Genomic DNA, 127,424 nt, shown 5'->3' with positions numbered 1-127,424 from the left:
AAACAATACTCTCTTTTGTAATTTCGTTTGGAAGAAGAAGAGATAGTTTTGAATTTTTTTTTAAACAAACCGTGAATCAAGGAGAAGAAGAAGAGGAGGAGGAGGAGAGACAATTCTGATTTTTTTTTTTAACAAACCATGAATGAATGGATGAAGGAAGGAAGAAGAAATAGTTCTGATTTCTTTTTTTAACAAACCATGAAGAAGAAGAAGAAGAAGAAGAAGAAGAAGAAGAAGAAGAGGAAGAAGAAGAAGAAGAGGAAGAAGAGGAAGAAGAGGAAGAAGAAGAAGAAGAAGAAGAGGAAGAATATAAGAGACAGTACAATTATGTTTTTTTTAAAGAGACAGTGAATGAAGGAAGAAGAAGAGAAAGAAGATGAGGAGAAGAGAAGTTTTGATTTTCTTTTTCTTTTCTTTTTTTTTTTTCCCTGAAAGCAACAGTGAGTGAAGGATCAAGGAAGAAGAAGAAGAGAAAGGGGAAGAAGAAGAGACTTACTGACTTCTTGGAGATGGAACTGTGAAGAAGAAGCAACAAGGCTACTGTCCAATAAGATTGGTTTTCTTGACATGTACCCACCGTTCGTATGTATCATTAATCATTATGATGCCATATTAGATTTAAAAAATTATAAATATATATATCATATTAAAACACATTCTTATATATATATATTAAAACGCAATCTTATTTGCGTTTAACTAAATGAGTATTTAATATGTATTTATTAAAAAAATGATAGGCATGCCTCAACACTTCGTGGAAGGTGCCGGAAGGCGCGTGCCTTCCATTGTGCGCCTCGCCTTTCCCAGGCAAGGTGCCACCATTTCGTTTTGTGCCTAGGCACACCTTTCAAAATACTGGTTGCAACTAATTGTTGTTAAATATTAGTCGGTGAAAGGTTTTTGCGTCGTTTATTTGCAAAACATCACACTAAACGACGATAGAGAAATGTTGCATGTTATTGCTACATAATGCGACTTTCTTCATTGGTCGCATCATGCGACTTACCGTATTCGTCGCATTGTGCGACTTTTTGTTGTAGTCGCATTACGCGACTTTCTGTCATAGTCACATTATGTGACGTTTCTATTTTGTAACATCATGCAATGTTTTTTTTAGTCGCAATATGCGACTTTTTATTTTATCACAGGACGCGACGTTTATTTTGTTGTCGCAATGTGCGACGAAATTATTCATTTGTTGCATATTGTGACGCTTGTTTGTTTATTCATTCGTTTTCGATGCATTAATCTTACGATGTTATAATTTTCATTGCAAAAAACTACACCACAAGCTAGAATCACTATATATAAGTTAATACAAATTTAACTAATGTGAAAATAAGTTGAAACTAATAAAATTACTTTGCTGAGAGATGAACTTCCGCCGGTGAATCTTTCTAGGATTTCATTCATTTCCCTGAATCTTACTCTTTACGTTGACTTCGTAACTCTTCTTCCACAACCTATTTCTTTCATTCTTAGACGTTATTTCCCTATAAGTTCTTGTGTCATTGCAAGGCGTGCCTCCAGTGATTAGACATATTATTGTGAGTATAGTTCTTTCTGAGAAATGTTGTGGTTTTGGTCCATAATCTATGCCGTTAACATATGAAGGTTTGCTCCCTAATACAGTCACCATAATTTCTTCATCGCTCATTGGCGTACTTGTGTTTTCTTACTCTAGCTTTAAAGCCCCATTTTTCCTATATACAACTTAAAATAAACAAAGGAATGTCATAAATCTTTACGTAATGTCATAAATCTTTACGTATGAATGTATAACTAGCTTGCGGTTCCACCATTTTGTTTCCAACACGTTGAAGATGCAACTCTTTACAAATATTCAGCTTCATTAAATCTTTACGTGCTTTATCTATGTCCTTCGTTTTTCCTTCAGTATTCAATAAAGTACCAAATACATTATCACAAATATTTTTCTCAATATACATTACATCAAGTTTGTGTCAAATTTTAAGACTTGACCAGTATGGTAGCTAAAAAAAGTGCTACCTTTCACCCAGTTCAATTCATTATGAGCACGCTTCCCTTTTCATTGTAATATATTTATAGTTTTCCCAAGTGGTGGAAAATCTACAGCCTCTAACTGATGAAGGACATCTAATCCAGAAAAAGATTGTGGAGCAACTCTATATTCTGTTTTCCAATAAATTGCTTGCTTTTACGCCAAGAATGATTCATCAGCAAGATATCCCATGTAATATATTTTATTATGCAACGAATCAGATGTGACTTATTGATTACATATTGAACATGCTTTATATACTCTTTAGTACTTCATCCTGACAAATTAGAAAATCATTTATTGCATTTTCATGGTGGCATGTTATATGGAACTAAAATTACTGGCCAAGTACTGTAAGATGTACTCATGTTGCCAAATGAGTTGAATCCATGTGTAGTAGCTAATGCTAATCTTACATTATTTGGATCTTCTACAAACCAATTGAATTGTCTATCAAAATCTTTTCATGCTTCACCATCAGCCAGATGTCTTAAAACTCCATCTATGTTCAATCTTTTTTTTTTCTTATGCCACCTCATATCACTAGCAGTATGTTTGCAATAAACTTTGTAATCTGGATTTCAAGAGAAAATGTCTTGAAATTTTGTGGAGAACCTTTTTCCCTTTCTTGTTCCTTATTTTGTAGCAAGGTTCATTACATTGAGGACAAATTTATGCTTTCTCATTTTCTTTCCCAAACAACATACAATCATTCTTACAAGCATGTACGCATGTATAACCTAAACCCAAGTCATGCAATGTCTTTTTTGCTTCATAATAAGATTTTGTCATTTTGGTACCGTTAGGTAAAGCTTCTTGGAGTAATTCTAATAACATATCAAATGATTTATTACTCCAGTCATTAAGTGCTTTGATATGCATTAATTTCACTAAAAAAAATAAAGTAGAAATCTTACTACATTTAGGGTATAATTCTTCATTAACCTCATCAAACAGGGTATAATTCTTCATTAATCTCATCAAACATTGAAACTTGTTACTTCTATCTCCTGTATTCTCGCTTCTTTCAAATTCAATGGAGTTTTCATCACCATGATGTTCAACTTCAATATTTCCTCCCCTTGTCAAATCATTCAACAGTTTGAGCATTTCACTTGCATTATCTAAATTTTGATGAAATGTCTCTACATATTCATTATGTATTTTATCGTTCCAATAGGCTTCCAAACGGATAAATCTGGGTTTTTCTCATGGTATATCAAGGTGATAGCCATTCCATGTGTGTATAAATCACATTCTACATTTGGGGTCATTTCATTATGACATTTTGACATTTTTTACATGGACATTGTGTAAACCCTCTGTTATTAACATGCTTATCTGCCAAACTAATAAATGATCTTATTCCATTGGTATATTCTTTGCATAGCCTATTTCATAGTTTTATCCAACTTTTATCCATAATTTATCCTATAGAAAGAAAAAAAACATCATATATATGGAAACTTCTCATGAACTTGTTTTAATTAAACAAAAATAGATGAAATAGTTATATAAATTTCAATACATAATTTATCCTACGAAAAAGATCTATATGTAAAATGTAACATTTCAATGTTCAATAGATTCAATAGGATAAAAATCACAAAATAGGATCTAAATCAAGTTGCATCATAAGACTATAATCAAATTTTAACCATACAAGAAACTCAAAAGTAAACTAATTACACATTTTGGTTTATCACAATTTAGTCACACAAACCATGCTTCAAATAAAATAAGTAAACCCTAAATCAAACTTTAATCGCACAAATAATTTTCAAATGAAACTGTTGAATGCACAAGAGGCTCAAAGTCGCAATTCAATAAAACAATAAGTTTCGAAACAAACTCGTCCAAATAACGAACTTAGATTTTATTTTCTTATAATTCACTTTAAGTTCATCTTTTTGTTTCCTGGATGTTAACCCGCTATTCTATTTAATAAATTTTGTCAATTGTGAATACCTTGTTTGGACCTGTTTTCAATGAAAATTCAGTTGGGCTTCATTTATATATTAGCTAAAACTTGTTATCATTAAATGAAATGGTAATATCACCATGAGCATGCATGAATGGTTTTTTCTTTGCGTGTTTTTGAAAACATTGATTTTTGGTTTATTTAAGACACTTCGTATTTTGCTATCACAATTAACTTCTTGAAGTATCGAGTTGCTAGCTAGGAAAAGAATTGTATGAAAATCACTTGTTGCTCTCTCTTAAAAAGATCTGAAAGTTAGACTTTTATGAAAAGTTAGTAAATCTAGTGCAAACTTATTAAAATGGTGTATTGTTACATATTATTAAGATCCTAATGCTTGTGTTCTCTTTTACATTCTTAATATCTATTGAATGTGTTTCCTTTAATTACATGCTTCATTTCCTTTCGTTTTTAAAGTTAAACTTTTATTTTCTTATATGTTCTATCATTACTTTTGAATGAAAATTTTTAAGGTTTTCTAATGAAAACTCTTAGATCGTCAATATGTCAAAGCAATTAGGTAGGCTTACTACAAAAAGTATAATGGATCACTGCATTTTGTGGTTTCTTGGCACCAATAAGTTTCTAACTGTGTGATGTGAAACTAGAATAAAGTTCACTTCTCAAGCTTGTTAGTCTTTGAAAGAGTTTCTTTGGTTAGATTAGTTCCACTTTCACTTCAAATGGTTGGTTGTTTTGAGTCTCCAACTTAGCTTTCCTCCATAGTCTATAATTCTTACTATAATGTTTTAGTTTCCTAGATACCTACTAAATCTTTTGATTGGTGGAGTGTTGAATATTTTTTATATAGTTGCATCGGTTTCTACAGTGAGGGAATGAAATCTTCTGAAGTTTATCCTTTTACATTGCAATTGTTGTTTCTGTTTTAAAATTGTTTCAATTAAAAAAAAAAAAAAATCTCATTTTTGTATTAATTATCTTGAAGTCAACCCTTCCAAGTTTTTTTGGGATAAAATGTCTTGATGTTATTGAAAAATACAAAAGATGGAACATAGAACACCTTAAACTGTTACAGGACGGATGGTTTCCTGGATATTGAACTCAAAGTTCATGATTATGAGATGGATCAATTCAGTGTTGTGAACAATGCTCTTTATACAAGTTATTGTCAACATGGTAAAATTCAACTTTCATAAAGCTTCTTAGTGATCTTTCTCAAACTTGTTTCTTCATTATTCTTCTAGTGAATTTTTTGTGAAATTGGGATGCATTTATTTTCCTCACCAAGGTTATTGTTTCGTTATGTTGTTTCTTTCATCTTCTTTATTATGAAATCAATCTTGTTTTTGTTTTGTGGATTGGAGTCCCTTCTATAGTTAGCGTTGGGGACTTATTTTATGTGTCCTTTTATTCTTTTAGGTTACTTACAAATGAATAAAAAAAGAAGAAAAAGTTCATATGAAACATTTTCATGAAGGTTTATTTACTATTTTAATAATAACCTGCCATAAGTTCCAAAGACCAAAACTCAGCTTAGACAAAAAGGTACCATCAATATAATCTTAACTCTTGGTTTCGTCTTATCTCTAGTCCGCATGTTGTAACAAGGTTCATCAGTCTCGCACTCTTGACTGTACAAACTCTTTTGCCTTCATAACTCGAGGTAATGATGTATCGATATTTAACCTTCCTTAACACTATATCATTTTTGTGTTGATGGTTTTATTTAGGATTTTATTACATTGAACTGTTATAGTTAACCGAGGAAGGTAGGAATTTAAGTTTTATATAACATCTTCTTTGGGTGGATCCTTATGACCTTTTCTGAGTTTGAAACTGCTAACAAAATTTTAATACTCATACCTTGTGTGGATCCTTATGGCCTTTTCCAGACATGTGGGTAATGTAGAGCTTGCACTTGGTGGTAGCAAGGTTTATGCTGGTTGCAATGAGAAGCTTGTATGGAGGCGCACACCATGGCTCAGTGTACATTTTACTAATTGATTTCAACTTTGTATTGCTCATTGATTGTCACTTTTTTGTTTGGAAAATTTTGAAATTCTTCGTATTGGCCAGTCTGTTAGAATTATAATTCTTATATTCTTTTTGAAAATGTTCATATGGACTTACCTATTTTAATACTCTTCATTTTGATGAATGTTTGTCCTAGATATATATGCGATTGTTGAACCAAAATATAAGAACAATTTATAGGTAAACATATATTAATTTTTTTAAAAAAAAAAATCATAAACAAACTTGACAAGTTAAATGTGTCAAGTAATTTTGCACTTGACACTTTATTCTTGTCAAGAACACCCATATACTTGACATTTTTCACATATCAAGTCAAGTATATTTTAACAGTTTTAACATATCAAGTAAAAAATATATTGACGTTTTTTATTTGTCAAGAATGTTAATATTCATGACATTTTAAAAATGTCAAGTGTTACTGTTCTTGATGATTTTTTTCTAGTCGAAAACATCGACATTCTTGACACTGGATTCCTTGACATTTTTTAAAATGTCAAGAAAAGTAGCACTTGACATTTAAAAAACATTAAGAAACACTGTTTCTATAGTAGTGTCAATGACACTCAATCCTTCCAACAAAGCTCTAGCTTTCAACATTGTTACTGTACCTCTTTGAAATTGACTTGCAACTCCCAAGAATCACACAAACATTGTGATCCCAAACAATCTAACCCAACCCCTTCCTCTTTCATTTGACCAAGCCACATCCACATTCACCTTCTAGTTACCAAATAGTTGGAGTGGACCAAAAAAGAAGAACGAGTGGCGAGAGAAGGAGCTAGGGCAACAAGACCAACTCCTCCCTCGAAGCTTCAAACGAATCATCAAATTCACTCGTATGAGAATCAATTGTCCTTTTGAAAGAAGTAAAATCAGATACTCCATTTTTAAAGCATATTCTATTTCTCAAATTCCAAAGGCTCCTAAAGAAATCAAATAATTGTTATCATATACCTTCTCTTCGTCGTAGAGTCGCCTACCCAAGGGAGTACTGATATAATATGAGATTATTTGATAATCAATAGTTTTTTTTTTTTTTTTTTGAGAACCTAATTTGTTTAGTTATTATATACAGTTAAGTGGTTAGGTAATTAGTTTGAGTAATTAGTCAATGTTTTTTAAATTAATTAGTTATTTCTTGAAAGTATCCTTTGAGATGTAATAATGGTTTTCTTTTTTAATATTATCTTAATTAAAAACAAGAACATATTTTAGCATTTTCTTTTTTTTTTAAAAAGTTATTGAAATGAATTTCTAAGTTGTTATTGACCGTTGATGCTCCTCTATCTTAATTTCAGGTCATCTTAGTTGACACTGGTACCCCTTATTTTCATTCTGCGAGGTAAGAAAAATCTCAAATATATATATATATATATATATAGATATTTTCTAGTTCCACTAGTTTTAAACTCCATGCTTTGTCTCCATCATTGATCAAGAAAAAGACCCAAAAAAAAGGGAAAAAATACATCAATCTCCACTTACAAAAATGTCCTCCAACTTTATTTTTTTTTAAGAAATACTCGTATACTTTCGAAAATTGTAATATCACAGAAATTTTTTTCCAAATGCTTCAAAACTACTTTTGAATAAAAATTTTTAGAATGTTAAATAAAACCTGGGACATGAAACGGAGTTGCAATACTTTTGACAAAAAATTGGATCATCATACACCTGTCCAAGTTTCGGTTCGTGTCTGTAATTTTAATCAGCTTTGAAAGTGGCTATTTTTCCCTTTTTTTTTCCCCTCCTAAATAAACAAGCCCGACCCGATCCGACCCGACCCATCAATACTCGTGGTCCAGCCCTTTGCTTAAACCCTCAAAAAAAACCCCAATTTGGAAACCTTCTTCCGTCGTAAATCATTCAGGCCGCCGAGAGGGGTTTCCCCGAGCAACCATGACAAGAAGAAGCGCAATTTTCACTTCCCTGAGACTGGCAAACTCGTTCTTTTCGACTCGGTCGCTATATCCCCAGGTGACTCGGTTTTCACCTTCTTCTTCTATTTCTCATCAATCCCTCATCCCCTGTTTCAGATGTAATCATCGTGTTCTGTTTTTCTCGTCGAAGCCCCATTCGCTTCTCGAGCTTGTATTGGCCAACGATTGGTCAGAAATGTTAGAATCAGAATTAGAGACTTTAAACCCTACACTCACACACGAAACTGTTGTCTATGTTCTGAAAAGACTCGATAAACAACCCCAAAAGGCCTCGGATTTCTTCAACTGGGTCTGTGGGAAAAATGGGTTTACTCAGAGTTCTTCGATTTATAGCATTTTGCTTAGGATTTTTGCTCAAAATGAGTCGATGAAGCAGTTCTGGATTACATTAAGGGTAATGAAAGAACAAGGGTTTTACCTAGATGAGGAAACTTATTTGACCATTTTTGGGGTTTTGAAAAGCGCAAAGAAGGCCGCAGATGCCACGGCTCTGACTCATTTTTACAATAGATTGCTGCTAGAAAATGGCATGGATAGTGTTGTGCGGAAGATAGTTAATATTGTTTTAGGATCAGATTGGAGTAGTGATATTGCTACAAAACTTGAGGAGCTTGGCATTGCATTGTCAGATAATTTTGTGATTAGAGTGTTGAAGGAACTTCGGAATTCTCCTTCGAAAGCCTTGAGTTTTTTTCATTGGGTTGGTTCTAGGCCGGATTATAATCATAACACAGTTACATACAATGCAATTGCCAGGGTCCTTGGACGGGATGAATCGATTGAGGAGTTTTGGGGTGTGATTGAAGAAATGAAGAATGCTAGTCATGAGATCGACATCGATACTTACATAAAGATTTCCAGGCAGTTTCAAAAGAGCAAGATGATGGGTGATGCTGTCAAGCTTTATGAGCTTATGATGGATGGGCCATACAAACCCTCATTGCAGGAGTGCAGCATTCTTTTGCGGACCATCGCTGCTGGTGACAATCCAGATTTGAGCTTGGTTTTTAGAGTCGCCAAGAAATTCGAGGCTACAGGGTACAGTCTCTCCAAAGCTATTTACGATGGAATTCATAGGTCGTTGACAAGCGCGGGAAAGTTCGATGAAGCGGAGAATATTATAAACTCTATGAGAAATGCAGGATATGAACCTGATAATGTTACATACAGCCAACTGGTGTTTGGACTTTGCAAGGCCAGGAGACTTGAGGAAGCTTGTGAAGTGCTGGATGAGATGGAAGCACAAGGATGTATTCCTGATATCAAGACTTGGACCATTTTAATTCAAGGATATTGTAATGCCAATGAACTTGACAGTGCTTTAGTTTGTTTTGCAAAGATGATAGAGAAGAACTGTAATCCAGATGCTGATCTTTTGGATGTGTTGATTAGCGGTTTCCTTGGCCAGAAAAAATTAGATGGTGCATATCAGTTGCTGACTGAGTTGGTGAATAAGGCTCATGTAAGACCATGGCAAGCAACATACAAGCAGTTAATTGAAAAGCTTTTAGAAGTAAGGAAACTTGAGGAAGCTATTGCCCTTCTTAGTTTAATGAAGAAACAAAATTACCCACCTTTTTCAGAACCATTTGTTCAATATATCTCCAAGTTTGGTACCGTGGAGGATGCTGTTGATTTTCTGAAGGTTCTGAGCTTAAAAGAATATCCTTCCATGTCTGCATATCTTCATATTTTTAATTCATTTTTTAACGAAGGCAGATATTCTGAGGCCAAAGATCTGCTCTTTAAATGCCCACATCACATTCGAAAGCATAGTGAAATTTGTAAGCTCTTTGGATCTGCAGAAAGCAAAATCACTCCTACCACTCAATCTTCTCCCAACCCCATTGGAACTTGAATAATCACATAATACAAAGATCAATAGCACATCAGATACAATTTCTTGTGGCTATGTTCCTACTTGTTTTTAGTCATGAGATTCAGTTATGCCATCGAGGATTAAATCATCAACAGAATGTTGAAGTGTAGATGATTTAATTTGCAAAAAACCAGCAGGCTTGTCAATCTGGTGGAAAAAAGGTGCCTTATGCTGTGGTCTTTACCTTCTTGATTCTTTAAAGCAGTTTGATTCATTGGTTCATACACTCATCATAATTTATCTGCTATGTAACACAGTGACAAAATGCGAGTCTCTGGGTTTAGGATGAGAACAATACAGACTTGCTTTCTTCCATTTTCTTTTAGACCCTGTACTTCTGTTTACATTCTTCATTTGTATTGCAATGCGCCATCGTGTGAACAGGCGCTGATAACTTCTTTCATTTTCATATTTGATGATAAAAACTTCAATCGTCGAAGCAAATGTGATGTTAACGTTTGAAGGGTTTGCCATTTTTTTTCTGTTCTTGTATAATTGCATCTGCTTATAGTTGCACGAATCAAGTTCTACAATAGCTTGAGAGGGTTTAAGAAATATTATAAGCTGAAATTTATGGGTTTATGCTGCCACCACAAAACACAAAAACTTGAGCTCTCCTCCAGATCACGGATCATTCTTCACTTGATGGATATATGAGGGTTTTAGCAGTTATTTGGTATCAGTGTTCTGTGTCCAAAAGTCTATAAAGTTGACTACTTTGTAACACCTTTTTCAATTTTGTTCTTGATTCATGATACCCAAAATGGAAAGAGTATCAATTTACTTAATGAACCTTCAGTTGGAATTTAGCCAAGACAACGAACAGAATTTTTGTGGATTGTAAGGAGAATCTTTTGGCTGACTAATTCTTGAAAACTGAGAAATGGAAATAGAAAACATTATAAAATAGCGTCTAAACTATATTATCAAATTTAATATCTTTTGAGAAAAAGGAACAAAAACAAGAACGGAAAATAGTTATAAACAAGTTTGTTCCTTGAAAAATGAGAAATAGGATCATTTCTTTTGGTGGTTGAATAGAACCATTTGAAGATGAGCTGACTATTTGTTTTTCTGGTTTAAATTGAAACAAACAAGTCAATCATTGTACAACTCTTCTCTTTCATGAAAAAAATTCTCTGTGCATAGAAATGTGGGAAGTTCTGTTCTACTCCTAATCCTCTGAACTGAGCCATCCATATATGATATATTATCAAATTTAGAATCTTTCAAGTGCCACTTTCCTCTGAAATGGCATCGACACTCACTTCCCTTCCCAATATATCCTAACTTCCATAACCCACATTTCCCAGTTCCCTGAAAATCCAAAATCTTTAATTCTTCAGCAATGCAAAACTTGCATAGACCTCCATCAAGTTCATGCTCACCTTCTCAAAACTCGCCGTCTTCTTGACCTTGTCATCACAGAAGTCATTCTCCAGTCTGCAGCTTTACCCCTTCCCAACACCATAGACTATGCCCTTTCCATTTTCAACCATATTGACAAACCTGGAATCTCGACTTACAATGTTATGATCAGGGGTCTTGCTTTCAAGCTATCGCCTCATAATGCCCTTCTCCTATTCAAGAAAATGCATGAAAACTCAGTTGAACATGACGAATTCACTTTCTCTCGTGTCTTAAAGGCTTGCTCTAGAATGAGAGCGCTGAAGGAAGGCGAACAGGTTCACACACTGATTCTGAAATCTGGGTTCAAACCAAATGAGTTTGTCAAGAATACTTTGATTCATATGTACGCGAATTGTGGGCAAGTTGAGGTTGCACGTCAGGTGTTGATGGAATGCCAAAATGAGGCCTAGCTGTGTGGTGTCACAATCGCACCTTCTGAAGGAGCTCGAACAAGTCAGCCAATCCAAGTCCAAATAGTCGGTGGCACAATGGGCGTTTCAAATAACCTCCACCCCTATTCTTCAGAAAAAGGTTTTAGAAAACGGGTTTAGAGAAAAAGGTTTTTGAAAATGTTTGAAAGCATGTGTAAACAATGAACATTAGTCGTACAGCTAGAAAACACTAAGCAATAACACGGCTTTATAGCATACAACTCACTAGTATGAGGATATGATGATTGGTCTTATCCCTATATAGTGCATTTTGAACAAAAGTACATCCATCACCCTTGCATATGGAAATGGGCGAGCGATCACACACTAAGAAAAGTACATAGAAAGCAAACTATCTAGCAAAAGGAAATACATAAAATGAAAGCATAGTAAAATGAGGTGGAGGCAGACATGCAGTCATGGGAAACACGCTCTGGATAAGCATGACCGTGACATTCTTCCCCACTTAATTGGCTGACGTCCCTGTTAACCGACTCTGCTCGAACTCAGGAAATTGTTGAACAGTTGCCTTGAGGTCTTATGCACGCTTCCAACGAACTTCTCTGTCTTGGAGGCTTTTCCACCTCTCTAGGAACTCTTCCCAGCTTGGTCCTGATCTTCCAACTCTGTCGCTTCCCTCAGCAAGTCTCTCATTGACTTCTTCCTCTGTCATTTTCTTCGTCGTGCTAGTCGGACGGGTCCTCACCCTATATCGCTCCTTAACATGGTTGGGATGACAAGGTTTCAATCTACTTACGTGGATGACAGGATGAATCTCCATCCACGATGGTAACTGCACCCGATAAGAGGCTTTCCCAACCCTTTGACAACTTCCACTAGTCCTCTAAAGCTGCTCGCGAGGCAACATTCTCTTTGTCCTCGACTTCAAAACTGTCTTAGGCACAAGTTTACCCGAACCTTGTCCCCTGGTAGGAACTCTCGGTGTCTGGACTTCCTTCTTCTTCTTCTCCTCCTCTTTGGAGACAGGGACTTGTGTAAACTGTCTGGCTCGACAACACAACACTTCTCCAAGACACATAGAATGTCTTGAGGGGTCTTCTCTTCCATGGTTTCGATTGACTCGTGGGCAGGGCCCTTCTCCAATTGGAGGGCCGAGATCATCCTTATCCCATTCGGTTGTCCGATCTCGGCATGCACAAAGGTGGGCGTAGACCTTGTAATCACTAGACATTTGGCAAGACGTATCGAAATTACCTGGTGTTCAAGCAAGAATTCAATCCCTAACACCACATCAAAGTCACCCATTTTGTCGATCACGAAATCGGCAAGTCCACTCCAATCCTCCAACTTTACGACTGCTCTCTTTGTCATTCCTGTAATAGACAAGGTCGTAGAGTTCACTGCTTTCATTTTACCTGCGCCCCCTTCCCAACAGAGATTCAACCATCTGGCTTCTATTTTAGACATAAAGTTATGGGTGGCTCCTGAGTTGACCATGGTACTTTTGGCCAATCTATGGTTGACCCAAGCATCGACATACATCAATCCGCCCTTTAGGGGTTCCTTTGATTCTCCCACATTCTTCTGGAGGGCAATTAAAAATCTTAGGACCCCAACTCGTGGGGTTCCATCTTCCTCGGCTTGCACAGTCTTATCCTCTACCTGAACAACTTTACCTTTCTAGTCCGAGGCTAATGAAGCTTGGAAAGCGTTAAAGGTTGCTCGTTTTGGACATTCGCTCACCTTGTGCTGCCCCTTGTAGGCCGATAGAAATTCTATTGATTTTGCCACCGTCACGTATTTCCAGTCGTCTGCTGAAGTGGTTTTCCATCCCCACTAGTGTCTCCATCTCCCCTACTATTCCTCGATGGGCTCAAACCATTGCCCCTCCTCCCTTTATTAGGGGATCTCAAGTGTTGCCTCCTCTCTTAAGATTTATCAATTAAGTCGAAGAACCATTCGACCGCCGAATATGTGGCCAAAAGATCTTGTATTCTTTGTTCATACAACTTCATCTTTGCCTATGGTGTCAGACCCTCGAAAAAACAGAAAACTGTGTCTTTTTCAGACATATCTCTTATGTCCAACATCAACCCAACAAATTGTTTCACATAGTCCCTGATGGTGCCGGTATGTCTCAATTCCTATAGCTTACGTCTTGCCAAAATCTCAACATTCTTAGGGAAGAACTGAGATCGCAACTCTTGTTTTAGTCTCTCCCACGTGTCGATGGTGCACCGATCCTTTTGGACGTCCATGAAGTGGGACCTCCACCATAACTTAGCATCCTCTGCTAGATGCACCGTTGCTAGGGTGATCTTGTGTTCGTAGCTCTAAAATACTGCTCCATGTCAAAGATAAAATTTTCTAGCGCCTTCGCATTGCGAGCCCCATAGAAGGGCTTGGGCTCAGGTACTTTTACCCCGTTGAATTGGATTGCACCCCCAACTGAGGCTTGGTTTTCCACCGCTCTCATGGTGAGGTTAACTCTTGCACTAATGTCTGCAATCTCTACCCGGATGTCATCAATGGTGGCTCGAAAGTCCTCGGACAATTCAGTCACCATCTAAATTATCACTTTCTGTGAGTTGTCTAGTTTTCTGACATGCTCTTCCATAGGGGCAGCAGAGCCTGATGAACTATCCCCACACTCGAGAGGCCCACTTCTTATAGCTTTTGCCTCTAGGGTGTCAACCCTTGCCATCAATTCCCTGACGGGCATCCAGTCTAAGCAGCCAGCCATCACATCAATTTCATCGGCTTTGTCAGCGGCTTCTTATAATCAAGTTTCTAGGAACCAAACCTGATCAGGGACTTCTATTTGATAGAGCATTTGCTTTTCTATCTTGACCAATTAGTCAACATGGGACTTACCCAACTGCTTTGTAGCAGACATGATCACATATTCTCAACTCCGTAAGCCGACTTGGCTCTGATACCAATTGTCACAATCACACCTTCTTAAGGGTCTCGAGGCAATTGTGCGGCACTTGTTCTCGCCCTCAAACAAGTCAGCCAATCTAAATCCAAATAGCTGGTGGCACAATGGGCGTTTCAAATAACCTCCACCCCCGTTCTTCAGAAAAAGGTTTTAGAAAACGGGTTTAGAGAAAAAGGTTTTCGCAAGCGTTTGAAAGTATGTGTAAACAATGAACATTAGTTGTACAGCTAGAAAGCAATAAGCAACAACACGGCTTTATAGCATACAACTTACTGGTATAAGGATATGATGATTGGTCTTACCCCCATATAGTGCATTTTGAACAAAAGTACATCCGTCACCCTTGCATATGGAAATAGGCGAGCGGTCACACACTAAGAAAAGTACATAGAAAGCAAACTACCTAGCAAAAGGAAATATATAAAATGAAAGCATAGTAAAATGAGGTGGCGGGACCAACAAGAGCGTAGCTTAACTAGCATAATGTTCATATTATCAACCTCGTGGTTTGAGGTTCAATTCCCCTTCTCCACACTTTAATTACAATATCTCTTCAAAAAAAAAATGAGGTGGCAGACATGCGGCCATGGGCAACACGCCTTGGACAAGTGTCACACCCCACCCCAAATCACCCTCTTAGCCTAGAGAAGGGCATGACTGCAGTAGTTATCAACCCTTAGGCTGACACTTACTGCCCAAAAAACTCTTGCGGAATAACTCTGATACCAAATACAAATTATATGGAACAGGACGACTGTAGGCCCACAATTTATTAACTTAGAAACTTAATATGTTTAGAGTATTTACAACATTAGATTTACAAGTCCCAAAACCCACAAACCCTAGTCCCTATATGAACAATAGTAACATGTGTACAATATTAACAGTAACCATCTAGCAAACGGTTACAAGTCTTTTTGTCCTTTAGTGGCAGAGAAGATACTGAACTATCTTCAGCATTGCATTTTACCAAAATTAGTTATAAACAACTTTTCTCTTTAAAGCATGTACAGTATAACACATATACAACATGGCTTTAAAGATGGTAACGCATGCTGGATAAAATCAACATATGTAAATAGTTTTTCAATAATAGGCATGCATTTACAACACAATTCAGATCTTTCTTGGAAACCACTTTGTAAAACTAGTAGGCATGAGAATTATTTTCGCAAATATGCTTTCTGTAAAATGTTTGTAATAAAAAAAGTTTAAAAACGTTTTAGTTCGAAAACATTTTAGCCACTCACCTCGAATTCTTAGGAACTTTTCACTCTAGTAGCTCCTCGGGTCCCTTTTTCACCCCTAGAATCCAGATTCAACTTACAACTTAGAATACTCATAGTTCTGAACCTTATTTGGAAATACTTCCTTCTACAAACTTATTCTAAAATGTCTTAGGAATCTTATCTTAAACTTCCAGCTCAGAATTCTTCGTGGTTTGGCTGGAATCTCAAAATCTTCAAGACTGGCTCAGACTGATCCGACAGTCTGACCCTTCTGCCTTTTTCTCAACCTCCAGCCTAGTTCCTTTGAGTCTTTTCCTCCGGCAACCCTACTCTGAAAACTAGACTTCTATATCTTTCAGATGGATTTGGAATCACTCCAAACGCACGAGTAGATTGGAAGATCTCTTTATCCAAAGTTGACACATTCCTCTAAACCCTCACTGCCCTCTACTTTCTCTAAGAAATTTATGATTTTTCTGTGATTTGAAAATGAAATCCCAACTCTCTATTTGTAGGCGTTCAAATTGCTCGTGGGATTGACAACACCTACTTGGCTGCATGGCCAAATGTTTAATCCTCTCTTTATCAACGTATGCTGACTTCACCTTGGTTCAATGTATTCTTCCCAAACGCATCCAACACAATTTCTTAGGGTTTAAGAATTTCTCTTAATCGAACACCTAGATTTTAATTGACGTTTGCCTTTACGTCTTCAAGCTTTGTTTGTATTCAAATTAGGGTTTTTAAATGCATAATCCACCCCAATGCGTCCAAATACATTGCCCAGAAGCTTGCTCGGCCTTTCAATGCATAGGTGAGGCGTGGGCGTGACGTTCGAATGCAGCACCAGACAAGGCATGGCTGACGCACAGGCTGCTCTCGCTCTCTCCCACTTTCTCGCTCAAAATCTCGCTCTCTCTACTCTCGTTCTCTCCCACTTTCTCGCTGGTCTTGCTCTCTCTCATCTTCTATCCAATCTCACTCTCTCTCATTCTCTCCAATCTCGCTGGTCTCGATCTCAATGATCTCGCTCTCAACGATCTCGCTGATCTCACTCTCAACGATCTCGCTGATCTCACTCTCAACGATCTCGCTGATCTCACTCTCAACAATCTCGCTCTTAGCTACTGCGAACATTATTCGTCTCCATGCAATTTCTACACGATTGTGCCACTAGTCACTTGCCTTCCAATGCTTTGTGCACAACACGCATTTCACATAAATTTTCCATACTTAGCCAATTTTTCCCAAATTTTCCAAACTCAATGTCCATATTTTTCTTTTCAAATCCTCATTCCTTCTTCACCATTTCACACTAGCTTTCTCATCAACCTACTTAACTTATTTATGCAAATTTAAATAGAGACACACAATTAAGTGGAAAATTAAGACAATTTAAATAAGAAACACACTTAAGTGTAAAATTGGGATTCGGGGTTCACATTTACCTCCTCTTTATAAAAATTTCGTCCTCGAAATTTCGCCACAAGTCCGTCAGTTAAACAACTGCGGATACTTATTTCTGATTTGCTCCTCAACTTCCCATGTTGCTTCTTCTATAGCATGGTTCTGCCATAGCACCTTTATTAATGGGATTGTCTTATTCCTCAAGACTTGTTCCTTTCTGTCCAGAATCTCCACTGGTTCCTCCTTATACGATAAATTCTCTTTCAACTGTAACGGTTGCTCAAATAATATATGAGTAGGGTCTGACACATACTTTCTAAGCATCGCCACATGAAACACATCATGAACACGAGATAATTCCGGAGGTAAATCCAATCGATATGCCATTGTACCAATTCTTTTTATTATCTCATAGGGTCCAATATATCTCGGGCTTAACTTCCCTTTTCTACCAAACCTGAGTATTCCTTTCTACGGAGATAATTTCATAAATACTTTATCACCCATTTCAAACTCTAATTCTCTTCTCCGCTTATCAGCATGTCTTTTTGCCTATCTCGAGCCGTCTTAAGATTATCTCTTATAATCTTAATGTTATCTAACATCTATTGTACAAGTTCTGGACCTAGTAATTTCCTTTCACCGACTTCATTCCAGTATATCAGAGTCCTACATGGTCTTCCGTATAGGGCTTCATATGGTGCCATTCCGATACTCGAATGGTAGTAGGCATGAGAATTCAGATCTTGCTTGGAAGCCACTTTATAAAACTAGTAGGCATGAGAATTATTTTCGTAAACATGCTTTCTGTAAAATGTTTGTAATCAAAATAGTTTAAAAACGTTTTAGTTCGAAAACATTTTAGCCACTCACCTCGAATTCTTAGGAACCTTTCACTCTAGTAGCTCCTCGGGTCCCTTTTTCACCCCTAGAATCCAGATTCAACTTACAATTTAGATTACTCATAGTTCCGAACCTTATTTGGAAATACTTCCTTCTACAAACTTATTCTAAAATGTCTTAGGAATCTTATCCTAAACTTCCAGCTTAGAATTCCTCGTGGTTTGGCTGGAATCTCAAAATCTTCAAGACTGGCCCAGACTGATCCGACAGTCTGGCCCTTCTGCCTTCTTCTCAACCTTCAGCCTAGTTCCTTTGAGTCTTTTCCTCCGGCAACCCTACTCTGAAAACTAGACTTCTAGATCTTTCAGATGGATTTGGAATCACTCCAAACGCACAAGTAGATTGGAAGATCTCCTCGTCCAAAGTTGACACATTCCTCTGAACCCTCACTGCCCTCTACTTTCTCTAAGAAATTTATGATTTTTATGTGATTTGAAAATGAAATCCCAACTCCCTATTTGTAGGCGTTCAAATTGCTTGTGGGATTGACAGCACCTACTTGGCTGCATGGCCAAATGTTTAATATTCCCTTTATCAACGTAAGCTGACTTCACCTTGGTTCAATGTGTTCTTCCCAAACGCATCCAACACAATTTCTTAGGGTTTAAGAAGTTCTCTTAATCGAACACCTAGATTTTAATTGACGTTTGCCTTTACGTCTTCAAGCTTTGTTTGTATTCAAATTAGGGTTTTTAAATGCATAATCCACCCCAATGCGTCCAAATACATTGCCCAGAAGCTTGCTCGGCCGTTCAATGCATAGGCGAGGCGTGGGCGTGACGTTCGAATGCAGCACAGGACAAGGCGTGGCTGACGCACAGGCTGCTCTCGCTCTTTCCCACTTTCTTGCTCAAAATCTCGCTCTCTCCAACTTTCTAGCTCAAAATCTCGCTCTCTCTACTCTCGTTCTCTCCCACTTTTTCGCTGGTCTTGCTCTCTCCCATCTTTTATCCAATCTTGCTCTCTCATTCTCTCCAATCTCGCTGGTCTCGCTCTTAATGATCTTGCTGATCTCGCTGATCTCACTCTCAACAATCTCGCTCTTAGCTACTACGAACATTGTTCGTCTCCGTGCAATTTCTACACGATTATGCCACTAGTCACTTGCCTTCCAGTGCTTTGTGCACAACACGCATTTCACATAAATTTTCCATACTGAGCCAATTTTTCCCAAATTTCTCAAACTCAATGTCCATATTTTTCTTTTCAAATCCCCATTCCTTCTTCACCATTTCACACTAACTTTCTCATCAACCTACTTAACTTATTTATGCAAATTTAAATAGGGACACACAATTAAGTGGAAAATTAAGACAATTTAAATAAGAAACACACTTTTAAGTGTAAAATTGGGATTCGGGGTTCACAACAAGCATGACCGTGACACATGGAATTCAATGTTAGCGGGTTATACGAAGAATGGGCTTTGGGATGAGGTCGTGAAAATTTTTCGAAAAATGTTAGGAACTGCATATTGAATTTGACGGTGTTACAATGATTAGCGTATTGATGGCTTGTGGAAGATTAGCGGATCTGGAAATGGGTGAGTTGCTTGGTGAGTACATTAAGTCAAAAGGGCGAAGACAACTGTAATGACTTCACTGATTGATATGTATGCCAAATGCCATCGAGTTGATACTGCTCGAAAGTTGTTTGACAAAATGGATAAAAGAGATGTTGCATGGAGTGCGATGATCTCGGGGTATGCTCAAGCTGATCGATGTAAAAAAGCTCTTAATCTGTTCCATGAGATGCAAAAGGGAAAAGCGGATCCAAACAAGGTAACAATGGTCAGTGTTCTCTATTCATGCGCTATGCTCGGAGCTTACGAAACCAGTAAATGGTTCATTTCTACATTCAAAAGAAGAAGATGAAGCTCACTGTTACTCTTGGAACTCAACTGATAGATTTCTATGCTAAATGTGGGTATATAGATAGATCAGTTGAAGTTTTCAAGGAAATGCCTTTCAAGAATGCCTTCACATGGACGGCGTTAATTCAGGGTCTTGCCAATAATGGAGACGAAAATGGTTCTGGATTTCTTTTCTTTGATGCTAGAGGATGAAGTAAAGCCAAATGATGTAACTTTCATTGGTGTTCTTTCTGCTTGTAGCCATGCTTGTCTGGTTAATCAAGGTCGAAATCTTTTCAATAGCATGAGAAGAGATTTTGATATTGAGCCAAGGATTGAGCATTGTGGTTGCATGGTTGTTGATATTGATGGACGAGCTGGGCTTCTTGGAGAAGCTTATCAGTTCATAAGATAACATGCCTATGCCACCCAATGCTGTTGTTTGGAGGACACTTTTGGCTTCATGCAGAGCTCATAAAGACGTTGAAAGGGCAGAAAAATCAATGGAACACATAACTCGATTGGAGCCTGCTCATAATGGAGATTACATTCTTCTGTCAAATACCTATGCACTGGTTGGTAGGGTTGAGATGCAATCAGGGAGAGATCTTTGATTAAGGAGGAGATTAAGAAGATGCCGGGATGGTGTAGTACGTGAGTTTTTTTCAGAAGATGGAGAGCATACACACTCTAAGGAAATACATGATACATTAGATAGAATGATGAACCGGATCAAGTTGCTCAGATATGTGCCCAACATAGAGGATGCTAGACTAGAGGCTTAGGAAGAGAGTAAAGAAACTTCGGTGTTGCATCATAGCCAGAAGCTCGCTACTGCTTATGGTCTTATCCGGACATCTCCTCGAACCACCCTTAGAATTTCGAAAAATCTGAGGATGTGCAGAGATTGTCATAATGCAACGAAGTTTATATCATGAGTCTTCGAAAGAACGATCATTGTTAGGGATCGGATTTGTTTTCATCATTTTAAGGATGGCCTTTGCTCCTGTAATGACTATTGGTAAGTCTGTTTTATAGTTGGATGGCTTACACTACAGATTTCCTTTCCTTGGGAGGAAACAAATCAATTTATTTGAGAGAAGTCAAAGGCAGGTATTATCTAATCAGCATTGTTATTGTTATTTCGATGAGTAATCCACACAAGAATGATAATGATTGTTTAATAAGCCTAAATGTAGGCAACTAACTCAGTTACATATCTTCAACTACAGTATCATTTCTGTACATAATCTGATCGACTGGAGGCGTAAAGCACTAAATCAAAGCAGAACGTGAAATGCCTGTTCTGTTCCCAACACTAAATTTAAAGATCCAGATGGGAAATATGAAACTATTATGCTTATTCAAGTACTCAAGTATACAATCTAATAGATCAGCAAAAGAATTCTTATACAAATTTTATTGGATCATGATATTGAAAGTATAAGTAAAAAGAAAAAGGGGAAATCTTACATATAAATATAAGTAGATACTGGAGTTGCATAATTTGCCAAGAGGGAATTATTGATCCTTTACTTGTAGCAATGATTTGAAGTTGAATCTTCAAGTTCTTACAACCAAGCATCAGGATGATCTTCCATTCTACCATGGTGATGTAAGGCTTAGGCTGTGTTACTACATAACTAAAACCACCTACACATTGATACATGGTGGGGAAGAAAGGAAAGCATTAGTTACATACAAAACATGTTATTCCGCTGCCTACTTCTGCACTTTAAACAGGGAAATAGCTCATTAAGCTTTTTCCTTCAGCTGCTATTGCTTTTTCTTCCACCATTCTAGAGCTTAGTAACAGTCATTGGAGCAGAAGAAACAACCTCTGGGATTATTTTCCATTTTAGCTTTTGGAGTGTCCCCTGAATCGTCACGGACTGCCATCAGTGAGCTTGTTCCGGGAGACTCAGGAGGAAACACCGTGTTCTCAGAAGAGAAAATTCGGGAAGGAATCACCGGCTCAGGGGGTGAAATGGTATAAAGGTAATTAAGTAACATTTGGATGATTTGGGTGAAATTTGGACGTGCATTTGCATCCTCCTGCCAGCATGATGTTAGAACGATAGCCAGTTCCTCTGGAATATTCTCTGCGCTAGGCCTAACATTCTGAAACAACAGAGGCATCAATCATAAACCAAAATTCCATCAATCAGAGAGATAACATGGTAAAAAGAGTACATATGAAGAATCTGATTACCTTAAAAGCAGCTGCATATGCTGCTTGAAGATTTGACATGCCTTCAAATGGCAACTTGTTGTGTAGCAGTTCCCATAACACAATAGCAAAGCTATAGGCATCCACTTTATGGTTGTAATGTTTCTTCTCCCCTTGCCTTAGTGTCACAGTGCTGTACAACTGACATCATATGACAATGCAATTAAGCTACTTTGAAATATTTTTCTCAAGTAGCAACCAGAATGCATGCAACCAAACTATGTTTCCTAAAACAAGCACCTCTGGAGCCATCCAACGGTAAGTCCCCGTCTCTGCAGTCATCATCTCTGTCAACGACTCTTCTCTTGCCAAACCAAAATCAGCTAATTTAACTGTTTTGTGATCTGCAGTCAACAGAAGGTTCTCTGCCAACACATTAAATTACAAATTTTAGGCAAAACACATTAGTTGTCATGAGTATGCAACACTTCATGAGAATCAATGGATGATCAAAGAAACAATACAAACCTCAGTATGCCTTTCATGCCTAAATCCCTTCGCAACACTTATCAAAGCAGTTTGGCAACTAAGCATCTTGTCTAACAAATTCTTTATACTTCTAACCGATGAATCTTTCAGTTTCTTAAATATTTCATCATTAACGCTATCGAATCCCAGCAGCTTTTTGTTAAAGAAAAAACTAGCCAGCATTGATGCCTAAAAGTACTTTAAGTCATAGGTTTCATTAGATCTTAGGGACATAGAGGTACAACCTCTAGAACAAATACTGCTCAAGTAAGGAATCCATTTAATACAAGCAAGCAAGTTCAAAGTTTCAGCCTATGAACTCTTGAATGTTCTTAACGGGACAGTATGCAATTGAGAACATGGTGTCAACTAAGGACCAACAACCAGTAAAGGAGAAAAATGTAGAAGCCTTCTGGATCCAGTACCAATTGAAGGTCCAAATGCTTAACTAAGCTCAAATTTCTGCCTAAAAGTAACTCGATCTCTAACTTGAAATTGAGAAAATAACTCATGGCAATCATCCTATAGTGACTTGAAGTTCTACCCAAATTATTACAATGCACTAATTCATTAAAAAAGTTGGGTAACAGATAAGTTGGAATGGAATGAAGAATTATAGGATTATGAGGTGGATCAAAAAGACTACCAGGTTTCAGATCACGGTGTATGATGCCATGTGAGTGAAGGCATTCCATAGCACGAGCAATATCAAGTGCAAAACCGACTGCCACACGTGTGTCCAAGCACCGTGGGCGCATATTGAGCAGGTACTTTCGTAAGGTCCCTCCTAATAAAAGCTCGGTTACTATCACCATTACAGGCTCCTTGCAGGCACCAATAAACTGTTTTACACAAGGATTCAGCATAATTAAGGGTCACTCATGGCATACTTTGAAAACTTCTTAAATGATCACGGTTTGTTTGTAAAATAATACAGGTGTGATGTAGGTTTCAAAGAAAATTTCAGTGGATCAGATGGAGTTTGGAGTCAAATCAAACCTTGACAAGATTTTTATGTTGTACTTTAGACAACATTGCAACTTCTCGAGCAAACCGAGCCTCTTTCTTTGCCACCTCATCAGCTGTTTCCCCTTTATGAACAATTTTGATAGCAACAGTCTGGTTTTTATATCTGAACAATCAGTGAAACATAGAATGGATATCATCACTAAACAAAGCACGAAGCAAAACAATTATCCTATAAACTTGAAGCAAATTGACCAAAAATCATGGAAACATAGCAAACTGTCATGCTAATCATTGATCCCTACAGAACACCAAGATTTCAAATACAAATGACTGAATTAACAGCAAGAAGAACACATAAAGGTAAGGAAAATGAATCTGAGTAGAAATTCTTGCAACAAATCCTAGAACAACGGAGACACATTTTGTTCAAATACTGCAGAGTTTCTCGTGAAATACGAAAATAATTTCTAGATCTCGAGATAGAAGAGAGCACCCAAACCAACATATTCCTTTCCTTTAAAGGGGCTCAATAAAAAGATCAAAGCAAAATTAATAGTGCTAGAACAGAGAATCTTCAGAGAGTTCATACTTGCCCTCATAAACTTTGGCATGAGCTCCCTCTCCAATTCTAGGTCCAACGAAGAGATGCTTGGGATCAACCAACCACTTGGTTTCCAATCTGAATTCATCCGTAGCAGAGTAAAATCTACTCCCAGCTTCCATATTTCTAGAAAAATCAAGAACAAAGAATCTAAATCAATCAAAGAAGTCTAGCAATTGCAATTCCCATATAAAATGTTAAGTAATCAACAAGTGAATAAGCTCAATACAATACATGATTGAGAGCTGCGATTGAACGTCGTGCTGCCTACAAAAACACCTCAAAAACCAACCCAGAAATCAATCGAAAAGTTGGATGGCCAATATGTCGATGAGCAGGGAAAGGGGAAAAATCCCTCATATTCTTCAAAACCCACAAAGCAGAAAAGGGATTGCTTAAAAAATTGATGTGGAAAGAAGAAAAGTCCCCAAAAGGGGAAACAAAAGGGGAAGAAGATGAACCAATCGCAAAGCCCTCGAGAGTTGAGAATCAAAGAGCATTAAAATAAAGCCCCAAAATGGAGGAAACTGAAATGGGGTTGATGGGTTTTTGAGTAAAATCAATGGTGGTGAAGATAAAGGTGTGGATCTGCAGAGAGAATCATGGAAGACACTGAAAGGAGTGTGTTGAGTTAAGTAAAGAAAAGGTTATGCAAAAGAGAGAAAAGAAGAAGGGTTTATGAATGAATCATAAAGTAATAAAGACTGTGGGAGCCGTAAACTAATGAACGGCACATGGAAACCGATCTTTTTCAACGTGGAGACAAAGCCAGTGTATATGGAATTGCCTGGACTACTTTCCCCACTTTCTAAAACACTTCCCCGTTCGTGTGTTTCACTTCAATCAAAGCTTTCCTTTAAACTAAAGGCTAAGCTTTTAATGGGGGAATGCAAATTTAATCATTTGCCAATTCCCATTTCAAAACCCATCATTTTCTTTTTCATCCTTAGCCTTCAGATAATGCTGACTCCTTTTCATTTTGATCCCTCGAATTCAGAGTCCAACTTTTTCTTATTTCCATTTTTATGTCTGGTCCTTCAGTCCAAATTGGTCCAAATATCGTAAAAAGATCGACTTTTTTCTCTCTCTTATGGGGTTTAATTATTGCCAATTCATTAGAAGAAACTTGATTAGGAACATGGGTTTTGGCCAATTAAGTGGGTTTTTATTGGTTAATCCAATTATTTATTGATCTTTTTGCTATTTTCGATACTCATTCATACTTGGCTATTTTTAGACCCTGTTTTGGGTAGTACAACTCGAGCTTTTGTTTTGGATGATTATGTAAAATAACTAAAAGTTCAATCTCTGTGGTATTTGAAAATTTTCAAATTTTAAATGCTTTTAATACAAGTATATATGTTGACTGGAAGATCAACGGCTCAAGTTTACAGCAATAGTATTGTTTTTCATTAATGGGAAAATGGATAAAAATTTGCCTATTTGGAGTTTGATTTTGTATTTTTTATCTATTTTTTAAAAACAAGTTTTTTTTTACCCCATTGATGATGAGAATGATGTAAGTATGGAAAATGCTGGTTGTACAATTACTTTTATGCCCCTTATTAAATTCTTACTTTCAATTTCAAAAACCAATCTACCAAATTAATTAACAAAAAATTCTCCACCTCAAAATTTTATTTACAAAAAATTATTTTATCCTAAATTAATTGACAAAAAAATTTTCACATTCCAATACAAAAAATTCTCTACCAAATTTAATTTGCTTACAACCCCACAAAAAGTTCTCTTCGCCAAATTATTTCCAAAATGAAAAGTCTTTCGTCAAGTCTAAAACTTGTATTTCACTAAGTTGTAATTTTATACACTCCGTAAGAAAGTATGTATTTCATTTTGTATGTATTCAATAGTTCGATAATTTTTCAAAAATTTTGACAAAAATAAATGACTTTTTTGGAGTTTGATTTATGCTTGCTTTGTTGATTTTTTTTTTTTTTTTTTTTTTTTTTTTGTAATGCTCTACATTTGATATTTATATAAAAAAAACATGAAAAAATAGTATTTTTTTTAAGATACCCGGCCGTTCACCGAATATTCATCGAAACTTCCCATTTTGAGGTTTAATTGCTAAGCGATCGTTTAGTTCCAAACTTTACACGATGTGAAGAAAAGTTAGACGATCGTATAGCAATGGGCGTTGGTCGTTGTGATGTTGAACGGTAAACGATCGTGTACCGACGGAAGCTAAGCGATGCGTTTAAATGCTATACGATACCACTACGCGATCGTTTAGCTTTGGCGTAGGAATTAAACGATAAATTGGATTTGCTAAACGATGGCACCACACGATCGTTTAGCTACTACACGCACTAAGCGATGCAATGAAGTGCTATGCGATAGCGCTGAGCGATCGTTTAGATGTAGAGCTAAACGATCGTGGCATGGGAACTAAGCGACCGTTTAGCTGCGGCGGATACTAAGCAATGACATGAAAGCGCTAGGCGATGGTATTAAGCGATCGTGTAGTTCTATGCAATAGAGCTAAGCGATAGCTAGGCGATGGTACTAAGCGATCATAGCTAAGCGATCGTTTAGTTTCAGCAAACACTAGACGATAGCCTTCAGCGCTACACGATCGACCTTAGCAAGACTTTGAGGTTGGACCGAGAGAGCCAGTTCGACCGATTTTCTCAAGGTTCAATCCAGTTTAGCATCAAAGGGTTTTTGGAGCGGTTTATGCCCTTTATTAAATTCCCACTTTCAATTTCAACCACCAACCTACCAAATTAATTCATATTCTCCAGCTAAAATTAATTTATCCAAAAACCATTAACCAAAAACTTTTCTCACCAAAAATTCAAAAATCCTCCACCAAATTTTTCTTTACAACCCCACAAAAAGTTCACTTCATCAAATTGTTTCTAGAACGAAATTCACCAAGTCCAAAACTTGTATTTCACGAAGCTATAATTTTTTACACTCCGTCATAAGAAGGTATGTATTTTATTTTTGTATGTATTCTCAATAGTTCACTAATTACTGGGAAATTTGATAATGCCCTGCATTTGATATTTATTTATAAATTTATATAAAAAAAATTTAAAAAAATATGTTATTTTTTTATACCCGGCCGGGCTTTACCAAGTAAGAAGCAAAAGAGTTCGAATTACATGGCTGGGCCAGGAGCAAAATAAATGTTTGAATAAGTTAGATTCCTAGTCGCGCTTCACCAGGTTACCCAATCGGGATTCACCGAGCCGACTGGGCGCACACAAAAGAACATGATTCTGTTTTTTTGGCTTGATGGTGGACCTGGCCGGGTGGACCACGGGCCAAAAAATATAATCATGTTTTTTTTAGTTTTTGTTTTTATTTTTATTTAATTGCATTATATTAATACATTTTTTTATATAAAATGTAGGAAAATGTCTCGTGTTTGGATTTGTTTCTGTGGCGTTTGGAATGAAAGAGAAAAGGATTACGATGAAGGAGAGTTGCGGGGGTTTGACATTGAGTTGGGCACGATCTATAATGAATTCCTGACCAAAGATTATAGGATAAGTGGTATAATGTCGGATGAGTATAATATTATTATAAGATGTATACTTCAATTGAGATCCAAAGCCCCTGCATTTGTAATTCGGAATGATGAAGATCTACACACGTTCCTTACATGGGAAGAGGTCTCAGTAATACATCTTTACGTATCCACGCTTCCAAAGTGTTCAACAAACCAAGGATTTCATCCAAAAATTCATATATCCAACGAACTGAAGAAATCCCTAGGCCAGTACAGTGGAAGATGGAGTCAGATAGTCAATTTTCCCCATATATAACCCATCATTTACTTTATCGCCTAGTAATTTGGCGACTCATAACTAACTTAGGGGATGATGCAGATCAAGGTCAAAATTCATATGATTGGATAGTCCATTATAACCTATATTTTTCATGAAATAGATAAATTAGAAGACAACACATCATGATCATCAATGCGTACTTAAAAAAAAAACAAAAAATTATATATAAATATAAATTAAAAAAATGGCCCAGCCCATACCCCGTCGGGTACGGCATCGGGCGAAAAAATAGAATACGCCTACTCGGTCCAATACCCAGCCGGACCAAATTTCCGAAACATCCCCTACACGGTCCGCCCCCTCTACCCAGTTCCCCTCCCCCTACACGACTATCGTCTAGTGTTTGCTGAAGCTAAGCAATCGCTTAGTACCATCGCCTAGTTATCGTTTAGCTCTATCGCATAGAACTACACGATCGCTTAACACCATCGTCTAGCGCTTTCATGTCATCGCTTAGTATCCGTCGCAGCTAAACGATCGCTTAGCTCCATCGTATAGAACATTATTGCGTCGCTTAGCAATTCATCTATACGATTGCTTAGCTCTGCATCTAAATGATTGCTCAGCGTTATCGCATAGCACTTCATCGCATCGCTTAGCGCGCGTCGTAGCTAAACAATCGTGTTGTGCCATTGTTTAGCAAATTCAACGTATCGTTTAGTTCCCATGCCACGATCGCTTAGCTCTGCATCTAAACGATCGCTCAGCGCTATCGCGTAGCGCTTCATCACAGTGCTTAGCGCGCGTCGTAGCTAAACGATCGTGTAATGCTATCGTTTGGCAAATCCGATGTATCGTTTAGTTTCTACGCCAATTCCCAATACTTCCATGTGTGCCCTCTCTCTACTCAGTGCCCTCCCCCTACCCGGTCGGGCCGGGACTGGGCCAAATTCCAGAATATCCACTTACACGGCCCAGTCATGTACCTGGTTCAAGTGCTTTGAAGCTCGGCCAGGCACCACCTACTCCTACCTGGTTTTGCCCCCTTTCCCCTCGTCATTTCCTCTCTTTCCCGCACCCGGTCGAAATAGACATATGACCCGGGTGGTCTACCACCGGGCACAATTTTCCCCAAATCTATCCCAAAGCAACCTCAAACTTGCCTGCCCGGTCACATATCCGGTCATAATGGTATGAAGCCCGACCGAGCAAGACCGATTTTTGGAAACGTATTTTAGGCTCAAACCTGTTCAGAAAATACCGAACATGATGTTTTTAGGGAAAAAAATAACATTCAACATAGATCTAACATAGATTTCAAATATTCACACAAGAACACCTAACATAAACTAACACATTGAGTGAAAAAAATGAAAATTCATACCTTAGTTGAAAAATCCCAAATGATCTTTAATGAAAAGGAGAATGACAAGGAAATGTAGAATGGGAAGAGTGAAATGGAGTGAGATTGAGGACTTTTGAAACAGAGTGAAAATGGAAAAGAAAAGTGAGAGTTTAGAGGGTTTGAGTGAGTTTTGAAATGTGAAGGGTATTAGGGTAATTTTCATTAATCTTCAAAATTGTAGGGGTAAAAAAAACAAACTTTTAAAAAGGGTCCAAAAGTCAAAATCAAAACTCGAAAAAGATTATTTTTTTCAATCACCCTTCATTAATTGTATTATCCTATTAATATGATGTTTTTTTCGTGTGATATGTACATGACAAAAAGTTGGTCCCTAAACATTAAGGGTATATTTCGAAGTTATTTTAAAATGTCAAAACTTCTTCTGTGTGTGGTTAGCAATGAGGGACAGGTTGGGTACGCAGGATTGGTTGAGGAGTTGAGGTGTGTTGTCAGAGAAAGGGTGTCTTCTGTGTGGGGAGGTGTGGAGTCGCAAGATCATTTATTTTTTGAGTGTGGATTTAGGAGAGAGGTGTGGTCTAGTATATTGCGTTAGTTGGGTTCGACGCATCGGGTGGCTGATTAGGATGTAGAGTTGAGTTGGTTGTGCCGAGTGGGGTTGGGTAAGGGGGTGCGTAGTAAGTTGTTCCGTGTTTTCTAGTGTACTTCCATATACTACATCTGGCAGGAGCATAATCGGCGGCTGCATGGAGGTCGACCGAGGTCGGTGTCTACTCTAGTTCACCTTATGATCTCTACAGTTCGTGCTCGTGCTACTTCCTGGCGGATTGATCTTCTTGGTCTTATCTAGTGTGTGTACGGATGTTTTTTCTTTTTGAACTTCACATTGTTCTCTGGTTTGTTGTAGCTCCTAGTTTGTGGGGTTTTGGGTTCTTTTCTTTATCTTTCACCATGGTGGTTTTCGAGTTTGCATTTATGTGTTGGTTCTGTTCTTATCCTGTTGGTTTTGTTTTGCGTTTTTTGCCCTGTGTTTGCTTGTGCTTTGTTGCTTTGATGCCTTGATCCCGGGCTGTGGGATCCCTTTTGTTGTTGTATAATAATATCACCTATTCTAAAAAAAATGTCAAAATCTTCTTTAACATTTTCAAAATCATCGCGTAGCATGTTTTTAACCATTCAAAATCAATTTTGATGATATAAAAATTGCATTTTAAAATGTGAAATGAAATAAGACAAATATCAATTTAAACCATGAATTTGAGGACTTGTATCAATTTAAACCTTAAACTAATTAATTATATCAATTTAAACCATGAACTTTCATAAGTGTATCAATTTAAACTCTCCCTTATGTTTTCTTTGGATAAACATCGTGTGAGACTTGTAATTTTATCAATTAAATCGCTAAATTTACATAAGCAAATCAATTTAGACTCTCAATTAAGATTTATTGATTATTGCTCATTCAAATTATAATCGTCAATTTTGTTAAATCAACATTATTGAATTCTACACACATATAAGAATTTATACACCGATGATTTTCAAATACAATCCTAACAAAAGTTTTTAATCGATTCACTTATAACAATTTATAAGTTTAATTGAAAAAAATAAATGTTTTGCATGATATTTTTCAACTAAATCTAAAGGAATGTGTAAATTGATACACTTATGAAATTTTAGAATTTAAATTGCTAAATTTTTTAAAGTTCGGAGTTTAAATGTATACAATTATTAGTATGAGATTTAAATTGATATAATTATTAGTTTAAGATTCAAATTGATACAACCCTCAAAGTTGATAGGTATAAATTGATATTTGCCTAAATATTTAATTATATTACCCTAAATTTTTATTATATTAAATTTGAGTGATTAAAGACGTATTTCAGAGTAATTTTGAAAATGATAAAAATAATTTTAACAATTTCAAAATCACTCTCAAACAAATACTAAAGATTGTATTTATGTAATACATGAACTTTGTGCTTATGCTCGATATACATACATATATACGTATGTACATATAAATATACATACATATATATACACGACCATGGGTGCACGAATTTCTCGGGTACACAATTTTTCTTAAAAAAAAATCTTAAAAAAATTGGTTCATTTTAATAAAATTTGCACATTTTCTTCTTTGCCTGTTACCCATTATGAAACTAACTTGTTTATATTTTTTTTTAACAACATGCTTGGAATGAGGTTGTTTAATCTTTTGGAGTTGTAGAGTCATAAGATGTTATGGTTTATTCTAAATAATAATCCCCAACTAAATATTGAGAAAAACAATAAGCTTTTAGAAAATTGCCAACATGACCTTTTTATGAATTCTTAAAAAAAAATGTGTTCATATTAATCAACATTCAAATTTCTTTAATTGACAGTAAACAATCATGAAACTAACTCAGGTTTTTAATGACGTGCTTGAAATGAGTTTGTTTCCTCAAACCATTTATTGAAAGTGAAAAATTGGGTGTTTGGATCACCCAATATGAGTTAGATTGAGGTAAAAATTAACATCTCAATATTTAATCAATCAGCTTTAAATGTTGATAGAGCTGAATTATGTATCTAATCAATTCAACCCAACTCAACTCAAGAACCAATTATTCCTCTCTCAAATATTTCCAATGACTCCATCTCCTAAGGACTACTACTACCTCTCCTCTAACAGAATATTCCGACAACGACAATCACCTTCAGTTGGCGAACTCCAACAACCACCTCTAACGACAATTCCAACGAAGACCACCTCTAGCAGCTAACCTCAATGATAACTTCAGATGACCAACTCTATTGATCATATTTATCTATTAACTCTAATTTCAATAAAGACCACCTCCAATGATCAATTCTGGTGAGGACCATCTCTATTAGAAAACTCCAACGATCACCTTAGCTGATCAACTCTGACCATTAATTCAGACGAAGACTACCACCAACAACTCCATTGAAAAGCACCTCCGACGATTTAACTCCGGATAAGACCATTCTCCAACGACCAACTCTGATGGTCACTTTAGGTGACCAACTCCCACAACAAATTTCGACCAAAAAAAAAAAAAAAAAAGAATTCCACTTCTTGTGCTCAACTTTGACGCCCAATTTCAACAATCATTTTAGGCATCCAACTCCGTCAATCATCTCTATATGTATTAGTTTCTTTTTTCTTTAAAAAAAATTATACGTATTAGTTGCTTTTCATGTTTGAGCATAAGTTAACGTTGAAATACTCAATATTAATGTCGATGTCAATAGATATCACTACAAGGAATCACACTTCTCCCGACGTTGAAATCACCGAAAAATGGTGGAAGAAGCATCTAGACATCCTCTCCCGACGACACAATGATTGTCGGGAGTTTGGTCGGAAGAAATCTGTCGGGAGAAGAACTCCCGATGCTGGAAAAGGGCCCGTTGGGAGTTATGCACGAACTCCCGACGGATAATGTACATCGTCGGGAGTTCCATTAACTCCCAACGGATAGCAGAGCCCGTCGGGAATCTATTACATGCGAAGTTCCATAACTCCCGATGATCTGTTCCACTTGTCGGGAGTTAATGAAACTCCCTACTGCCAACTAATTCGTGGGGAGTTCTTTGCGTCAGGCGTTCCTTCAATGGTTGAATATTGATTTTTAAAATTATTTAATTTGTAATTTGTAGTTTTTTTTTAATTTGATTTGAATAACCTGTATAACATCATTAACCAACTCAAACAGATTCACATAATAAATAAACCAAACAAAACGAAATCAAACTAAGAGAATCTTTTGCATTTAATGACATTAATTTCTTGTTTCATTTAATTACACCCATCTTCATGTCTCCAAATTTATTAACTCCCATTACAAGTTAAAATTCATCTTACTAACAAATTCATTCCATTATTGTGAGCTGGTGGACTTATGTTTGAACACTATGTGATGTATCGTTTTACTTATACATGTGTTGAATATCTCACAAACTAAATAACATACGTGAGTTACTCCTCTCGTTATCAATTTGAATATCCACCTCTTCATGTTTATCTTTTGAGAAAAAACCCTTTAAACTCTCTTAACAAATGAACACACTATTGTCATATCTGATAAGAGAGAACAGACAAGTCTTTCACAAGTACTGCCTTGAATAGTTGATTTAGATTAGCCAAACTGCACTGCTTTATATAATTATTAGAACTCAAGAAAATTTTAGGCTTCAGAAAGAAAACTCATTCAATCATCAACTTCTAAAACTAGTTTCCTATCCATGCTCATCATTAGAGACCATGAGATAACTTTTAAGAAGAGTGATGATTAAATATTCATAGAATTTTCAAAAGAAGTTGTAGTCATATACTCAAACATCATGGTAAATTTGAAAAATATTTGTAATTAGTTTTAGTCAAGCAAGTTACTAAAAGTAAATTGAACCTTTTCTCTCAGAGGAAAAAATTAATTGCGTTGAGAAAAGAATGCTCTGTCCCTGAGGTCGATAGCTTAAATCTCTAACCTTAAGAATTAAAAGAAAAAAAAAACTAAATCCACCAAATTGCAGAAATTGTAACATCCACGACCTGTAATTCACAATAATATTTACAACCCACGAAATTGCATAAATTGTAATGTAATGAAATGGGTCAATCTCAATTAGGGCACAAGGAAGGAAAAAAAATCCTGTGCTAGAAACATTAGATTAATTTAAAGAACAACAAGAGAGATAGATGTTAAATGACAAAAATCAAAGTAAGAGTAATTGGATTTCACAGTGAGAGCATTGGTTCTTTGGGAATTCGAACTACAAACGGCAATATAAAAGTGATGGGAAATGAAACAATGGCTTGAATTCACAAAATAAGAGAAATGAAATGAAAGGGATGTGAGGGTTATTTGAATACCTGAATTCGCAAAACAATGGCTTGAGTTTCGACCAACGAAAAAGATAAGGCTATGAAGAAGAGCAAAGGCGAACCTGTTGAAAGCTTGCGAAGGACCGGAGTGGCGAACAAGTTGGCTTGTGAACGACACAGGAGCAGCGAAGAGGTTGGCTAAGGTTTTTCAGATTGAGGAAGAAGAAAGGTTTTTGCCCGATCTGGGTTTTATACCAGATCTCTCGACGGCTATCAAGGACCGTCGGGAGATCCGTAAGGAACTCCTGACGAATAAATTACCGCGTCGAGAGTTACTATAACTCCCGGGTAATGTCCCACCATCGGGAGATTGGACCTATCTCTCGATGGGTCTCTTATGCCGTGAGAGTTATTTCTTACTCCTGACGAGTCCCTTACATCGTCAAGAGAGACCCTATCTTCCGACGACCGATCTCTCGACAACGGATTTAGGCATTGGAGGACTTTCTTTTTCTTGTAGTGTATCTCTAATCTATAGTATATTGTAACTCATGGATATTTATTGAAATTTAGTAATTTCTTTAAAAAAAATTATAACAAAAGATTTTTGAAGTCATAAACTAACATTTTATAATATTGTTGAAGGTCAATTAACTTGATTTTTTTTTTTTTTTTTTGAAAGTCAATTATCCTCACTAGTTAAGGCATGTATATCCTTAAGCCACAAAGAAACATAGGTTTAAAAATATATATTAGACTTGGTAAACTAAACACTTTGAGGTTTATTAAAGTTAAGAAGACTTATTGTCTAATGCTACTGACTTGTAAAATATATTTAAAATACATTTGTCAGTAGGAACTTATAAAATATATTTAAAATTCTTGAGTTTGTAAAAAATTAGAGAAATTGTATATGTAATTGAATAGTTGAACACAAAGTTAAGAAAAAAAATCCATACATTTATACATTTTAGTTAAAAGAAATGCATCAAGCACTCTAAACATATTTAACACTAGAAATACAAACAATTATTATGAATTCAAACAATTATTATCAACTCAATCCTACGCACCAATCACGCCTATATAGCTAATATGACCATTTTTTAAAATTTTATAAATACCTTGCTAGATAATTAATATTGTTTTTTTGAAAAATAAATCTAAAAAATGGATTCGTATGAATCACTCAAAAATGAGTTCATATGAATCAAATAAACATTTTTCAGTACAATAATCTGAAATAAACCAAAATTTGATGGGGGAGAGCTGAAAGTAATATTTAAATCTAAACTAATAGCCATTTTTTTCCATTTACAAAACCGGTAATTTTCGGCCAAATTCAATCTCTTCCGGAGAAGGAAAGGAAAAGTAATAAAAATAAAATAAAATCGAAAGTGAAATTTATAAAATTAAACAGAGAAAGAAAGTAGATCCATCTCAGTCGATCGAACGACGGCGACGAAGCTGAAGACGGCGGCGAAAGCAACAGCGATGAGTCCTCTTTCTTTAACCATCACGGCGGCCAAGTACATGGCTACATCGGCGGTGATCTTTCTCCCCTGTTTGACCAGAACCCGCCGTCGGTTTCCGGTGAATGCCAATAGCACCAACACCGTGATCCACGCCACCATGGTGGCTCTCGCCGCCACCACCGCCACTACGGCGACCGCCAACAACCCCACAATTGGTAGCCATCGACCCATCAAATAATCAGAATTGAAAATGACAAAACAAAAACCTGAAAGCAGCACAAAAATGGCGGACGTTGCCGTCGCCGTCGCCGGTGTCGACATTCTTCTGTCCTTCATTACAGAACAATCTGATCAGAGTATGTGCTCTTTTTGCAACTTTCCAATTATATATATTCTTTTTTTTTTAAATTACTAAATGCGATATTAAATCTTTAATTTTGATTCATTTTCATATTTATTTCAAAGTTGGTGTTTGGAAAGGAATGGGCAGCCATGTGACTGCACATGGGAAGCTCCTCATTATGTGGGGCCAAATATATATATATATATTGTTGGATTAAGGAAGCAAGAAGTGGAAGTAAAACATGATTACTAACCATTCTAATTCATTAATTTTGGCTTCAAACTCAACATGCTCATAAACTAAAAATAGATTATCAACACTAACCTTTGAATTATCTTTGAATAACGAATTCCAGATGCAATCCTCTCTTCCTTTAGATGTGAACCACCACAAGGTCTTCGATTGAGTTGTGAGACACAAAACAAGCTTGAATCAGGAAAAATGGAGGAAAATGACTGGTTTATCAGCCTTTTGAAGAATTGTTCTTCAAACGCTTTTTTAGCAAATTTTGCAACTGTTACATCCTCGATTTTCATTTCAAAACTGAAGTTTATATTGCATGACATTCAAGCAATAAATTTTTTGCATGAATTCCAGCTCAAGCATGAGAATTTGAACTATAAATATAGTGGAACCATGATTGAGCTACTAGCTCGAAGAAATGAGAAAACCTCACTTTTCCAATTTCTAATTTTCCAATTCTTTTCTAATTTTTAAACTTTTCCAAAGTTAAAAAATAACTTTTCAATTTTAATTCTTTAATTAAAATTGAGTTTTTATTAATTTTACAAAAATTAATTCAATAATTAATTTTTCTAATAAAATTAATAATTAATAATTAATTAAATAATTTAATTAATTCTAATTAATTTAATATCAAATATCAAATGAATTAATCACCAATTCTATTATCATAAATCCCTATTCATGAACTTAATATTTAAATATGTCAATTCTCCAATCTTTTGTTTAATTCCAAAATTAAATGTGTAATTATATCATATGTAATTACTAATTCCCTTAGTTCGTATTTGAATGATTCAAATCAACTTATCACGCTACTCTAAGGTTAATCTGTTTGTGAGCTAGTAGGGAGATCTAGTGAACCTACATACCATGGGTTCCAACGATCCGAGATTAATTGGCTAAACTCTTTACACAAAATTAACCCCCATTTGTTAACTTCTGGGTCACTCCATTAAAGCCCGTAGTTGCACTCCCCTCACTGCAGATATTTTTGTCCACTCGATATAACCATGATTAGTAAGTTAACCCTTCATAGGTTGTTTGTAATAACGGTTGGGTCAAAAGGTTGTTTTACCCTCGATATTATCTCTTATTCCTTAAGTCTCACTGATCCTCTAATGAACAATTGGTTTGTGGTCCGATTATTAAACCGAGTCCCTCTCGGACCAATGAGAGAGTGGGGCCCCTTGTTCAAGACCCAGAGTAAGCATTTAAGGGAATAACCTCTCTACTATCCTTGAAAATGGGTAGGAGTGAATTCCATCTTACACCCTATGTCTCCAACTATCTACCCGATCTTACCCTTGAAATGGGAGGCTTATTGAGTCGACACTGTTGAGCCAACCTCACCTATGCAAATCTAAGGATATCTCGAATAAATAGGAGTTCATAGTTAGCTCAGGATTAAGGTCAAGTTACCTAGGTCATTGTTTTGAAATAGTCAGTCTTAAACAATAAACAACGTTATAAAGTAAGAGTGACTTATTTCTTGGTTCGATCTTGCGCAAACTCATTATATAGAATGCCCCCACTTCTTATGTCACTACATGTACGATTTAGGATCACTTCATCTGTAACACTTTACAACTCCTTGTAACTATAAAGTGGGTCGCATCCAATAGTGTTACCAGAATAAGGCACTCAATCTTATTCATATACTATAGATCATTTAGACTATTTACTCGAACATGATCCACTCTTATGTCTCCACATAAAGTTCAAGTACTCATGTAATAGTCATGGATCTTTTAGTTTATTGGATTTATTTCTAAAACGAAATAAGTAATTCATATATTCAATAAAACTTTGAATCAAACTTCAATAACAACTTTATTGAATTACAGAATGGGTTTGTTGTTTACAAACTACGAGTTTTAGGACATAACCCAAAAAATTTCCACTTGGACTAAAACTCTAGTGGTAACATACATATGAATATATAATGTTGAGTTTTAGAGTTTTACGGAGAAATACAATAAACTAGGGCATCACATACCTATGATTTTTCTTTTAGGTATCACATATCCATCCTTAGGTCTCACATACCTATGGGTTGTTCTCCCACTTGCCCTAGGTTATTCAACTCGCAATCCTTGTCGCACTAGATGATCCTCAAACACTTTAACCGAGAGGATTGTTGTAAACACTTTAGTATACTATGGATTTCTTATTAAACTATATAGGGAATGTATCTTATTTTCACAACTCTTAATTTCTGGATATCGTCACCGAGACTTGATGACTTGAGTTTTCACTAAACCCAAATAATGGCTAGGTTTTCATACATTCCTTCCACTGCATCGAGGTAGCCTCAACTCTTTGAGTAAGACACATCTGACCTGTCTAAACAACTTTTGTTACAATGTTAGCTTTGATAAATAACTCTTATTGATATACACTTTCTTTTATGGAATACAAATAATACATGGTGATCTAGTATATTTTTCCAGAAACTTTGGTATTTTGTCAATACAAACACTTGATTTTCATCTTCTTGAAAAATACACTACTTTTGGGTTGCCTACAAATAGACATGTTATTTGAACGACATTCCAATACTTAAGGTTTTGACACTAACACATGTGTCGATCTATTATCTAGATTTCTGAATTATGTAAACATATTTTACATATATCTTTTATGAGATCTCCACATCTTATATGGAGTTTCAGAAAATACCTTAAAATTGGAATGATGTTCAAAACAATTAAGGCAACTAGGTGTAGAGAGTTTTCACTGGATTTCATGTTCTATCAAAATAGCGCTAGAAATCTCAAACTCTCTATATTCTCTGCTTCGATCCAATCAAAGTATTTTGAGTTTATTTTACCTAATAAGTTTTATACATCTTGAACTCTTCAATTGTTCTAAACTTATTACTCAAGTTAAATAACTTTTTGCTTTTATTGATTTCCAACCGTTTGTAAATATCTAAATATTTGCAAATAGCTCTTAACTTAGTTGTTTTTAATAGAAGTTGCTTTAGGGTAGACAAATACAACTTTCGCTAATGAACATTTCATTTATAAAAAAAGGTTTATACAATATGTTCTTTACAAAAGATAAAATAAATTTTATTATAATAACAAAAGTAAACAAGTTTATCTTCTGTTAGCAATTCCAACATCTTCCACTGGTCATTTTGAGAAATTCTCCCCTGTTCAAAACTTAGAGTTTTTCAAGGAACTAGTTTCCTTGTCTTGCTTTCTCTACTCTTTTCTCCGCAAGGTATTATGGGAGTTTCTCTTTTAGTGCCCTTCTTCACCGTAGTGGAAACATTTTCCTTGCCATTTCTGCCAGCAGGTTTCTTTTTCCCTTTCCCTTTGTTCTTCTTTACTGGAATACTCTTATTCCTTGAAGAATAAGCTGAAGGAAATCGGATTCGAGATTTCCATGAGTAGTAAAAAAAGATTATTCCAAATCATAACCATGAATGAACATTACATTTACAGTCGACTTCCAAACAAGCGGTTATACAATTCAAAGATAAATTACAGCATGAATAACAACAAATGCACAAAGGAAAAAACTGTACGAATAATTGAAGATTCATCTCCACACTCCTTTATGCACGACCAATCGAACAACAAAAACTTTGAACGCTCGATCTACACGACCGCAACATAGCAATGAACACAGCACGAATACTTCGCGCTCATCCTCAACGATCGCCTCGACCACAAACTCCTTAGCAACAGTACGAACGACCTCCAGAAAACCTCGACGGTGTCAAGTTGAGTATGACACCACCAACAAGGCTACCTTGGTATTCTCGGTGTGAGAATCCAGAGGGTGGGCTCTTTCGGACTTGGATTGAGGCAGACGAAGGAGGAAACATCGATCGTGTACACGACTGGGCAAGTGGGAGATGGCAGAGACCTATCGTATAGGCCGATGCTCAATCGTTTAGCTAAAGCTATGCGATCATTTAACTCATCGTTTAGCTCGGTCTGTTACCTACAGACATTACACGATCGTTTACTGTGAGATCGTTTACTGTGGGTAAACGATCGTCTAGCAAAACTATGTGATCGTTTGGTAATTACTGTGCAATCATTTAGCTCACCCTAGCCGTCGTTTAGTAAATCCGTATTTACTTGACGAATACGTGAGTTTCTTTTGCGTGAGAGAGAAAACTCAAAAAAACTTTTTACGAAAACTTTTCTGCGTTTGTAAATCATACTAAAATTAGGAAAACCATTTTCCTTTTAACTTGCGGTTACCATGAATCCAATAACCACCTATTCACTTGGTTATTAAAGAAAAAGAATTAGTTATCCAATAATTAATATTATTATAAATATAAATGATAACCAACTTATCATACTATATTTATAATCTATAGTTTTAATATTTCATCTCATGAAACATATAAACCATAGTTCTTTTTATATTCCATGGTATTTAATGTAAATCTCATTTACATCAATCCTCCACTAAATGTATCTCATACATCATACCGATTATATCATATATAATCAAAATACCTCTTGTCAATTTGAACATTTCAAATCAACACCAAGAACTGATATTCAATGAATCCATTGAGCTACCAAGGAAACCTTATGGATCTGCAGCTCGAAGCTCCAACTGCACGTGAATAACTGACTAAACTCTTTAGTCACGAGAACCACCATCCGTTAATTGCCAGAGACTCCACTAATGACCGACAGCTGAACTCTTCTTACCACAGATATATTATATGTCCATCTTAACCAATCAGCAGTGCGACAACCTTTCACAGATCGCTCGTAAGTAAAGCTGAGCCAGTAACCGTTATGCCCCTGTAGTTACATCTGTCTCCTTAAGTACCACTGATCCCTCTAATGAACATAAGTCATAGTCCTACTATGACTAAGTCTTCTTTTCCAAAGAGAAGTTGTGGTCACTATGTTCAAGCCCCGGAATCAGCCCTTAAGGGAGCAATCTCTCTACTTATCCCTGCTTCGGGAAATGAGTGAATTCCATCTTGTGGATTGAGTTCCCAGCTCCCAGATCAGATAAGTCCCCAAAAATGTAGGCATGTTGAGTTGGCAATCTGGCCACTCTCACCCATACTAATCAAAGGACCGTCCTCAAAGGCAGGAGTTTCCAAAACACTCAGGATTGAGGTCGTATCACCTATGGTCCTATGGTCGTTTAGGTGAGATGTAAGTCTCTAGTATCAACGGTGTTATATACAGAGTCTAGTCATCTCATAGTATAGATGTTATACAAACTTTTCATATAGGACACCCCCGTTCGCACGTCTTCACATGAATGGTTAGGATCTACCATCTGTAGTAGTTTACAACACTTGCAAACTTTTACAAAGTGGGTCGTATCCGTAGTGTCATCAGGATTAGGTATCCCACCTTAATCTTTATACTACATACCTATTTAGGTTATCACTTAAGACATGATCCACTTGTATATCATATATACATGCTTAAGTTCACATAAGATAACCAAGAAGCTTTGTTTAATGGATATGAGTAAATGCCAGAATTAAATAACACTTATTTTATTCATTAAACAATGTGTATCTTTACAAAACAATGAGACTCTAGGAGAAGTAGGACACCAATCCCAATATAATCAATATCAGGCCTTTTAGAGGACGATCCTCTTTTTTCTATCGTAGTAACATTTACCTCTGCTTCAAGTCCTTTTGCTTTCATCATGGTCTGGTAAGCCTGAAGCTCATTGAGAAGCGTAGTCAAGTTATACACTATTTTATTTATCAGTGCGTTCATACAGAATTACAAAAATTTCTTTGGAAGAGATTCAAGAATAAAACCAACTTGACTCTTCTCATCAACGATAACACCATTTACTTCTACCAAGTTGAAATGGACCATCATGTCTAGGACATGTTCACTAACAGAGGCCTTTTCTTTCATACGGCAGTTGTAAACGTATTTAAAAGCATCATGCCTCAGGGAGAAGGACGGTTGTCCAAACATGTCATGCAGAGATTCCATAATCTCCTTGGCAGTACTCATGCTCTCATGTTTCTTAGTCAATACATCAAATATGCTGGCAAGAATATAGGCACGACCTTTCTCATTAGCCTTGATCCATCTGTCGTATGCATCCTGAACATTTCGGTTTGCATTTGAGCTAGGAATGGGAGGACATTCCTCTGTTAAAACGAACCTCAGGTCATCTGTCACCAATATTGTATTTAAGTTTGATTTTCACGTAGCATAGTTATCCCCAGTAAGTTTATCAAAAGCCAATAGTTATACTAAAGAACTCGTCATTCTGAAAATATAAACAAATTTTATCAGTTTATCAGTGAATTGCTTTTAAACTCAATCATGTTCTAGCAAAGTAATAATGTACCCAAAAATCATTTTTTTGCAACAATATTATAGTGATTCAAAATAAGTGCTACCGAGGGGCAGTCAAATACTCTTTCACTAAAGCAAGATATTCTTGACTAAATACTTATCTCCAAAATAGCGCTAGGTTTATCCAATTATTAGGTTTATATTTGGATTTAACCTATGATGTCTAGGTGATAAACCCATTTTAAAACCTCACATAGCTCACGTATTGCTCATAAAACTGGTTAACAATGCTCAATTCTTCAGCCATTGATAACGGGCAGAAATGCATGTTATTACAGTGCTAAGTTATAAAATAATGCAGGTTTGCATTGATAAAAATATACATTCTTGCGTCCAAAAGCATTAAGTTTACAATATTACGGTCGCATGCGTCCATCGCATGAAAACAGTTAACTTATGTATTTTTGTGCAGAATATGCGTTGACGCAAGGTGGAAAATGCGATCCAAAGAAATCAACGGTCGAGCGCATTAAAAGATTGTGTTACCACAAGGCTATACGGTGATTTGCGCTCGCAAATATCTACTCAAGAAGGTCGTGTAGAGCCGGCGCAACTTTGGTGGGAGCATCTGGATGAAAAGCATAATAAATCACGATGGGATAAAAAGTTGATGACGGTCGATTCTGAATTAAGTTGACAAGCCGTTAATGAACTACTGTAGCAAGTACACTCAACTTTTCGGTGACAAATATTTGGTGCATCAGACAGAGAATTAATGTCATCCCATCAGTACAATCATACGAGAGAAGAAGCCTTTCACCCCAAAGCTCTATAAATACCAGAGGCCACCTTCAGAAAAGGAGTTGGTCTAGTTCGACAATTAGATAATTTTTCCCTTTAGATAGAAGTAGCCTTGTTTTTAGTTTTTCTTTTATTTAGAAGATGGAAGCGAGGGAAGTGAGATTGTACCGAGGGATCGTTTCAGTGAACTTGGAAGAGTATGGAAGTGTCGAGATCAGAGAGAGGGCCAACTTCTGCGGAAGCAGGAACATCTTTTGAACAGAATAGAGTTAACAATGTAAAAGCCTTGGGAAGCAAGGGATTGCTACCAGGCTCTCTATCCTTATCTTCCATTGTCATTTTGTACTTTGAACTTATCTATAGAAATGGAATTTACTTCTTTATATTTGTTCACTCTCTATTTATTACGCATGAGTAGCTAAATCTATCGAATGGGTTGAGAAGCACTTAGCTAGCATAACTGGGGATCTTCATTCTATGCGATTATCTTGTATTATGTATATGTCATTCGTTCATTAGAGATACTCGGGAGGGTAGTCTAAGGATAGAATCTAGGCTTGAAAAAGTCAGGTTAGAATCTAGGCTCGGGAGAGTCAGATTAGAAACGCATAATCAAGAGATAGGAGCTTAGGAATAAGCACTGTTTGTTATTAACGCATCGCATGCATCCTTGAGATAGGTTATGATTGTATGCGGCCACCTTGTCTTTGTGTGCATCTTGCATCATCGCATAGGTAAAAAGTAGAGACTTAGGAATAAGCTCTATGGACATTATCGTATTCATCACATGCGTCCTAGAATTAGGAGTTACCACATTTGCATTGGAAAATGATTTGTTGTCGCATGAGTGTAGCATGATTGCATAGTTTGAACACATTCTCGGGAAACGCTAGCTAAAGACCTTCTCAACCCATTCCTCCGCATACTCAGTGTATCTGCCACATAATCAATCTTTTCTCAAATTCGCCGCATACTTTTTACACCGCAAACAACAACCCAACAACTCTTTGATTTATTGGTTACCACAAAGTCATCCTAAAAATTATTACCGCATATTGTTTTCCTTAGTCCCTGAGTTTGACCCTAGACTTACCAGAAAACTCAGCAGGATTTATACTTGGGTTCTACTGAGAAAACTTGTTGCACAACGCATTTTCCATCACCACAATTTCCTTTCATTCCACCACCGCAACCCCTTTCATTATTTCACCACATAAAATAACGCATCAAGTTTTTGGTATTGTTGTCGGGGACTTCGGAAATTCAGTGTGCTAATAGTAATTTTTCTGATTTCTTTGTAGCTTTCAATCTCTGGCGCATTACGACCCAGAGATTGAAAGAACGTTTCGATGAATACTGAGAGATAACCGCCAACAACAACCATAAGAGAAAGATAATATGGTGGAGCAACCTGGAAACAGGGCACCAAATGAAAACAATGTCATGGAAAATCCAATCCTACTGGCAAATGATCACAATAGGCCCATTCGAGACTATGCATCGCCCAACCTCTACGATTTCTCCCCAGGAATCATGAGGCTTGCTCTTGATGGATCTCGATTCGAAATGAAATCGGTGATGCTGCAGATGATCCAGACTGTTGGACAGTTTGGAAGAAGGCGTGGCAAGGACCCGTACACCCACCTCCGGAGCTTCATAGAAATCTGCAACACTTTTATGTTCCCAAATATCTCCACCGAAGAAGTTCGACTAACTTTGTTTCCATTTTCTTTGTGTGATCAGGCGTGAAAATGGGTGTACTCTCTCGAACCGAGGGAGATTACTTCTTGGGAATAAGTGGTAGAGAAGTTTATGAAGAAATATTTCCTACTAACTGAGAATGCCAGGAGAAGGAAATTAATAATCAATTTTGAATAGGACATGGATGAATCGCTCAGCGATGCTTGGGCGAGGTTTAAGAGGCTGATAAGAGGCTGCTCGCACAATGGATTACCAGACTACTTGCAAATGGAGATCTTTTATCACGGATTAAACCTTGCTTTATAAACCGCTGCCAATGCAGCAGCCGCTGGAGGTCTGCTAGACAAAACGTATGACGAGGCCAAGAACATCCTTAATCGCATCTCTAAAAATCACAAGGACTGGAGAGAGAGCAATCAAAGATTGAGAATAAAAGATAGTGACGCAAACAATGGTGCTATCGTATCACTTCAAAGTCAGATGACTGCGATGATGAACTTGATACAGGGAATCGCAACCAATAGCCCAACAACGCATAGTGGGCAAGTGAATGCCTTAAACGATGCTTTGATATCAATTGTTGGATTAAGAAAGCAAGCAACGGAAGCAAAAACAGGATCTTTAAGTATTCTAATTCATTAATTTTGGCTTCAAACTCAACATGCTCATAATCTGGAAACAAAATTTCAACACTAACCTTTGAAGTACCTTTGAATCACGAATTCCAGTTGCAATCCTCCCTTTCTTTGGATGGGAACTACCATAAGGTCTTCCCTACTATTCTCTTGGTGCCTTAGATTGAGTTGTAGGAATCAAAACAAGCTTGAATTAGGAAAAATGGAGGAGAAGGATTGGTTTATCATCCTTTTAAAGAACTGTTCTTCGACGCAATCTTTCAGCAAATTTTGCAACTGTTGCATCCTCGATTTCCATCTCAAAACTGAAGTTTATATTGCATGACATTCAAGCAATAAACCTTCTTCATGAATTCTAGCTCAAGCTTGAGAATTTGAGCTGTAAATATAGTCGAACTATGTATAAGCTACTAGCTTGAAGATATGGGAAAATCTCACTTTTACATTTTCTAATTTTCCAATTTTTTCCCAATTTTTTCCCAATTTTAAAACTTTTCCAAAATTAAAAAATAGAATTAAAATTGAGTTTTTATTATCTTCACAAAAATTAATTCAATAATTAATTTTTCTAATAAAATTAATAATTAATAATTAATTAAATTATTTAACTAATTCTAGTTAATTTAATATCAAATATCAAATTAATTAATCATCAATTCCACTATCATGAATCCTTATTCATGAACTTAATATTTAAATCACATTTAAATATTAATCTATTCTCCAATCTTTTGTTTAATTCCAAAATTAAACATGTAATTCTATCACATATAATTACTAATTCCCTTAATTCGTATTTGAACGATTCAAATCAACTTATCACACTACTCTAAGATAATCCATTTGTGAGCTAGTAAGGGGACCTAGTGAACCTACAGATCATAGGTTCCAACAATCCGAGATTAATTGGCTAAACTCTTTACACTGAATTAACCCTCATTCTTTAACTACCGGGTCACTCCACTAAGGCCTATAGTTGCACTCCCCTCACTGTAGATATATTGTGTCCACTCGATATTACCTCTTGTTCCTTAAGTTCCTTCACAGGTTGTTTGTAATAACGACTGGGTCAAAAGGTTGTTTTACCCTTGAGATTACCTCTTGTTCCTTAAGTTCCACTGATCCTATAATAAACAATTGGTTTGTGACCCGATCATCAAATTGAATCCCTCTCGGGCCAATAAGAGGGTGGGTTTCCTTGTTCAAGACCCAGAGTTAGCACTTAAGGGAACAACCTCTCTACTAACCCTAAAAGCGGGTTGGAGGGAATTCCATCTTGCACTCTATGTCCCTAGCTATCTATTCGATCTTACCCCTAAAATGGGAGGCTTATTGAGTCGGCGCTATTGAGCCATGCTCACCTATGCAAATCTAAGGATAATCCGAATAAACAGGAGTTCATAGTTAGCTCAGGATTAAGGTCAAGTTACGTAGGTCATTGTTTTGAAATAGTCAATCTTAAACAGTAAACAACGTTATAAAGTAAGAGTGACTTATTTCTTGGTCCAATCTTGTGCAAACTCATTGCATAGGACACCCCCACTCCTCATGTCACTACATGTACGAATCAGGATCTCTTCGTCTGTAGCACTTTACAACTCCTTGTAACAACTACAGAGTGGGTCGCATCCGATAGTGCTACCAGAATAAGACACCCAGCCTTATTCATATACTATAGATCACTTAGACTATTTACTCGAACCTGATCCACTATTATATCTCCACATAAATTCCAAATACTCATGTAATAGTCATGGATCTTTTAGTTTATTGAATTTATTTCTAAAACAAAATAAACAATTCATATACTCAACATAACTTTATTGAATCAAACTTCAATAACAACTTTATTGAATTACAGAATGAGTTTATTATTTATAAACCATGAGTTTTAGAATATAAAACCCAAAATATATATAAATACAAACTTATAAAGTTGGTGAGCCAAGTTTCACGGTCGTATTCTCCAACCGTGCAGAACAATGATTCACCTGTGATCATGGACAGCCTTAAGGGATGCTTAAATTCCAATTCACGTTTTGCTCGACTATTTGAACCTCCGTCGGACCTTAGGCAAGGTTAACCTATCCTTAACCAAACTGAACTTAATTCGTCCATACACAACGCCTGTGTGCTTCTAGCCGACTAATGAACTTAATTTTCCCTCATGTGTGCTTCTAGCTGACTTTCCACTACACGAGGCTAAGGTCATCACAATGCAACATCGCATCTCTCTTCTGAAGGAAATCAGACATGAGGATTTCCATGAGCAGCAGAATGATCGTTCCAAATTCCATTCAATATTGAACAAATACAATTACAGTCAAGAAATGGAAACTAACAGGTCATGCACAATACGAAATTACAACATGCTTTAATATAATCAAGGGCTAAAGTATCATAACTTTGAAGACTCGTTCTTTAAACTCCCTCAATCACGAATGCTCGAACACAACGACCGCAACAGAGTACAATCAACAGCAACCACCAAACGAACAACACGAACACACAATGAACGGCCTCAAAAACCTCGAACTCAGTCAAGTTGAGTGAGAACACTACCACAATGGTTACCTTGGTATTCTCGGTGTGAGAATCCAGAAGTGTGGGCTCTGTATGGACTTGGTTAGATGAAGGGACTGGAGGAACAACAATCATGTAGATGATTGAGCAAGTGAGAGATGAGAAGTGTCTATCGTATAAATGAATACTCAATCGTGTAGAAGAAGGCAGCCTATCGTATAGACAATGCCCTGTGATCGTTTAGCTACGACTAGTTGAGTGAACTATCATATAGTAACACTCCACGATCGTTTAATCTCTCTATCAGCTATCATTTAGTGAAACAATTTCACATAATAGTCTTTCCGTGAGTTTCTTTCCGAAAGAAGCAACGCTCCTAAATTTAGGGGAAAAAATTCCTTTTATCTCACAGTTACCATAAAACCACCAATAACCTCCCACTCAATTGGTTATTAGAGAAAAAGAGATAATTATCCAATAATTAATATTATTATAAATATATATGATAACCAACTTACCATATTATATTTATAACCTATAGTTTTAATATTTCATCTCATGAAACATATAAACTATAGTTCCTTTTTCTATTTTATGGTACTTAATGTAAATCATATTTACATTAATCCTTCACTTGATGTATCTCATACATCACACCGATTATATCATATATAATCAAATTTCCTCTTGTTAATTTGAACATTTCAAATCAACACCAAGAATTGATTCTTAACTTGAATTCATTGAGCTACCTAGGGGACCTTATAGACCTGTAACTTGAAGCTCCAACGATACGTGAATAACTGACTAAACTCTTTAGTCACAGGATCCACCATCCGTTAACTGTCCAACACTCCACTAAAGACCGACAGCTACACTTTCCTTACTACAGATATATTTGTGTCCATATCAACCAATCAACAGTACGATAACCCTTCACAGATCACTCGTAAGTACAACTGAGCCAATTTACCGTTTTTCTTTTTTAGTTACATCTAACTCATTAAGTACCACTGATCCCTCTAATGAACATAAGTCATAGTCCCTCTCTGCCAAAGAGAAGTTGTGGCCACTATGTTCAAGACCCAAAATCAGCCTTTAAGGGAGCAATCTATCTACTTACCCCTGCTTTCGGGAAGGAGTGAATTCCATCTTGTGTAACTTGAAGGAAATCGAACTCGAGATTTTCATAAGTAGTGGAAATAAGATCATTCCAAATTACAATCATGAATGAACATTACAAATTACAGTTGTATACAAAACATGTGATTTTGCAATCAATACAGAAATTACAGCATGAACAGCTATAAATGAACAAGGAAAAAAACTCTACGAACATTTCTATTCCATGTTATTTAACGTAAATCTCATTGACATGAATCCTCCACTAGATGTATCTCATACATCATACCGATCATATCATATATGATTGAATTACCTCTTGTCAATTTGAACATTTCAAATCAACACCAAGAACTGATCCTCAATTGAATCCATTGAGCTACCAAGGGAACCTTATGGACTTGTAGCTCGAAGCTCCAACTGTATGTGAATAATTTATTAAACTCTTTAGTCACGGGATCCACCATCCGTTAACCGCCAGGCACTCCACTAAAGACCGACAGTTGAACTCTCCTTACCACAGATATATTATGTGTCCATCTTAACCAATCAGTAGTGCGACAACCCTTCACAAATCGCTCGTAAGTACAGCTCGGTCAATAACCGTTATACCCCTATAGTTACATCTGTCTCCTTAAGTACCATTGATCCCTCTAATTAACATAAGTCATAGTCCTACTATGACTGAGTCTTCTCTCCCAAAGAGAAGTTGTGGCCACTATGTTCAAGCTCCGGAATCAGCACTTAAGGGAGCAATCTCTCTTTTTATCCTTGCTTCGGGAAATGAGTGAATTCTATCTTGTGGATTGAGTTCCCAGCTCCCAAATCAGACAAGTCCCCAAGAAGGTAGGCATGTTGAGTTGGCAATCTGGCCACTCTCGCCCATACTAATCAAAGGACCATCTTCAAAGGCAGGAGTTCCCAAAACACTAAGGATTGAGGTCGTGTCACTTATGATTTTTTAGGTTAGATGCAAGCCTCTAGTATCAACGGCGTTATATACAGAGTCTAATCATCTCGTAGTCTAGGTCTTATACAAATTCTTTGTATAGGACAACCCCGCTCGCACGTCTCCAGATGAATGGTTAGGATCTACCATCTGTCGCAGTTTACAACACTTGCAAACCTCTATAAAGCGGGCCATATCCGTAGTGTCACCAGGATCAGATATCCCACCTTAATCATTATACTACTGACCTATTTAGGTTATCACTTAAGGCATGATCCACTTGTATATCACATATACATGCTTAAGTTCATATAAGATAACCAAGAAGCTTTGTTTATTAGATATGAGTAAATGCCAGAATTAAATAACACTTGTTTTATTCATCAAACAATGTGTATCTTTACGAAACAAAGAGACTCCGGGAGAATTAGGACACCAATCTCAACAATCTCCCACTTGTCCTAATGAATCGGATTAATGGATATTTTGAGTTCCCAGCTCCCAAAGCAGATAAATCCCTAAAAAGGTAGGTATGTTGAGTTGACAATCTGGCCACTCTCACCCATACTAATCAAAGGACTACCCTCAAAGACAGAAGTTCCCAAAACACTCAGGATTAAGGTCATGTCACCTATGGTCATTTAGGTGAGATGTAAGTCTCCAGTATCAACGGTGTTATATAAAGAGACTATTCATCTCATGGTCCGGTCTTATACAAAGTCTTGGTATAGGACACCTCTACTCGCATGTCTCCACATGAATGATCAGAATCTATCATCTGTAGTAGTTCACAATATTTGCAAACCTCTATAAAGCGGGTTGTGTCTGTAGTGTCACAAGGATCAGGTATCCCTCCTTAATCCTTATACTACAGACCTTTTTAGGTTATTAATTAAGGCATGATCCACTTGTATATCTTAAATATATGTTTAAGTTTTCATACAATAATCATGGAGCTTTGTTTATTGGATATGAGTAATTGCAAAATAAAATAACTCTTATTTTATTCATAATAATGTGTACAATTTATAAACTACGAGACTCTAGGAGAATTAGGACACCAATCCCAACATCTTCGTCATCTTCGTTCCCAACAACATATCCTTTATACTTCTACATCACTTTGGAACTTCACTAGGATGAGTTCTAACCCTTCGTTGGGCTAAAACAGGCTTATAACCCTTTATTGGGGCTTACCGGGTGACTTAGACACTTAACGAGATTTTCAAGACATAACGATGCTTACTGAGTTCTACCGACCTACTTCAGTGCCTACCAGACTTCTATTGGCCTAATGGTCACCTACCGAGCCTTACCGAGCCATTACAATGCATATCGGGACAACTCGGGCAAGTATCAGGCCAATCGAGAACTATCGAGTCCCACTTATGCTTTAGGATTCCATCTCGAGTGTCGGGATGTCATCAACTCTCTCTCTTCTTTTCGGGCATGGTTATCGAGAACCATCATCAACCTACCCATGGGCAATAATCCAACTCGGAACTTCTCGGACATCCATCCATCCGGACATAATCGAGACTTAGACCCATCCAAGTCTATGTCGAATTAAAACGACATACCGGTGCTATATCAAACCTCTGGCCCATGGGAAAGGGCGTAATTCCAGAACACCCATGTCGTCCAACACTGTCCATAAAATCCCATTCTCGATGGAAGACGTCCATGCTCGCCCATGTCATGACACACGCATGTGCCATAGGGTAGCTCACTTAAGCCACAAGGCCCAGGGGTGGTGGAAAGCTGACACCATGCCTCCTCGTAAAGTGCATTCTGAATATTTTTCTCTTTTCCACCCATGCATATGAAATGTGGCAAATGGTCACTCACCAACGTAGAGCGCCCATCTATGAAGGGAAACCGTTGAAGGTCCCTGTGTGGAAGCGGGGGTCGTTCCCAATTTTAATTTTTTACAGAACTTTAAATTACAGAAACAAAACAGTTATACATTATCAAACATTAATTACAACATGCTTTTTGGGAATAAATTAGGGAAGAAAATGACGTACCCTTGTAGTCATTTCTTCATGTATTCCCTCTTGATCACGATCTCTTTAGTTCCCAATTCGAAATTACCAATTGGGCACCACCATTTGAGAATCCTCTAGTATTCTCTTTAGGAATTAAGAATTCAAGCAAGAGTTGTGGGCTTGGTTGACTTGCTTGAATTCTTGGAAGAGGGAAAAGAGGAAGGAGAGGCATTTTCCCAGAAAACATTTCTCTGTTATCCACAACAAGAAGATGGAGAGTGTTCCAAAAAAACTTTTACTCACGCCTGCACGTGATGTTTAGAGAAAATTAAAGAAAATGGAGTTGTAGCTACCTCTCTTTAATTAAAATTTAATTTAATTTAAATAATATATATATATAATAACTAGCTTATTATATATATATACTATATGTTATATCAAATATAACACATAACCTATAGTTTTATTTTGTATCAAATATAATATAACCTATAATTTCATTTTCTCTCAACAATGCATGAATTAATTAATTAGGGAATATAACCTTAATTTGAATTGCTAAAATTAATTGAGAGAATTAATTATATATGATATAATTAATTTAAATTATTTATATGTGATATAATTAATATAATATATTTGTTACATTATAATATAAAGTTTATTTTGAGAGGAATTAAATATTTGAATAAGATTCAACTACTAATTATATGTATTGGATTCATATAATTAAATTTAGTATAAATGTTATTTATATTAAATACCACAATTGATTGAGAGAATTCAAACTATAGGTTATATTGTATTTGATACAATATAAAAACTATAGGTTATGTGTTATATTTGATATAACATATAGTTTAATATATATTATATGATAAGGTAGTTATTGTATATGTATATATTAAATAATTTGTTAAATTTAAATTTTAATTAAGGAGGAAGTTGTAACTTCCTCCCCCCCCCCCCCCCCCCCCCTATTTCTCTTAATCACTCAGAATCGTGGAAAATTTTGGGAGTTTTTTTTTTTTTTTACGTATTTATCATCTTCTTCACAAGATAACACAGACTCTGCGTGATTTTTTTTTTTATCTCCCAACGTAATTGTTCCAAAGAAATTTTTCTCTCTTAAAATTCTCTCCATTTCCCAAAAATTGACAGAACCCACACCTCCTGTTTGATTCTTTACCCAAAGGAGAATATAGAGTTACCTTATGGTGGTGGCCATCTTGAATTGTTGTTTTTGCTTCAAGGAGAATTGGAGAGTTTATGATCATTTGGAAGGGATTTTGTGAACATTTTGGCTTCAAGGGTATTTAATTTCTAACCTTTCTTCCTCCTCTAAAAAGCATATTGTAAAATTATGTTTATAATGCATAATTTATATTCTCTGTATTTTAATTCTCTAATTTTGAAAATTGGGAACGATCCCTACTTCCGCAGTTGACCTCAAGGGTCTTTCAATTATATCATGATTTTCCCAACGCATGCTTTAAAATGAATGTTGATGTCATGATCCATGTTTTATTGCATGATGAAATTGATTAAGTATATTCTATGTTTTACAGGGCACCATGCGTTGACATGAAACTATGAGGTATGATTATTTCAAATATACATATTCTGTATATGTTCTTAAATGTTCAAATGTTTGTGCCTTGTACAAACCCTACATCAATGTTGGTACCAAAGGTATGGTAAGGTACCCAGATTACAATGATGATAGGGATCCTCGACACTAAAGGTATGGTAAGGTGGTCAGGACTCAATCTAGTTTTACATGCACTTATGACTATATTATCAACGTTGATAAGATCGAGCAAAAGAGCTCTCTCTCAACTAAGTTAGTAGGGATTGAGCAAAAGGGCTCTTCCACATGTTCAGATAGTGGAATAGGAGAGTTTTAGAAAGATGTTTATAAATTATTCCAGGGTTTCTCTTCTTTTACATGATGTACTCTTATGATTTTAGTTCTCTTTAAAAAACCTTGAATATGTTTTAATAAATGCTTCTTGGTAAGCATGTTTATGTTAACTATGATTTAAAGTATATTTTATTTAGGACAGTCACTCACTGGACTTTCCAACTCACTTTTTAAAAATGTTCTCCTCCCCAGATAGTGGTCGACATCCCGAGACTTAACAGTTCTGCCAGTCAGTCACTTCTCAGACCCTCAGGAAGATTGCAGTTTAGGTGACTCATAATGTTTTGTTATTGGTTCTTATGTCCATGTCAGGGGTGGGAAGACAAAGTGGAATTTGTGTCGTATTTAAGTTTAATTCCCGAATCTGTTGTGTATATTGATGTTGATATTTCTTGTTAGCAGTAAATTATATATTTAAAGTTGTTGTTGAAATTATGTGTTAAGTTCTAGAGAATTATAAACTGCTAATCAGGTTCATCAAGTGCTAAAATTATTAGTTTCCAAGAGATTGTTGGCTGGCTATCAGAAGAGGGTTGGCAATTGCAGTCTTTGTTGGGGTTGATGCCCTAAATCTTGTCGGTCCTGTAGTTTGTAGTTGTAATGTACAAACAATTTATTTATTTAATAAAATATGAGATGTTTTATTCGACATTTAGTAGCATTAACTCACAAAACCAATAAACTAACGTCCAAGGTTTATGTAGAAATATATAGGTGGATCATGTTTAAGTGATAACTTAAATAGTCTGTAGCAGATGGATAAGACTAGATACCTTATCCTGGTGACACTACGAATACGGTCCACTTTGTAGATATTACAATTGTTTTAAAGTGCTATAAATTACCTGATCCTGACCATTCGTGTGGAGACATGTGAGCGGGGGTATTCTATACAAAGGGGTTTATATAAGACCGGACCGCGAAATGATTAGTCTCATTATATGATACCATTAATAATATAGACTTACATTTCACTAGGATGACCATAGATATGAAGGAAATCGAACACGAGGATTTTCATGAGCAGCAGAAAGATCATTCCAAATTACAATCGTATATGAACTTTACAATTACAATAGAAAAACAGAAACATACGGTTATATATTCATTACAGAAATTACAGCATGAAATACATAAGATTAAGGACAAAAGCTACACACTTTTGTAGACTCATTACCAAGCTCCTTGATCACGAACACTCAAACACAGCAACACCCGAACGCTCGTCCAACATGACCACTACACTGCACGAACACCGCACACTCAAACTTGGCGATCACCTAGGTCACGAACACCCCGAACAACACAAACGGCCTCCACAGAACGTCGATGGTATCGAGTTGAGTATGACACCACCAAGAAGGCTACTTGGTATTCTCGGTGTGAGAATCCAGAGGGTGGGATCTGTGTAAACTTGGTTTGAGGCAGAAGAATGAGGAAATAACAATCGTGTAAATGATTGAGCAAGTGGGAGATGGCAGAATCTATCGTATAGGTCGATGCCCAATCGTTTAAGAAAAACTAAGAGATCGTCTAGCAAAAGTTATGCGATCATTTAGTTCATCGCTTAGTTAAGTGTATGTCGCCTACAAACACTCCACGATCGTTTACCTTGTCCAAGTTGTCGCTTAGTAAATCCTATTTACTTGACAACTTTCGTGAGAATTTTTCTGAAAGAGGAAATCTCAAAAAACTTTTTTTTACAAAAACTTACTAAAATTAGGAAAGCATTTTCCTTTTATCTTACAGTTACCATGAAACTACCAATAACCTACTACTCAATTGGTTATTAGAAAAAAAGAGATAATTATCCAATAATTAATATTATTACAAATATAAATGATAACCAACTTATTATACTATATTTATAACCTATAGTTTTAATATTCCATTTCATGAAACATATAAACCATAGCCCTTTTTCTATTCCATGGTATTTAATGTAAATCTCATTTATATTAATCCTCTACTAGATGTATCTCATGCATCATATCGATCATATCATATATAATTAAATTACCTCTTGTTAATTTGAACATTTCAAATCAACACCAAGAACTTATCCTCAACTAAATCTATTGAACTACCAAGGGGACCTTATGGACCTATAGCTCAAAGCTTCAACTGTACGTGAATTACTGACTAAACTCTTTAGTCACAGGATCGACCATCTGTTAACTATCAGACACTTCACTAAAGACCGACAGCTGAACTCTCCTTACCACAGATCTATTATGTGTCCATATTAACTAATCAACAGTGCGACAACCCTTTACAAATCGCTCGTAAGTATAGTTCGATCAATAACCGTTATGCCCCTGTAGTTACATCTAACTCCTTAAGTACCACTGATCCCTCTAATGAACATAAGTCATAGTCCTATTATGATTGAGTCCTCTCTTTCAAAGAGAAGTTGTGGCCACTATGTTCAAGCTCCGGAATCAGCCTTTAAGGGAGTAATCTATCTACTTACCCCTACTTTAAGGAAGGAGTGAATTCCATTTTGCATATTGAGTTCCCAGCTCCCAAATCAGACAAGTCCCAAAAAAGGTAGGCATGTTGAGTTGGCAATCAGGCCACTCTCACCTATACTAATCAAAAGACCGTCCTCAAAGGCAGGAGTTCCCAGAACACTCAGGATTGAGGTCGTGTCACCTATGGTCGTTTAGGTGAGATGCAAGTCTCTAGTATCAACGGTGTTATATACATGTCTAGTCATCTTGTGGTATAGATGTTATACAAACTTTTCGTATAGGACACTGTCGTTCGTACGTCTTCACATGAATGGTTAGGATCTACCATCTGTAGTAGTTTACAACACTTGCAAATTTTTACAAAGTGGGTCGTATCCGTAGTGTCACCAGGATCAGGTATCCCACCTTAATCCTTATACTACAGACCTATTTAGGTGATCACTTAAGGCATGATCTACTTGTATATCACATATACATGCTTAAGTTTACATAAGATAACCATAGAGCTTTGTTTATTAGATATGAGTAAATGCCAGAATGAAATAATAGTTATTTTATTCATAAAACAATGTGTATCATTACAAACAATGAGACTCCGAGAGAATTAGGACACTAATCCCAACAAGGTGATATGACCTGAATCCTAAGTGAGTTGTGAACTCTTGCCTATGAAGGTGGTCCTTTGATTTGTATGGGTGAGAGTGGCCTGATGGCCGACTTAATAAGCATACCATTTTGGAGATTCGTCTGATTGGAGAGCTGGGAACACAGCTACATGAGACAGAATTCACTCCTTCCCTAATGTCTGAGTAAATAGATAAATTGCTTCCTTAAAGGCTGATTCTATGGCTTGAACAATGTCGCACCCTTTCTTGGCCCAAGAGGGGTTTGGTCATAGTTGGACTATGACTTATTGTTCCTTAGAGGGATCAGTGGTACTTAAGGAGTCGGATGTAACTACTTGGGCAAAACAGTAATTTTAGCTCAGCTATACTTACGAGCAATTTGTAAAAGGTGATTGCGCTGTTGACTGGTTATATTCAATGGACACAAAAATATATCTGTAGTGCGAATAGTGCAGTTGTTGGTCTTCAGTGGAATGATCGGCAGTTAATGGATGTTGGATAATTTTATTAAAAGAGTTTAATTAATTATCCAAGTACCATCGAAGCTTTAATCTACAGGTTCATAAGGTCCCCTCTATAGCTCATCAGAGATTATTGAGAATCAATTTTGGATTAATTTTAATTATTTAAATTAATTGAGGGAATTAACTATATGTGATATAATTAATTTAACTTAATTGTATATGATATAATTAATATAATGTATTCGATATATTATAATATAAAATTTATTTGAGAGGAAATAAATATTTGGATATGATTGAAATATTAGTCATATGGATGAGATTCATATAATTAAGTTTAGTATAAATGTGACTTATATTAAATATTATGCACGTTTGAGAGAAATAAAAATTATATGTTATAGTGTATTTGATACAATATAAAAACTACAGGTTATATGTTATATACGATATAACATATGGTTGAATATATATATATATATATATATATATATATATATGATGAGTTAGTTATCATATGAATATATATTAATTTTATTATATTTGTTAAAAAATAAATTTTGAATTTAATTTTAGGGGAGTTATAATTTCTTTTCCTCTTTTCTCTCGTTTGACACGTGTGTTGGTGGGGTTGTTCAAGAGATCTTCTTCTATTTTACACAAAGGATTAAGATCTCACTGAAAATTTTTCTTTTCCTCTCCAAAAATACTCTCTCTCTTCCTAAAATATACAGAGCCCACACCTCATGTGATTCTCTTCCCCTATAGATAATACAGAGGAAACTCTTGTGGTGGTGGCCATTTTGGTTTGTTGCAATTTTTGGAGATCGTGTTTCCAAGCGTGTTTGTGACCAATTCGGAGAAGAGGAATCACACGAAGAAATTTTTCTTCAAGGGTAAGTCTTCTCTAAACCCTAATTCCTATTTCCTCTTCAATTGCATGTTGTAAATTTTTTATGATAATGCATTATATTTTCTGTAAATTAATGTTTATGTGCAAAATTAAAAATTGGGAACGAACATGCTGCCGCTGTGGAACTTCACCGTTCCTTCAGTCTTCATATTTGTTCTTGGATTAAAAGGGTAATCTAGGGAAGGGTATGACATCATATATCTCCTTTTTTATCATTTGATCACAACGATAAGCTTATTAAATCCAACGATGATTAAGCAAGGACAACAATTGATTTATTTGGCTAGCAGCCTAATTGGATCTAAAATTTATAAATTAGATCTTGTTGAATAATTAAAGTCGCTTGAATCTAAAGTTTAACTCAATTCAAACCCATAGTGCAAATTTGAGCCAAAGAAGATATTGAGCCTAAGCCTAAGCCCAAGCTCAATTTTTTGGCCCAAAAGCAACTGTGCCAAAACCCATATAAGACCAACGAAAACTCTATAGACCCCTTCATTTGAGAACCCATAAGAACTAAAGATTGAATTCTAAAGAAGAATATAACTCCCTGAAGCTCTAAAGATCTAGAGATTGGGAGAACTCAAATTCGAAAGCTCTAAAGACCGAAACTCTAAAACTTTTAAGTTTTGAAGACCAAACCTCTGAAGCTCTTAAAGTTCTGAAGATCGAAGCTCTCAAGTTCTCAAGTTCTCAAGACTGAAGCTCTCAAGCTCTAAAGACCGAACTCTAAAATTCTCAAGCTCAAATGATCATCTTTTGCTCTCTTGAAGGTTTAAAAATTAAATATCAGAAAACTCTTTGAAGCTCTTGAAGTCATAAACTCCAAAGAAGCTTCGAAGTAGAAGTCAGAGGCTTTAAAAGAAATTCTAGAGAGAATTCAGAAAACATAAATTTCCTAAACTCTTGAGAACAAGCTAATAAGTCCCAAAGACAAATCAACTTTGAGAACAAGCTACGAAACCCTCAAGATAAGTCTACTTTTCGAGATAAAGTATCAAATGATCAAATACTAGAGACTGTACATACTATAATTAAATCAATTAAAATTTAAAATTCATTCAACGAATCAAATTTCTCTAAAAATCTCGTCAAACAATGTCTAAAAAATTATAAAATATATTTTTAGTATGAAATTGATAGGATTTAGATGGAAATAGCGTAGAGTTGATTTCTTTTCATGTCGAAATTTATCTTTTCAGGCGAGTAATTTAATTCTCGATTTTGTATTCAATCAAATTTTAATTGGGTGCAAATATTGATTTTATTGAAATAATCTAATTACATTTTTTAGTTTTTAATCTAACTTTTTTTGGTTGGTGAATAAACAAAAATTGAATAGAGAGTGAAATTCACTATTTTAGAATCTAATTTGATTAAATTGAAAAGTTAGGTTTATAATTGACAATTTTTTTGGGAATTGGTTCCCATTTTGTAGGTTAAAATATAATTTTTGTCTTTGTATTTTCAAGAAATTTTAAATTTAGTACTTAAAGTTAATTTTATTAAAAATGACCAAATAATAATAATAATAATTTTCATGCAAAGAAATACAACATTTAAATATGTTTTCATGATATACAGAGAAAATACTAATAAATAACAAAAATATTTTTCAAAAAAAGTCAACAATAAACTAGTAATATAAACTAAATATAAGATTTATTGAGAGAACCTGAACTAAATTTTAATATTTCAAAGTATAAGAATTAAAATTAAACCGACTTTAAAATACATTACCAGAATGGTACTTCAACTCATAGTGTATTTCTTTCTATAAAAATTATTATATTATTAAATAAGTTACAATAAAAATAAATACTAAAATTGAATGAACTACAAAATACATATACCAAAAAATAGTATTTAGTATTTTAACCAAAAGTAAGGTTAATAATGACTTTTCATTAAAAGAAAGTAACTGCCAATTTCATAATTTCAGGATTGCCTCCATTAATTCTGAAACTCCCCACATGTGCACGTATATTCCTAATATAATATTCATTCTTTTTTGTTTTTATTTTATTCTGATACATTACTTTAAAAAGTTCAGTTTTAAACCTTAAAACTAGCTTTTAATTCACTGTTGATTTTTTTATTTAAAAATATATTTACATGGTCTTTTGGAAAAATATTAATAATATTATTTAATCAATTTCAATAAAAATAATTTTAAAGTACTAAATTTAAGATTTATTGAAAGTATAGATATTAGACTTACCATTTATTAAAAGTAAATGAAAGGAATTCCAAAGTATAAGAAGAACATTTTTTATGTCCTAAAGTTTTATGTTAAAGAAATTACATTCTTAGTTCACAAATTATTAGAACTTATATATATGGGTAGGATAAATTAATGATAGGAATGAAATATAGTGAATTTGCATGAAATTGTATAGAACAATATAATATAAAGTAAATTTCTTAAATCTAAAATATAAAACTCTTTATTAAAAAAAAACTAAAATATAATTAAATGGGGGGATTTTCTCCATGGTTGCAAGAATTATTTATTTATTTATTTATTAGTTTATTGTAAAAGGGTTGTTGTACTTGTAGGAAGACTTGAACCATACATCATTCTTTGCTTTGCTTTGCTTGCCTGATAGAAGTAGATAGGGAAAAATTTTAAAATATGAATAATACAGAAAAAATTCAAAACATAATAAATAATAATAATAATAATAATGGAAGATAGGAAATAGGTTAAAACTCCATTTTGGTCTTGTACTTTTAGATGTATTCAATTTTAATTAACCTTTATATTTTCAAATGTCAAATGTCAAATTTCAGTTCATATAATTTTAATAAATTTTAAATTAAGTTCTTCAAAGTTAATTTTTATCGAAATTGGCTAAATAATAATAATATATTTTCATGCAACAAAATATAATATGAGAATATGTTTTTAAAATTTAAAGTAAAAATGTAAAAAAATAACAAAAACGTTTTTGAAAAAAAAATCAACAATAAACGAGCTACAGAGACTAAATTTAAGTTTCTTGAAAGTATAGAGACTAAAATTAGACATTTGGAAATACGAAGATTAAAATTGAAGAAAGGGACCAAAATGATATTTTAACATAGAAAATATTAATTACCTGGTCCTCCCAGTTTGTATTAAAAGTAATGAGCAAAAGCAGTATGGATTGTAGACAACTTCCACATGTGATTCCCATCCACAGTCCCTGCAAAAATATTTAATTATTAATTTACAATAATGATCACTATATGCCATTTCCCTTATTCATAAAATTTTACACAACTTAGAGACTCAATTTTGATATACAAGTTTTATTTTCATGACTAAAGTTTGAATTAAATTAAATTACAAGTTTACTTTCTTAAAAAAATTCAATTATTGCAAATTTTTGTACATAGTTTCAAAAGTACATTTAGTATTATCAAATTAATAAAAATGATATTTCATATTTGAGACCTTATTTTTAAAAAGGGGCAAAAAAAAAAACTATAATTAAGTATATGAGCAAATTCACCAAGAACCACCTCTCGATTAATTCCTGAAAAAATAATTTTAAATGATTTTACTAGAAAATATCTAGTATTGTTGTAGTACATATTCATGTCATTCATTATTTGACATATCATTAAATAATTTATTAATTAATTAAAATTATTTCGTAGACCTTATATAATTCTTAAATGCTACGTGACAAATGAATGAAAGTAATATGAAAAATTGTAGTTGGTAGGGAGGAGAAATAATGATTAGTAATGAAATAAAAAGAAATAATAATTACCTTGCCACCAAAATGAAGCAAAAAAGTGAAGGTAATGGCACAAGGCAACCCAAGTAAGTAATAAGCTCCAAGATTGACCAATGCTCCAATCTTCTGCCATCCACATCCTCTGGCTGTCCCTGAATCGGCCCATACGACACATGTATTACAGTAACACGAGAAACAAAACCATATTTTTCTACATAAAACATTTATAATGACGTACCTGAGAGGACGCCTTGGATGGCGTCCATGAAGTTGGAGATGGCGAGTATTGGCATGATTGCACTCAAGTAATTAACAACTTGTACCTCATTTGTGAACACCAAACCCCATATGTTTCTTACTGAAATTAGTACAACTCCTATTGCAATTCCTTCTGCTAACCCCAAAACCACCACTACCTTTACTGCTAACTCAGCTGCCAATGCCCTTCCTGCCCCTAACTCATTTGATACTCTTGTGCTTCATTTTCACAATACCAAAATTTTAACATTCAACTATTTTTTTTCCCTCTAGTTTCTATTTGGTTCTTAAATTTTAAGATCTTATTCTTTTACTCAAGTTTTTAGTTTGATTTAAACTTAATTTAAGGTTTGGAAATGTTACAAATTCACCTTTGATATTTGAATTTCATCTCTATGTTTCAAGATTTACACTTTTGACCTCCATTTTTCACTAAATGCTCTTCCACCCTTTAGCATTAATGTCTATTAATTAATTTTAGAGTAATTATAAAGTAAAATTTTAAATTAATAATGATGAAAACCTAGTGAAACTTAATTAATTATATATTTTTTTAAATTAATTAACAAACATTCACACTAAAGATTGAAAATGAGTATTTAGTGAAAAAAAACAATGTTAAAAGTATAAATCTTACCATTTAGAGACCAAATTTAGGATGGAATTGAAGTCAAACTCATAAAAATATATGAGCCAAGTAGAAACTAGAGGTAAAATGTAGAGACTAAAAAAATATTTTCCTCGTAAAAAAAAAAAAAAATCATTTATTACCTCACAGCACTGCCGAGACCATAAGCGATTCTAAAAACCAGCGAACTTGTGCTAAGGCTGCACCCAAAAATTAACTTTTTCTAGTAACATCCAATTACAAATTTGCCCTTTAACTTTAAATTTAGGGTAGTGTCTAATTCATCATTGTACTTTTGAATTAACTTATAAATTTTAATGGATTAGCACATTACTCTTTATAAAACAAAGAATTGGTTGATTTCAACCTTAAAAACAGTCCCTACTATTTGATAAAATCCTCATATAAGAACTATTTATAAAAATTTGATCAAATCATAGAGACTAAATTCTAATTATAAATTATAAAGATTAAATTCTAACTTTCTACGAACCATAGAAATTATATTTACAATTTAATCAATTTTAAACTAGTAAAAGAGTAAGACTAAGCTTCAAAGTTAGAAAAGGGAAGAAAGCCAAACCTGATTGATAGCATCGATGTTTCTAGCTCAGGATTGGGAAGAAGCCCCGACATGAGAACTAAAAACTCATACGACCAGAACTCCAAGCTATCAACCATGTATTAGATTATATTAGAAAAATACTTAGGCATATATCCTAGACTATATCAATCTTTATAATTCTCATCCAATTGTCAAATCATAATTTGTGATGTGATAGATTCTTCTTAATTCTCTTGAATATTTTTATCTCTCTCACAAAGTTGGGTGATCTCATATATTACTCATAATATTGTATCACGCATCTAGAACGGTAAATTAGTATTGTTCGGCTAAAATTTTAGAAGTAATTCGAAAGTCATTCCAAGCTCACTCTGAAGGAGAGACAGAATCCAAATCGAGTTACTAACCAAACCATGAGAGAAGAAGGGACAGCCAAAGCCAAGAAGGCAATCAAATTCTTGAATCCATGAATGGAAAATCCAGTCCAAGTCTTTTGGCAATGAGGAGATAAGTTGATATAGAAAGCCAAAATGAAGACATTGATCCAATAAGTAATGGCAGTTGAGAAAGCAGCTCCTTTAATGCCAAATTCAAAACCAAAAACCAAACCCCAACAAATCAAAAGATGAATGAAACTTGAAACTGCAGTGGAAAGCAACAATGGAGAAGTGAGATGTTGAGTCTGTAAGAATCTAAATTGACACTGAAGAAGACCATAGGGAATAATGCTGGGGATTAGCCATTTGCCATAAATCCCAGCTTGCTCTGAGATCAGAGGATCCTGTTTAAGAATGGTCAAGATTTGTTCAATGGAAGCCCACAAAAGGGCTATGGGAATACAGATAAGTGAAAGAACAACCATGGCTCTTTGCATATGAATCCCAAGCATTTCATATTGTTTTCCTCCATATGCTTGTCCACATAATGTCTCTAATGCACTGCCCATTCCCAACTACAAAAACAAACAAACACTCTATTCAAATCATGTTTGTGATGATGTTCATTGCCTAATCATTGCTCATATTCTTTGGCCCTTCAAGATATTGTACACATAGTTAAAAGAAAATTAAAGATAAGCATCAGAATGATCAAAATGAAATAATTCCAAAAGTAATCATCTTGCATTTATTGAAACATTCTTTAAAGATCAATGAAGTTTAAAAATCGATAAAACAAATTAAGAGAGATTTTGAAATTTTTAGGGGGCAAGAAGTAGAGAAATTGAAACCAAAAATGAAAAGGAGTTCCAAAAGAAAACTTTTAAGAAATCGACCATCAAAGATAAACAGAAAACGTAAAACAATAGGTGATTAACGTCTATATTTATATGATTTATTAACAGTTATTAGCTATGACAGGAGGGGAGAGCAATTTATTATGTGGGAGAAAATATCATATCACAGAGTTAGAGGCGTCAGTAAGGTTAGAGAATTTATATAAGAGTATTATAATTACATAGCACACTCCTCTAAACTCTAGGACCAAAATCGTAAATAACGTGAATAGGATAAAAACGCACCTCTAGCGTCATTGATGGAAAAAAATAAGAGACATTTTTGAAAAGGTTAGAATGCCTTGAATCTGATATCTAAGGTCAGTGTATTGTATAAACTCTCTAACCCAGAGGTGTTTCTGAATGTGTAATATGATTATGTTTATGTTTGATTGTTGATTTCGGACGAAAAAAGTAAGATTGAAATCAGAAATGAAAAGGAGTTTCAAAAGAAAACAACGGGGAATAAAGGCAGCAGAAGATCAAAGCAAAGCAAGTGGGGAAAGATAGGGAAGAGGCAAGTATATACATATATACCAAGAGACTAAAGCCAGTAACTCCAGCAAAAGAGAGAGCCATTGAAGCACCAGAGAGTTGAAGCTCTCCAAGATGACCAATGAACATTATTGATATCAGCTGCAAACTATATTGCAGAAAACTGACCAAAACCATAGGACCTGCCAACCCCATCTGCTTCTTTACCTCTGTAATCACTTCCTCCCATTTCTCTCCATTGATCAATTTAATCTTCAAATCCCTCAGTAGGGACTTTGAAAGCAAATGGGTTTCAAGATCAAGAAATTCTGTGCTCCCATTTTCATCCATCTTTCTGAGCAACAGTGTAGCACTAAACTCTGATGAATTCAAGTATCTCTCCAATCCCAAGGCACTTCCCTTTTAATGGAAACCCATCAAGGGAGTTGCTATTTTTAAATTAATACAGAAATGGGGGCACGTGAAACACTGAGGAGGATTAGTTTAATTTAGAGAAGTAAACGCAATAATCGCATTATATGCATTATTAGTTGAGAAAGAAGAAGATGGAGGACAGAACTTTCATATATTTGAGAATGAAACATTATTGTTAAAGTTAAATGAGAAGAGGCTTAGTTGGGAAATGAACAGGAATAATAAGTAGAAGAAATTGCATGTAGTTGGGTTGGCAGTGTGAAGGGCTTTGGCAGCGCAGAGACAACGCACCATTGTTTCTTTCGGTGGCAGTTCAATTTTGAAACACTTTTCTATAAAAACCCACAATATCATTATTAACATTTTACCCATTTTCACGTCATCAATCATCTTTCTTCCCTCCTTCCACTTTCACACACTTCATTTCAGCTATTGATTTTCAATATACATGCACGAAAATAAGAACAAATTCAAAGCAGGATCTCCTACGATCAATATCTCAAACACCCACTCCGCCGTTTGTGGTTGATTTCTTTGCTTCCTGATATTTGAGTTTTCATTGACATTATTATTATTATTATTATTATTATTATTATTTGTTGATTTGGATGTTAATACTGCTACTTTTTGTCATGAGCTTCAAAAAGAAAACAAATCTGCTCATGTTATTGCAGTTTTGACTTCCTCTTGTTTTAGTTAATCTAGAAAGAGATTTTTCCTGATAACATTCACCCACCTAATCAACTTAGATGAAGAGTGGCTTTTTCTTGAGAAAAAAAATATGGGGCACAAATATATATATTGGCATGTGGGATAAAATCCACGCACGCCCTATAATTTATTCAGAAAAAGGATTTCTTGAGATATCGCTCAAAAGTCTATTTTTGTTAATACGTGACTAACTCAACAACAATATATACTAAATAAATAAATTCATCAGAATTTAAACTAAATAAATAAATGTTCACTTATTTCTCTGTCCTTCACATGTATATTTATATACATGATGTGATAGTGAGATTGGTAATGAATAACCAATGATTGAATTACTTAGAAGAGAACCTGCAGAAGAAAGTTCAGTTTATAATCCATTCAGTCATCAAAAGGGTAAAAGACATTAATTTGGAGTGAAAATTATTACCATCATTTATCTGCTAAACGAGAGTTATCCAGGTCAAACTGGATGGGGAAATATGGTTATTCGAGTGAACAGTAAGGATAAATGTACAGTATGGGGAGAAATTCATGGTAAGTAATAGAAACACTGCAAAAATGCATTGTACCAAACTCATCCAGGCTTTAAACTCCAACAAAATTTGCTTGTAATTGTGGTCTATTTATGAAGTTCTCACGACACTATATATAAAGAATCTAGTGAACCTGATTGAGGCATATCGTCAAGGAGACCCAAAATCAGTGGGGGAAGAGTGCAAAAATTGGGGAAAGACCTCCATCAAATTATAGCTGTTGATCAAGATACGAGTCTCTTGGAGATCTGGGAGATCCAACGATACCAGACACGGTCTCTGAAACGCCAGAAACGTAAGTCTTCAACCAAGAGGTGCTTCGCGTCAGCCATCCAGTCTGCGTCTGTTCGTCCATTTCAAGATTTCTTTTTCTATCTTCCTCCTCCAGAATTTCAAGCCATCTCTTGGACATGAATGTCCTCACAGCATCCGGTCCTTTGTTTACCACTTCCACTGGTGGAATTGTAAGAGGATTTTGCTCCAAGTTTAGTTTCTTTAAATTCTCAAGATGGCCAAATGTATCAGGTAGAGCGTGAATCTGGTTATTGCTGAGATCAAGTTCCCTAAGGCTGGATAAATCACCAAATGTATGTGGAAGTTCAGTAAGGTCAGTAAAATTACTGCCTAGGTTGAGATACTCAAGTTGTGTCAGTTTCCCAATTGCTTGAGGAAGGCCATGAAGCTCGTTGAAATGAGCATCCAGATAACGCAAAGAGCTCATACCACAAACAGAAGAGGGAAGTGAACGTAGCTTGTTTAACTGGATAGCAAGCTTCTCCAAATTCACCAGCTCATGGCCAATATTTGTTGGCAAGTACGTTAGACTGTTGAAGCTCACATCTAACTCCACCAAAGACCTGCTCATTTAAAATACAAAATATAAAAGTCTTGAAATTTGCGGCAGAAAATTCTCCATCAAGGCATGCAGATGCACAATAAAACGTCGCTGAATACATTTTTAAAAAATCATATGAAATGCGGGTGCGGACAGTCCTGGAGAAATGCTAGGAAGATGTTATTTCTTGAATTAGTAAAATCTTGTACCTGCAATGGCATATTGTGTCAGGAAGGGCATGCAACTTGTTCCCAGAGATATTCAGGAGTTTCAGCTTTTGTAATAAGCCAATTGAGTCGGGCAGTGACTCCAGGAGATTGGATGAGGCATTCAGCTCCTCAAGATTTTCTAAGCCAGATATTGAATCGGGGATAATCTGAAGTTATTGTAAATGTGAGTGAAAGAAACAAAAGATAATTAAAGGAATAAATCATACAAATAAATATTCGTTTATCCTGAATTTTCAACTAAGCCAACTCACATCCAAGTCCAACATTGACAGAAATGTGAAAAGGCACATGCTATTCATGACAAAGGCAGTTGAGAAGAGTAATAATATACGTATACTAAAGCAAAAATAGCCCAACCACAAATTTTAGATGCAAAGTTCTTTTGAGGAGGAAGCACAGGAAATTTCATGAATGAAGTGAGAAAGGAAATATAAAACACTCCTGAACCCCAAGAGGGGATTTACAAGAAATCTAACCAACTCGTAATTACAGAAGAAAAACCGAAGGCTTTGAAAGGACGGCTGCATTTACACCCACCCCCCCACAAAAAAAAAAAAAGAAAAGAGAGAGAGAGAGAGCATCAAAAGTGAGCAAATTCATAAAACTTAGTGATAGCACTCAAAAAGTGCTATTTTCCTTGAGCTTAATTTGGGATAATTTTGCTATTTAATGTGTTAAATATGTTATTTTGTAGATATTGAGTACCCAAGAGGTAGAACTGAGCATTAGCGAGCTCAAGGAGCTGAAACGGACCAAATCAAAACCCTAACAAAGCAACCAGGTCAAACGGAAGAAAAGATGCGGAAATTACGAGATTGCCCCTCAGGGCAGCGCTGCAGAACCTCCCATGTGCTGCGGCACAGCGCTTGTAGACAAAACATGTACATTTTGCGTAGTGCCATGGTGCTCCGAAGTCTTTACGGAAGATAGCAATGCGCGCAATGTTGCTCCTCAGTGTCGCGATGCCCCCTGCTGTTATATAGCCCTTTCCCCAATTTCAGGTCATTCTATCTCGGGCTTTCAGCCTCCAATCCGATTTTCTCCTCCCCTCTTCTCCTTCCCTCTGTAGTTCTTGCTTTTTGGGAGTATTTTATGATTGTAAAGCTTATCTTGGACCGGATTTAAGACTAAGGTAAGGCTAGCTTAGGGCTAGGTGAAACTCATTGTTTGATTTTGAGGATTAATGCTTAATTTCTAATATTTTCATGGAATTTCTTTGGTTCTTAGAGTTGTTTTATGTTCAATGCTTAGAATATATGCTTGATGTGGCCAATCTCCATGTATTCTTTGCTAGGCTAGAGTTTGATGCATGTTGTGCTTCATATCATTGTGTTGATTACCAAGTAGCAAATCCAAGGGATTGGGTTAGTTTCAACTTCTATGTATAGCTAAGGGGTTAATGCATAATTTGTTTGTATGAATGTCTTGATTACAAGTAGCAATTCCTAAGCATGCTTGTGAGTAAATTTGAGGTGGTCTAGGATAGCCCTTTTGCCACATTGCATTGCTAGGATAGTCGATTAGTAACTTAGGGGCTTCTCAAGTTATTAATTATCCTAGTGAAATCACCTAGGCTTAATGCGGATGTTATGGTATCGAGCATCTAGTTTAATCAAGAAATTAATTAATGCATTAGGGCGTTTGACTCAGTTTTCGGGCAAGTAGGCTACGCACATTAATTCATGAGAATTCTTTGATGGAAATCTGATGATCGAATCAAACAATTGGGTGAATCCTATCCTCTAAGCTAGGCCTATTTTACTTTATTGTACTTTAATTTTCCACAATTTACATTCACCCACTTTATTTTCCTCGCTTTAAATTCTCAATCCTTCCAAAAACCCCTGGTAGAAATCCTAATCAGCTTGAAACTACATTTGTGGTTCCCTGCAAATTGACCCATTCTTGCCACTTGTACTATGTAGTAGTATAGGTAGTAGTGATTGGTAACTAAAAATTTTATTTGATCGTCGGAGAATAACCATTTGGTTTTTGAAAATTGGGCTAGTTTTCTTACTTTTTTTTTTTTTTTTGGCTTTCAAAGCAGTTTTCTCACCATTCTTAACAATTATTTTCATATTTCCTAAATAAACATTTGAATTCATAGTCAAATTCTAAAAACAAAAACAAGTTTGAAAACACTCCTTAAAAAGCATATAACAAGACAAAGGAGCTGAGGGAGAAGTAGCGTTTACCGGCTTAATTTAAAAGCCAAAAATAAAAAATGAAATGGTTATCAAACGGGACTTAAATAAGTCAAATATGAATTAACCTAAATCTTCATCTTAGCCGCCAACCCACAGTGATGGAATTTCTTCCCCGTTTCCAGAATTATATCAGCAACTCCCATCAAAGAAAATTATTAAACATCTCCGGTAGACTTCTCGTCTTGAGCAACATCTTTCTACCAAAGACCACCGTTCTTACGTACCATTGTCCATTGGATTCTATGCTCTCGCCTTAAAACACCTACATTCTTGTGCAGCTTCGTGCACTATCCACTCACTCTAAATGCGCTGTAATTAAAGGACTTATGACAAAGGGGAAAAAAACTCTTGATCCTTGACATCCCAACGTAAATTTTCACAATAAGGCCCTTCTAACAACACCATTGCACTAGAACAAAATGGTCACCATCTTTACGATGACAGTAAAAGAAATTTAAAGAATAGTCCCCATCCATGAATTCCATCTCCAAACATGAAAGAGCACGATATCCTCAATGAGGATCCCCAGTTTGGCCACTATCTATTTGTCTAGAAACTAGATGTTGAAATGCTTAACAAGTGTCGGAAAATTGTTCCAAACATCAATCTTAGGCGAATTGCTATTATAGATGCAAACAAACGGAGGGGGTTAAAAACCAGCTTTGAAACATAACGCACGAAAGTTATGAAACATAGGTCTGATTTAAGACTTCTCCGAGAGTAATGATGATAAGCCATAAGTTAACTGATCGTGCGTTTCTAACAAAGATTCTAATCGCCACATTAGCTACAAAAATCCCCTGTATTCGTATGAAACTAATGAACCCTTCCACCGTACTTGATTTCATAAAGAACCAGTTTAATTCAAGAGCACAGGAATTCCTAATCGGTGGTTAGTATAATGTGAGTAATGTTGATTCCACTACCTATGGCAAGAAGGGATTGAATGTAAGCGAACCTGTAGTTGATTGCTGGAGATATCAAGCACAACCAGTCCACGAATGCGTCCAAAGCCTTCAGGCAAGAACCGCAAGCGTCGGCCGGAGAGACTAATTCGATCGATTTCGTTCTCATTCGCGTCCTGAAGAATACTCGCAACCTCCTCATAGACCTCTTCGCTTACTGGATCCAACTGTTCTTCGTCCTGCAGCCCTCTCTCGGCCGACTCGTAAATCTTCACCAACCTCTCCTCTGCTTCCTTCAACATCTTCTCATACGCCTCGTGCATCTCATCCAGTTGCACAATAGCCTTATAGACCTGCTTCTCTTTATCCGCCGCCTGACGGCACTCGTTCTCTTTCTCAGCAAGATGCGCCCTCCACTCAAGCAACTCGACATCCGCCGGCCTAGTCGAAAGCACGATTTCCTGAAGCTTGGCAGACAAATTAACTTCAACCTCAGTGAGCTTAGCCTTGGCAGTATCGACAGCCTCATGGTCTGGTCTTTCCCCAAGGGTTTTGAGGACGGATCGGGTCTGAGCAACATCAGATATAGCGGTGGTCATGGAAGCCAAAACCTTAGGGTCGGAGAGATGGGGCATATCATGGACGATTCGGGAGGAGGATGAGGAAGGATCGGAAGGAGTGTGGCGGGAGGCGGGAGATGCAGGTTGTTCGATGTCGAAATCGGTGGCCGGCTGTCGGGGGCTGAGAGAGGGAATTCTGGCCATGACGTAGGAGAGGATGGGGAAACTTTTGGGGTTGGGATCCACGGCCATGGTGAGTGATTGCAGAATAACAAAGGGAAGAAGAAGAAGAAGAAGAAGAAGAAGAAGAAAATAGTGAAGATTTGGGAGTTTTGAAGGTGAAAGATTGAGATATTACAGTCTGCTTAGAGGAAGGAAACCATGGGATTTGGGAAGGGTTCTGTCGTAATTTCATACCCACCGTCTTGTCTTCATCCACGTCATCCAAGTTCGTTACAACTTACAACTTACAACCGTAACAGCGGGTAATGATAAATTTCCCGGTTCTTTATTTTTAGTTTGACCATTTCCTTCATCCTTAACGCCGTCTGTTGCCATTTTTGTTTTTCTTTTTCTCTTCTTTTTTTTTCCCCCTTTTTCTTTCAAATGATAAGCAACACATACAATAATAGCTCAAATAAACTACAAGACTACATCTCCAACTAAAAGAAGTGTAAATATTGAAACGAGTATTCTAGACTCTCGAACTTCCAAGGTTTAACGTGTCACACATTGAGTCTAACTCATTTTAACTACGATAAACATGAGAGAAAGAAACAACTCTTAGATCACTACCTTATTCCTTAGCCACAACAATAAAGGAAAAAAAAACTTGAGAAATGTTGTCAACGTCGTTATTTAACAGATTGACTACCTCCAAATTGTTAGGTTTTATGTTCTAAAACTCACAGTTTGTAAAATGAAAACATTTTCTATAATCAATATACGTATAATAGATTTCATAAATTGTATGAAAGTCTAAATCTAATAAACTAAGATTCGTGACTATTGTATGAGTACTTGAACTTTATGTGGAGACATAAGAGTGAATCAGATTCGAGTAAATAGTCAAAATGATCTATGGTACATAAATAAAGTTGGGTACTTTATTCTGGTAACACCATTGAATACGGCCTACTCTGTAATTGTTACAAATAGTTGTAAAGTGCTAAATACGATGTGATCCTAATTCGTCCATGTTATGACATAAGGAGTGAAGGCATCCTATGCAATGAGTTTGCATAAGATCAGGACTAAAAAATAAGTTACTCTTACTTTATAACGTTGTTTACTATATAAGACTGACTATTTCACCTAGATAACCTAAGTAACTCGATCTTAATCTTGAGTTAACTATGAACTCCTGTTTATTCGGGATTGCCCTTAGATTTGCATAGGTGAGGGTTGGCTCAACAGCGGGGACTCAATAAGACTCCCATTTCAGAGGTAAGATCAGATAGATAGCTGGGACATAGGGTGCAAGACGGAGTTCACGCCTACCCGATTTAGAAATAGAAGAAAGGTTGTTCTCTCAAGTTCTTGAACAAGGGGCCCCACCCTCTCACTGGGCTAAGAGAGTTTGGTTTAGTGATTTTCGTTATTACAAACAACCTGTGAAGGGTCGACTTGCTGATTATGGTTAAATCATGTGGACATAATATATCTACCGTGAAAGGAATGCAACTATGGGCTTTAGTGGAGTGATCCATTAGTTAACGAATGGGGATTAATCTGGTCTAATGAGTTTAACCAATTAATCTCTGATCGTTCGAGCCCATGATCGGTAGGTTTGCGAGGTCTCCCTACTAGCTCGTAACAAACTAGCTCTAGAATTGTGTGATAAGTTAATTTGAAATGTTCAAATTAGAATTAAGAAAATTAATAATTATGTGAGATATAATTACATGTTCAATTTGATAATTAAACGGGATAGGAGAATCTATATTTAAATATGATTTAAATATATAAAAATGGATTTGTGTAAAAATTAATTTAATATTTGGTATTAAATTAATTAAGTTTTATTTAAAATCAATTTATGAAATTAATTTTATTTTTCAACTTTAAAATCAAAATGAATTTTAAAATCAAATTTTGATTTTGGAGATAAAATTGAAAAAGAGAAAAACAAAAACACAAAATGGAAAAAACTTATTTTCCATTATCCATCTTTCAAGTAGCTCACACAAATAGCATTCTTTTTACCTTGTGTTCTCCAAGCATGAGTTGCAACTCATGCAACTCTCTCATTTGCATGTTGATATGTAATATAATGAAGAGATTGAAGTGAAAATCGGGCATGCAATCTATAGAAAATTTCAGAGAAAGTTCGAGTTGAAGAAATGGTTCTTCACCAAGATTGCTGCTGTGAGCTTTTTTTCTTCATCCATTGATTTAAACTTGTTTTGAGTCCCACAACTCAATCTAGAGCACCAAGAGAATAGTGGGAAAGATCTTGAGGTGGTCTGCATTCAGATTCGGAGAAGATAGCCCAGCTTTGAAGAGGTCCAAGATGTATGTCTTGAAACTCACTTGTTTTTTGCAAGAGTATGTTTTATATTTTGCCAAAATTAGTAAATTAGAGTGCTTAGATGATCTTTGTGCTTCCGCTATTGCTGATACAATCCTACACAAACAATCAGAATCAACCAAAATATTCTAAATCAAAAGTGAAAAAATACTCTCAAAACATATTTTTGTTGAACTTCAATCCATAAAGAAGAGTAGGATCTATGTTCAACTTCCAACAAGAAACAACAGGAGGTTGACAACCAATCATCAGAGCGATTCTTCTAGAAACGTCTTCTTGCCGTTGCCATTTGATTCAACACCAATATGACGAGTCTCAACAATAAATTTGCCAATCTCATCATTAATAATCTGTTGCCAATTCTTTTGTCTGTTGTCACTGAAATACGCATTATGAAAATATTTAGGTTAAATATAAAATTTACAGTCTAAATTGTGAAATTTATGTTTATTTAGTCTCTAATTAAGACATTGAGCTAGCAAATTTTTTGAGGTTGATGAATCTATTCTAACACAAAAATTTAGATCTCGTTTAATAACCACTTTGTTTTTAGTTTTTTTTTTTTTAAAAAAAAAATTAAATCTATTTTCTCTCAATATATTACAATGGTTTGCATTTTTCATCCGCACAAGCATTGATTGCTTAACCAAATTTCAAAAACAAGAACTACCATTTTTAATTTTCAGAATTTTGCTTGGCTTTTAAAACATTTGTAAATAGTAGATAAAATAGCAAGAAAATTAGAGGTTAAAATTTGTTCATAGGCTTAATTTTAAAAAATTAAAACAAAAAAACTAAGGTCTAGATTGGTAATCATTTAGTTTTTGATTTTTTCTTTTTTTTAAAAATTAAGTCTATTAGACACTACTTCCATCTCCAAAATTTTTCTTCCGTTATCTACTTTTTTTTTCACTAATCATTTACAAAACCAAGCCAAAATTTAAAAACTAAAAAAAAGTAACTTTTAAAAAAATCTATTTTTGAAATTTAGCTAATAATTCAATCATTGTATTTAAGAAAGATATAAATTATTGAAAAAAATAGAGAAAAAATAGATTTAATTTTTTTTTTTAGAAAAAAATAGATTTAATTATCGTACGAAATCTAAATAATTATCTTATGAAACTTTAGTATTTTATTAGACATAAAACTTAAATTTATATTTGATAGAAAATTTAATTTGTAAACACCATATTTACAGTAAAGGACTAAAAAGTGCAATAAAAAAGTGCATGAAGGAGCATTGTTGGAAAAAGAGAAGAAATGGGTTGAAAAATGTGAAAGGCTTTTAGGTACTTGGATTTCAAGTGGCCAAGAATGGACAAAAGAATGGCAAAGGCAAAAGACAAATGCAAAATGCATAAATGCAATGAACAATTAATTTGATATGCATTTGTATATTTGTAACTGAAACACTCCCATAATTTTAGTGGTGCTTTGTTTTCTTTTCACATGGCCCTTGCCTCCCCTCCACAAATCAAATGATTCTCCCAACAAACACCAAACATCACAACACTCTTCCATAGAATCTAATTTTCCCTTTCTCTCTCCAAAATAATGCAACAAAAAAAAGGGTAAAATCGTATTTGATATATACTTCATCGGTTCACGTCAGAGATTCAAATCTTTATATACCTCTAAAGTCGAGCTACAAATTTTGTTTTTAAGATAATTTAAGAGAACAAAGGAGCGTAAAGAAGAGCAATTATCCGATCTTCCTTCCTTCGTCGTTCTTCTCTTGAGAAAAATTACGATTTGTTCGTATCGTCACGATTAACTGTCTCTTTCTAATTGTATTCTTGATTCTTTCTTAAAATATGAGAAAGAGAAGTAACAATACAAATGAGTTTATTCGAACTTTAATTTAGGTTTATTGTAATGTCCGCATTGTCAAAATAAATAATTAAATAGGAAGAGAAAGAGACAGATAGAAAAAGAAATATAATGTCTCTATTAATATAATTAATGTTGAAGTCAAATATGGAGGAATCTAGCTAGCTCCACTCTCTTTACTCTTGAATTTGGCTTTGTCTCACTATTCAAATATTATTGCAAGTTGTTCTCTCCATTTTAGTTTAAATTGCATTACCCTTTACTCCTCCAATATTCTCAAAATGTTTCATTAATTTATACTTATTTTTCAAAATACCTTTTTTTCTGATTTCGAAAAATCTTATGATTATATGTATCTCTCACTATTTTCTTCGTTATTAATGTGTTAAATTATGCAAATTCATAACGAGCTATTCTCTTTTTTATTTATAGAAGAATAATTTCACTTTTCTTTTAAGTTATGTATCTCCATTTAAATACATTTTTGCATTAATATGATATTATTTTGACATGTAAAAATTTTAAAGGTTCATTTTCGTTTTTTAAACTTTTAAGTTGTCCAAATTTAGTCTTTAAATTTTCAAATAATCCATTGATTTTTTATTTTTTTTTAATAAAAAACAACCATTTTGATCCTCTCTCATATGCATATTTTCTACCTCACAAATGTCCACTTTTTTTAAATGTTCATCTCAAGTTTATTTGGCTTAAAATCACATTCATATATTACAATGCTAATATACATATATCCATAATTATATCAATAATTCAAATTAAAATAAAAATAATAACCAAAATCATAACATCAGTAAGCTAAAATAAATATTTTAAAAATTATAGAAACAAAAATGAAACTAACTTAGAATTAAGAATTAACACAAACATTTCAAGAATTTAAGAATCAAAATTACCAAAATATAATAAATATTTTGGTTCATGAACTAAAATAGAATTGAAGTATATTTTCAAACGTCTTGTTTTCAATAGAAAAAGAATATTTAATTAATTTCTTCTTCTTTTTTTTTTCAAATAAACACGCAATGCTTTGCTTTGTATCACTTCCTAACTATCTACGAATAACATTCTCTAGACACCGTATATAAATTCAATAGTCCATTAATCTCAACAAAATTTGCTTAATTACAATAAATTTAACGTAGAAAGCACGCAAATTTTTTAATCAAATAAATCGTAATTCAAGTTCCCTTCCAACAATCCTTCTATTTGAATCTTTGCCGTAGAGGATTTACCCCAAATTTAATCATACAAATTTACCCCAAATCAATTTCTTTCCAAGTATTTGCATGTGTCTTTTGTTTCATCTCATATTTTTTCTTCAACCATTTTTCATTAGTTTCATTTTTTTTTGTAAGTCATCTTTCTTCCATGCATGTTTAATTTGATTGGATTTTTTTATCAACTAAGTTTCTAATTGCTTTACAACCTTAGTCTAACAAAGGTCTTCATGGTTTCTTTTTTTTTTTTTTTCTTTCTTTTTCCTTTTGTAGCTATTTTTTTTTTTATCAACTAAGTTTTTTTTTCTATCAATTGAGTTTTTTATTTGTAGCCCATTTTTTTATAAATTGAGTTCTTCCTTAACTCACAATCTTGGGTTTCGTTTGGAATTGTTATAGTTTTTAAAATAATATCTGGCAGCTATATTTTTAGAAAAATCAACTGTGAAAATAAGTAAAATAATGTCTTAAAAAAGTAGGTTAGTGTGTTGGTAAATAAATACAAAAGCATCTTGTTTTAGATATAATAACCAAAATAGACTTATAATCAACTTTATAAAAAAAATTGTAATTTTGAAGTTTTAAATAATTGTTTAGTATGATAAATTTTGTATATTATAGATTATTTTTAAATATTAAAGAAAATAGGTTTATTTTTAAAAAATGAATATGGTATACCTTTTAAAAAAAATGATGCATTTAACTCCTGAAAAATAGAAAATAAATTTGATTAGGTGAGAAATACATAAATATGTAAAATAGATCTTCTTTTTAAAGTATGAAATTGAAAACTAAATATTAATTAAAAACTTTACTCGATTTTAGGAGTATCTAAAAGCTAAAAGGATACTGCTTTTAAAGTCAACATGAAATTATATATTTTTAAAAATGATTTTAACATATTTAAATTTTTACCAAACAAAAAAAACGATTTAAGATTTTTTTCAAATTTCTTTTTGGCACAAACGTAGCCTTAGTCTAATTGTAGGCTTCATAGCTTTTTTTTTTTTTTTTTTGTAGTTAGTGTCTATAGATTGAGTTTTTTTTTTTAATGTTTATGCTTTTATTGTCTCTGATAGACTTCAATAAGTAATACGAGTTTGCCATTAATATACTTGGATCGTGAATAAAGTTTGAGAGCAATTGACAAACTCCTATCATGAATTGAAGTCCATTTAGATATCTATTGTCGCCTGAAGTTTATCAAATATTTTGTTTCAATATTTTATGAGTCTATCACTATATACTGTTGATAGAATTTTATCATTAATAAGATTAACTAATAGTTTTTAGTGATAGAAGGTTATGATCAATAATAAACTTGATTGACTATTTATGTTTACTTACTAACTACATTTGGTGATCTATCACTACTACATGTATTCTAATTGAAGTCTATCAATTATGGTCATCTATCACTAATAGAATTTGATGAGGATGTGTGTAGTTTATCGGTGATAGAAGCCTATTATTTATATACTACATTCACATTTCTCTATGATTTAATGGTAGAACGGATAAAAGCCAACGTACAACGATTTTTTCATAGCAATTATCATAATTCTATTGTCCACCATGAAAACAACTACAAGAAATTATTGTTGAAAAATAAACAAAGAGAGAGGAAAAAAATATCATTTGAGTTAATTATATTAATAACAAACTATAATTGATAAAATTAGCTGCCACTATATCAATAATAGACTGATGCTAATTTATGATATATAGAATTTATTCATATATTGCATTCTATCACTACTAGAAGAAAATTTGTTAGAAATAGTCCGTCTAAATTTTCACTTTATAAAGCTAACACATTTTTTGAAAACTCTTTCAACTAGTTTTTCTAGATTCATCTCAGATAAAATAAGCCACCGAGATTTAATTAAAAAATTCAATTTTTTTCTAACTTATCGACTGATTTGAACTTTCTGAGTACATGTCGGACATTATAAATCTTATATATTTTTAAATTTTCCTATAATTTACTTACTTTTACCAAATTTTATAACATATATATTTTTTTTCAAATATTTAGCTTGATTCATGTTTCCACAATTATATGAATTTCCAAGCTTTCAAATGAAATTACCAATTATACTAATGGATATCAAGTGAATGTATTTTAATTTTTAAATTTTGGGAAAGATAAAATCTTGTCGAAAATGGTAAGATATGGAAATATATAAAAGCTAGATATTAATCTCGAGCAGAGCTTTCTCGATGAATTCTTGGACAGCTGAATTCTAAGCAAATTAACACAAATTCTATATATTTATAAGATTTATAAGATTTTTTTAATTTGTTAAGTACCTACAGACATAAAACGAACCCATTACACCAAATTAGTATTAAACACACCAAAGAATATTTTTGACAAAATGATAAAAAAAGACAACAAAATTTTATAATTTTCCTTAAAATTTAAGAATTGAAACTAAGGAAACATTTAGGTTACTAGAATAATATTATAATAGAAATATTATGATTATTGGTAGATTATTAAACTATTATAATTAAAATCCAAAAATGATGATAATTAATAAGAAATGATTTTCCTTAGAAATCCATAATTTCGCTTTCAGAGGCTTCTTCTACCCTAACAGTTTCAATAAATTTAGTGATTTGATTATTTAAAAGAAAAAAAATGTAAACATTTCTATTTGACAAAACCTACTGCACCCAATTAAAAGCAGACACATCATACTTTATATTTTCAAAAAATTTTTTTATATGTGTGCAAGAAAATGAGATGTAACTCAATGTAGAAATATCGTCCTTATTCAGGAGCTCTTGTGTTTAAACTATTATGATTTATGATTCATTAATTTAAATTTTATTTTAATCCATAAACTTTAAAACTTAATCTATTTTGATCTCTAAAATTTTAAAAATATCCATTGAACTTTTAAAAAAATATTTACTTTAGACTCTAATATTAAAATAAACTCAAAAATCATTTTCCCTTAATATTATTTTACTCAAAACATACTAGACATCAATTTCATAATAAAGATCAAATTAAATGCTTTCTAAAAGCTCAAGTACTACCACCCTCATTTTTTCAAAGTTTAAAGATTAAAACAAAATAAGATTCAAATCTCAAGAATCCTCAAATCCAACTTTTCAAGCTTATTTGAAGCCAAGATTTGGCCTAGTATTTGTGACCCTCCCCAATACGCGTCCAAGTTTTCATTAGTCCAGTCAAGTCGGCGAAACATAATTAATTATAACTTACACCTTAATATAATATGTTCTAATGTCATCTCCAACAGCCAGAAAGGGCATTCCCGTAAATCCCGCCAAGGCAAACCCCTTTCCTTCGTCCTTGTCTTGTTAATTAATAAAATGGCCAACCACAACGCAACTGGCCCTTTCTATTTCTCTCCGAATTAAACACCCCACTTGACCCTTGGTGGCTTCTTTTCCTTTAACATATTTTTTATTTAAATATTATTTTAATTATATTTCAACCCATTCCGAAATCGCAACCAGAATCGGAATCCCAATTCTTCCTCCTCTGTCACGCCGCACGAGAAACTCTGCAAATTCAAACACAATGAATCGGTTGTTAGAGAAAAATTAAAAAAAAAAAAAAAAAAAAGGCCCTAACAAAGATCGGAAAAAAAATTTAAAAAACAAAGGAAAAGATCTCACACGTGTCCGATGGGAAGCACACGTATGGACGAAGCCGACGAAATTTGTATACGCGTCGGACAAGAATGGGGTTGGCTGCGGCGGGTCAGATGATTCGTCCTCTAACGCCAGAGGGTATCGCAAACGCAAATCAAGGCACAAAAATTGAACAGAAAAAGTAATTAAATATGTACATTAAGACTTGTGAATGAGGACCACGTGGCCAGCCGATTGCAGAGAGTCCTCAGGCGGACTCACGGCCACCGTGTACGGCGGAACCGCCACAGAGATTAAGAATTAAGATTGAGAATGTGAACTCCTCTTCCAAAACTCCGGCCGGATTAATCAATTTCTTTTCAAGTACCACACACGAATGAATTAAATTCGAAAGTATTTAAAGCTATATTCAAACAATCAATTAATCACAAGCCAAAATTCAAAATTATTTTGTTCTGTTTTCGCTTCTAATTTTTTCTTTTCGTCAACATCTATCTACCTAGGGTTTTTACTTTATATGCGGAGTCCTCGCCTCGAGTTTAGGGATTTTTTTAATCTCAGTTCCAGTGAGTGCAGTGGGGGCCGGTGTACAAAAACCTAGGGCTCCCATGGCAACAAGTTCTTCCGTGGCAATTCCGCGGTCCGACGAAGTATTTACTAGGAGGCGAGGGAATCTGACGGATGAATCTGTACGAAGGAGAAGAGATCCGCTCGTTGATTCCGTATTGCGGTGAGCTCGGAAGCGAATCCACGCCGTAGCACGGAGAATTAGGTAGAGTGGAATCCACACTCGACGGAGGAGAGATTTTCTTCAGAGATTTCGGAGGCGAAAGAATGGCTCTGATTTTAAGAGGATGCAACAACGACGAAGAAGCACGATCGTATTCCTCGACGATATTTGCCAAATCTTCATCGGATGTAACGGAAATCAATGTTTCCAAGTCTCCTCCTGGCAATTGACACTTCAATGTAACGGAAGAACCACAGAATTCTCCAAGCTTCACCATTAATTCTACAAAACGGAACAAAAACGCATACATAAACATTTAAAAACATACAAATTCCGTCAATAGAAACAAAAACGATGAAGAACAAAATACGAACCAGAAAACGAAATAGAGCGCTCGACGGCTAGAACTCTGGTAAGACCACCAACGTAACGGAGTTTACCATCGGTTTGACGAGGAAGAATCTTACCGCCATAGCTACAGAGAAACTTTAGGGTCCCGGACCTTCCGTTACGCGAATCGGACCTCATATCTTCCCTTAGACTGTGAGAGTGAGTTCAAGTAATGAAGTTCTGTTGGTGCAAATCGAATCGTACCCGAAGAGAAGTCTCTAGAAAAGAAAAGAGAGGAAAAGGAAGAAGAAGAAGGAAGATTGTGAGGGAAGAGATCTCTTCTTTTGCAAACCTAAGGCAGTGATTTCGTCAGGTATTTAAAGGGGAGAAGGTGGGACCCACACGCTCAAAACGAAACTAGTAAGACCCATATACGACGTCGGATTGATGAAAATTGGAATATTTCAAGGAATGCAGGAGGGTGGCCGAACCCTTCCAAAGTCGTCTACATATACGAATATTCTTTATGAAAATTCTGTATCCACGTGGCTATCATCCATTGGTCCACCTCGGTAAGTAAACCCTCCTTTTCAGGCTTGAAATTTGGCTGAAGGTTCTCTTCTCATTAGGCGCTTCTTTCCTTTTTCCTTTTCCCTCCCCTCTTTTCTACTTTTTCCTATTTTCGTTTTGTTTTAAACAATTTTAGTAGAATTATATTACCCATTCAGATACCTTTTTTCAAAATTAAAAATTAAAAGGACGTTCAGAGTTGAGCAGCGGAAAATAGAGAATATCAAATTATGCTAATAATATTATTTAGTTGGGATTTGGTTATAATTGAAAGTCGTGACAAATATTTAATTTATTTTAATATAATTCGATACTTTAAACAAAATGTCAATTTTACCCTCCGATCGCATCAGAAAAGTAATCCCAATATGAAACAAATGATGTAATTTTACGACTTAATTTAAAGGGACCTATTCAAACTGGGAACATGGCAACATGCTGAGGGGCCTACTTGGGATACAAATACCCGAAATAATTGAATTTATTTCTCTTTTTTGCTGGGAAATAATTGCAACTTTTAATCGTAAATATAATTAAATTAATTGCTCACTCTTTTACCAGAAAAATTATAGAAATTGTGGAGTTGTTGGTCGATGATTGATTAAGGAACATCATAAGACTGTTTTTTTTTCCCCCCCCCCCCCCCCCCCCCCAATTATTGATGGATAAATAAATAATGATAATTTTCAATTGCAGCAATAAAAGCATACTTGCTTAAACCTAGTTTTGAAATAAAAATAAAATTGAAATAAAAGAGAAAATTGTTATAAATTTATAAGCAGACTGTTTTCTTTAAGTACTGTAAAATTAAGAATAACCGCGGCTAAAACTTAAAAGGAAAAACACTAACCGTCAATATAGGTAATTTGACAACTCCAAATGAGGATGTATACTGATTAATAACTACCAAATTGAAAATCTAAAATGCTAATAAATTAAACACAATGAGATCCTAACAATTCTTTCTGTTACTAGCATGTTTCTTTGATCAACAAATCACACTAGATTATGATTTCTTCTATAATGACTCGATTTTTTTAGAGATAGATCACGAACAGTTACTCATACATGCAAAATTTAAAGATTTGTGAACCAATAAAATAAAAACTTAGAATTTGTGAGAAAAACAATCAAAGCATTTTATTTAGTTAACAAATAAAATAGCTCAACATCATATCCTTTAAACATGAAAAAGGAAACAACATAAGATTTTAATGCAAACATTTGACTCGTGTCAAAGCTTGTATCTTGAAAGTTTAGATAGTTCGACAACAAAACTGACAAAGTAAAAATGTAAAAGCTTATGCTCATTCCTCATGGCATAACTAGTAATGTTCCATCAACCGTCTCATGTGCTTATGCCTTACTTGAAAAAGAAAAACATGTGTAGAAAGAATGAATACTGAAAATAAATTGCTTTGGTTGTTTTTTCCCAAACTTAAAAGCTTTTATTTTATTGTTTAATTAACTAACATTTGAAAACTGCACGTGTGAGTAACATTCATGATTTGTGTATGAAAAATCGAGTCGTTACATCGTTACCATAACAAACATGCTCTAATACTACTAAATAGTAAATAACCGATTTTAAGATTTAAGATTTAAGATTTTTATTAAAAAGTAAACGGCTCATTTTCAACCCTTGAGAAAAGTGATTTGTGGGGGAATTTGTTCAAAATTCGAAGATATGAAAAGTTCGGGACAAGGGAGAATAAAATCAAAATTAGTGTAACAAAGTTTGTTTAAAAGTAGACAGTAATATAATTAAAGCTTCTTTTTTGTTGAGTTGATTTGATAATATTAAATTAAAGAGGAACACAAAAAAAAAAAAAAAACAAAGTGAAAAGGAGTATAGCTAATCAATTTTTTCAGTTAATTCGGACACGTGGCATCCATGTAGCGGTGCTGCGTTGTCAAAGAGTGATTTTCACTCTCCCCAAATTTTCATTATTATTTTATTTTATTTTTTTCCAAAATAAAAAAAGTAGAAAAGCTATTTTATTGTATTTGTAGTTTAGTGTACTAATTGAAGAGAAATAATAATAATAATAATAATAATAATAATAAAGTATAGAAATTTGAGTAATTGACGAATTAAATAAATCATGGGAACATATGAGAATATTGGAGTATAAAGAATCTGATGCCACATACCTTGATAATGGACCAAATGCAGCCGAGGATGTTCATGTTTCTTCATTTTTTTTTATATTGTTTTTATAAATTCAAAGGTAGAGGATGAAACTTATATTAAAGAAGTTAATAGATGTATGATAGAGCATGTTGGGGAATGACGTTGAGATGGTTAAAATCACTCCAATACACCTTTTAATTTTTTTAAAATCAATTCAATGCTTAAATTCACACTTTTAAAATCAAACATGATATTTTAAATTACCACCAAAATTAATTTTGAAGGATTAAAAATCCATCGAAGAGAATTGAATTTGAATAAATCAAAATTATTTCAACTATTTTTAAATTACTCTCAAACAACCTCAAAATCCATTAATAAGAAAACTAAGATTTCAATTTTGGTTTTCGTTTTATATTTGAAAGGTAGCATTTTTCATACCAACACAAGTTTCCTTTTTCATGTTGTATAAAGATATATTCTTTAACATATTTATTCATTTTTATACTAAGAAAAACCTTTCCCATCTTCTTAAAGCCAATAATCAACACCAACATGAGTATTTGTATTAACATTTTTTAATCAGTAATTATCTTCCTTTCAATTCTTTAGAATGCAATTCATTATATATATATATATATAGAAGTGTGTTGTAGATAGTTGAAAATTATTTTACCTACTTTATAAGGAAGATTCTTCATATTTTAACTATATTAATTGGCACATGTATAAAAGTCTAAAATAAGATATAATTAATTCTCAATTTAGAATCGAGTCTTTAATTTTAACATAATTGACAATATAAATTTTGTGTTAGTTGAACTAAACTCATTTTTATGTAGTACAACCTACATTACACATCTAAGTAACTTACTTTAGTCCATGTAATATTATTGTTTAATAGGAAGATTATTGTATAAAATAATTATATGTATAAAAGAAAAAAAGAAAAAGAAACAATTCAGGTAAGGAGGGTCCCATCTGCCAACCTAAACAGGATTAGGTGTCGTTTAAGCAAAGCCATAAGCAACGACCAATCTCATCATTCCTTCTTTTTTGTTGTTTCCCATTTTTTCTTCTAATTTCAAATCTTTATAATAATAAATCATCCTAATTAAAAATTTATTGGAATTAATTAATTAAATTATAAGATACCCAAATTACGTTAATGTAATAGGGAGATATTGTGGATTATCTAAAAAAAAGAATAAAACTTAACACAAAGAATTTCCCTTTGCCTTTAGTTCAGAATAATGACAAAATCATTTATCTCGTTTTCATTAAGAAGATATTAAAACATAGAGATGAAGCGTATGAAAATATCAAATTATCAAATACCATTCGGTTGATAATCTACGTGGATTGAACTATTACAAAAAAAAACATTATCTACAGTTTTATAGAAGACGATGGAAACACATATTTTTTTATATAAAAAAATAAAATGGAAATCCTTAGCAGTTAGCATAGAGCAACCGCCAGAACTCGAGTCGAGATCTGATTCGACGTGGACATGAACTATGACACGTGGAGGAGAAAGGAATTAAAGAAGGGACACGTGTAAGTACTTTATGGACTGAGGTGGCTAGTAATTAAAAAATAAATAAAATAAAACGTAACAAAGTAAGTTATCCAACAGAGAAGGAAAACGAAAATTGGGAAACTGCATGTGCTGATGTGCAATGCATGTATCCATCACATCAAAATAGCGGTGTTTGTATTTTACCATTCTGTCCTTTTCGATTACTCACTTGTTCTTAGACCAAATGGATTAACTTTAACTTTATATTATAAAATCGTCAAACTAAAAATGTTTCGGTAAATACTATCCTCCTTTAGATTTCATTAAAAAAATATCGTGCAAAATCCTCTAATATTTATTAATACATTAATTCTTAAAGAGACTCCTTCAAATATCACATTAATAAAATTTAAAGTGAAAATTAAATTAAGAAAAAAAAAGAAAATAATAAAATAATAATAATAAAAGGAGGGAAGGGGAGAAATTCGTTTGTATTTGGACAGACTTTGGGTTGAAAGTTTAGGACGGTTGCTATTAGGCCCACATTAAACGTCAAATCAAACACAATTCCAATATTATCCTTGAACAAATCACTCTTTGGCGTGATATTAGGACCATCCACAAAAGAAGCATTGCCGTGGTAGTAACTTAAGACGATGGTTGTTCTTGTTTTTTGTTTCTCATCTATTCTTACATGTTTTTTTTTCCTTTTTGGTCTATGTTTTTTGTTTTAAAAAATAAAAACAAAATGAACCTTGGTTATTGATTTTTGTCTTAAAAAAGTTTGGATAAATCATATATGTTGGTAAGAGGAGGAGTTATTTCCATCTAATAATGAAAGGCTTACTTAATTGGTAGAAAAAAATTGCAACATTGTTTAGAAGTTATTTCGTACAAAAGTAGAAAAAGAGAGTTAATATAGTGATAATTTGATTTATTGTTACTATGAGAGAGAAAATCAATTCTTTATTATTTTAATTATGGATAAACGTATTGTTCCACGTGTAAGACTAACCAATCGAAATGTGATATAGTCAAATCACAAATAAATTATATACCTATCAAATTTTGGATGACACGGAGGTGACAACAAAATACTGATGACATCAGCATACAATAGAACATCATGTGTAGATGTGATATTCACTTTATTTCCAAAGTTGATTTGATTTTTTTACCAAAGTAAAAAATGTGAATAAAATGTGGGGCTCACTCAAATTTGGAAATCTCAAATCCCAAAAAGGGGTGTTTTAGTCTCATAATCAATGGACTCACACTTTTCTTTTTTTCTTTTTTCTTTTTTTTTTTTTGTTACAACATTTGTTCTCTCTCTCTCCTTTAACATTCTTTAAAATTTTTTGTTCCTTTTTTTTTCTTTTAATGTATTTCTCAAGTTTCTCCAAACCCTCTTCTAGAGCCTCAAAATCTTTTTTTTAGATGATAACAATGAAAAATGGAAACAAATTCCACTGATAAGAGCCTCAAATTCCTCATTTTGCTCAAACTAATGCAAAACAAACACTCCACACTAGAAACCATACCTTAAAAGATATAAAACTCAATCAGTGGTGTTAAGATAGCTGATGGGGACGTCAAATAGTGAGTCAGCCAAATTGGCCCTGACGTGGCCAATGACATGGAATTCGCCCTTGTCTCTTTCTCTTCCCAAAATTTTGTTATTCCTTCATCATTCTTTAGTTGACATGTGCTGTTTTGTAACAAATTTATTTTCCTGTAAATGTGTATTTAATACGTCCCTGTGCTGTGTAAAAATCAAGATATTGGAAATACAAAATCACATAAAAGAAGACCTTTGTCTCTTTGTCTTCTTCCTATGTTCTCTCTGCCTTTTTTTTACAAATCTCAACCTAGTATCAGAGCCTGTGGCCTTTAAACCTTCAATCTTTGCAAACTCCAGCTAAGGGAGTCACTCTAGGCCTCCCCTGAATCAGTTACTCAACCAAGTTACATCCATTAAAATGGATCGAACCAACTTTTTGTTATGGAAAAACCTAGCCTGGCCAATCCTAAGGAGCTATCGCCTTGAAGGCTATCTAACTGGGGGAAAAGTGTGTCCCAATCGATTCATCAATAGATCAACAGAAGCAAGTAGATATATCGCCACTGAAAGGGAAGGAGCCAACTCGAATTCGACAACCACCAGGGAGCACCAGACCCTAAATCCTGAGTATGAGACGTGGGTAGCTGTTGATCAGCTACTTCTTGGATGGCTCTACAACTCAATGTCGCCGGAAATCGCCATCCAAGTTATGGGTCATCAGTCCTTGAAGAGCCTCTGGGATGCTACCAAGAAGCTATTTGGTATCCAATCCAAGGCAAAAATAGACTACTTAAAACGAGTCTTTCAACAAACAAGAAAAGCTCTCTTTGGAAGAGTATTTGACAATCATGAAGAAATATGCTGACAATCTTGCACTAGCTGGTAACCCAATTTCTAATAATGATCTAATCTCTCAAGTTCTTTTAGGTCTCGATGAAGAATACAACCCAGTAGTTGTTATGGTTCAAGGAAAGCAAGGAATAACCTGGACTGATCTACAATCAGACCTTATCTTCTATGAAAAACGCCTAGAGTATCAGATGACCCTAAAATCGGGAGTAAGCTGTAACACCCCGCACATTTTTTTTAGTAATAATGTAATTTCAGTAACTTTATTATTTGAAATTTCAGTAATTGTTATTAGTTGGAGGGCATTTTTGGGTTTTTGGACTTCAAGTGTAAGTGCGGGAATTTAATTGTTGGCATGAAATTATTCAATTTGGAAATTAATGGGAGGAATTAATTTTCTTTTGAAAATGAAAGGAATTTAATAGTATAAAGTGGAATAAGGAAAGGAATAAAATATAATTATACTTATTACCTTTTTTTTGTTGTTATTATTATTATTATTATTTTATAAAAATCAAACCCCCCTGTCTTCCTCACGCATCTGGCGCCCCCCTCCCATTGCCGACCTTGACCAGCAGCCGGTCTCTTCAACCCGTCGTCCAGACACCGCTCGTCGCCGAGGTCTTGTCCAGTCGACGCCATCGTTTGGCGAGGCCCGATCGCGTTCAAAGCCTCGCCCTCTGGATTCGCGCGTCTGCCGCCCGATCAATTCGCCCATTGAAGCCGCGCCAGATAAGTGACTTTCAGCCTTCAGTCGCACCGTTTGTCCAGCCCAACCGTGCGTCAGATTTGTCGTTCGTGGGTTCTGTGTTGTTGCCCAGATTTGTCCAGTCGCTACGTCCCGTCATCCGGCCCGATCTGTCCAGCCTAGGTTCACTTCACCTCACCATCAGATCCGCGTCGTCACGTCGGATCCGCTGCCTAGCCGTCAGATTTCTTCTGTCACCGCCACCGTTGCTTGTGCCATAATCTCAGAGTCTTTGAGTAAGATAGAAGTTTTTAGAATTTTCTTTGGGGATTTTAGAATACTCGGTAGATTTTGGCTAAAATTTTGAATGACCATCATGTTTGGGCCATAGATTTGAGTGTTGGAAGAGTTTCAAGGTCGAAAGCGGATCGTGCGGTATTGCAAAAGTTGTTTGGGGTTGGTCAATCAAACTTTTGGTTGTGGATTTGATCTTGAACCAAGCCATACCTTTGGTAAGTTAAATTGGGGTTCATTGGATTAAATGTGGTATGTTTTGGTTTTGGCTCCAAAGATTGAATTCTAGTGTTTGTGTTTTGTGCTGGGGAATTAATTCGAGAGTTACTTTGTTGGAGATTAATTGCTTGGGTTAATTTTGGATTTAACTTTGAGGTAAGTAATCTTACTACTAGAACTGCCCAGGGCCAGACATTAGATGTATGCTAGCATGATAAATGTAAGTTATGGCAGAATGTAACATGATAGACTAATAGTATAATACAATCAAAGCATGTTCTGGTACGAGATCTGAATTATTTATTTATGCACATAGACACTTGAATGCTAGTATGAGATGGTATGTGCTTCCATATGGTTGTATTTGATCTGATGATGTTGAGATAGACATGTATGTTGTAGAACTGTGATGTTGAGGTATATGTGTATGTTGTAGAGCCATGATGTTGAGGTTTATATGTATGTCATAGATTCGTACAGTGTTGATTATGATGTTGAGACTATGCAAATGTCCTTACTGATTAGTTAGATGCCCATTAGATTTTTTGTTTCCTTCGAAATTCACCAGTTTATGTTACCTTCGAAATTCACTAGTTTGTGTCTCCTTCGGGATTCACTAGAGGTAGTGGGCATACTTAACTATAGTAGGATAGGACTTAGTCTCCTTCTTGTTTAATGTGTATATGTGTCCCATGAGGACTAGAGCAGTTTATATGTTTTACCAGAGGTGGATATCTAGAGGACATAGATGCCCAGCCTGACCCTAGTAGTGGGGTTACTTACTGAGTATTTTATACTCATTCTTTCTCATGTTGTTGTTTCAGGTAAGGGTAGAGATGCACCGGCGATGGACAAGTGGAATTCGTGATTGAGCCACTAGGACTAATTTTTACGCTTCCGCATCATAAGATTTAGAGTTCTTTTCATGTTTCTCTTAACTTTTAGTTTTGATGTTTAAAACTTACTTTTAAGAATCGTTTTTCAGACTTGTTTATTATCCTTTATGATTTATGGGTACCCTGCTATTATTTTAGTATTTGAATTTAATGAAAGTCCTTTGAACTTACCTTATTTAATTAGCAATTATTTTGCCATAACCGAGTGTTGTTTTGAGTTCCATGCATGCATGTATTTAGTAACGGTCTAACTTAAATGCTAGTGGGTCGGGTCGTTACATAAGCACTCTGACTTTGTCATCCTCTGGTACTAGTCAATCTCCCTCTGTCAATGCAACTCAAACAAAAGGTTCAGCCAATCAAAACCCTCCCTCCAGTACCAATCGTAATCAACAGAGAAATTTCTCTCCCAACTATTGTGGACGTGGTGGATACTCAAATCGCCCTATCTAGCAAGTCTTTACCAAAGTAGGACATACAACAGTTGTATGTTATTACGCTTCCTCAAAGACTTCAACAATCCTAATCAAACTCATCTGCGTGAGCACTCTGGTTCTTCACCTATGCCAAGCAATAGTCACATGTTTCGTCCACCCCAGAATCCCTTCATGACCAACTCTATGATGGCCACTCTTGAATGTGTCATTGATCCTTCATGGTATGCCAACAATGGAGCCTTAAATCATGTAACGTTCAACCCATCTTACCTCAACCAGAAGGCAGGTTGTACAGGTACTGATCAAGTCATTGTTGCAAATGGTTCTACATTAAAAATATCTCATGTTGGACATAATGTCTTATCTTCTCCATCAGGATCTCTTAAGCTGAATAATGTGTTGTGTGTTCCTTCCATTGCTAAAAACCTTATCAACATCTCTCATATAACCAAAGATAATCACATTATTGTTGAGTTTCACTCTGATTCTTGTGTGATTAAGGACAAAAATTCAGGGGAGGTGTTAGTGACGGGCATGCTTAGAGATGGGTTATATCAGCTGACTACCTCTGACCAGCACATAAATAAATATCAGATTCTTCCTGCAGGAAGATCTAAAGGTTTAAGGGCTGTCTCCTCACATTTTCCTTACTGTTTGTTCCTCGATGAGTTGCATACTCCTTCCATTAGTAAAACTGTAATAGTGACCAAATCAATTTTACAAAAAGGCTTGGTCATCCTTCTTCTCAAATGTTAGACAAGGTTATCAAAAGTTGTAATATGAAAGTTTTATCTAATGATGGCGTTTCATTTTGTGAAGCGTTCCAATTTGGAAAAATTCACGCCCTTCCCTTCCCTCACTTTGTCTCTTATGCTTCTAAACCGTTTGACTTGGTCTATATGGACGTTTGGGGACCAGCCCCTGTACTGTCTGCTGATGGTTTTTTATTGTATGTACTTTTTATTAATGACTTCACTCGATTCACCTGGCTATACCCTATCGAACAGAAGAGTGACACTGTTCAATCTTTTAAGGATTTTTGCACCATGGTTTCAAATCAATTCAGTACAAATGTTAAAACATTACAACTTGATGGGGGAAGTGAATATAAACCAATATTGTCCATTTGCAATCAGCTAGGCATTCAAACTTGCATCTCTTGTTCATATACATCTGCCCAAAATGGACGTGCAGGACGCAAACACCATCATGTGGTTGAAAATGGACTTACCTTGCTTGCTCAGGCCTCAATGCCCCTAAAATTTTGGTGGTATGCCTTTCAAGCTGCTACTTTTCTAATTAATGGTTCACTTTCCTCTACTTTACAGGGTTCAACACCAATCCAGCTCCTCCATCATCGACCCATGGACATATCATCTTTTCGGGTCTTTGGATCTGTGTGTTATCCATACTTACGACCATATCAAAAGAACAAATTTGACTCCTATACGTAAAAGTGTGTGTACCTTGGGCCCTCACCACTGCACAAAGAGAATCGGTGTATGAACAAAGATGGGCGAATATTCATCACGAGACATGTTGTTTTCAATGAAGAAGAATTTCCTTTTTACACTGGGTTTGGTACTTCTTCACCTACTCCAACAACCCCTCCAGCTTATAACTCCATTCTATCTTGGTTTGGCCGATTTGTTCACTCAGGCCTTGTCTCGATACCTTCCCTCATTGGTCCAACTCATGCTTATCATCTTCCCTCAGCCCAATGTCACTCCCCTGCTTATGTTAATCTAATTCCTCCCTCCCCAGCTCAGACCACCTCCTCCTCTACTACCAATACACCTAATACCAACCATCTGAATCCCAACTCTTTAACCTTAATTGATCCACACTCCCCCACTCCCTTGTTACTCAAATTATCCAGCCCTACTACCACCTCCCCATCCACCTTTCCTACCTCTAAACCTAGTGTTCCACGACCATTAGTTGTAAATCAACACCCAATGATTACAAGAGGTAAGGCTGATGTCTTTCGATCGAAGGTTTGGACTGCTACCTCTACACCATTGGGTCATCTCTCAGTCCTCTACTGAACGTACCAAATTATCAGATGCTCTATCTTGTCCTTCTTGGAAGGTTGCCATGGTTGAAGAGTTGTCTGCTCTCCAATGATTGAATACTTAGTCTCTTGTTCCACATTCTCCTCATCATAATGTAGTTGGCTGCATATGGGTCTTCTGACTAAAAACTAATGCTGATGGCTCAGTTTTACGTCACAAAGCTCGTCTTGTGGCCAAGGGGTTCCACCATATGCTAGGAATTTATTTCTTCAAAACCTTCAGTCCAGTGGTGAAGGCGTCTACAATTCGTATTGTCTTATCTCTTATTGTCTCATATGGATGACATCTCCGTCAACTTGATTTTAATAATGTGTTTTTGAATGGCACATTGAAGGAGGATGTATATATGTCATAACCACCGGGTTTTGAGGATCATACTCGGCCACATCACGTCTGCAAACTTAACAAAGCTATCTATGGTTTACGTTAGGCTCTACGTGTTTGGAACGATGAATTAAAATAGTTTTTGGTTTCATGTGGTTTCTCCGTAAGTAAATTTGATAACTTTCTCTACTTCCTAAGGCAGTCTTCACTTATTGTTCTACTACTTAATTATCATATCATTAATAAATTATAAATAAATATGATAACTAACTTATCATATTTATTTATTTCATATAGTTTTAATATTGCATCATATACAATATATAAACCATAGTTCTTTTTCTCTATTTTATGGCATTTAATATAAATCATATTTATATTAAGTTTAATGACTATGAATCTTATTCATAGAAAATATATTTGAATCATATTCAAATATTAGTTCCTCCAAGCAAACAATAATGTATCAAACATATTATATCAATTATATCATATATAATTGAATTAATTTAATTATATCATATATAATCAAATTCCCTCTTATTAATTTGAACATTTCAAATTAACCCAAAAATTGTTTCTCAACTTGAATCCACTAAGCAACCAAGGGGACCTTATGGATATGTAGCTTGAAGCTCCAACAGTACGTGAATAACTGACTAAACTCTTTAGTCGCATTATCCACCATCCGTTAACTGTTGGGCACTCCACTAAAGACCGACAGTTGCACTCTTCGCACTACAGATATATCTCTGTGTCCATTGGATATAACCAATCAGAAGTATGATGACCCTTCACAAATCGCTCGTAAGTACAAATGGACTAAATTACCATTTTGCCCCTGTAGTTACATCTAATTCCTTAAGTACCACTGATCCCTCTAATGAACAATAGATCATAGTCCCACTATAACTAAACCCCTCTCAAGCCAAGAGAGGGTGTGGCGCCACATTGTTCAAGACCCGGAATCAACCCTTAAGGGAGAAATTTATCTACTTACCTTGCTTCGGGGAAGGAGTGAATTTCATCTTTTGTAGCTGAGTTCCCAACTCTCCAATCAGACGAATCCTCAAAATGATAGGCTTGTTGAGTCGGTGATCTGGCCACTCTCACCCATACAAATCAAAGAACCGCCCTCATAGGCAGGAGTTCACAACTCACTCAGGATTAAGGTCATGTTACCTATGGTCATCCTAGTGAAATGAAAATCTTAATTATGAACGGTGTTATATAACGAGACTAAACATTTCGTGGTCCGGTATTATAAAAACTCCTTAGTATATAATATCCCCACTCACGTGTCTAATACATGAATGATCAGGATCAGATCATTTGTAGCACTTTACAACATTTGTAACACCTATAAAGTGGGCCATACTCGTAATGTCATCAGGATAGGGTATCCAACCTTATCCATATACTATAGACCATTTAGGTTATCACTTAAAACACGATCGACTTGTATGTCTCCACATACATGTTTAAGTTACAACGATAACTATGGATCTTCGTTTATCGGTTTGTGATTAATACAACTAAAATATCAAATATTTCATAGACAATGTGAATAAAATATCATATATTATAAATCACAGAATGTTTGTTCATACAAGTGTTTACAAACTACAGAACCCTACGAGATTTAGGGTATCAACCCCAATAAATTCAACATGTCATTGAAGGATCTCATAACGATGAGTTCTATGAGTGCGTTTGGATCGTTCCGATCTCACTGTGACCGAAATATAACATTATACATTCAACACATACAGTTATGCAAATAAACTCTAATTAACGACATGCTACGAACAACAAAAACAACAAGGGAAAGAGTTCCATACCAGTTGAAGACTATCTTCAAACTTCAGAACTCCAACGCAGCGAAACCCCTCCAAGTGATCTACCAAAGCCTGGCGGGAATATCAACTGCAGCAGCACGATCAACGCGAACTCACGACCACAACGGTGACGACACCACCACTAATGAGGCCCGGGTATTCTCGGAGTGAAAATCAAAGGGTGGCATTTGGTGAATTTGGTAGAGGACGGAGGAAATATGAATCGTGTAGGCGATAAGCAAGTGGGAGGGTGAAGGCCGCTATCGCATAGCAGAAATGCTTATCATCTAGAGAAGCTACACGATCGTGTAGAATTTGCTGAACGATCGTTTAGGAAAAGGTATACGATCGTTTAGTTAAATCGGCACACTCTACGATTGTTTAGAGAAGCTATCCGATCGTGTAGGCGAGAGTGTGCGATCGTTTAGCGCGAGATTGATGATCGTTTAGGCGGAGAAGCGACTATCGATAGGCTCTCGAGCGATCGTTTTCTTTCACCAACGTGCGCTTCATGAAATCTTTTGAACGAATGACGGACGATCGATTGAATGATTAAAAAATGAAAACATTTTTCATTTTAACTCATCGGTTACCATAACCGACGTTGCCCACTAACCCACGTCCGAACGTGAATTTTGGCATAATTATCTTATAATTAACCATCTAATTAATTAATTAATATAATCATATTATATTTATATCCTATAATTTGATATCACATATCGACCATAGTATTTTCTCCTCTACTTGATATAAATCATATTTATATCTAATTTCCTCCAAAATAATGTATCTCATACATTTGCCAAGTATATCATATATAATTAACCAATCCAATTATATCATATATAATCGAACTTTCTCTTGTCAATTTGAACATTTCAAATTAACCCAAATAATGGTTCTTAACTTTATCCAAGCTACCTAGGGGACCTAATTGACCTGTGGCTCGAAACTCCAATGGTACATGAATAGCTGACTAAACTCTTTAGCCATGAGATCCACCATCCGTTAACTGCCAGACATTCCACTAAAGACCAACAACTGAACTCTTCTTACCACAAATATATTTCTGTGTCCATCAGATATAACCAATCATGAGTACGATGACCATTCACAGATGCTCGTAAGTACAGTTGGGCCAAATTACCGTTATGTCCCTGTAGTTACATCTCACTCTTTAAGTACCACCGATTCCTCTAATGAACAATGCAACATAGTCCAACTATGTGTGAACACCTCTTGGGCCAAGAGAAGGTGTGTGGCGCCACATCGTTCAAGCCCCGGAATCAGCCCTTAAGGGAGCTATCTATTTACTTACCCCTGCATTGGGGAAGGAGTGAATTCCATCTTGTGTAGCTGAGTTCCCAGCTCTTAAATCAGATGACCCCAAAATGGTAGGTTTGAATCAACGAACTGACCACTCGCACCCTGATGACGGGAAATTAGATGTCAATTACTCAACAACTAAAATTTTGTGGATGCAATATGCGATGCATGTACTTAATGTATGCGTTGATTATCATGCGTCGTGGTCATACGTTGGAATGACTTTGCGTTAACAAATGTATACTATGACCATGCATTCCTGTCACAAGTTTTCTTACACTCACGCCAGGTATAACGTGAACGCAAGTTTCTCGAGTGATCCAAGGTCGAACTCAAGGACTTGTAGCTAGATGAATACGGTAATGTGCATGTGGCAGTTGAATAAAAGAATGATGGAGGGGTTTCTAAGTTAACACCACTCCTACTCTTAACTAACAGACAACGCAATGGGAATGTGAATGAGAGGTAGAAACACGACAACTATTGACAGAAAGTAAATGGATGGAAAAAATAGATAAACTACGGAGATGTCTTCATTGCAACCCTTGAGAGTGACCGCAAGGGCAACCTTAGTCAACACAAGCCATGCGATCATGATACACACAGTTGAGCCTAACTTTAGGATGTATGCGATAGTGCCGGGAAGCCTATGCCTACTTAAACCTCCATAACCCACTCACGTGCTCTCGCCGCATGAGCGTGATGGCCGCATACCACCTTATCCTACTTCCTGAACGCATGCAATATCCTATTGTAGGGTGCATACGCTGTGTAAAAGCAGACATAGCTTATCTCTAAGTTCCCCATTCTTGCTTATGCGTTCCAATATGCTCTTTCGAGTCTTAGATTTGGGTTTTAGACTACTCTCTCAAGTATGCCTAAATGATGATTGATGCGCTCATAAGTCAAGATAACCACATAACTTGGCTGACCTAAGATTATTCTTATCTCTAGTGAACAATAGCTTATATTGCTTAATGCGACCAACCACTTACCCTCTCAGACAGTTAGTTGTTGCTAACTTTACTCATAGACAAGCGTAGTGTTAGCTTCACACTAAGCAAATAAGGTTTACTCACACACTTACGCAACGCACACCTCTCGGTGGGTTACTACATGCTTCATATCCCTAATCCATATGACTAAGTGTGCGATACTCAAGCAATCTCACTAAGTGATGCAATGAAGTTATGGATGCTAAGTAAAGAAAGATGGAGTTGAAATCGAAGGAAACATAGAAATGCATTAAACACATCATGTATTCATTCCTTAATCACAAAATGTAATACAATACAATATAAGAAAAGAAGAGAAAATAAAATGACCAGCTAGAAGCAATGTCTTGCTTCCAACAGATGTGCGTCAAGGCTGCCGGTGGTGCCATGGATGGGCGGTGGAGCTGACTCTCTCGAGATCTAGCTCCGGTCGAAGGCTCTGGTCATCACTCGGAATGGATGAAGGAGATGAAGAACTCTCAAGCTTTTTTCTCACGCATTTGTCTGGATCACAAGGATCCGCCCTAAGGTGAACCTCAGGTGAAAACATTGGATGAGTTGAAATTCTGCTCGTCGGCTTCTTTATATAGAGCTTGGATCGCCGACAACATTAATAGACTGCTCTGATTCTGACATTCGTGGCGCGTTAATCCTTTCTGAATCTCTGCGGATAACGGCGTGGTAGGTGAAATGTTAACATCAGCTTTTAATTTTCCGGAGATGTACGTTGATACGTTCATTCCACCAACCTTGCGTTGATCCCTCTATTATGCGTTATCGCGTATCTGCAATCGTTCGTGACCGCATTCGCTTAATACCGCAAGTTCGACACTGCAATCGCTTGACGAGCGCAACTCCCATGCGATGGACACATGCAGATGATTACCGCAACACCCATGTGTTGATCAAACACTTGTGATGGAGAGTTTCTCCACATGTGGTCGTCTATGCGGTAGTCCCTAATATAATTTCCGCATATTCTGCTTAACAACCCTCATAATTCTAAATAAAAGGCCTAAGATGACATTCATTTCTGCATGTCATCACACCCATACAAATCAAAGGACCACCCTCAATCAGGATTGAGGTCATGTTACCTATGGTCATCCTAGTGAAGTGAAGTCTTTGTCATGAACGGTGTTATATAACGAGACGTTAACACTTCGTAGTCAGGTCTTATACAAATTCTTTGTATAGGACGCCCCCACTCATATGTCCCCAACACGAATGATCAGGATCAGACTATCTGTGACAAGTCACAACACTTGTGACCATTCCACAAAGTGGGCCGTATCCGTAGCGTTACCAGGATAAGGTTTCCTTCCTATATCCATATACTTTCCTTCCTATATCCATATACTACAGACCATTTTGGTTATCACTCAAGACATGATTCACTTGTATGTCACCACATACATGCTTGAGTCACATAAAGATAACCAGGGATTTTATGTTTATTGGTTTGTGGTAAAGAAAATAAAACAAGTAACTAAGCAACATACTAAAATGTGAAGTAAATATCATATATTAACAACACAAGTGTTCGTACATACTGTTTACAAATTATAGGACACGAGACTTTAGGGCATCAACCTCAACAATCTTCCATTTGTCCTAAAGCGAAGTGGGGTGTACACAAAACTTAGTACAAAACAATAAACTAAGGCATAAAAGCCCAGTACAATAAAATCTCCCATTTGCCCTAGTCCAGTCGCGGGATATCCTATAGACTCATGCTCTGTAGGTGACCCTCAAACATTGTAACCGTGAGAGCCTTCGTAAACGGGTTAGCAACATCAAAATGGCCTGGGTTATACTGATCTGTCTCATCTCCTCAACCTCTTGAGGCGTCTTAGGACACATTTCTTTAGACAAAGTGACTCCATGCCTGAACAGTAATAGGCCCCTCCTAGAGTCCTGCATCGAGTACTCGTGCAACAATTTATAAATGTATGATGCATGAGACAGTGCTAGCACTTTGTTCTTACGATCCTGAAAGATCTGTATACATAGAACAAACTGAGCCACTCCCAAATCTTTCATTTAGAATTGGGTCGCTAGCCAGTTCTTAACTACAACCTACATCATTCCCAATGAGTAGGATATCGTCTACATACAACACTAAGAAGACTACTGAAGCGTTGATGATCTTCTTATAAACACAAGATGCATTAACATCGCCATCCCGGTCAACATCCTCCATTGCATTCTTATAAGATAACGGATCCGCAACGTTGCCATCTGCTACCATAGCAAGGATTTTCGTGAAACCTAGATCACAAACGGGTGGGTTCGCAACCCTCCCACTACGTCGAGGTTCCCTCAACTCTTGAGGTGGAACCGACCTACTGGATGAACTCCCATTAACAACTCTTGTTGATGTAGCAGGCTCTTCAACAACTCTTGTTGAAGTTTCAGTAGTTTCATTGGAAAGCTCATGTAACACGACTTTGCTTCGTGGACTATGCTACCTTATATGATCCTCCTCCAGGAAAGTAGTGTTTGTTGAAACAAACACCCTATTTTCCGTCGAATCATAAAAATAACCCCCTTATGTACCTTTAGGGTAGCCTACAAAGAGGCATAACCTCGACCGTGATTCCAACTTCTTGGGATTAGCCTCAAGTATATGTGCAGGGCAACCCCAAATGCGGAAATGACGTAAACTAGCTTTTTGCCCGTTCCACAACTCCAGAGGTGTTATTGCAACACTCTTGGAGGAAACATAGTTGAGTATATATACTGCAGTCTCCACTACAAAACCCCAAAACGAGTCCGGTAAGGAAGCGTAACTCATCATCGAGCAAACCATGTCTAACAAGGTCCTAATTCTCTTCTCAGCTACACTATTCTGCTGAGGTGTACCCGGCGCTGAGAGTTGGGAAACAATTCCATGTTCTATCAAATTTTCCTGGAATGCCGATTCCAAAAACTCTCCACCTCGATCCAATCGAAGTGTTTTAATCCATCTATCTAATGCGTTTTCAACTTCAGCCTTGAACTTTTTGAAGTTTTCAAAGGATTCAGACTTCTAAGATAAACATACCTGTACCTGGAGTAATCATCAGTGAAACTGATAAAATACTCAGAGCCACCTCAGGCTCGCACATTCATAGGACCACAAAGGTCAAAATGTACTAACTCAAGAGGCTCCTTAGCTCTATAACCTTTTGCAGTAAAAGGTCGTTTAGTCATCTTACCCTCAAGGCAAGATTTGCACATAGGTAAAGAATTTTCTTATAACTCACTAGAAATCCATTCTTCACCAATCTCTCAATCCTATTAAGATTGATGTGCCCTAAACATAGATGCCAAAGTTGGACATTTTCTTTTGGAGAAATTCGTCAACGTTTTGATTGAGTTACGAAAGTTCTGAACAATTCAGTATTATGGAGGAAATTAATGGCTAACGGCTTTAGCACATATAAATTCGATTCCAGATTTTATGTACAAATAAAAACACCATCTTTAGGAATAAACGCTTTATTCACATTAAAAGAGACAGTATATTTACATTGCAATAAACACTTTATAGAAATAAGGTTTCTTTTTAGTTCAGGAATAATATATACATCATTTAAAATAAGAAACCTATTCTGTAAAGTTAACTGGAGTCCTCCCACTGCCACATCTGAGACGACGTGCCCAGTGCCTACTCGCATCGTCATCTCACCAGCCTCCAGCTGTCGCCAAGATCTAATCCCCTGAAAAGAAGAACAAACATGGTTATTGACGCTTGAATCAATTATCCTAACAAAATCATCATTCTCCACTAAACAAATTTCAAGCACAAGTAAATCACATTTACCTTTATCAGCCTTGGCCTTAGCCTTGGCTTCTTTCTTCTCTTTCAGATACCGAGGATAGTTCCTCTTCCAGTGTCCATTTTGGTTGCAGTGGAAACACTTTCCCTTAGCAACCTGTGGACGCCTTCTTAGGGCGATAGGCGGTGGGTTAGCAGGTGCCTTCCCTTTTCCCTTACTATTCTTTTTTTTCTTACCCTTTGTAGAGTTAGAAGTAGAAGGTGCAGACTTCGTTCCTGAGGTCGAACCTCTATGGAACGTCCTGGAAAATGGAGCAACATTTGCCTCACCTTATGCCTCTCCTTACTTTTCAGTAAAGATTAGTATGTTTGCAACTCATTGAGGAGAGTTGTAAGGTTATATTTCACTTTGTTAAGAATCACATTGCTAACAAAGTGCAGGAAGTTCTCTGGCAAAGAATGCAAGATTATGCTAACCTGGCTGCCTTCATCGATGGTAGATCCATTCAACTCCGCCACATTAAAGTGGACCATCATGTTTAGCACATGTTCACGAAAAAAGGTGCCTTCTTTCATTTTGGAGTTGAATATGTATTTAAGAGTCTCATGCATAAGCTGTTCAGACAGTTGTCCAAACATCCCCCGTAGGGACTCCATGATCTCACGTACTGAGACCATAGGCTCATATTTCTTGGCCAAGACTTCAGAAAGACTTGTCAAGATGTAGGCTTGGGCCTTCTCATTCGCCCTTGTCCATCGCTCGTATGCCTCCCAAACATTTCAAGCGGCATTCGGAGCTGGAATAGAAGGACAAACCTCCATGAGAGTGAACATGAGATCCTCGATGATCAGGATCGTCGTGATCATATGTTTCCATGTTGCGAAATTATCGCCAGTAAATTTTTCGGCGCTTAGCAATACTAACGTGGCTGTTGCCATTTTGAAAATATTGCTGAAAATATGAACAAAACTTTATTAGACTTTGCCAAACCACTTTTAAACCAATCAATTTTGCAAAACAGTTTCAAGTACCCGAAGTTATAGACTTCTATTTTGCAACGATGCCCCAGTGAGGCAGGACAAACGCCACCAGTGGGGTGATCAGTTACCCTTTCGCTAGATGAGACATTTTCAACCATTTGGCAGGACCAACTCTTGGAACTGAACCTAAGAACCACCATTTTTCGGTCCAAAATCGTTAACCTTTAACTATTCTGCGTAAGTGTAACCCCTTGCTTTCGGTGCCAAAGTCCTGCCCTAATGCGCTTATCGTAGGGAAAAGACAGATTAGGACAAGAGACTAAGTCACCTTATCCTCTTACAGGAGATCAAATAAAGAAACGCGCAAAACTGTCGTTCTTTAGGGGGACACTCCCAGGGTGCCTCGAGACGATGTGAAGTAACTTTATTCAACCTAACAAGAGAGACTGAGGGATATGCTGTCGCACTTTCCGCTCCCACTTACTATGAACACTCTCTTCATCCACCTTAATATTGACCTACTCAAATACCATCCGTTGGGGGACATGCCAAAGGTGCTGTGAGGCCGAGGATAGATCTCACGGTGTGGACTATTTAGGAGAAACGTGAAAGGTTTAAGTGAAGCATCTTATGCCCCAAGTATCTCCCACTGAATGTTCTACCTAGGGGTTCATTAACCTAGACAATCCGGCTACTGATTTTAGTCTAAGTCGTCTTTTTAAACTCTACTTATAAACAACGTTTGTCTATGAAATATGAACAAGTTCAAGTAGTCACATTTAAACACTTTAATGGATTGTCCTTAACTTGCATGCATGCATCAAATCTTTCTAATTCACCTTTCCAGGTAAGTTCCCAAGTAGGGGTGTTACGTTTTCGTCAACTTAAATACCTAGCCTAGACAGAACCCGCCTTAGACAAAAGGTCCCTTATAGATAGATTTGCTACACTTTAACCTTTTATTAGCCAATTTAATCCTATTAAACTGATTAAAAGATTAAAACCTTAGGGTTGCTAATTGTATTAGAATCGTGATCTTAGGTCTATGTGATCCAAGTTTTAAACACTTTAAAACCATGAATTAAACCTAAGTGGGCATGCATGTCTTTCTTATTTCTTTTAGTTCTAATTTCTCTTTAACTTTTAAAAAGAAACAACTAAAATCATTGTGCACAACGAGACGTTTATAACATTTATAAATAACCTATGTGTCATGCTTCATGCAATGTCTGGTCATTACTATATATAACTTTTATATATAACACGTAACAACCTAGCAAACATATTATCATTCACCCTTATACTATAACAATTATAATATAAAGATGATGCATGTCATTGCTTTTTGTGCATGTATAAATGTAACTCTTATATTATATGATGCATGAGCATGCTCTTACATAATTAAAATCATGCTTCTCTAAATTATAATAATTACAATAAAGAGATGATGCATGACCATTGCATAACCTAAGGTGAGATTTACGATATGTGCATGATATATAAAAACATACATCGCATGTAATAAACAAAGGATTAATGGACCGAGATGAGCCTTTACAAAAAAATCGGAATGAAAAAATCCTATCTATTACATTTTTCATCGAGCAAATCGGTTCATAGGCGAACTGAGTCTTGAACCGCCAGGAGGTCTTCATCGTGTAGTAAACTTCAGTAGATAGACGATCGTTCAACGTGTACTAGATGATAGAAGCATAAATAAACGATCGTGTAGACGACGACAAGACTACGAAGCCTGATCGTCTATGCGATCGTGTAGTGTGACGACAGGTAAACGATTTACTGTGCGTTACACAGTAATTGTTTAGTCAGTTACTAAACGATGAAGCTTGCTGACCTAAACGACCATCTAACGCGCGCGCATTAAGCGATCTGTGAGCATCTCATCATCTTCACGATGTGTGCAACCAGGTAAACGATTTATCTTGCGATGCTAAGCGATCGTTTAGTCAGTTACTAAGCGATGAAGCTTGCTGACCTAAACGATCGTCTAGCGCGCCTGCGTGTTAAACCGATCCGCGAGCATCTCATCATCTACACGATGAGATACTTAGCAATTGCGTACTCGATTGTCAACCCGATGCAACCAACTCTTGATCGCATTCCTCATCGTTTAATCAATGCGTTCATCTGCGATCGCGTACTCCTTCATCTTTACGATGCAATCAACCCTAGACCGCCTCCTTCCTTGAATAACTGCAACACTTGTCCAGATCGCGTACCACACTTATGCAACGCTTGCATAGATCTACTTCTTCAACGAACGACTCAAAACTTCAAACAAGCTTTGAATCTGGACTCAATAACGATTATTAATGCCCAAAAGCGCAGGGGCCTTTCAAATAACCGCAAATGTAAAAGGATTTAAATCAAACCGAGGCTAATCATCCCGAAAACATCCATTAATCCCACACATCCACAACAGATTTAACAATTAAACAATGTAGAAATGCACCCACCATGAATGTAAAAGTCATTTTGTTGCAATAGATGAAATTGGAATATCAGAACCTAGCTCTGATACCAATTGAAGGATCTCATAATGATGAGTTCCATAAGTGCGTTCGGATCGCTCCGATCTCATCGTGACAAAAATATAACATTATACAATCAATACATACAATTATGCAAATAAACTCTAATTAACGGCATTCTACGAACAAAAAAAAAAAAAAAAAAAACAACAAGGAAAGAGTTCCATACCAGTTGAAGGTTATCTTCAAACTTCAGAACTCCAACGCAGCAGAAACCCTCCAAGTGATCTACCAACGCCCGACGGGAACGTCGACTGCAGCAGAACGATCATCGCGAACTCACAACCATAATAGGGACGACACCACCACTAATGAGCCCCGAGTATTCTCACAGTGAAAACCCAAAGAGTGGGCTTTGGTGAATTTGGTAGAGGATGGAGGAAATTCGAATCGTGTAGGGATAAGCAAGTGGGAGGGTGAAGGCTGCTATCACATAGTAGAAATGCTTATCGTCTAGAGAAGCTATACGATCGTGTAGGATTTGCTGAATGATCGTTTAGAAAAAGGTATACGATCGTTTAGTTAAATCGGCATACTATACGATCGTTTAGAGAAGCTATCTGTTCGTGTAGGTGAGAGTGTGCGATCGTTTAATGCGAGATGGACGATCTTTTAGGTGGAGAAGCGACTATCGTATAGGCTCTCGAACGATCATTTTCTTTCACCAACGCATGCTTCACGAAATCTTTTGGGCGAATGACGGACGATCGATTGAAAGATTCAAAAATGAAAATATTTTTCATTTTAACTCATCGGTTACCATAACCAACGTTGCCCACTGACCCACGTCCGAACGTGAATTTTGGCATAATTATCTTATAATTAACCAACTAATTAATTAATAAATATAATCATATTATATTTATATCCTATAGTTTGATATCACATATCTACCATAGTATTTTCTCCTCTACTTTATATAAATCATATTTATATCTAATTTCCTCCAAAATAATGTATCTCATACATTTGCCAATTATATCATATATAATTAACCAGTCCAATTATATCATATATAATCGAACTTCCTCTTGTCAATTTGAACATTTCAAATTAACCCAAATACTAGTTCTCGACTTTATCCAAGCTACCCAGGGGATCTAATGGACCTGTGGCTCGAAGCACCAACGGTACGTGAATATCTGACTAAACTCTTAGCCACGAGATCCACCATCCGTTAACTGTCAGGCATTCCACTAAAGACCAACATCTGAACTCTTCTTACCACAGATATATTTCTGTGTTCATCGGATATAACCAATCATAAGTACGATGACCCTTCACAGATGCTCGTAAGTACAGCTGGACCAAATTATTGTTATGCTCCTGTAGTTACATCTCATTTCTTAAGTACCACTGATTCCTCTAATGAACAATACAACATAGTCCAACTATGTGTGAACACCTCTCGGGCCAAGAGAAGGTGTATGGCACCACATTCTTCAAGCCCCGGAATCAGCCCTTAAGGGAGTTATCTATCTACTTACCCCTGCCTCGGGGAAGGAGTGAATTCCATCTTGTGTAGCTGAGTTTCCAGCTCCCAAATCAGATGAATCCCCAAAATGGTAGGTTTGAATGGCGAACTGACCACTCGCACCCATACAAATCAAAGAACCACCCTCAATGACAAGAGTTCCTAACTCACTCAGGATTGAGGCTATGTTACCTATGGTCATCCTAGTGAAGTGAAGTCTCTATCATGAACGGTGTTATAGAACGAGACGTTAACACTTCATAGTCAGGTCTTATACAAACTCTTTCTATAAGATAAGACGCCCCCGCTCGCATGTCCCCAACACGAATGATCAGGATCAGACCATATGTGACAAGTCACAACACTTTTGACCATTCCACGAAGCGGGTCGCGTCCGTAGCGTTACCAGGATAAGGTTTTCCTTTTATATCCATATACTACAGACCATTTTGGTTATCACTCAAGATATGATCCACTTGTATGTCACCACATACATGCTTGAGTCACATACAGATAACTAGAGATTTTATGTTTATTGGTTTGTGGTAAAGCAAATAAAACAAGTAACCGAGCAAAATACTAAAATATGAAGTAAATATCATATATTAACAACACAAGCATTCATACATACTGTTTACAACTACAGGACACGAGACTTTAGGGCATCAACCCCAACAGTCATCAGTCAAACCGTGCCCAACACTAGTTGACCCTAACGTGACATTTAATATAAATCATATTTATATTAAATTTGATGAGGACGTCAAATAGTGAGTCAGCCAAATTGACCATGACGTGGCCAATGACATGGAATTCCCCCTTGTCTCTTTCTCTTCCCAAAATTCTGTTATTCCTTCACCATTCTTTAACTGAGACGTGTTGTTTTGTAACAAATTTATTCCCCTGTAAATGTGTATTTAATACGTCCCTTTGTTGTGTAAAAATCAAGATATTGGAAATACAAATCACATAAAAGAAGACATTTATCTCTTCGTCTTCTTCCTCTGTTCTCTCTGCCTTTTTTACAAATCTCAACTAGTGGCCATCATGATCTTTGGCGTGTTGCTGATCTTTAAGATGATATCATTTCTTAGATAGACCAGCAAAACCAAACCCTAGCCCTTAAATACAAGATTGGGATCGAAACTTGAGAATAAGCATTTTGTATGTAAACTTGGCTTTTTTCTTTTTCTTTTTTTAAATCTCGATCAACCTTACCTTTATTCTCTTTGCTTTGGTCTATTTCGCATATTAAAATTTAAAATTTAGATTGGAGAAATGAAATTATCAAAACAAGCATAACTCAACTGACATATATACAGATTATGTTATCAATAAGAAGTTTGTAGTTTGAATCTTCTAGCGCTCTATTGTACTTAAAAAATAAATGAGTGAAATTTGAAATAAGTACTATTTTATTTTTTAAAATATATTTTTAATTTAATTTAGGTATTAAAATGTATCTAAGTATAAAAAATAGAATAAAAGTAAAAAAAAAAAAAAACTGAATCTAAACAAGCAAATAAAACTTTAAAAAAAATTAACAATTTAATTCTGTTCATTAATTATAAATATAAAAGGACATTTCTAACAATCATCTATTTTAGTTTCATTCCAATTCTAAAGGTAAGCAAATTCACCTCATACATCCTTTGAATGTGTTTTGGTAGGGTGTGATGCTAGTGTAGGTACTTACTATTTAGATCTCAGTCAAAATATATTTTGGTCAATTACATTTAATTTATTCTAGTGTGACAACATCCACTTTATTATACGTTCACTACAAAGAAATATTTCTTTTTATAACTTTTTTGAAAATGAGCTACAAAATTTTTAGTGAAAAAAGCAAATCGTGAAAGATAAAGGTTCTGAAATTTGTTGCATATTTTTCGTGTCCAAGCTTTATTTTCAACTTTATGATTGGATATATCTTTTGAGGTCTCTCGATGCTTCCCTCTTCAAGAAAGATACAAGTATAAATTCAACTCTTAATAAATGTAACAGTGAATGTTTTGATTTTACTATCAACCGTAACTTTTAAGTTGTTGGTGTTTAACTATGATCTCTCAATAATCCTATATACTATATGTAAAAATCCTAAAGATCATTCGAATTGTTGTCTCTTATTAAATCGTACATTTTTTTTTGTGATATCGACATCTCCTTTAAAATTATGATCACATATCACTTTTACACGTAAGTCATTTTTACGAAACAATAATTTGTTTTTATTAGTCAAACCGAGTCTAGCTCAATTGGTATTAAAGTGTGCTAATAATCACGAAGGTCGTGGTTCATCTCCTATCTCTGCTAATTGTACTAATAAAAAACTTGTTTTTATTAAAAATAACATGTTCTAGTAACTATTTCTCTAATCGTCTTTTTAATATCTCTTAAAAAATTAGACAATACTTTTGTTTATAAATTTGAAAAATCAGGAGGAGAACACAGCTCACCAATAAATTAAATTGAGTTCTCTAGACTTTTTGGTAATATTTATGTTTTCGATTTTTTTCTTATCAATAACTATTATTGCTTCTTGAGGAAAAGAAAAAGAATCTTATGAGGTCGGCTAACAATCTCTCTCTATTTTGGCCATGTCACCAACTTTTCTTTCAAAAAAAAGGAAGAAGAAAATAAAGAGAAATTCTTTTAGTTTCTCAAATTTTGTTTTTGTTTTATTTATTATTATTTTTTTACAATTTTCTCCTAATTTAGAAGTGAGAAACAAGATCGTTCACTAAATCTATTTATTTATATAAAAATGAGAAATAAAAAATAGAAAACAATAACATTGATTTTGAAAATTCAAAAGAATCTCACAATGTTTACAGGATACATGAGTGTCACTCTTTTTATTACCATTGATTTTTAAATAAAACTCATCTTACTAATAGTCAGACCAAAATATTTATCTTTTGAAAAAAAAAATGGAAAACAAAGGGTATGAAATTAGAAACAAAAACTAGTACGCTCGGTACCTTGATGTTAGAGGTTCGATTCTTTATAAACTTGCCAATGTTGTAAAATTAAGGAGCAAAATGAGGCACAATAGAAACATGAATATAAAAAAAAAATATAATATTAAAATAATAAATAGAGTAAAATAACCAAAATTATAAATTAGGATCAAAATAGTAATAATGGAAATAGGAAAAACATATGAACTTCTCTTCTTTAATTCTCACCAATATATATATGTGTACATTTTTAAGATCTACCCAATACCACTATTTATAGGCAATTTGACAAATAGAAGATAGAATTACACGATACTAAGGAGTGTAATTAAAAGACATATGGATAACACGTAGAATAACACATGAGACATCTATTTTATAATATATATAATAGTCATACAATTCCTACCTTCTAATTTTTTTAAAGAGATTTATTTTTCTTTATTAATGTTATTTTAATTTTTAATTTTTATTAATTAGAAACAGAAACTTATCAAACAATCCCTAGCTATATTCCAATTTTGTGTTTTTCTTCATTAATGTTCTTTTTTTTGTGTGTAAAACGAACCAATTAAGCGAATAATTGTCAAATCTCGTGTATGTTAGGGTTGAACGTTGAAAGGAAACACAGCTTTTGAATTTGAGGAAGAAACAAATCCCCAATAGAAGGAAAAAAAAAAAAAAAATTGAAAAAATAGTACGACTTTTCAATATGTTTTTATTTAAATTAAATTTAGTTATGGAAATAAATACAGAGAACCAACGTTTGACAATTGACCCAATATTTTGAAACTTTTAAATTTGACTGTGACTAAAATGGTCTGCCTTGGTTAGTAGTCTTATTGTTTAATGTTTCTTCCATTATTCAACGTCACTATTCTTAAAACCATATTATTCAAATTGTAATCTACACTCTTTGTTATTATTGTCCATATCAATAATCGACACGCACTCTCTTCTTTATAGTCAAGATTTGATTTTTTATTTCGTCTATGAAATTTCTTCGTTTTTAGTCTAATACTTTCTAATATAATTTCAATAAATCTTAAGTTTAATCCTTCGAAGTTAACTTTATACTGAAATTAGTTTAATAAATAATATAATTTTCATACTAGAAAATTTAATATGTGAATATGTCTAATAAGATAATTTTTGTTTTTGAAAAATCAACAATAAACTAGTAGTAGAGACTAAATTATATATTTATTAAAAGTATATGGATTACAATTGGACATTTGAAAGTATATATACTAAATTTGAACCAATTTCAAACTACATAGACAATATGATATTTTAACTTATATATATTGACGATATCAAATTTTGGACAAGGGAAAAGGCACCTGACCTTCACATGACATCAATGGTAAATTTTTAATTTAGGAAAAAGAGAACTTGCAAAATACGAAAAAAAAACTCCAATGCCTAAGTCAGTAATAGAATTAAATAATAGAAAAGAAGTTAAAAGTTCTTAGATACCTCATATAAAGCCATAATGGTGTATTTATTGAAAAAGTTGACTTAAGTTGTTCTCTAAAGTTTCAGAGTTGCCTTAGGATAATTAGTAACCTAACGGGCCAAAGGTTGAGCTCGACCTTGACCGAGGCCAAGCATCTTCTCTAAACCACATTTTGGGCCCAAAATGATTTCATGAGCGAGGGCATGCGAGTTGGGGCATTTGGCAAGGTTGGACCAAGCATGCTGGCTTGGTCCATGCCCATGCCAACCCCTTTTCTTAGTCCCATTTTGATCTTTAGTTGCCACTTTCGGCCCATATCACAGTTCTTATTGATTTTTGACTTTTATTCGATATGATTAAATATCACCATATATATATATATATATATATATATATATATATATTGGTCAACTTTTACTATTATTATTTTAATGCAATAAGGGCAGGTGAAGATTTGAAGTTCTAACTTTAGAGAATGAGTAAATGTCAATTAAGTCAAATATCGACTAAGTGTGTTTATTTTAACTTATACATTATTTAAATATAAACAAATATACAATATAATAGTGATTTATTTTACATAATTCCCATGTCATTTTTTTTTTCATTCTGGAGTATTTAATATTCAAAATATTAAATGTAACAAATAAAATAAAGCATATAAAGAAAAACTCATAATGGCAAAATAAGAGGATTATGAAGAAGAAAATTTAGAGGGAGAGACAAATAATTTACATAAAGAAGTTTTGGAGAATATGTAGCAATATAACTTGCAGAAAATAACTATATATTAAAACAGTCAATGATTACTTATATTATACACGTTTTTTTTTTCCAGAATTATAACACACATGTAAAAATTAAATTAGGAAAAAATACAAATTAAACTAAAATGAAATATACCTAAAGACTTTAAAATATTACTAAAATGATCTATGGCCTGTGCAAGAAATGAGTGTGAAATAAAATTAAAAACAACCGGGGTCTTTTTAAATATAAAAAAAATATTCTAAAATATTAAAGAAAATATAAAGGGTAAATATTTTTGAAATTTTTTTATTTATAAGAATTTCTATAAAAAAAAAAAACATAGGTCCATATTACATTAATGTCTTAAATATTTCATTTTTTTTACAAAAAGAATTTATTGACCTTCATCTTTTCAAGTTGTTTACAATTTAGCCTTCACCTATATAAATATATATTAAAGGAAATTAATAAATAAACTTAGGTATTTGTATATCTCTCCTCAGGTATAGCCTAGGGTATCGTACCCATGTGCCCATCCTCATGCATTGCCTAGGGTTTTCATATCCATGTGCCAATCAATATTACTTTTTATTTTTAAAAAAAGGAAGTTTTGTTGGACCCCCATTTCTTTCTCTTTTTTTCTCCTTTTTCCGTCATCGTCATTGTCATCTCTCCTTCTTTTCTCCTTTCTTCCTCCTCTCTCTTTTTCTTCTTCTCGACAGTGTGAGTTGCAAGTGGCTGTTACGTTCGAAATCTTCGAAAAATGTGAGTTGCAAGTGGCTGTCTTCGAAAAATGGTAAAAAAAAATGCATCAGGAGATCTACTCTGTTGGGACCAAAGTTTAATAGGTACAACGGAACCCTTATGGCTTTGCTTTTGGTTTCACCCCAAAAGGCCTCATACCAATGGAGATAGTCATTCTCACTTATATACCCATGATCCTCCTCTTATCTAACCAATGTGGGACTTTGGTCGCATTCCCAACAATCCTCCCCTCGAACAAAGAACCACCAAGCCTCCAGCCATCCATCCGTCTAACTTATATCTAGGCATAGAGTTCAACCACGGATCACACCATGACTACTTTCAAGGCTCCACTTTGGTGGCATTCCCAACAATCCTGCCTCCTCTCAAACAGTCATGGTGTGATCCATGGTTGAACTCTATCGGATAGGTGGTATGCTCGGGTGAAAAGGAGTTAGCCTAGATATGAGTTAGATGGATTGATGACTGGAGGCTTGGTGGTCCTTTGTTCGAGGGGAGGATTGTTGGGAATGCGACCAAAGTCCCACATTGGTTAGATTAGAGGAGGATCATGAGTATATAAGTAGGGATGACTATCTCCATTGGTATGAGGCATTTTGGAGTGAAACCAAACTAGTCATCCCGAGTTTGGTCGGGATGACAGCATCTCCCGACGCGGAGTTTTTAGCCGTTGCGAGTTCAATTCAGAAATTGAGTTTCTAAAATGAACTCTCGATGAAATTAATTTAATATTTTTTAGTTTAATCTGAATAACCTAAAATGTATAATAACATTATTAAGAAAATAAAAAAATATTGTTGAGTTCATTTTGTAATATGAAATTGAAGACAAACTTTGTCTCATGAAGTAACTTTACGAAACAAACTTATAACTTTATGAGTCAAACGACTTACTTACGAACTCAACTTTATGAGACAAACGACTACTTTTCAACATAAAAAAATATAAGACTACTTTTCAACATACAATATTGGCAATTTCCCATAAAGATACTAATCTCAACCCAACATTCAAACTTCAATATTAAATTCCACAAACAAACACAAAAACTCCACAAAACACATATTAAGTACCTATTGGTGCAAATGATATTGAATATAATAGTGGAAGCAGATGACTTCATAATGCAAGCTGTTCTTTGAGATAAGCTTCTCAAGCTGTGAAAGAACAATAGGTAATGTACTTAGAATATATGATAAGATAAATTTAATTCTTTGGGAGGCTGTATCTATTAAAAAACAAAAATTAATCTTAAGAAATTCAAACTCCAATTTCAAACAAAAGGAAATGATAGAGATCATCACCCTATCTTTTGAAATTGAGAGAAACGACCCCATTGGCTATGATCTGGTGTTTCGAAGAAGTCTTGCAAAAAATAGAACGTGGCATAAGGTTTTAACCATCCCTTTAAGCAATTCACATAGGAATGAGGACAATATCATAAACTGTTGGCAGAATATACTAATAAACTATGACACTCATTGGAAGTCAGATATCCACCTAATATTTATCAGTATCAATATATTAATTATTATAGGAGGAAGTATCAAAGATATGCAAAGCTTCAATTTCACCATTACTAAGTAAAATTTTAAAGAGAGAAGCAAACTTCAAACCTCATTTTCATAAAGATATTTCGGAAAGGAATTGGAATTTAGTATTGAATCGTCATCTCGAGCAAAAAAAATTTGTGCAAGTGTAAGGTTAACAGCCATAGTAGCCTCATGAAAAATAAACAGTTTTAAACAAAGTAATAAAACCATGAAAAAAATTAAAAAAAAAAAAAAAAAAAAAAAGGAGAAGAAACCTACAAAACGGACAACGGATGATAGACGGTGGACGAAGAGAGGCGAACGACGGACACATGGAGGCGGACGATGGCCGAACGTGAAGGAACTCATTTTAAAGAGATCCTTGCGCAGAAGCGGATCGTCCAAATTCCATTTTGATTGAAAAACAAATTTACAGCAAACATACAAGATATGCATGCTTAGATAGATTACAACATGCTTTTTATTAAGGAAAAAGAGTACAAGAGATTATACCTTTGAAGAATGTTTCTTCGTGTAAAACCCTCAAATTGTCATGAACATAAAAACAACAACAAAACTTGAAGACTTTCTTCAAGAAATCTTGAACCAATAAGAGACACAACCGTTGGAAACCTTCGGTATACTCAGGGTGAGAGTCTAGGAGTTGTGGGCTCTGACTATTTTGGTAAGGAGGGAGTTTTGAGTTTGGAGGAGGAAGGAGATTGAAGAAGACAGAACTATTCTATCGTTTAGCAAACTTCAATCGTATATTGTTTCAACGTGAGACCCTTTATAAGAAAAGAAAAATTAATTCTCTTATTTCATTTGTCAAAAAACTACTTAACCACCCACTAAGGTGGTTGGAGAGAAAAGAGGAATAATTATCCAAATGATAAAATTAATATAAATAAATATGATAACCAACTTATCATATCTTATTTATATTAAACTATATGTTCTATCAAATATAACACATAATCTATAGTTTTAATATTGTATAATATATAATATAAATTATAGTTCAGTTTCTCCATTTTATGGCATTTAATATAAATCATATTTATATTAAATTTTAATAACTATTTGAATCTTATTCAAATATTTATTTCCTCCCATCAAATAATAATGTATCAAATACATTATGACAATTATATCATATATAATTGAATCAATTTAATTATATCATATATAATTAAATTCCCTCTTATTAATTTGAACAATTCAAATTAACCCAAAAATTGGTTCTCAACTAAATTCTTTTGAGGTACCAAGGGGACTTTATGGACTTGTAGCTTGAAGCTCCAAGGTACATGAATAATTAATTAAACTCTTTAATTACATTTTCCACCATCCGTTAACTGTCAGGTACTCCACTAAAGACCGACAGCTCCACTCTTCGCATTATAGATATATTTATGTGTCCATTGGATATAACCAATCAACATAATGATAACCCTTCACAAATTGCTCGTATGTACAGCTGGACCAAATTATCATTTTGCCCTTATAGTTACATCTAACTCCTTAAGTTCCACTGATCCCTCTAATCAACAATAAATCATAGTCCTACTATGACTAAACCCTTATTGAGCTAGGAGAGGGTGTGGCGCCACATTGTTCAAGACTTGGAATCAGCCCTTAAGGGAGCAATTTATCTATTTATCCTTGCTTCGGGAAAGGAGTGAATTTCATCTTGTGTAGCTTGTTCCCAGCTCCCTAATTAGATGAATCCCCAAAATGGTAGGCTTGTTGAGTTGGCAATCTAGCCGCTCCCACCCATACATATCAAAGAACCGCCTTCATAGGCAAAATTTTACAACTCACTCAGGATTAAGGTCATGTTACCTATAGTCATCCTAGTGAAATGAAAGTCTCTATTATGAACAGTATTATATAATGAGATTAAATATTTTATGGTCTGGTCTCATATAAACTTCTTTGTATAGAATATCCCCGCTTGCATCTCTAATACATGAATGATTAGGATAAGATCATTTGTAGCACATTACAACAATTTGTAATACCTACAAAGCAGACCATACTCGTAGTATCACTAGGATAAGGTACCTAGCCTTATCCATATACTACAGACCATTTAGGTTATCACTTAAACATGATTTACCTGTATGTCTCCACATACATGTTTAAGTTACAACGATAACCTTGGATGTTAGTTTATTGGTTTATGGCTAATGCAACTAAAATATCACATATTTTATAGATAAAGTGAATAAAAATATCATATATTATTAATCGCATAAAAATTTGTTCATACAAGGTTTATAAATTATAGGACCCTACAAGATTTAGAGCATCAACCATAATAGAACGGACGTCCAACAGCCTCGATTTGGGGTTTTCACGCGTTTGATATGCTAGGATTTGAAGAAGAAAAAGAAGAAAGGCAGATATGAAATCTGCTCAATTTGAGGGTTTTATAACTGAACTCCCGATGGGCAATGGTGCCCATTGGGAGTTCCCACACAACTCCGGATGATTTATTGAACTCGTAGGAAGTTTGGCCAAACTTGGCAAATCCTCACACCCAACTCCTGACGAATTGTTTTATTCGTTGGGAGTTCTTTTATATCTCTCGCCGGTTATAAGAGGCGTTGGGAGATCCTTCGTGGAGAATGGTCTTCTATTCCCATTTCTCGACACCTACTTTTTACCCGCCGGGAGTTCTTACCAACTCCCCAAGTCATACTTATAGCGTCTGGAGTTATCGAGCACTTCTGATGCCGCCCTTACATAGTCGGGAGAGTTCCTCTCTCCCGGTGATTTATCTCCCCACGGTCGTTTAGGGGCGTCGGGAGAGTCCCTTTTTCTTATAGTGGTTGGTGAGAGAGGAATCGATAGTGACACAATGGATGGTAAGAGACGAACAACACAATGTGGTGGTCGACGTTGATGGAGGCTGCCGTCAATGAACGATGGTGTTGTGGTGGGCGAATCTGGGCAGTGAAGCGTGCAGTTGCTAGGTCAACGACGTAGCTGGGCACGAATCTAAGGCTGGGTAGTTCAGGTTTATTTGAAATAATCTATATATATATGGGTTTGTTTCAAACAATCAATATATATATGGTCGATCTAGTCTGAGGTTGAAAATGGATGGAGGACGGACCTAAGTGTATTTGTATATTTTGTTTTCAATTTCAATGACAAATATATATAGATACAACTTCAATACCGTTTACCATTATTATTTTAATATATATTGTTGTTTAAATATAGTTAATATGCAATATTCTACTGTATATTGTAAATTCATATAGTTTTCCTCTACCATATGTATCAAATATACACAATATTGAACTCTACAAATTTTGTTTGTTTTTAAAATAATTTGATCTAACTTGTAGCATATAATATAAGATATATATTTGCAAAATAACTAAATATACATGGATATATATGAAAAAGTATGCAAAATATGTAGCTCAATAGCAATGAGACTAATTAATGTGATGTATTCCATTGTTCCAACTATATTTAAAAATAACCCTGAATCTAATCTATCTCTCTATATATACATATATGAGATAATGACGCAAAATATAAACAAACTCAAGATAAACAACGGACTATAATGGACAAACTCAAATAAGTCGAACCATCATATAAAAATTGCATTAGAAAAATGACATACATATCAATCACCGAGGGAATATATTAGAAGTGCATACTCATAAGAATATCTAGAATATATATACCAAACAAACAATGAAAACAAACAATACTTAAAATAAACAATGAAATATATCATATGATGCCAAAAATTAAACATGAAAAACAAAGAATACACCAGAATATGTGAAATGGAAAATAAAATCATATTGAATGCATTTTCTCTCTCCGTAATTAAGTGAGTTTCGTAAATAGGAAAATATATATAACAAATTGGTATAAATTAATGAAAAAATGGTAAAATTGTCCAAATTTAACACTAAAAACCTTCTTTAAAGAAATTCAAATTTAAAAAAATTTATGAAATATATGGCGAAAAGATGATTTTTTTTTCTTTTTTGAATGTAAAAGAGATTTCTATATAAAAGGCCTAAAAAATAGGCACATATTATGTTAATGTTTTGAACATTTCATTTGTTTTTACAAAAAAGACCTATTGGTCCCCTTATTTTCACTAATATAAGTAGCTATTTACAATTTAGCCCTCACCTACGTCATATGTATATTTCTCCCTCATGCATATTCTCTCGCCTCCATGCATACATTCTCTCACCAAAATAATATATTTCACATATTCTCTCCCTCATAATTCACACAAATTCCTCCTCTTCTCTTTCTTTTCTCCTACCGGTGATGCGAGTTGCAGGCGGTAGACGACAGCTGGGATGAATTGATGGCTCGACACAAGATGACACAAACAACTTGGAACGAATTGATGGCGCAGACTATGTGGGGCAAATGGACAGTGATGGGTTGAGCAGATTCGGTCGATGGCACGACGAGGTGAGCAAATCCGATCGATGATGATGAGGAGAGAGATCCGTGGCAGCCATGGTCGAAGAAGAAAGAGAAATGAAGATGGAGGGTTATGTATTATAAACCCCATATGAAGATGAACTTTATTTTTTTTCTATTTTTTTATATATACTGTGATATATATGTAATTTTTTTTTAGCTTTTGTAGGAAATTTGATATATACTGTGGTATATGTATTCGTTTATTTGATATAAATGAGTGTTTTTTTTATTAGACTTATTATATTATGATATTTATATTGTGGTGTAAATGAAATTTAAGAAGATTTATATTATGTGGTATATTTCATATATTGGCTTATACTGTGATTTATGTCAAGTATTTAGTCAATCTCTAATTTATAAACTATAGTATATTTCATATATTGGTTAGAATATTTTCAAATAACTAACAAAATGTTTTAAGGTATATTTAAAATAATCATGAATCCGTCAAAATGTTTTAAGGTATATTTAAAATAACCATTAATCCGTAAAAAAAACCAATAAATTGATATGTAAAAACTAACGTAAATAAAGAATAAAATTTTATTAAATACATTCTTTTCCAAATTGGAAAATAGAAAAAAATTAAAATAAATGCATTTTCTCTCTCCAATTTGAGTAAAACTATATTAAATACATTTTATCTCTTTATAATAAATATATTTTCTCTCTCCATCGTTAAAGTAGCTTAGAAAATAGGAAAAAATATATATATAACGAATATAAATAAATATAAAAAAGGGTAAAACTGTCAAAAATAACATTAAAGGCCTTTTTGAAAAAAAAAATCAAATTTAAAGATAGTTTAGATAGGCTTCTTATGTAAAAAACCTTCCGGTGAATAAAAGGCCCAATTAGGCGAGTAGAGCCCAAATCCACAAGGCTTCATTCAACAAATTAAGCCCAATATTGGTGATACTCTTTTTAAAGGCAATTATAAAAGAAAATGAAGACATTCTCGATAAACTCAAAATAAAAATGCTTTATTATTATTTGGTCCGACACTTTTTTTCCATGTATTTATTATGATTATGATTATGATTTCTTTTTATTTTTTTCTTTTAAATATGGTTGTTTATTTATTTACTTTTATTTACTTCAATGTTACTATGATTTATTTGTCAATGTTATTCTTATTTTAGTATTAATTTATTTCATTTCATTTTTAATTAATTACTCTATTATTATTATTATCGTGGTCATGGTTTTAATATTTTTTTCTTTCTCCTAGCCTTCCAACGTCGTCTTCTTCCCCCATTTCTCTCCAATTCTTCAACCTCCTTCCTCCATTCTCTCTCTTCCTTTGAATCTCTTTATATAGTTTAATGTATGATTAAAATTTGCATACTATATCGTTTTATATATCTATATATGTGTGTCTATCTATCTATCTATCTATATATATATATATATATATATCACATGATGTATGTTAGATAGTATACATGTTATAATATAATTGTTATATTATATAGTTTAATGTATGATTAAAATTTGCATACTATATCATTTTATTTTTCATTAATCTTATATACACTACAAGAAATCACACTTCTCCCGACGCCACAAATTGTCGGAAGAGGGTAGAAAATGCGTCGGGAGATCCTCTCCCGACGACAGATGGGTCGTCGGGAGTTTGGTCAGAAAAAATCTATCGGGAGAGGAACTTTCGATGCATAAAAACAGGGCGTCGGTAGTTGTTCGAGAACTCCCGACGCATGAATAGGGCGTGGGAGTTCCTAGAACTGTTAACGCATCACATACGACATTGGCAATTCTAGGAACTCCTATTGCCCTATTCTATACGTCGAGAGTTCTCGAACAATTTCCGACGCTTGTTTTATTCGTCGGAAATTACGGGAATTCCCGACGCCCTAACATATACGTGGAGAGTTCCTTCATTAGTTGAATATTGACTTTTTAATTTTTTTTAATTTATAATTTGTAATTTTTTTAAATTTGATATGAATAACCTGTAAAGCATCATTAATCAACTCAAATAGATACACATAATAAATAAAACAAAGAAAATGAAGTCCATACTATAACAAATAAATGAAAAGTTACAATATCCTACAATAAAACAAAGTCGATACTAAATAAAAGAAATTTGTTTTTAGAAATACATGGAAGAAATAAAATGAAAACAACGTCAATAAATACAGAAAAGAAAACAACGTCTGGAACATAGCATCTTGAACAATCGTCCAACCTCATCTCCGAACAACATCATACAATAAAACAAAAACATTCAAATGTCATAATTGTTAAATATCAACAACACATTCAAACTTTATAAACAAAAACATCCACAAATGTCATAATTATCCAACCAAACTTCATAAATAAACAATCTAAATCAAACTCATAATCAAGAACATAAAACTCAAACTTTCTCCCCCAAAACAATCTAAACCAATCTCGACCCACCCCTCACAACACATTCGAACTTCATAAACATTCATAAACACACAAAAACTCCAAGTTCAACGACAAAACGAGCAAAACGAGTATACTACCCACCCCCCACAACAAACATGAAACCTCTCAAACATAAAAAAAACATACAAAAAACCTACAAATTCAACTCCAAAACGATTACAACCGATACGCAACCCCACAACATATTCAAACTTCATAAACAAGAACTGACACATATAAAACTCAAACTTTCTCCCCAAATAATCTAAACCAATCTCGACCCACCCCCCACAACACATTCGAACTTCATAACTATTCATAAACATAAAAAAACTTCAAGTTCAACGACAAAACGAGCAAAACAAGTATAATCAAACTCTACCCACCCCCCATGACAAACATGAAACTTCTCATAAACATTAAAAAAAAAAAACACACAAAAACCTACAAATTCAACTCCAAAACGATTATAACCGAACTCTACCCATCCCCACAACATATTCAAACTTTATAAACATTCATAAACACACAAAAACGTCAAAAAGCACATCAAAATCCAGTTGTTTTACTAACATAACTACAGGATAGCAAACAATTCTTTATCATAAAGCTACTGAGACAATAACTACTTTGCTATCATAACTGCAGGATAGTAACATATTAGACAACTAAATAATGAAGTAATCATACCTAATTCGATGAGCCTCCTCTCTGTGATTGTATCATGTTTTCAATCATTTTTTTTTTCATTTCTTCCATTTTTCTTGCATGATCCTCTTTCATTTCTTTCTGAACGTCTTCAAGTTCCATAATCCTCGATTGAGATTGTTCGAAATTGGCTCTCAATTCCCCTACCTCTCTCTCCGTTTTGAGTAGATGACGAACTCGATGAGCTGCTAACCCTTCTTGACTTAGGTTTAGGGCCTCAACCTAGGCCTTTTGAATATCTGGGTTATCTACCCAAAATTGTCTCACAGATTTCATCTCCTATTAGTGGTTGAGAACCTTCTGGAGTGGGGCTGGATTGTAATTCTAACATTTGATTCTAGACATATTAATTAAATGTGTAAGTACGAGTGACTAAAGTTAGAAATGAAAAACAACACGAAAGTAAAACAAAAAATGTTACATGTGCATTTTCAGCTATCTCGTTCACGAACTTGCCACCTTTAGAGTGCGTTTCCCTAAATAGGTCAATACATCCTATTTCTCGACCTTTCTTTACCTACAATTCTACTTGAATTTGCAGGAACGACTTCGATCTGCCTATATGGTTAAACGGTAATTTCTCTCTATTCTTCCTGTTCGTCTCCAACATTTCCTACATTTCAACAAAAAAAAAAAAAAAAAAATTATAATAATAGGTGTAGTAAATGATACACATCCTAAATTATTCTAACCTGAAATACTTCACTCTCGAAGCAGTCACACAAAAAATACCAATCTTCTTGTCTATTTTTAAGCCAGCTAGGCAAGTTGGTACGTACTTGCTAAGGATATCCACATTTCCTACAATGTTTGTGCAAATCTGCTCTAAATTCTTTGAAGAAGTTTTGCATTTGATGTTCTATAAAATGGTTAAGTCGTTGACTGGATAGATCAAGTACGAAATGAGGCTACAAAAGAATAAAGAAAGAATTAGCATATACGATGTTCATGACTCTTAGTCTACAATTGACTATAAAAGAATCAACTTATAACTTACCAACAATTAACTCTTAGCCAATTATGTAAACTCGTTTGGAGCCTCAGTAAAAATACGACATCGTACTAGGAATGCAGATCTCACGACAACACCAATCGCATTACTAAATCGTACAGAATGTTGAGAAATCGGCTTCGTCTCCCCCTCATTTATCACGATTGTAATTCTGCCATGTTTTTTGACGTATTTTTCCAACTCAATGTTTCGCGAATGCTTGCGTTTCCTCCGAGTGGATGCTGAGCTACTATCTGAGGAATAAAAAATTTAAAACACTTTAGGATATATTTTAGTTAACAAAATATATTTCAAAATATATTAACCTCAAGTGTCAACCACAGAAGATCCTGTGTTGCCTAAATATATCTCCTGCTACTGGAATTCTTCATCAGCCCCTTATTGCCTATTATGGGTTGACATCGTATCTATACAAACACAAAAAAGACAAAAAAATATTAAATTAATATGAAATACGTGTAAACAGAGAAAGAGAATTGAGTAGATACATGATTACTCATCATCGTCATCTAAATCAAATTATTCATCAATACTTGAACGGTTATTGGGAGATAATTGTTCTTCATCATCGTTTATGAAGTCATCATCACATTGTCGAGTAATTGTTCTTTCCGCAACTATAGGATCAACGTAAACTCTGCATAAAGTAACCTCCTCAATGGTTTCATCTACTCGGACTCCACTGACAATTTCTAGTAAATCTAGTTGTATATTTTCAACATCATCCACTTCTGGTACATCCCATATTTTCTTATTTTGGACTATTTGAACAACTTTCCAATTGCTACCATATTTTATGTCATCAATGTAAAAGACTTGTTGTGCTTGGATAACAAAGATGAAAAACTCATCAACATACCAAAAGCGTGATGTATTGATCAATTTGTATCCTAAATCCACATGTGTCCTATTACTTTTGTTGTTATTCATGTCAAACCATCTACCTTGAAAAAAAAAAGCATGTCTTTTGTTCGCATATTGGAAATCTAACTATTTTGTATCCACACTTCTGTTCCCACTGATCTTCCCGACCATTAGGACTTAACTATTTTGTGTAGCTCAGCGATTATCACACTCTACAGTGTGAAATCGTACCCCATTAACAGTGCATCCATTGTAAGAGTACACCTCAGACGAAGGTCCTATTGCAAGTGAAAAGAAATCATCAGAGCTATCTTCTCTCTCGCGCTGTTGTAGAACCTGATAATTAATTATATATTAAAAATGACTACAAAAAATGAATCATCTCTCAACTTCCAATACTATGTATACCTGAGATTTGAACCAATCAGAAAATTTATCTTGATGTTTTATATATAAGTCAGAGATACTTTGAGCTTCACGACGAATTAACCTCAAGTTTTGCCTAGAAAATTGATAATTTGAAAGTTATATCAAAGGATTTACCCTAGAACTTAGAAATTTATAAAGTTTGAAACGTACTTGCGATAGTCTGTTATTTCTTTACAATTATTGAGAATGTACCAATGTGCGATACGCTTTTCCTCTGCTGATAGCGTCCGTAAAGTTGACGCCCCTAATGGTCGTATCCTCTGCCTAAATAATTCAAATTTATCAAATATCTCATGATCGGGAATGTTATCATCATTTTTGTTCATCTCCATTGAATCTCGTTTCAATCCCACTTAGATATCGCGAGCAGAAGTTCCATGATTCATTCATTGCATATACTTCCGCTATAGACCCCTCAGAACATGCTTTGTTCCGTATAAATTGTTTTAATGTTTGTAAACTTCTTTCTATAGGATACATCCAACTGTAACTAACTGGATCCACCACTTTGGTTTCATATGGTAGATGAACTGCAAGGTGTACCATTACATCGAAGAAGGCAGGCGGGATATTTTCTCCAACTTACAAAGTATGACTATGATGTCTACTTGTAGTCTGTTCAAATCACTTACACGTATTGTTTTTGCACATAAGTCGTGAAAGAATGTACACAATTCAACAATGGAGTGGATATGTTTTTCGGTAGGTATGCTCGAATACCAATAAGGAGTAGTCTGTGAAGCAACACATGACAGTCGTGTGTTTTCAAGCCTGATATTTTTCCATCTTTGTCATTCACACATCGTGATATGTTAGACACAAATCCATCAAGAAATTTCACTGATTTCAAATACTTACAAAACAAAATCCGTTCACTATTAGTTTGTACGTTGCATATGGTTTTACAAATATGTTATCGACATGTATCAAGTGTAGGTCCTTTCTTATCTTCAAGTCTTGTAAGTTTAATCGAGCGTTCGTTGTATCTTTTGTCTTTCCTTTAATATTTAATAATGTGCCCACCAAATTGTCGCATATATTTTTTCCAATATGCATTACATCCAATTTATATCGTAACAATAGTCTTGACCAATATGGAAGTTGGAAAAAAAATACTTTTCTTAGTCCAGTTTAGAATTTGTTTTTTTTTTTTTTTTTTTATCGTAACAATGTGGATGTTTACTAAGCACAGAAAAATTCAACGTATTTATTTGTTCTAAGATCTCTTCTCCATTCCTTACGATTGGAGGAGGTTTACGTTCAACTTTTCCATCATGTTGCCTTTTTCGGCGCCAACTATGATTCTCTGGAAGATAATGTCGATGTCCCATAAATGATATTTTTCCTCTTATCTCGAAGGACAAATTATTTTCTTTGCATATTAGACATGCTTGATAACCTTTTGTACTCCACCCAGATAGGTCACTTTATGCAGGGAAGTCATTAATAGTCCACAATAAGGTGACATATAGTTGAAAAAACTCACCAGTAACAGAATCATAAGTTTGCACATCAATTATCCATAACTCTTTCAATTCTTCAATCAACGGCTGCAAGTAAACATCAATTTCCTTTCCGGGAGATTTTGGACTAGGTATGAGCAAATACATGAAGAAGTTTGTTTCCTTCATGCATTTCCAAGGGGGCAAATTATAAGGAATTATCACCACAGACCATACTATAAGAAGTACTCATATTTCCAAACGGATTGAACCCATTTGAAGCTTATCCAAAACGAACATTTCGGGGATCTGAAGCGAAATGAGGAAATTCACGATCAAAATATTTCCACCCTTCTGCATCAGCTGGATATCGCAATACATCCTCTGTTTCAACTCGCTTATCTTTATGCCATCTCATGTAAGAAGCGCCTTTTTTTTATGCAAACAATCATTTTAATCTCGTTATCAATGGAAAATGACGCAATACCTTATGAGACATTTTTTACTCTTGCCACCATTAACTTTGTATCGAGACTCACCATAAATGGGGAATTGTTGCAAATATGCAAATTCTTTCCAATACAATACACAATCATATTTGCACATATGAATAGACTTATAACCTAGGCCTAAATCACGCAATTTTCGCTTAGCTTCATAAAGGGATGTAGGTATAGCTGTGCCAGCTGGAAACGCTACTTTTAGGACTTCCAGCAACATGTCAAACGATTTGTTACTTCAACTGTTGAGAACTTTGATATGCATCAACTTCACTAAAAAGTTCATGGATGAAAATTGCGAACAACCAGGGTATAGTTCATTACGTGCTTCGGTCATTAAATCCATGAATAAGTTCGTGGTGTCTATTTCTTGACCATTAGAGTACATTTCATTCTCAATCCCTTCTTCATTTGCATCTTCGTTTTCAATTAGAACTTGTAGATCGTTTATAAGATTGGACATCTCATTTTCTTCGACAACATTACCCTCTATACTATCTACTTCAACATTGTGTATTAAATGAGTTGTATGACTTTCAAAAGCTCTAGATAAGTTTACTGGCTCTCCATAATATTTCCATTCACAGTATGAGGGAGATATTCCATATGTTAATAGATGTCATTCCACGATATCTAATTTTTCCCAAATTGAATTCATACAATTCTTGCATGGACATCTTATTCGTCCAGAATCATTAACATGAAACTTTGCCACATCTAAAAACTGGGATACTCCTTTTCTATACTCCACTGATAATTTATTCTTTATTTTAATCCATTCTTTATTCATCCTTAAAAATAAATCTTTTTTTGACCAACTTGTAATCCAAAACAATAACCTATATTAAGCATGAATTTTGATAAATTTAATAATCAATTTGATCAAAGGACAAAGGACACAACCAAATTTGTTCATGTTTTTTAGACCATAATTTTTACAACTTGTACATAGATTTTCAGAGCTTCCAAAAACATCTCTATCGGCGGGGATTGAGGACAACAATTGTAGAAATAGCAACCATTGCACAAACAATAACTTCCAACTTGAAACAATTGAATAAACTAACAATAGCTGATAATTTCAAACAATAGGTCTAATTTTATACTGAAAGAACCAATATTCTAGGACATCCACTATTAAAGGATATTTTGAGATATCAAATATAGCTCATTAAATAAAAAAATAAATTGTCATTCCAAATTTTAGGCTTCAGAATGAAAACTCAAGAAAATTATCAACTTCTAAAACTAGTTTCCTATCCATGCTCATCACTAGAGACCATGAGATAACTTTAGAAG

The 127,424-nt window shown here is 34.9% G+C and overlaps 6 protein-coding genes, 1 long non-coding RNA gene and 1 pseudogene across 9 annotated transcripts; 3 read left to right on the top strand and 5 right to left on the bottom strand.

The window, feature by feature from the left end:
• The first annotated feature begins 7,834 nt into the window (after nucleotides 1-7,834).
• BIR6 (Pentatricopeptide repeat (PPR) superfamily protein) lies at nucleotides 7,835-10,297 on the top strand. Its single transcript, XM_039024711.2, has one exon. The coding sequence runs from the start codon at nucleotides 7,905-7,907 to the stop codon at nucleotides 9,801-9,803; it is 1,899 nt and encodes a 632-aa protein (XP_038880639.1). The 5' UTR covers nucleotides 7,835-7,904; the 3' UTR covers nucleotides 9,804-10,297.
• A 778-nt stretch (nucleotides 10,298-11,075) lies between these two features.
• LOC120070878 (pentatricopeptide repeat-containing protein At5g66520-like) lies at nucleotides 11,076-20,983 on the top strand (annotated as a pseudogene).
• Nucleotides 20,984-21,297: 314 nt separating this feature from the next.
• Nucleotides 21,298-25,284, bottom strand: LOC120071929 (serine/threonine-protein kinase STY13-like). Its single transcript, XM_039024365.2, has 7 exons — nucleotides 24,461-25,284; nucleotides 24,215-24,352; nucleotides 23,656-23,788; nucleotides 23,303-23,498; nucleotides 22,429-22,553; nucleotides 22,171-22,329; nucleotides 21,298-22,079 (listed from the first exon to the last, which is right to left on the bottom strand). The coding sequence occupies exons 2-7, from the start codon at nucleotides 24,346-24,348 to the stop codon at nucleotides 21,765-21,767; spliced, it is 1,062 nt and encodes a 353-aa protein (XP_038880293.1). The 5' UTR covers nucleotides 24,349-24,352; nucleotides 24,461-25,284; the 3' UTR covers nucleotides 21,298-21,764.
• Nucleotides 25,285-35,450: 10,166 nt separating this feature from the next.
• LOC150037642 (uncharacterized) lies at nucleotides 35,451-36,087 on the bottom strand. The gene has a single exon (XM_090311228.1). It carries the CDS (start codon nucleotides 36,005-36,007, stop codon nucleotides 35,609-35,611), a length of 399 nt encoding a protein of 132 aa, XP_090167354.1. The 5' UTR covers nucleotides 36,008-36,087; the 3' UTR covers nucleotides 35,451-35,608.
• A 19,169-nt stretch (nucleotides 36,088-55,256) lies between these two features.
• LOC120071822 (protein DETOXIFICATION 16-like) lies at nucleotides 55,257-66,080 on the bottom strand. Of its 3 annotated transcripts, none has more exons than XM_090310683.1 (8): nucleotides 65,645-66,080; nucleotides 64,242-64,786; nucleotides 63,853-63,939; nucleotides 63,413-63,469; nucleotides 62,622-62,860; nucleotides 62,417-62,535; nucleotides 61,757-61,843; nucleotides 55,257-55,582 (listed from the first exon to the last, which is right to left on the bottom strand). In XM_090310683.1, exons 1-8 carry the CDS (start codon nucleotides 65,930-65,932, stop codon nucleotides 55,442-55,444), a joined length of 1,563 nt encoding a protein of 520 aa, XP_090166809.1. In that variant the 5' UTR covers nucleotides 65,933-66,080; the 3' UTR covers nucleotides 55,257-55,441. The 3 variants fall into 3 exon arrangements, with proteins under 3 accessions (XP_090166809.1, XP_090166810.1, XP_038880136.1); XM_090310684.1 differs by having other exon boundaries at nucleotides 65,637-65,776; XM_039024208.2 differs by lacking the exon at nucleotides 55,257-55,582 and adding an exon at nucleotides 61,029-61,257 and having other exon boundaries at nucleotides 65,645-66,073.
• A 1,057-nt stretch (nucleotides 66,081-67,137) lies between these two features.
• Nucleotides 67,138-72,401, bottom strand: LOC120071471 (plant intracellular Ras-group-related LRR protein 9-like). The gene is made up of 3 exons (XM_039023782.2): nucleotides 71,494-72,401; nucleotides 68,308-68,474; nucleotides 67,138-68,120 (listed from the first exon to the last, which is right to left on the bottom strand). The coding sequence occupies exons 1-3, from the start codon at nucleotides 72,250-72,252 to the stop codon at nucleotides 67,475-67,477; spliced, it is 1,572 nt and encodes a 523-aa protein (XP_038879710.1). The 5' UTR covers nucleotides 72,253-72,401; the 3' UTR covers nucleotides 67,138-67,474.
• A 9,211-nt stretch (nucleotides 72,402-81,612) lies between these two features.
• Nucleotides 81,613-82,644, bottom strand: LOC120070656 (protein PAL OF QUIRKY-like). The gene is made up of 2 exons (XM_039022488.2): nucleotides 82,336-82,644; nucleotides 81,613-82,243 (listed from the first exon to the last, which is right to left on the bottom strand). The coding sequence occupies exons 1-2, from the start codon at nucleotides 82,487-82,489 to the stop codon at nucleotides 81,789-81,791; spliced, it is 609 nt and encodes a 202-aa protein (XP_038878416.1). The 5' UTR covers nucleotides 82,490-82,644; the 3' UTR covers nucleotides 81,613-81,788.
• A 6,798-nt stretch (nucleotides 82,645-89,442) lies between these two features.
• On the top strand, nucleotides 89,443-91,145 carry LOC150037641 (uncharacterized). Its single transcript, XR_016527964.1, has 3 exons — nucleotides 89,443-89,911; nucleotides 90,007-90,127; nucleotides 90,953-91,145. It is a non-coding gene; the product is annotated as an uncharacterized LOC150037641 (long non-coding RNA).
• Nucleotides 91,146-127,424: the final 36,279 nt, after the last annotated feature.

This window comes from Benincasa hispida, chromosome 2 (assembly GCF_027475165.1).
Source record: "Benincasa hispida cultivar pf3 chromosome 2, pf3_genome.v1.1, whole genome shotgun sequence".
Taxonomy (NCBI): Eukaryota; Viridiplantae; Streptophyta; class Magnoliopsida; order Cucurbitales; family Cucurbitaceae; genus Benincasa; species Benincasa hispida.
The sequence above is the reverse complement of the archived record's forward strand: the minus strand, read 5'-3'. Positions and strand labels throughout refer to the sequence as shown.

Coding starts and splice junctions, on each gene's coding strand:
- BIR6 (XM_039024711.2), top strand. CDS start 7,905: ATGACAAGAAGAAGCGCAATTTTCACTTCCCTGAGACTGGCAAACTCG.
- LOC120071929 (XM_039024365.2), bottom strand. CDS start 24,348: ATGGAAGCTGGGAGTAGATTTTACTCTGCTACGGATGAATTCAGATTG. Junction 23,789..24,214: donor GCCAAAGTTTATGAGGGCAA/GTATGAACTCTC, acceptor CTGATTGTTCAG/ATATAAAAACCAGACTGTTG. Junction 22,330..22,428: donor ACCGTTGGATGGCTCCAGAG/GTGCTTGTTTTA, acceptor ATATGATGTCAG/TTGTACAGCACTGTGACACT.
- LOC150037642 (XM_090311228.1), bottom strand. CDS start 36,007: ATGAAGGACAGAAGAATGTCGACACCGGCGACGGCGACGGCAACGTCC.
- LOC120071822 (XM_090310683.1), bottom strand. CDS start 65,932: ATGGATGAAAATGGGAGCACAGAATTTCTTGATCTTGAAACCCATTTG. Junction 63,940..64,241: donor CCTTCTTCTCTCATGGTTTG/GTTAGTAACTCG, acceptor CATGGTTGATAG/CTTGGAGTTCTGGTCGTATG. Junction 62,536..62,621: donor CATCCAAGGCGTCCTCTCAG/GTACGTCATTAT, acceptor GGGCCGATTCAG/GGACAGCCAGAGGATGTGGA.
- LOC120071471 (XM_039023782.2), bottom strand. CDS start 72,252: ATGGCCGTGGATCCCAACCCCAAAAGTTTCCCCATCCTCTCCTACGTC. Junction 68,475..71,493: donor TCTCCAGCAATCAACTACAG/GTTCGCTTACAT, acceptor CAATAACTTCAG/ATTATCCCCGATTCAATATC. Junction 68,121..68,307: donor GACACAATATGCCATTGCAG/GTACAAGATTTT, acceptor TTAAATGAGCAG/GTCTTTGGTGGAGTTAGATG.
- LOC120070656 (XM_039022488.2), bottom strand. CDS start 82,489: ATGAGGTCCGATTCGCGTAACGGAAGGTCCGGGACCCTAAAGTTTCTC. Junction 82,244..82,335: donor GCGCTCTATTTCGTTTTCTG/GTTCGTATTTTG, acceptor TCCGTTTTGTAG/AATTAATGGTGAAGCTTGGA.